Raw genomic sequence first — 144179 nt, 5'->3', positions numbered from 1 at the left:
GTTAAGAGATATCATGCTGCCACATCAAAATATTTCCTATTGTCCTTAAATTGATCGTTCAATCCACTTGCCATCAAACAGTAATAGTAGCCTTCCTGCTTTCATCTCACTATGAAAGGGAAAAAAGAGAAGATATACGTGGCAGTAATTCTTACATCCCATGGCTTTTTTCTTTTTTTATGAAGAATAGCATGCTATCAGAGCAGCGGTAGGCAAAGAGAACAAGAAAAGAAAATCCAGTCTCTTTGAGATTTTACTATGCAGAAAATCTCTTCTTGTTTCTCTGCAACACTTCTAATACTGCCATCTGAGTTAGAACCTCACATTCTTGTGCAGTTGGACATCTGACAATAGTTGGAGCAAAAAGATTTTGAGGCACACATCATAAACATGTAGATTAAAAATTACAATGCCTAAACAATTCGGAACAATGCAAGGAAATTACTGAAATTAAAAAGGGCTGAGAAATATGTTCTCCCTCTTGAATCAAATATTGGAGTGAAAGAAATTCAGCACACCTCTGCAGCTTACACTACAGAAAAATTGCCATTCGTGGATGGCGTTCTGCAGATTCTACTAGTCAGCAACAAAGATTTGTTTGTTCTGTACTAAAACAGAGAGAAGGGGGAATCACAACACCACTCTTAGGTTCCCAAACGGAAATTAAGCGCAGAGTAGAGGCAAATTAGCGATATTTAACGCGCCTAACAAGTCGGAACAGAGCAATTGGGCGAGCCCGCCAGCCCCGCTGCTGAGGGCCGGGCCTGCCCGGAGCGCGAGCGGCGGCGGAGCGCCCTCTAACGGCGAGCGGCGGCGCGGCGGGGGCTGCGGCGGTCTGCGGCACGGCCTGCGGCCTCTGCTGCGCTGCTGCCGCCGCTGCCACTGCTGCTGCTGCTGCTCCTGCTGCTCCTGCTGCTGCTGCTGCTGCTCCTGCTGCTCCTGCTGCTGCTGCTGCTGCTGCTGCCGCCGCCGCTTCTGCCGGGGAACACTGCCTTGCCCCTCTCCGCCCCCGCCCCGTCGGCAGGAGACCCCTCGAGGCCTCATCTCGCCTTCTCCGAGCCCTGCTTGTTTGTCCTCTCGTACAGGGAGGGAGGGTGGGAAAGTGCCACTGAACGGGAAGATTTTGCAGCGTGCTGTGGTCTCCCAGGGATTTTTGGCAGGTTCTCATTTCCTCGGGGAGCCAAGAACATTTTGTCTCTGCATCTCACATACTTCTCTCTTGCCTTCGATGCCGTGCAGTCTCGAGGGGCAGCGCTGCCTGGAGTCACCTCAGAGGGGCTGGCGGCTTCTACGGCGCTCGGGTCCCAACCCATGGCGAGTGTAAGGACAAAAGTCCAAGGCACCAGGGTGCAGGCAGCAGGGATGGATGGGGGTGACTCCCGGTGTTCGAGACTTTGGCCCAGCTCAGCCTCTAGGCCTTATGGGAAGGACTTTTGGGGGGCAACAGACAAACGTGGAAATTCCTCCACAATAAGACACAAAAGTTCCAGTGCACAATTATCAAGCAGAGGGTAAAGGGCCCAGACAGACATTTGAGCAGAAATTTGTAATTCTGGCAGTCAAATCACTGCATTCCGAGTCAATAAAGAGAAGCTAAGTTACACTCACCCACTGGTACAGGCCAACACCCCTGATCAATGCAGGCACCTACAAAGCCAGGGATTGACTCCAAGCCCGGGGCTCAGCAATGCGTCACAACACTTGTCAGTGTCTCTCTGCCCACAGAGATGAGCTTTTCATCCATTCTGGTGATGCACCATCATCATTGCAGGAAATCCCCAAGTCTTGTGGTATTTCTACCACACATCAAAGCTATACAGTCAGTCCCAAGCACACATCTCCTGGAGACACAGCAGACACCAAAAGCATCCTCAATGGGTTTGCCCACATCGAGAGGAGAGGTGAGAGGAGGTGAGGTGGGAGACCAGATCCGTATCTCAGTTATCAGCTGGATTCAGTGTTGTTATCTGCAGGGGCCAGCAGGGGAGGGGTAAGAGAGGTTGGTGCCATGCACACCCTCCCATTCTCATCCAAAACCCACTGCTCCCTGTAGGAGGTCACACTCCTGTGGCCACCAGCGGTCTAGGAAAAGCAACTTTCACCCCATTTTATGGGTAAAAATGGAAGAGCTTGGAGAACAAAGACTATTATTAATTCCCATCTGTTGAAAGGAGGCTGCAGCTGTTTTGAGAGGTTTTCCTGCAAGCTATGCAGATCTGCTCAGAATTTTAATGGTTGTTTACCAACCAAAGCATGCCACTGAAAGAGCAAGATGTTTCCAAGCAAACATGGTGTGAACGTCATTTCAGCCTAGAAATAAATCTCTTCTTTCTTGCAAACATTTTTCTAGGTGAGAAAAGATGGTTTTGTATTTGATTCTTTCACTTTTCAGCTGTTCTTTTTTTAACTCATCCTTTGCCATCTAAGAAGCATACCGGAGAAGAGATACCTTGAAATACGCAATGCAGTTTTACGTGTACAAAAAACCTTGTTAACCCCAAACATTCTGTGTGGTCACTGTAGGAAGCCCCACAAAACACTGGTATGCAGTTGGAGTAGTATGTGGTAGTAAAACTGGTATCTGTCCAAAGAACTTAGCAAGCCCTGGAGAAAAACTGCATACAAACACTGCATACAAAAGATGAAAAAAAGGGAAAAGGCTTTGTTATATTCTGGTAAATAAAAAGACGTGCAACAGGCTTTTTACCTTACATTTTCTGCCATGGTCATATATTCAAAAGGATTGTTATTGCTAAGAAATTAACATGTCTTTAGCCAAACTCTCTAATGTGTGTTATTTATATCAGAAATTAAGTCTCTGCAACCATGCCTGTGTTTTATGGCTGTGTATAACTAAAAGACTTGCTTCTGTGATATTAATACATGCAGTTTCTCTGTGACATGTATCTTGTACATAGCAAAAAGAAGCACTACAGAAATGCCTCAGATAGATACAAAAAAACCCAAAGGTTTTTCACTACAGTGCATTAGAAATCCAAGCTCTTTTTCTTTATTCCAGTAGTCTTTGAACTGCCTGACTTGCAGAAGGTATTTACAGCTGAAATGACAATCCCTGAACACAGCCTAGTATTCCTGGTGTCACTGCTGTAACTGAGGGATGGGAAAGATCCACTATCACCCACCATTTAGCTAAAAAAGTTATACCATCCTGCATTCAAGAAAGACTACGCCTGAGAAACTGAAAAGACAAGAGAGTTAAGTGACATATAAATGGTCACCAGGAAATGACCAGGAAATTAATATAACATAGAGGCAGTGCTAAGGAAAGAGTTGGACAGCCTGCTACTATTCCATCAGGTCATGCAACTGAAAATATTAGTGAGAAAATTAAACTATTTATCTTTCACTAAGACAGAAGTGAAAAGCAATCTGGGCAGTCTGACCTTCTAATCTGAGTTAAGTCAACACATAAACAATAAAAATGGACTAATATTTCAAGGAATTTTGTTTTAATGACTGTGGGGGTTCAAGTTACCAGGGGGTGTTTTCCTGTAATATGATAGAATTCCACTAAATGGTCATTATTTGACTTCTGGTAATGGAGACATCAAAGCTCTCTGTGTGTCCTGTGTTTCTGTTACAGGGGTCCAAAGGCTACTGAGATGGATTTCACCCATATAGATTTGAATTTATTTTCTCTTAATAAATGCTAACCTAGAGTTTTGTATAATGGCAGTGCAGGTCTGCTCTGTGATAGCTAATTCATGGCAATAGCTTCTAAGTATGTGAAAATGAACAGCTGTGAACTGATAAATATTAGGAATTATTAAATACACTTTTTTACAAATATAACACTTGCCCATTCCTTACAAATAATTTTTCTGTTTTGAAGTTCAGTCTCCACCATAGCACAAATAATGACTGAAATAAGTGTTATAAAAGAAACACTAACAGATGGGAAATCAAGGGAGTGATAAACACAAGTAAATGGCATGACCTAAATTCACCAGAGATATCAACTGAGTAAGCCAAGGTTAAGAATTCACCTCTCACTGCCCAGTTTTTCCTTATTAAGACTGTTGATGGCCTCTGCCTTGGTTTGAAAGACAAGTGTCATCTAAGGAAAGCAGGAGCCTCCCTTGGAATGGAAAATATGACCCATTTTCCTAATTATATTAATTTTGAAATAAGGGCCTTTCAGTCCAACGCTTCTGCAGTTAACACGGACATTTTCAACTAGATCCACTTGGTCAGACCCCTGACCAACCAGATCTTGAATGTTGCCAGGCATGGGGTATCTACTGGCTCTCTTGACAACCTGTGCCAGTGTTTTATCATCCTCATCGTAAAAACTCCTTATCTCTAATGTAAATTGACCCTCTTTCAGTTTAAAACTAACTTCTCTTGTCCTATCACAACAGATTCTGGTAAAAGTTTTGTCCCCATATTACTTGTAGGCCTCTTTCAGTTATTGAAAGGCAGTGAGGTCTCCCTCACATCACAGTGGATCAGAAGGGCGTCTTTTGATGCAGCTCAGGATACACTTGGCTTTCTGGGCTGAAGGTGCACATTTGTCAGGTCATGTCCAGCTTTTCACTCACCAGCATGCCCATGTCCTTTTTTGCAGAGCTGCTCTGAAGGATTTCTTCTCCCAGTCTCTATTTACATCTAGTGTCACCCCAACCCAAGTGCAGCACCTTACACTTGGCCCTGACAAATCTAAAGGGATTCTCATGGACTCACTTCTTGAGCTTAGCCAAGTCCCTCTGGATGGCATCCTATCCCTAGGAATGTCACTCTGCTTGAAGTCATCTGCAAATTTGCTAATACTGTACTTGATCCTTTTGTCTGTGTCATGGATGAAGACATTAAACAACACTATTCCCAATACAAACCCCTGAGGGACCCCACTTATCACTGATCCACATCCATTGAACCACTGACCTCTAGATGCAGCTATCCAACCAATCTCTCCTTCACTGAATAGGCTGCCCATCAAATCATATCTCCTCAATTTAGGGAGAGGGGTATTATGGAAAGCCATAACGTCAAAGGCCGTACAGAAATAAAGATGGATGATACTCATGGCTTTTCCCTTGCCCACTGATGTAGTCACTCCATAACAGGTTTGCTCTCCACAAGGAAGTCTCCCTTTCAGTTGCCGACAGCCACCGCTCTGCAGTCCAGTGCAGTATTGTTAGATTTCTAGTGCTGTGGGAATGGGCAGGTAGAAGTGAGCCACTAATCCATGTTATCCCACTGAACAAGCTCCTCTCTTTCTTACACAAAACTTGTCCATAAAACAGGACTGTATAGTTTTCTACAAAGTGTGAATCACAGAAATAGTAGAAAGCGTCCTTATTTCAAGATGTGAAAGTTCATTGTCAGACTGTTGCAATGCCCTGAGAAATACCTTCTCTCACGCTGTTTCTGGATCTGTCTTCTCTACCTCAAAAAGCTAAGCACTCACTGAATTCCTTCATCCTTATAATATCTCAAAACCATGCCATCAAATCTGTGCATGCCACCCAAAACACCCACCTTGTCACTGCTGCCACTTGGGACAAAACAATGCACAGTTCTAGTCACAGTTGTAGCGCTTGGACACACAGCATGGGTCATGACATGGAGAACCAGGGAGTCCCAGCAAGAGCTCCAGCAGTTTCACAGGGGGAGCAAAGATATGACCTGAGGTGTAGGAGACTAGCATCCTTTGGGTCTACAGATAAATTCTTATGTGAGGTTAAGGGATTTTGCGCTCCAGGAGGATTATGGGTCTTCACCACTACAGCCAACACAGAAAAAGGAAGAGCCTCCCTACAAAATGAGCTATCCTAAAGAGTTGGCAGCAGGGAATTCAGGGATAGTTTCTGTGAAGACAGCTCAGGGACTGTGCCATACCCAACATGGATTATTCCAGTCAGTGTGAAAATGGCACCCCCACTGGCCAGAGGCAAAGAGTCCATCAGGCCAGCTGGTAATGCCTCTGGAAAAATATATGTAGGAAAGCGTAAAAAGCATCTCATACTAGTTTTGAGAGAGGAGAGTGAGAAACAGAAAAAGGCAGCAACAGCCTTGCAGACACCGAAGTCAGTGCACAAGGAGAGGGAGGGTGTGGTCCATATTGTGGAGCAGAGGCTACCCTGGGTGAAAACCACGGAAAAGCAGATGTCAACCCATCACAACAAATGTTTAGTCCTTGCCTGAACCACCAGAAAAATGCTATTGGTATTTAGATATGGGCGGGTAAAACACCTGCTCTCTTTGTTCAGAGAAGTCCTTGGACATCGTCCAACTGTCTTTGAGAAATATCTTGCAAAGGTTGTTTGAAGAATCTTGGAAAGATTCTAACATGGCTGAACCTACAATGTCCTGTACTAGCCTCTAGATTTGTTACTATACAAAGAACCATCTAGAGTAATTTCCTACTTTTTCCTATGTAATTTCTCACCTAGATTAACTTCCTACTTCTTTTGCCACAGCAGGAATTCAGGACCATATTACATTGAAGGAATGTGGATTTTATGTTACACCGTGATCAAAGTCAAATGCTTCTTTTTTTCTGCTGCTCATCTGAGTAACTTTAGGATAGACCACCTAAGTGGTCAGCATAAATTTGATTTTAGAGAAAATACTCATTTTTTTACAAAAGCACTAGAAAATGTCCTTAGTGGTAGCAGTTTATATCCAACTTTCTTAAAGAAACCTGCACTGAAATTACTACAGTGATTATCTCAGCAAGAGTACAGCACTACCTAATCAGCATCAGGCAGTGTGTCACAATTAGTCCAGACACTAGCCCTCTGTTTCCAGTGTATTCTGCAAGCCCACATCAGTGTTGCTGTAGAAATGCAGAAGTCTTGCTAATGGCAAAAATATTTACCTCATCCTGTTCTTGTTTGGACACTTACTCACAATCTCAGTGACTCGTGCAGATGCTCATGAGGTAGACATATTGTATCATTGACCACATGAGTTGTGGCTTATTATATTCTCCCAAAGGTCCTTATGGGCCAGATTACATCTCCCATGAAGTCTGCAGTGAGATAGCAGTGGGCTGTTAGCTCGGGGAAGGACGACACTGCATTAGGAGAGCTGAACTGAGCAATACTCCCTAGCAGCAGCCTCCCACAGTAGGGGATTCATCCTAATTTACTTAATAGGATGAGAAATATTTGAGGTTGTTTGAATGAAAGAAAATATTTCAAAGCCAATTGGGCTGACCTTATGTGAAATATTAACATGTCATATCTGAGACAAACGGAAAACTTTCTGATGCAATGTAACTTTTTAGAAACTACACTTCATATTGTAAAACCATTTTAAAAATTCTAACTAGCTTCTTTGGCCAAGAAGAGTCTGTCATTTTCTTGCTCATGACTGTATTTCAAATGCTATAAACATCAAATTTTACTTGGAAGATAACATCATGTTAAAATTCTAATTAAAGCAAACAAGAGCTGAGAGTGCTTAGCGTAGGCCTTTTTATTCTAGACCAGCCAAGTCATCAATTTAAAACAGGAACAGGCCAAATAAATATGACAAAGTAAAAATGAAAAATTGTATTTTAGATACACTCTGCCATCTATTCAAAACAGACCAAGCAGAACACCTGGCTCCTTAATATAGAACAGTAGTTGGGTCAGCTCCATTAAGGGAAATTGACTTCAGTAGAGATGTCTTGGAAAAAAAAAAAGTAATTTCCAAAAAAAGTCATATGGAATTACTTGTCATTCCCTGTGCTTCCTTTTCAAAACTGCTTCAGGGAAAAATTTTCAGGAGCATTCAAACATAGTTTTAAACATAGCTTCCTTGTGCCTGCTTCCCACAGAATTCTTCATGCTCTACTTCTGATTAAAGGATCTGTTTCCATCAGGTTACACAAACACCACATTTTATGGCTTCCAGATTCCAGTTCTAATTCTTTCAGCTACTGTTGGTCTCCTTGTTATTCTTCACCTCCTGTAGAAGAAATTACCACTTCACATGAATCACTTAAATAACGTCCAAATTCAGCTAAAAGAATTGCAGCAGAGGAATGAAAAATGAAGATCTCAAAGTTATTGGATTTTTTTATTAATTAGTTATTTAGTTTTAATCATTGAGTCTGGTTCTGTGAGACGGTTAAGACACCTTCCCCATTCATTAATGTTCACACCACTGTTAAATTCAGTTTCAGTTTCAGTGGCTGGTGAAGAGTCCAGCATCTTGTGAGGTCAAATATTTTCTTGGTCACTTAAGCAGAGGTGAATTTGAGTAGGAAACCAAAACTGCAAGTTGGGTAGTAAAATTTCTGCTTTGGCATAAAAAAAAGTCCCCAGCTCAGGAAAACAGAATCAGATTGATATCTGTCATGACATTTCAAGAAATCTAAGTTCACATCTTAGGATTGATTGGGTGTTAAATGAATCATTATTCTGTAAACACAAGAGAAATGAAATAGCTTTCTTCACCATTTTTTCTGCCTTGTCTTCCTGTTTATCTTGCTTCTGTGCATCATATCCTTCTTAGGAAGGACAAATCTAATTTCTCAGAAAGTTTCAGACAGTCAAAGAATGGTTAAGGTTGGAAGGAACCGCTAGAGGTTCAACCTTGATACTCTTAACAGGGCTATCTACAGCAGCTTTCCAGGCCCATATCCAGAGAGCTTCCGAAGATCTCCAAGGAAGAAGATTCCAGCACCTTTCTGGGAAACCTATGCCAGTGAGAAGTCAGAGTATATACAAATTTTAGAAATGTTTTTTAAGTTTCTTAAATAAGCTTATAGAAAAATTTTACATTGCCTAGCACAAAGAGCCATCTCCTTGTCTGGTGGACAAATGACAACTACCTGAAATAAAGAACAAGAAGAGTACTAGGTTTTGTAATCATGGCACTGTTTGGAATCTAAAAACAAGTAACATCAATACAAGATTATGCATGTAATCATATTATCACACTTGAGGATTTATAGTGCTCATGCTTATCTGCTTAACAGTATTTGAACCACTTCAGTTGCTCCTCAACAGCTGGTCAGCAGTAGGATGGAGGGTTCAGTGCATGCCTAATGAAGAAGGGCTAGAGGATCACTATTCTAACACTGTGCAAGGAAACATATACATTACTGATATGGGATAGTGAAAACTAAGTTTTATTGCTGTAAAACATACAGATTGTCTGTTGTCTCAGACATATCCATTCTAGCTTCAAATTTGGCAGAAAATCAAGGTGGTTTTTGGCCAGGCAGAGGTCAGCAGGCGTATAACTATTCTGTTGGAAGTCTGGGGGCAGGCTTTGCTCCAAGCATCAGTGGAAAAGTCACTTTTTCTTTTTAAGCTTGCTTCCTTCACACAGTTGCCTATTTGGATTGCAAGTAACATGGGGCTAGGTTTGCATCACAGTCCAGGTGGTAGCTTTTAGTAATAGTTTTGACTGCAGTCTTTCCTTTCTAATTCAAATAGGGTTTTTTGCATTAACTTATTCACAAAGAGCAAAAAGCTTTTTGTAAAGACTGAGACTTTGGATTTCAGAGAATTAGAGAATGGGTAAGGGAAGGCAAGAGACTATGGTGGGTCGTCTGTTCCAACCTCCCTACTCAAGCAGGGTCATATGAGATGTGGCAGAAAATTGTGTCCACACAATTCTTGAACTTCTCCAGTGAAGGAGACTCCCTAAACTCTCTGGACAATCTGTCCCAGTGCTCCATCACTGACATGGCAAAGTTCTTCCTTGTATTCAGGTGGAACTTCCTGTGCATCAGTTTCTACCCACTGCCTCTTGTCCTGTTGCTTGGCATCACAAAGAGCCTGGGTCCATCCTCTTGATACGTTCACTTCAGATACTCACAGACATTGATGAGGTCCTCTCTGTGTCATCTCTGCTCAAGGCTGAACAGGCCCAGCTCCCTCAGCCTTTCCTTATAAGACAGTTGTTCCAGTCCCTTAATCTTCTTTGTCCACTGGACACCCTTCAGGAGTTCCATGTCTCTCTTGTCCTGAAGAGCCCAGAACTGGGCACAGCACTCCAGTTGTGCCTCACCTGGGCTGAGTAGAAGGACAGGATCACTTGTCTCGTCCTGCTGGCAATGCTCTTCCTAATGCACCCCCAAACACCATTGGCTTTCTTGGCAACGAGGGCACACTGCTGGCTCATGGACAGCTTGCTGTCCACCAGGAACCCAGGAGCTGCTTTCCAGCAGATCAGCCTCAGCCTGTGCTGGTGCCTGGGGTTATTCCTGTCTAGTTCAGGACCCTGTGTTTGCCTTTACCGAATTTCAGGAGGTTCCTCTCTGCTCATCTCTCCACCCTATTGAGGCCTTTCTGAAGGGCTGCACAACACTCTGGGGTACTGACCACTGCTCCCAGCTTTGTGTCATCAGTGACCTGCTGAGGAGGCACCTGTCTCTTTGCCTGAGTCATCAATGAATAAGTTAAACAACACTGAGCCCAGTACTGACCCTTGGGGGGCATCACTGGAGACAGGCCTCCAAACAGACGCTGTGCCACTCATTACAACCCTCTGGGATCTGCTATTCAGCTGGTTCTCAATCCTTCTCATTGTCCAGTCATTTAACTCACACTTCATGAGTTTGTCTATGAGGATGTTATGAGAGACAGCATGTAAAGCATAGCTGAAGTCAAGGTAAATAATATCCACTGCTCTATCTTTAGCCATACTAGTTGTTACTTCATAATACAAGACAATCATGTTGTTCTAGCATATTTTATCTTTAGTGAATCCATGCTGACTATTCCTGATCACTTTCCTGTGTTCTACGTTTTACCTCAACAAAAACAATCAGTAGACAAATAAACGTCCTTCAATCTCTATTTTTTGTGTTGTGGGAAGAAAACCTGACATAAAATTAAAGATTGCATTCATTTAGTTAGTGTGGAGTTAACTTGCTGTGGACAGCCCCTCTCCTCCTCTCAGTATGTATCTGTGTCTGTATCTTTTTTGTCTGTGTATATATCACTGAACAGCTGCAAAGAACACAAGTGTCATGTTAAATGCCAATCATTTAATCAGTTTATATGCCCATAATGCCCATAAGTAGTATGATTAGAAGCATTATTGGAAACAGTGGAAAACTTTTGTTGTGCTGTGGTTTTTTGCTACACATAACAAAACTCCTGGAAACTAATTTTGAAAGAACATTTCTGTGTTGATTTGTGGGGGCCTTGGGTTTTTGGGGGATTTTGGGTTGTTTGGGCTTTTGTTTGTTTGGTTGGTTGGTTGGTTGGTTTTGTTTTGTTTTTGTTTCTTCCTGTTTATTAGCTTGATCCTAAGTTGCTGAATATAGAACAACTGCAATAGATCACATAAAATTATACCCTGTAAATACTTGGGAGATAGGATATCTACTGGAGAAGTACATTGGCAAAAGTGAAGTTCTCAGTTCCAGAATTTTCCCCATGAATGATGGGGATTCTGAACCAAAATGTGGCCTTCTGACACCATTTACTAAGAAACCCTGTAATTCTGTCCAAACTGTTTCCAAGACGGCCATACTTACCACATTGTATCAAATAAACATGCCTCAAATATACATCCAATGCTTAAGAAACTTTCACCTTTTGTTAAACCAGTATAAATTCACTGAAGAATTCAATCAGTGGAGCTACTTACTTACTCATATATCAGATTATCCATGTGCTACCCATTGTTAGCATATATATCCCATGAGTGTTTTTAACTGTATTGTTACAAAGCAAAAAAAAAAAAAAATTTAAAATAAAAAATCTCCTCCCCCCCCCAAAAAATACAAAAACAAAACAAAAAAACCCTACCAAACAACAATAAAACAGACAGTGAATATTTTATATCCTTGGAGTTCTATTTTGCAGTCATAGAAAAGCTCTAGAAGGAAAAAAAATGTTTTAAGAAGGAAACAACACTAAAGTCTTAAATTTTTATTTCAGAAAAATGTTGTCAAAACACTCAGCAGAGTTCTCTGGAAATATTTAACTGTTGCCCATCTTTCTTGACCATAAGCATCAAAAAGAAAGGCACATTTTAATATTTTATTTTGGCTTATTTGTTCTTTATTTGGAAAATGCCCTGGCAAAATGGATGATCATCAAAAGGGCTGATGGCAGATACCAATACAGACAGATAGGTTCATATTAAGGCGGCATAATTTATATTTTTATATTATTTATATTAATACTTCGTGGGATGAATGCATAGACAGGAAAAACCACAAAGGCACAGTTTTTAGAGTGTTCAGGCCATCTGTTTGTATTAATATTAATGTGATAAATTTCTCTCTACTTCTCTAACTAGAGAAGTATTTCGCATTAAATATGCTCTAAGTAACATAAGAAATACCTTTTTTCAAGTTTGATTTACTAAGTCACAATCCACTGTACTGCTCAGAATACACAGGCTTCCATGTAAATTTAGGGTGCAGGGGTGGGTTTCAGCCTTTTTAATCTGTGCTGAGGAAGGAGATCATCACTGGTTTAACCTATGATAGAACCTTAATATGTGGCATAGCAAAACTGAATTTTAACCCAAACTGGGGACTATATTATATTTTTAGACACAGGCGTCAGTCTCCAAATGACTTTGGGGGTTGTGCTTGCATCCAAGGACAGGGTTTGACTTTTAGACATATTTTTTTTGTTTTCGTTTTAAGTCCAAATCAAATTAAGTTTTTCTGTGGTTTGAAGGGAGAGAAAGTATTACATCACCTTTATGCTAAAATTGGACATTTCCTTTGTATAGCATAGGTAGAGAGTGAACTCCCTATCATTAAATAATCAGTAATTAAAAAGTAATTGAATAACCAGTTAAAGATTCAAACCTTCCTGCAAACCTACAAACACCTTGCCTTTATTCAAGTAATTGTAATATAAGTGACCTTGTGCTTACGTTTTGGTAAAGGTCTGGGACAAAATTAAAATAGCATCAAGAGGCTTTGTGGAACCATTGGCAGGAGTTTTAACTTTGTGCATTTTTAATAAGGAGACTAATCAGCCATCCAGACAAGAACAAAGCATATGAACTTCTGCTGGAAAGTTGGCAAATCATGATTGAAAACATTGCTATGGATGGAACTTCTAAAATGATGGCTTTCAAATGTTCATTTTTGCTAAATCCCAGCAATCTCTCATTGAAACTATCAGTAGTGCTTATTATATTCATTAAGTCCTTCCTTAGAATCAGAAATTCAGCCTTTGGCTTCATGTGGCTTTGGTACTACCAGATGTTCACATAAAAACCTCAGGACTCCTTTGCTCAATTTTTTTTATTTAGGACTCTTCCTCCTTCCTCTTTTCTCACTTTTCAGCACAGAGTAGCTATACTTTTTTCTCCTCAACCTTTCACAAACAATTCAACCTTAGGCAAAAACCCATGTACACAGCTTTGCTTAAGGCTGGTAGAAGAAGGACAAAACTAGGAGTGAGTCATGCCAGAAACATGTGGATGACTGGCAGGAGGGCTCTGAATAAGGGTTATAGATCAAGCTTCCCTAGTGCTTTTCCACTGTAGATCTCGTAGAAGTTCACAGATGTTAAAAACAATTATTCATGCTGAAGAATTTGACACACATTAAATGTACATTAGACGTCTTTCCCAAGACCTCATAGTAAACTTTACAAAGAGTTGAAGTCAGGCCATACGATTTCCAGTGCCAGGCATTTTTCTCCAGTATGTCATAACCCTTCCATACACTGTTGATTATTGTTTTTCAGCAGGATAAATTTTGTGTATTGAGGAATGTGACATCTAAGTCTCCTGAAGTCAGGCTCTGAAATCCATAAGCATAGCATTCTATGCTTAAATAAATAGCAACACTTGTGACTACTCTAGAGCATGCAAATCTCACCACCAACATCAGTGGAACAGTCTTCCCACCCTCTCTGCCTGGATCAGTTATGTTGCCCTTAAGAATTACATGCAGCAAAGACCTGTGACTGCACTCTGCAAAAAGTGCTCTTTGTGTATAGTAAGAGAGACATAGTGAGGATGAGATAGTACAGAGCCCTTTACAGGTGTTCTACCTATTGGCAGCTCTTTCTACACCAGCAGTTTACCCAGGCATTGCATCCTGCAGATTGTCATTTTTGTGACCTTGCTCCCCTGGAAAAAGAAAAAAAAAAAGAAGAAAAAGCGTCTTTTCATGTTTTCATTCTTAGAACCGGATCCAGGCTCTCCCCTGTGCTAAAGGAAAGGTTATAATAATAAAGTCATGCAGTGCTTTTCATCTTCATTAAAAGATACAGAGGGATGTGTCAGCTGTTGGGCAGACATGGAAGATGCGAACACAACATGAGGCAGTTTATATACACTTAAGCAGGTTTTCCTGAAAGACTTGGAAGTCCTTGTTATATAAAAAGAAAGACAATTTATTGGCTAAAAACATTAACATAAAAAAGATTAGTTTCCTGTACAGCTTTTCACACTTATCTAAAGCAGATATTACTTTCCATAGCAACATCTTCTGAAATAAAAATGAGAAGAACTCACTCCTTCCTGTTTTCAACATTTGTAATATCTTAGCTGCTCTGTAAACATCATTTATTCATGTCAAGAAAAGAAAGAGGAAAAGACATCTTTTTGTCAGCCACTAAGGTATCAATAGCGAGGATCTGTCCTCAAAAGGGAGAGTATCTCATTTGTGTATATATCACTGATAAAAATCAGACTAATATCTACCCACGTTTTATCTAAAGGTCTGGACATATAGAGGAGATATGGTCAGCACTATTCTACTACTCCAATAACTTTTACAACTGAAAAATCTGAAATGCAAAGATACCTATTTCACTCTTACTTGCAGAAGTCCAAGGAAGTGCCTCAATATGCTGGAAGTGTCGTGTTTTTCCATCTTCATGAGACTTGACAAGCTCTATTTTGCATCTTTCTCAGAAGTTTTGATCTACTTTTTTGTGCTCATCCTTGGGGAAACAGACAAAGAGAAACAGGTAAGGTGAGGGGTAAAGCCGGGATTAATTAGTTCTTCATGCAAAAATATGTCTCAGTAGTAGGAGAAACTTCAGACAGAGAAGGAACAGGGGGAAATGGAAGTATTAACTCAGAAATTAGAGATCTACTGGATCTTTATCCAATGCAAAAAAAAAAAATTAAATGCTGTAATATAAGAGTAACTGTTCTGCTCTACACGAGTGCTATTTTGGCTTCAGAAATGCTGAGCAGAGGGCTCTTGTTCCCCTTGGTCAGCTGATGACACTCATGTTATTAAGAAAGAGTGTCAGGAAACGAATATAAGTGTTATTGTGAGAGGAAACCTGTTTCAACTCCCATGATTGCAGTTTAGCACAGCTGCACCCCAAGAGAACAATAGCAAGATTTATTTCTTTTATAAGTCTCAATTTTACGAAGAATAAAACAGTCCTGTTAAAGAAAGCTGTAAACACAAGAACTGTCTGGGAGGATGTAAACACAAAAGAGGAAGAGAATGAGAGAGCACAAGGCATGCACATGTACTGACAAAAGGAAAAATAAACATGTTTCTGTGTAATATTTAACTAGGTTCTTTTGAGTACTTAAAGAAGAATACTAATGATAAAAACTCCAATATTCTAAGTAAAAAAAAAAAAAAATTAGTAAGAAGTAAAGCTTACTTTACACAGTCTTTATAAGCACTAGTTTTATAAGCAGTAGTACCTGCATGTAAAGCAAAAAAAAACAATTAGTAAGAAGTAAGGCTTATTTTACACAGTCTTTATAAGCACTAGTTTTATAAGCAGTAGTACCTGCATGCAAAGCAGAAAAATCAGGCAGACAGCCCACCCATGTTTAGGCATCTCACAGTCCATCTGCAAAACCAGGTCCCAAGGGGTGAATTTCTTGTCTTCCAGTGGCCTGCCATTTCTGCCTTACTAATTTTTTGTTTTCCTCTTGCAATGGTACAAGCAACTCTGGATTTATAAGCAACGCTTATGTTGCACTGGCTGCATGCACATGAGTCAGGTACATGTGCCTTGGTGCCTCATCTCACCCCAGAGGCACAGGCGTACGTTCAGATCTGCAATTGAGAATGTGGAAAGGGGGATAAAGAATGCTGGAATGCATTTTGTGCTTTGCCAGTCACTACCTGGGAAAGGATCAGCACTTTTCTTTGTCTCTCCTGCCTTTTGTGAAAAACTTTCTGTATAAAGGCTTTCCAGACAGAGGGACTTCCTGTTACTGCAGGTGTCTTCCCAAAATGGGCCTCTTTCTTGTTTGTGACTGCTGGTGCTACAGGGCTGCTTGTGAAGGCCTGTTGTTCCCCACCACTGACCCAGCACTCAGACCCAGCCACCCGTCAGCATTCTGTCTTTGCAGCCAACCCGGACAGATTCCCATGCCTGGGGAGGAGATCAGCCAACAGGAAATCACATTCAACGCAGTGACCATGTGAAGTCTGCAAGAAACCTCCTACCCCCAGTTTGCTGTTTTGCAGCTGAGACAAGCAAGTCTGCTTCTCAGCTGAGAAAACAGAATAGCTATTCTTGTGATTATGAAAAATAGAAGTTGAGGAAACAGAAACAATAAAAGAAAAAGACGAGCCATTAGTAAAAACACTAAGCAGACAGCACATCCTACCAAGAGAGATCATCTCTGCATTTATTTTACTACTGAATAACTAAATCTGATATGCGTATACTTTAATGTTGTACACCGCTCCCATTAGTCTGCAAAGTTATTGTCTGGATGTGGAGGAGACAGAAGGGAAATAATGCTATTTTGTGAGAAATACATGAAAATAGCTGCTCAGACACTTTCCCAAATACTGCATTAGAAGTCAAAATTCATTCCAGTTACTTTCATTTGGTGAATCGTTTTTTCAAAAGGGCATGGCCTTCACCACTGACCCTGATCTATGTATTGCAGTGTTCTCTGATGGCAAGTTTGGCGTGTCAGTTCAGAAACATCAGCATTCAAAAATGGGAGAAATTATGTATTTTGGTTATAAGAGAGTGCTTAGTCAGGAAGTATTTTGTTTTCAGATCTGCTGTGGATATAAATCCTTCTGACAAATCCTTCAGTCCTCCTGTGTTTCTGTTTCCTTGTCTGTATACAGGAATATACAGCTATATTTAAATTGCTGTGAGAATCCAAGACGTATTTTTTTTGTGTACAAAACCACAAATACTGGTTTTTGAAATGCAGTCAGCTATCCCTCTGTGTTATTAGACACAATATATTGTGATGTGAAAGACATAAATATCTGTATGTTATTGTTTGGATACAAAGTCAGAAGTATCATAATCCAATGTTATTTTTTATATGAGGCATCTGAACAGAAATTAAAACTTCAAAAGGAAGGTAGAGCATGGGAAAACATGTGGTAGCCATACCATACCTCCTAAGACTTCCTTCTATTTCTCCTTCTATTCCTACGTGTTTATTGAAAATAGAATGAAGGAAAAGGAGAAAAAAATGAGAGGACCAAGTTAAAGAAATTTTTACACAACTAAAATCAAGAAGGCTTCCCACTGATTTTAACATATTCAGCTTATGACTTTTTAAGTTTAATAATTTTAATTGTTTTGCTCTACAAGCCAAAAGATAAAATCACAGTTAAAAATTTCAGAACCAGTTTTATTTTCTTGAGCAAAGGAGTGAATGATCATGCATTTATTACAAAAAGTAATCTTACTGTTAAAGCAATTTTGAAAAGAGAATAATCTGACTTATTTTTTCCTTATTTTCATTGTTAATTTTTCCTTTTAGATAGGCAGGTTGTATTCCACTTTATATCATTACTTACAGAGATTCAGCAATGTGTTGAAGTCCATATTTCCAATTGCAGAAAAAAACCCTCATAATTTAAATTTTTTATCTCTATTTGCCTGTCACCAATTTTCAGAGAGTGAAAAGAAGAGATTGTCACAGTGTTGATTTTGTTTCTATCAAACATCCATTCTCAGATGCTAGGGCCTCTGATGTTTAAATGTATGCAGTAATAAGGCACTTGTCCCAAAAAGCAGGAAATTGTTAAAAATCTTTGGGAAAATGATACGTCTCTGAACTTGCCACTAACAATACTATCATAAAATAATACAGAATAAACTTATACCTGTCATCATTCAAAGGGATAGCAATTTAAGTTAAATTATGAAAGGGTCTGGCTCAAGAATTTAGACCTTGTGGTGCTAAGGAACTGTGTAGCAAACATAGTATCCAGATTTTGTTGTTTGGAGCAGATGTTTTCTATTCCTTTGCATATAGGGGCACCAATGGATATGAAGAAATTTTTTAGACCATCTCTAACAGCAACACTTTATTGAGCTAAGTATGCATTACTAGCCCATGCTATTAAAAGTTCACATCTGTTTTAGGGCATCACTGTGAGGATCACACACTTACCCAGTGAAAAAGGTGGGCTCTGCTATCCTCGTAAGAAAATGCTTCTCGTTTTCCTGGAGCATGACTGTCCATCAGACTTTAAGTGGAAGAGAAGAGGGAGACAGAATTTTCCTCCACTATGGTCGAGCCACATGTAGCCAAGCAGATTCCCCCTTCAATGTAGCTCTTATGAAGCAGTTATCAAGGAGATACACCATCTCTTTCTCCCAAAGAACATGTCAGAGAGGATGTCAGGAAGGATACCTCCAGTTGCTTTTCAGTTAGAAAGATGACAGACAGCTCTAGGTGGAAATATCTGGGGTATTTTCTACAAGGGAATGATCTCCCTCCTGAGAATGCCACCTCTTTAGCTACAAGGCATTCATAACTTTTACTAAGTGAGAAACCTCCCACCACTTATTCTGTGGGATTTGCAAAACCGAAACGAAATTCAGACTTTAAACAACTAAAAGGGTCAAAAACTTCTTTAAAATAGCAAAAATTCAGAGCAGAAACCCAGAAGTTGATAGGAACTCTCTCCTACCAGCAGATGTCAGACCTCTGCTATTTCCAGAGCACCCAGAGGAACAACTTCTCTCCCTCATCTCGTCTTTCCAATCTAGATATCTATCTTATGGCAGAAATCAAAAGATTCTCCAAAAGAAGAAGGAAGGAGCAGAGAGGGAAATTTCTCACATCCTACACAAGCTGCAGCCAGAACCCTATTTTCCTTTTCCAGTAGCTCCCAGTTTGGCCTCACTCGCCTTAGTTTTTAACTACCACCATAACTTTAAATAGTTTGCTGAATTACAAATTTAAAATCTGAAATTGGCCCGTCTTCTCCTTCTGTGATTGCTGTTACCATGTCCAAGGCAGGATTGCTGGTAGTAACAATCACGACTTGACTGACAGCAGCCAGCCTTTGGAGGAATCAATAAACATCAGGTAGGAATGTTTACTTCCATTCTCTGCATTCAGAGGGAAAAACAGACCTGGTACCGTTAAGAGCCGTCATCCTCCTACCTGCTGGAAGAAATAATCTAAGGGTTGCCAGCAATAATTTTTTTCCAATAGAAAAGTTGCCTGGTATTATAATATTTGGTGTCATTTCTATATTAAGTATGCATAATCAGTTGTTTTATTAACTAGTTAAAAATTTCAGTGATAGACACCACTTACCCAGAACACAGAGTATCAAAGAAATTAGGGCAAAGACACTCAGTTTGCCATGGTGCAATTTTCAAAGTGAGGGCATGCAGAGGACAGGTATCCTGCCTGCAGAGAAGGGCCAAGTACTATACTGGAAGAAGCTATAACGGGAAAAGGAGAAAGAAGTGAAAGATGGATGATGATACAGAGGAAGGAGGGAAATCACAATCCTTGCTAAACAGAAGATCCCACAGGGTCAAACCAATAGAAAGTAGTATTTCCCCAGGAGTAATCTGATCTGTCTGTTCAGCTGGCGCACTGTGGGAATCAACATGGAATAAAAAACCTGTCCCCTGAAATGCAGACTTTCTGCTGATCCTACACAAGGAACACTATGGTCAGAAGAGACATATTCTGATTTCATCTAGAGGGAATCTCTTAGGAACTATTTCCAGTCACCTCAGCTGTGTTGTTCCCCACATCACAAGTGACTCAGAGTCATGATAGCTTGAACAAATAAAAAAGTAACTGTTGAGAAGAGAAATCAAAGCCACAGTGCAATAATGAAAGTCGTGTTTCCCATTGTTTTTTATATAAATCATCAGAAGCTAAATCAATCAGCCTACAAAAAAGGGATGAAACGTTGTTCTCCATGTCTTGGATTACCTTTTGCATGATTTGCTAAATTAGTTTCTTTTGTTTTTCTTTGCCTTTTAAGCAATTTTCTATAAGCAGAAAGCAAAGAAAACATCTTGATTTTGCAAGATATTTTCATTTGAAAGCAAATGAACAAGTGGTATTTTGCAATAAGGTTTTTAATTATCTTTTCTTTTTAGGACCTTTCTCTAACTCAGCATTGATGCACCGTTTTCTTTCACAACGATTTTACTTCTCCCTGTGGGTGGTTTTGAGATGACAATGACCTAAGAAACCCTTTCTTCAAGGAATCATTTGACAAGAAACGTGTAAGTATATTCTTTCCATGCACTAATTTGGAAACCATCCTTTTGAATGTGGGGTGCAAGAGAACAAAGAAAACATCAATTAAAAATTTATTTATCCTAAAGCAGGTCCAGTTTGTTCATCTGGCCTTCTAGAAACATCAAGTCATGGCAAATCAACAGGTTAAAAAGAAAGCACAGCTTCCTCATATTCCTTCTTCCTATATGTACACAGGGATTTTTGCTCCACTATCACTAGCAGGAATACAAAAACCAAGCATATACTACAGTTACTGTCATATTTCTCCTAGAAAAGTAGCCACACAATTAACATTGAAAATGAAATAGGAAGTTCTCACGTGTGTAGCACTGTAGAAATATAATTTGAAGTATTTGTTTGCAAATAACAACTTTTTCAAAAAGCCTAGAGATATACGGGTTGCATTAGGGAATTTGCGTCCAGTTAAGCCCCATTAGTCAATACAAACTACAGGATAAATGGATAAGGATGTAGGATTCACTTTGATGGACAGTTTTCAGTGAAAAGTATTTTATTGTCAACATTTCCATTAACAGCTGGAATAACTTAAATAATGATTCTTTGACAGAAGAAAAGAGACAAACACATGGAAAACTGTGGTGCATCTCGTTTGGGACAGAAACTACAGTAATTTTATCTGCATTCTGAGGAGAAGCAGCCACAGAACCCACTAAAAATTTCTCACTCATCTCGAGGTTAGTAACGTGTTGAATAAGCGTTGCAGCCAGAAGTTCACAAGAGATATATTGCAGTTAAGCAGTCCAAGAAGTTTATTGCCTGTTTTGTGAAAGCTAGGTCATTGAGTATACTGTTGCGAACCTCATTAAAGCTCCAATTTCTAAATCAAATAGTTTTGCCTTGCAATAAGATCCTTAAAATGCATTTTTTTCCTGAATGTCTGTTTTAGATTCAAATCCCAGGTTTTTCCCTTAAGGCATCTGAAACCAGGCTGCAACTTGTCTTCCATACACCTAGCCCATAAACAAGAGGGATCACGCACAGGTTTGTGTGGCAGACACAAGGATCCCATTCTCCTTCTGCCATGTGAAGATAACATCCACACAGCACTCAGAGGGCAGTGGATGATAAACAGGAGGATAAACTAAGTGCTTAAGAATATGCAGCAGAGATGGAGGTGGAAACTAATTACCTTGTTTAATTCCCAGTCATAATCCTAGGGATTCATTTGTGACTGTTTTAAGTGATATGCAGACAAGTGTAACCTTATATCTATTATTTCTTCTCCAAGTTGCCCAGGAACAGGGCCCAGGAACTATACGAAGACTGCATTACTGCTGAACCTCCAAGCAGCACAACATAGAGAATTAAGTTTATTGAACTATTTTTGTTAGAAACCTTTGTTTTCAGTATACAGAGCATTCTACACTTTCTACCTTTCAGTGAGGAATTTTCCAAGCTAGCCTTTTGGATTAGTACTACATACTTAGAATGTTTGTTGGAGAACATGAACACAAAAAAATCCTCCTATATGCTTTAGAACCGAAAGGAAGTAGAAAAATTATGCATTTGTCTCAATGTTATGCAAGTCATAGATTCATTTTGCCCAACTTCTGACTGAGAAAGTTAAAAAAAAAAAAAGAGACATCGTTTACAAGGGCAAAAGTCAACATTTAGCAGGGAGAAAGTTAAATAAATGGTGCCATGTCTGGGTGAACATTAGTTAAGTTTTATGGAAAAAACAAACCCTCAAACTTCCTCTGGAGCCCCATATTCCAGGCATGGGAAATTTCTCCACTTCTCCTATCAATTTTTCATGACAGAAAGGCAGAGCAGCTCCCAACCCTTTCAGCTTCCCACACCACCCAAGCTGACCCCAGGGGTACTGCACCTGGGTCTCCCTCAAGCTCCCATGGGACAGCTACCACAGTACCTTCCTGGAGGACTCTTGGACTTCGCTTACCTTTCCTACAGACAGCCCTATTCTGGCAGTGCTGCCATAAAAGTGCACTTCCCAGGATAGCCGGATTAGCAGCAGCTCACCAGGAAAGTGGGCCCCCTCACTCAAGACTTGGGTCCTCTGGCCTGCTTGCAACTCTCCTAGCTGTGGGTGCCAGGGTATTGCTGTTTGTCTGGTGGATTTTGTTACTGCATCCCTTCAAACTGGCCTTTGACTTGAGACCACTAATTTGCTTCCCAGAAAGGGATTACAAACAAGTCAATGTGTCATATCAACTTATTATATACAATTCCTGAAAAGAGCCAGCTGTCCAAATCAATGAACTATATAAAAAGGGGCTTAGTCCATTAACAAGTCCTTGAACTACCCATACAGCTTCTGTTGTGTGCTGGAGCTTGTGGAAAGGTGACACAGCACACACAACAGTGTGTCGTTGATTTGTAATGAAGGATGTTGCAATGCTTCCTTGCACAGATACAGCTTGCTTGTATAGGAAAAAACAGTAGCTCTTTCACAACATTGGCAAACAAAATTTTCCTTGGCCTAAAAAGCTACGCAGTATTACATTGGAGAAGACTGAGTAGAAAATCAGCATGAATTAACTAGCAATTAAGTAAAATAATTAGTAAAATAAAAGCTGGACCAAATCTTCTCTTCAAACCACACCTGAATCAAAATTATTATTTTAGCTGATAAGAGATTTATGTGGCATCCCACAAGCTGCTACTTATCATGTGCAGATCCAACTGTTCAGAGATGATCAGAAATTTACCAACTGTGTTTTCCCACCCTGAAGTTATCAATTGTTAAAACAACAACATTTTACAGAAATATTCAGTACTGACACCAGTTCTCATTAAGAAAAGAAAGGGAAAGAATTTCCATTAACCTGTTGAACAAATCAAGGATAGAGTAATTTAATTTTTGCCTTACTTTAAAATCTTTTCTCCAAATTGTTGGCATCCCATTTTTATTACTACAAAATTTTTTCATGAGAGTTATTTTGAATATTTGCTGTTAAATTTGTAACATTTGCTGCCAAGTAGAAAGTCTGGTTCCTATACACTGTCACCAAGTCCATGTTCTGCTGTTCAAGGTATCTGTCCTATGAAGGAGTGAACTGGACTTCAATCCATGACTGGAAACACATAGAAAAGAGAATATAAATATTCTACAAACATTGTGTTAATTTGATAACATGATTACTTTTATGTTAGATGCAAACACTTGTGATTTTAATTTTTTCTTCTTTATTTATAAAATTCTGCAAAGTTGTTATTTGTGGCTGTATCTCATTGAATCAAATTAGTATGTTAGTCTGTGCCTGAGCCATCCCAGTGAGTTAAAATGCTGCTTTCTGTGAATGTTCTTGAAGAGCAGAGCCTGCAAAGAAACTTGATATCCATGAAAATTAGGAAGTCAAAGAAATCTGCTGCTCAGCATATCTTATGATATTTCTCAGCCACATTTTAAAACTGAGTACTTGCACAGAATTATGTTTTTTATTCATTTATTTGGTAAAACAGACTAAATAATCTCAATAACATGATGAAGAAAGTCACACAACTGCAGTTAAAGGGGTATCAGCTTCTCTTTGCAGTTATGACTTAATTTTCTTTCTACTTTCTCATGCATGTACAGTTGTAAATCTTAAAACCAGATGTATTTGCTTTCCCAAGTAAATACATGCTTCACTACTTGCTTCTATCTATTAAAAATAGGCATTATGAATACCTGATAAAGAGAGAAAAATGGAAGGATATCTGACAAGAAAGGTTATATGATAAGAACCTGTGGTTTTGTGCTGGTGAACGCATCAGGTAGATTGATATCCAGATGCACCTGGGGTCTCAAACCTCCAATTTTGTTTTATTGATCAGACTCTCTTTTTATTGTCTCTCCTCACACCTGTGCATGTCCAAACTCACACAAAAAAAGAGGCTGCAGACATTTTTCAAGTTTTCTTGGTTGCCAAGATCAATAAGTCCTGAGGCAGAGCAAGGTTAATACTGGCATTTGAACCCAACAATAACCAAAACTAATGATTCTTTGGTTTGGGAGTAGAGTCAGAATCAAGACCACAGGAGAATATCAATGAGTAGTTGACTACTGATGTTCATTCCATAGTTTTCATAAAAGCCCAACAGAAAGAAAGTAACTCATAACAGGCATTGTCTGGCCTCAGGTGGACAAGCATATGCTGTAGACAGATCATGGCAGACTCTTGATTTTCCTTTGTGAACATGGGGAGAGGGAACAGCTCCTGTTGGTCTCTGAAGAGGTAGTTGATCATCACACATATTCAAGCCACAGACATTTTTTGCTGTAAAATATACAAAATAGTTCAAGGGATAAATTTTGACTCACAGGCTTTAGCTATCTTCATACAAATTTTAACCCGCCCCTCAGTATTGTAGTTTTTTCAATTGGATTTGCATAGCTAAGAAAAGTAAATCATTTGGTTTAGTTAATGACCTGACAGGGAAACATTGAAAAGGGATAGTGATTTGCCTAAATGTCAGATGGTAATCAACACTGTAATTGCACAGCCAGTTTTAGACAGAATGGATCACTTTGTCAATATGTACTGTACCTATGTACTGACATCTAGCAAGGGGTTGGGTGCAAAAGTCAGTTTTTGCTTCAAAACTACTTTATGAGTCTCTGCTTCACGGCATCAGATGTAGTTCGTTCTGGAATCCCCTATTCCAAGACCATATTCAAGTAGTTGCTATATGACGGACAGAGCATTTTCATCCACTCACATTATACCATAGACAACTACAATGTTGTCTGTAAATGAGTAAGATTTGTCTCTTTTTTCATCCAGTGTCATGCTCTGGCATTTGCACGGCTCCGAGACCAGACCAACCAGGAGATGTGGCAAATTAAATAGGGACAGGGACAAAAAGATGCCCAAAAAGAAAATCTTTAATAATGACAAAGCAACAAAGGACAAAAGCCATGCACAGTATGGGGTGATCTCAGAAGACCCAGACAAAGGAGTGATCAGAACCTTATTTAACTTTTTGAGGGGTAGGGAACCAATGAACAGTGGGAACTAAAAACATTACCATATATGCCAAACAATCATAACTCATAACTGAGAACATTACTATATTAGGAACTGCTTCATTAACATAATCCCATAATGTACCCATAATCACATTCTTCTCATCCTAACCTAATCTGGTAAAATGTCTCTCTTCTTAGCATCCTGCTCCCCAAGGTCTTAAGGCTATGCCTTTGTTGTTGACGAAGGCTGGCCTACGATCCATCTCAAGTAGTTGAATTCCCACATCTTCTCCTTTCTGTTCAACAATAAAAGCTGAGTTTAAAGACTTCTATGAAATTCTAAACATAGAACTCACTAAACATGGAAACAACATCAACACAACTACAACAACAACCAAAAGTCCCATCTTATCTACAAATAACAACCAACTTGGCAAACTCAAATAGTCCATTAGACTTTTGAATAGTCTATTAAACCAAACTTTTTCATCTTCAACTTGAAGTTTCTTGACTCTGTCTTTGAGAATTTGGATTCTCTTATGTATCGACTTGCTGTGATCTGACAAGTTTATGCAGCATAGTCCCTCAAAAAACAAGGCAGCTATGTCCCTGTCCTAGTACTAGGAAATCAATTGCTGCTCTATTTTGTAAATTAGCTTGCCTAATACTGTCAGCATCTGTTTATAATTCACTCAATGCAAAGAACATTGGTTTGCTTACTTAACCAACACCCTAAACTATGCAATTGTTTTAATGCTTTTGATGCAGCTACCCAAGGTGCCAATATTGAGGCTGCAATTCTTTTTCCTTTATTCCAATGAATAATTTCCTCTTTACAATCTGATTTTAATTGATGGGTAAATCTTTTTTGCCTAATCCTTTTGTCATGAATCATTGTCATTTCTGATGTTAGCAAAGTAGGTCTCCCCAGGCTACATGGCCCACCTTTGGTGTGTGATGGAATGGCTGGCTGGGTCCTGTCCTCACAAATAAGAAACATTCCTGGGGGTAGTTAAGAGGAGTGTCACTAGAAATAGAAGACTTAAGCGAGGTGTAATTGCCCCACTGGGTTTCATTTCTGTAAGCAAGGTGGTGAGGGGAAACATCCCATATATTTGTATGATTATTATCTATGTATTGGAGTTTTAGACCCACATAATTGATTGAGTCCTTTCTTTGAATTGGAATTTGATACAGTGGAATACATTTGTGTCATAATTTTGATTTGCCAATTTAAATATACTCATTTTCTGTTGTGAGACAGAACCAGGAGCAGAAGCAAGGCAGGCCTAAAACTTAAAAGGGTATAAAAATAAATTTATTAACTACACAAAAAAGGAAAAAAAAACAAATTCAGAATAAGATTTTCAGACCACTCCTTCCTTCCCTCTCCCAACTTTCATAACAACAAAACAAACATACTAAAAACTACTTCAGTCAGTTCCCAACTTAAATAGTTTTTTTTTCCAGTTTACTTCGGAGAGAGAAGTTTCCTCTTGTCAGGCCATAGGGACTTCTCCACAAGGAGGAAGAAAACAGTCCTCTCGTGTTCTCACTTTCAGGATTTGCACCCGCCCAGGAAAAAAGCTTGCAAAGTTGTGAAACTCCTCCCATCTTCACAGCTTTCCCAAAGCTGTGCTTATGGGCCATGTTAAACTCGTGAGGTATTACTTTTAAGAATTAATTTTTCCAAAGCAAAAGTTCTCTGCATTTCTTTTCTCTGTTCATGCTTCATCCTCAGAAAATCGAGATCCCCTTCTTTCCACGGGGCAAAAGATTCTCAACGCAGGTGCTTTTTGATCAAATGATCTATCAAATGGAACACTCCAACTCCCCATGTCTTTTCTCCATGGTTTATAGGAATATTCAATATAACATCAGTTCATCCCTACAACTTACAAAAGGATTTTTCAGCCAACTTTCATGGTATCTTCTCATTCTCCTTCCATCTAAAAAACCTTAGCTCTTGCTTCACTGACTTTGAAGTATCTCCTTTTTCCCCTGTCATATTCAAAGGAAAGCTGGAGGTTTGCAAAATCTTATCTGAGCACTAAAGAATTAAATTTTCAATGAAAAGCTGCAGGAGTTGGGCCAGGCCCGGGCCTGTGGGATGAAGGGCGGCTGAGATGTCCATCAGCCTTTCTGGGGCTCAGCTTTAGCCCCACCCTGCCCATGGCCACCGCTGCTCCCCACACAGGCCCGGCTGCCTCCCCCAGGCCGGGCGGGGCCGGGCGGGCTCGGCCCCTCCAAAGCTGCTCCGAGCCCTCAGCAGGAGCCGGGCCCCTCAGAGCTTTGGCCCGCGGGGGAGGAAGCCGGGCTAAGGTTTTATCACCGAGCCTTGCCTTGCCCCGGCCATCGGGTCCCTGCGTTTGCAAACGGGGCCCAGCGGCCTCTGAGCCCCCCCGGCATGGGAGGGAGCCTGGACTGGGCTGGTGTTACCTGCTCAGCCACCGGAAATAAAAGAGAGCTTTTTCCCACGTTACCTCCTTCAAAATGTGTTATCTCAGAGCAAACTAACTTTCTCCAATTGGTTTTCCAGGCTGTCAATAACCAAACCAGCCCTCAATTGGTCCAAATCAACCCATAGAAGAAGCCCCCATAGAGAGAACTTCTCTCTGAGTTTCTTCTTCCCAGGTGAAACCAGCACAATTTGATACATTGAAATTTGATCCATCTTAACTGATCCCAGGAATTCTAATTCTAGGGGTTCTAGTGGTGCATGAGAGAGATCTAGTGTCCAGTAGTCCCATACATCTATGGGGTCGTAATCCCATTCATTATTGGAATTACTACCTTGCATAACACAGATGGTATCTTCAGTTATTGGTCGCAAATCTCTTGGCAACCCTACCAGACATATAGAAAAGGGATTATCTGGGATGGCAACAGAAAGGCACAAGGTTTCTTGCTTTGTGATGTTAGCTAGGATTACCCAAACGTTCTGTTTTGGCTGCGGGACTATCCAGCTGCTAGCAAGCAGCAAGATCTCAAAGAGGCTGTATAGGATGAGTCTTTTAAAGGTCGTCTGGGAATGTGGTCTTGTAAAAGCTTGCAATATAAGGCTTCAAGACAATAAACAAAGAGTTAAAGTCTGTCATTTGCAGAGTTTTCTCTGGACACCTTGGTCTTTTTCTTCACTCGGAGGTTCCTCTTGCTGGTGTTCTTGTAGTGGCTGTAGGTATGGCTTGATGTTTCTAGCAGGAACCCACCAAGTTCCTCTACCTGTTGAAACACAAACATAACTTTTCCCCAGGTGATTAGTGGAAAAGGTCCTATAATTTCATTTGTTTCTGGGTCTTTAATTAAACTGTTAGTTTTAATTGAAACTAACAAAGCTCTTAGTTGTGCTTGTGTTGTATTAGAAGAATGTCTAATTATTGGTGGATTTGGATCCATAAATGAATTATTCAGAATATTAAATACATATAGAGCCTTTGCAAGACTTTCTCTTGTAGCTAGGGTCTCTACATCCCCTTTTTGTTGTTCTAACAGGCTCTTGAGGGAACCATGGGCTCTCTCGATGATTGACCGGCCTGCAAAATATTTTAATAACACCTTTGGCTGCTATGCTTAGAAAAAGTCTGCAACAGGTTGTAAATATTTAACAGTTCGAAACTGTAGCCACACTCAGAGTTCAACTGAATTAAGTTTGAAACATAGAAATGTTGAAGTTACTCCAAAAGGTAAGGCTAAGTACTAAAGTATATGTTACAGGTTTGGACTATCAGCTGTCACTGTAGAACATAGACTGTAAAAGTAACATGTAAAGATTATTAGGAACACAATGTTAAACAGCACATTAACGAAAAGAATACCAAATCAGAGAACAAAGAACATGTGGTTCGTCTATTTAATCTCCCCCTCTTATCTGCTATACTGCAGTTTACCATAAAATATAAATATGAGAATAGTAAATAAATGACCTTTCTACATAAATTATGAAAATACCGCTACAGTAAAATCAGTGCAAAAATGACCAAAATGTAGTAAAGGAACACAGAGTCCTGTCTTATTTTGTTCTCCAGTATGTACTGAAGCAAAGACTGGAGTGGTGCTTGGCACTCTTGGATGGCTTGAAATCTTTATTTAAGGCACCTTTTGCCTCATTGGTCAGTTGTCTTGGTAAATTTAATGTAGGATCTCCCTTCAGTAAATCAAATAATGGAGCTAAGTCCTCATTTGCAATTCTAAGCAAGGGTCTAACTCAGATGGTGGTCTTGAGCAACTTTTGCATACCATGAAGTGTCCTTAGGTTTGGTTCTTTGCTGAGGGCAGTCCTTTCTAAAATGTCTATGTTTGCTGCATTTTTGATGTTATCCAATACCTGCCTTGGGAGGTTCATAGCTTGATCATTAGGTTGGCTTTGAGTTCCTTTGCCCACAAAGTGGTCAATTCTCAATGCTGCTCATGCTTGATCATTTGCACAGTCCCTCAAAATCTTGGCAGCCATGTCCTTGTGCTAGTAATCAGAAATCAATTGAAATTCAGCTTTTATTGTTAAACAGACAGGGGGAGATGTGGGAATTCAACTAGTTGGGATGGATGGTAGGCCAGCCTTCATCAACAACAAAGGCATCACCTTAAGGCCTTGCTGAGCAGGATGCTAAGAAGAGAGACATCAGGTTAGGTTAGGGCGAGAAGAATAGGATTATGGGTACAGTTATGTAAATGAAGTAGTTCCCTGTATGGTAATATTCTGAGTTATGAGTTATGATTGTTTGGCAACTTGTTCCATATATGGTAATGTTTTAGTTCCCACTGTCCATTTGTTCCCTACCCCTCAGATAAGGTTATATAAGGTTCTGATCACTCCTTTGTCTGGGTCTTCTGAGATCACCCCATACTGTGCATGGCTTTTGTCCTTTGTTGCTTTATTGTTATTAAAGATTTTCTTTTTGGACATCTTTTTGTTCCTGCCTCTATTTCATTTGCCACATCCTCTGGCTGGTCCGTTCTTGGAGTTGTGAAAATGCCGAAGTGCAACAAGTGATGACTAAACAGGGATCCTGATATTCAGGATCAGATCAGCAGGGAGAAGGTGACTGGTAGACCATGCCCTTTCCGGAGTGTGGAGGGCGAAATCAGGCCTGACAGATTTTCAGCAAGTTTTGGACGATGCGTGGAGAGTGAACCTGATCTGCAACAGAGAGCAGTTGAGCAGAAAGGGGGGACATTCTCCCATCATCCTAGTTTAACTGGAAGGGCATATCCCATTCCAATCTGACTCCCCAAGGTGGGCTCAGGAGTGTCCAAAGAGCAGAGGGATGTATGTGGATGGTTTAAGTTAATTTTAGTGGCTCACAGGAAGGAAGTTGGGAAGCATGAACTAAAAACCACCCTAAAGTGGGTCTTTCATAACATCCCCAACGCCATGGACACTAATAGCTATACTGCAGACTTCTGGGATTTGGTGGTGACAAGCTCTATGACTTAACAACAAAAAGAGACTTCACAGCATCTCGAATACTTCGCACATTCTGTGTAACTCTAGAGGCCTAAAAATTGGAGGAGAAGCATCATAACCCTAGGTCTGCAACCACTTCCCAACCTGAGACTGCTCCTAACCCTTCTGACCCTGGGAGTGGGATACAGGAGGGAACCCATTCTATGCGCATGAGCTGCCATCCTTCCGTCCTCCTGTGTCCTCCTCCTTCTCACCTCTCAGACTACCCTGGTGTGGGATACAGATAGACAACGCCATCACGTGCAGACAAAACTCCAGTTATTCCACCCCCTTCTTCTCCTCCACTTGGGACCCAAGATGGAAACGGCTGCACCATCTTGAATCCTTCCCCTTCTGTCATTCCTGCTCCTACATTGTTCCAGCTTCCTTCCTCTTCCACCCTGCTATGCCATCTACTAATCGTCACCTTGCCACATCATCCACTCAAGCCACCATTTTGCCCTGAGGCTCTTCCCTTGGCTCCACCCCCTCTACTTTGGGCTCCACCCCTTCTGCTTTGGGCCACACCCCTTCCAGGGAAACTAGAACCACACCCACCATGGTTCCAGAAGCACCACCTTCCAACATGGTGGCACCCATGCAGCTGGCACCAAGGTGTATGCCGGAGGTCAAGCACTGCTACTGCTGCCCCACTGATAATAAAAAATTTTTTATTCGTGTCTGGTTATTCCTCTTTGTCATCTGAACGTTTTAAGCTCTTCCAGATCCAGTGACTCTGTTGACCCCTGGGAGGGGATCCAAACAAAAGCAATAAAGGAGGGGGACTGGGAGATGGTGTCTAAATTTAGTGGTGCTCTGGTGCAGTACAAAAGGGGGGATGCAAATCCTAGATGGGAGCCACTAACATATGGAGAGAAAAAGTGGCTAAGAACTACAGGAGGGAATTGCCTTATTTCAAAAGTATGGGCTACATTCACTGCTCACATTCTAACACCACATGATTTAAAGTATATAACGACTATGCTGCTATCCCTAATGGAATACACCCTGTGGGAAGGGGAATGGAAAAGGTTATAAAATCAGTTGCTTCAGGACTATGCTAATGATCCAGCGAGGACTTTGAAGGCATGTGTTGTATGGATTTATCGGACCACAGTAAGTTAATACATCGGAGCATCCAGATACTAAAGAAAGGAGTCAAGGAACTACATATCGAAGACAATAAACAGACTGTTCAAAAGTTGGGGTTTATTGGGTTGGTTGCTATCTATGGTTAAAGTGGGATTGTTTGCTTTTGTTGTGGTTGTATTGATATTATTGCCATATTTGATAAGTTGTTTGTTGAAGGTTTTTAAGAAGTCTTTGAATTCAATGTTTATGGTTCAATAGAAAGAGGGATATGTAGGAGTCAGCCTGAAAAGGACTAACAATGAGTTGGCCTTGGCCGACAGTGAAATGGCCATCAACCCTTGGAAACAAAGTACTAGGCTGTGGGAAATATCCAGTTAAGTTATGGCAAAAAGAAAAGGATCATGGGAATTTTTATGTAGATGAAGTAGTTCCGTATAAGGTTATCTTCTTAGTTCTTGTTGATGACCAGTTGGTTATGTGTTACACATAAGGTAATGTTTTGAGTTCTTGTTGTTCATTGGTTCACTAGCCTGGACCCTAGGTTATATATTGTTATGTTCTCCCCATTGTTGGGTCTTTTGAGGTTGCCCCAAACAGTGATTGGCCTATGTACTTTCTATTGGCACTGCCGCCATTTTTGAAGTTTCTCTTTTGAGCTTACTTAATCGTTCCCATCTCAATTTCATTTGCCACATCCCCCAGCTGGTCTGGTCTTAAAGCATGACAGTCCAAGTGCATTACAGCTGCAATGCCTCAACCTGCATCTGTGACTTTCCTATATTTAGGCACCAGTTAGTCAGAAGGAGAAACATTATTAAAGAGACAAATAAATACATGCAGCCAGAATTATAAGAAAGTGAAGACAGAGAAGTTAATGAAAAGACACATGTCCTCAGTGTTTCAAACTATAAATATATAGTGTTTATGAAGGTGTGTGAAATAGAGGACATAAGATTCCAGAGACCTATAACAGCTGTGGGAACCTTGAAAATCTTTTTCAAAATAAAAATACTTTCAATAAGTCCTGAAAAAAATATTTTCTTAAAGACTCTGGAGCAAAATGAACCAATTCTCTATTTGCAGTACGTTGCAAATAACTGATGCTGTTTTCCTTGCTTTACAGAGTTGTTTCATGAGTTGTTACTGAGGTGGTTCAATGCCTGTTAATTCATATTAAAATAAGTTTTGGTCCCATGAGAAAGCTTAATGTAACACAGTAGGGTTACAGGATATTGCTAAGTCACAGGCATCTTCCTCTGCAATATAATCACGTTCAAACCCCTGAATTTTCTTCATATGCTCTATTATTAAGCATTTGAAATAGGGTTTATTTCTGTTAGTAGATTTGGAATTTTACTACATTAATCAAAATCTTTCAGCAGTGTCCCCTTTCTGGTCAATTAGAGACACTGAAATTTATATCGTCTGTCTTTGCTGCTAGTCATGGTATTATGCATTAGATGTGCACAGGTTTCACTGTGCTTTTCTCCCCATTGCAATGCTATGTACAGCAGATACTGGGCACTGTTGTCCTGAATCAAGTACTAAAGGAACCTGTCTATTTGGAAAAAAAAGCTTGAGTAATATTTAACATGCAGGTTTTAGCTGTTACATTTCCTTGTATTTTGTCTGTAGAGTATGACAGAATTTATCATTGCTTCTCTTCTCCTGAAATTGCAATAAAACCTGGAGTTTAAAAATTGGAAGATTGTGCAAGCTCAGATTATAAAACTTCAAAATTAAAGACTGTAGCAATGATAAAAAATAGAATCAATAATTAATAAATATTGCTTCTTTAAGTGTTTATGATGCAATTTATAAATTTCAAAGAAAGAAGTGTATCTCATCTCACAGGACAATGGATTATACAGCCTATTTTTCAGCTAAGTCTAGGCTGAATTGTTAACTCACAACATGCAATCATGTAGTGATACTGTTTCTTACAAAGTTGTTGTAATATAAATAATTTGTAAGAACAGTTCAAAGCAAACAGAAAATATTTTTCATATGCTTAATCTAACTCCAAGATGAAACTGCTTCAGCTCTGTAAAGTACATTTTCCCCAACAGATGAAAATTCAGGGTCTTATCAAAGAGTTGAAATCATATCTATTTTCCTGCCAGCTCCTTAGCACCAAGAGCCAAGCACAACTGTGTTGGTTTGAAAGTAAAGCCAGTGCGAGACTCCAAGCCAGTAATACAATTTAACAGGAGAAAAGAGAAAAAATAAAATACATGCAATAATATAAAAGAAAAACCACCGACACAGTCAGAAATACAACCTGACACCCTGTCAGTCAGGGTGTTTGTAGCAGTCCGTATAAATGGTGGCTGCAGTCCTCCTGGATGACAGATGTGGTTCTGTTGAAGCAGTGCTCCTGTAGAAGGTGCAGTTTTCCTCCGAAGATCCAGCGATGATGTGGAAAAGGTCCGACTTTCCTCTGGGATCCAGTAGAAAGGTCTGCCCTCGGGTCCCAAACCCCAGTTTTTTATCTAGGTAGGAAAGGCTTGGCTCCTGCCCCTGGTTGGGGCATCTCCCAATGGGATGATGTAATCTTATCAGTCACACAATAGGACTTAATGGCCCATTAACAGAAGATATCTTCTGGAGGAAGGATGGGTTGTGAAAAGATAACGATGATCATCCCCCTGATTTTATCAGATCAGATCAGGCACATCAGCAGAGGATATCTCCCACAGAGATAAGGATCACCACCCCTCCCACATTTCAACAGATGGTGATAGAATACACATTTTTGCACTGTACCCCAGGACAACAACAGACCTTGAAGCAAGCAGTCGTGCAATCTCTTAGTTCAGCTCATGGTTTTGAAACATAAACACAAAACTGAAATAGAAGATTGTTTTGTTTTGAGAACAGCAATCTCTGCTAGACTACTACAGAAACAAATCTAAAAGTTCAGACCTTGCCCCTTCTAGGGGAAGTTTCCTGTGGGAAATAAGGATCATCACTGGGGTTATGGTCCCAAACCACAGCATCATTCTTGACTTCTCTCAGATGAAAATTGGTTAATTTGTTTAATGAGAATCCTCCAATCTAGAGGAAATGAAAAAAGAAACATAGGGCTAAACATCATGTGAAGTTTCACTCTTACCCCTCTTCCCATGATAGTAAGCCTTATGAGAACAGAGCAAATAAAGAGAGAATAAATTTTAAAAATAGTTGTTCTAGGCTTAGAATATGCCTCAATGTGCTTCTCTCTTCTTCCCATACTTCTCTACAATAAGGTCTCGAGAGCTCAGTACTTTTGGAAAGGTTTGCATGTGTCAGGGAACACTGTCTTCTCATATTACACAAGTATAAAGAAAAGAGAAAACACACCAATTCCCCCAGATAGGTCATTTTTTTGCCGGAATGCTGAAGCAAATTGCAAGAGTGTTTCTACTCAGAACACATTTCACAGGATGTTGTACCCCCTGAAAACTGAAGAAAGTTGAAAACACCAATTATAGTGGCTTTTTGCTATAAAGCTACTAATGATCCAGTCTCTGTTTTTAGTCATGTTGTCCTGGGGTGACTTTATGATGCTTCTATCCCAAATCGTCTTCCTGTTCATGTTGAATATTGAGTTCTGAAGCTTTAAGACTGGTTCCAGGAGAGAAGGGGGAGAGAAGAGGTGCTGAGTTTGTTATCAGAGACTGCACTTGCTCCCTCACATCCTTCACACAGAATTGTCTGCAGTGGACAGCAGGAGAGAGCTCCCCTTTGCTCTTGGTTAGTTTTTGGCTAGCTGAGGCAGAGAAGTTCCCTGGACTGTGTGTTCTTCCTTTTTCTTGGAATTGTTCGAACCTGCTCTGGACTGTAAACCCAGAGGAACACCAGGAGCTCACACCTGTGTCCCACCAGGCCTGGCCTGGGCTGTGGAATTTCCCAGCACCGGAGGGACTGAGAATAGAATTGAGGGACCCGGACTACAACCCATGGAACGGATTCTTCTGAATTTGTCATCTCTTCAGAGCAGTGAGAGGTTTTACTGTTTAGTATTGTTCATTTTTGTGCTGGGAAGTGCTTTGCTTGTTAAATAAACAGTTTTTTTCCACTTCTCTCCAAGGAAATCTTTTCCCAAATCAATCAGGGGAGAGGTTTCTTAAATTTGTTTTCTGGAGGAATCCCTTTGGAGGTTTTCTCCCAGATTTGCCCTAAACCAAGACAAATATAAATCACCAAAACTCTGTATTTCCTATTTGTATGTCTTCTGTATTTCTCTGGTATTTTTAGCAATTGCTGTAGGAAAAAAATAAATAGCAGACAGGAATTTCCTGTTGCATGTTTACATTACAAAGATCCCAAAATTAATTATTTCTGCAGTCCATTTCTAGGCTAATGAGGACGTGAATAACATATTTTTAAAATATCTTTGTGATATTAAAAAAACTTACTTTCATAATTTCAATTATGATCCCAAACATCAAACACAGACTTCGAGTTTGCAATCCTCCTTCTGATGTTTGGAACTTTGTATCTCCCAAGGTCTGTGGAACGGAAGAGGAATTACCCTTTTTTGCCTTGACATAAAGAGCAAACAAAAGCATGAGTAACAGCCCTTTTAAAAAACTTCAAAATATTTCAGAGAAGTGGAGGATCTAACACTGGAGATAAGTTAGTTTTTTGCAAGTTACTATTTCTCATTCTGTTTTAAACATGATTATTTTGCATTCTTTCCCTTCAAAATAAGCACACGACTAAAACAGGAATTTGAATTCTGGTGTGGGGATATTTTAGGGAATGTTGAGCTTTCTTATTATGTAAATAAATTAATAGTATTTTACATTTACCCTGTCAAAATGTCTGTGTGCTCTACTTATGTAGAGATGAAAAGATGAAAAACCTCTTGTCAGATTTTTTCTTCTTTTTTCCACACATATAATTTGGTGAAAACATTTGAAGATAGTGAGGCTGAAACAGCATTTACTGGTTCCTGGAGTGCAGTGAAAGACCTAACTGTGTGCTCCATAAAAAATTACATTAATGTAGTAATAAAGCTACATTCAACAACTTGAAAATTGCCTGTGCAGACTGTCTTTAGGCCACATATGCTTATAAAGTATGACACAATCCTTAGGTATAAACTTTTTTCCCTTACATCTATGCCTTGTTCACTGCATGTATATTTAATGAGTGTGTTCAGTATGCTGTTTTGTACCTATTGTTCAGAGCAGAATATCCTACCTTATTAACTTCACACTATATAAGTTATTCGGAAACCAAAGCCCTCCAGTTCCTTGCAGGACTCTTAGAAACCTTTTTTTTAAATACAGTGATGTTCACCACTGTATTTCTATTTAACAAAGTCAAAGTAATAGAGGCCTTCTGTCCTGCCCTTCCTTTGTTTAGATTCCTACCTGCTAATGTTGAACTCACAACAATAGCTTCACTGATTAAATCTTAACAGGCATCCTGGGTTTTCACTGGCTTGCGTCTGTAGCCCTTTCCACCTAAAAATACAAGAGGATTGTAGCACCTATAATCTCAGACACAGCAAACAGAATATTTAATGGGACAGAAAAACTGTGGCACAGGACTTTCACAGGGATAAAACCACCACAGCACTTCATTTCAGTGAAAATATTAAACAATACTGAAAACAGCAACATCTTCATACACTGAGTAAATATGGTCAGTTAATGAAGGGAAACAAAACAAGCTTCTTTTGCTGCAGGGTTTTAAATAATCTTTTTCTTCTAGGGGTAATTATGTCTTGGCTAGTTTAAATGGCTCCTTATGTCTCTCCTAGGTCTGTCAACACTTGCTAATGGCAGAGTGAGGTTACAAACCCTTTTCCTGGTTCAGTAGCACAGCTCCTATACCCTTTCCAGGCTGTGAGAAAAGAAATATATTAACATGGAAATTGTGTCAGTATAAAGAAACACACTGAATATTTTTACTGTCATACAGATACCTCTGGTATCACCTCATTTATGGGTTAATTGCATACTATTCAATACAACAGAGAAAATTAAAACAAACCAGAGGAAGAAGGTTAAGTAGCATTTAATTATTCCTGCTAGCATTTCATGGTCAGTACTTGTTGAAAGACGCCTCCTTCACCACTCCATTAGGCCAAGGCTTGCCTCGTCATTAAAGACTTCCATTCAAAGGGAGATTCGCCAGGGAAACACAAGATAAATGTGACCTTTAGTTACCACTTACTACTGCTTGGAAAGTCTCCCATCCAGAAAAATGGCTTTCTCCTCCAGCACTCCCACTGCATTGGTTCCACAGCAACTTTCTGCTGTTTATTTTGTTATAAAATATTTATTGGCAGCCAGGTGTATGGTGAAAATAATGAAATTTCAGAGGCATAAACAGGAACTCTGTATAAAAATAAGACACAGATTCTCCTCAGAACAGTCTTGCAGCTTTGAAACATGCTACGCTCCACAGAATGCCATGTGGGCTGCTTTTCCAGTTTTATAATTCCTAAGGGGATTATTTTAATAATTGGTATGTGAGCATGTGAATATTTTACATATGTAATATTATCAGGCAAGGCATTTTAAGTGTGCTACCAGTCATCATAGCCTTTATTATAGCAATCAATATCTTGTATCCTTAAATTATGTAATATAAATGCCCATCCCATGTTACAAACCTTAACAGGACAGTGCATTGACCTTCATTATGAAAGAAGCTTTCAAGGACATCACTAAAAAGAAGAAGAGAAAACAGGCTATGGCTCATGCTGTACATGGCTGTAGCCTTGAAGTGGTAAATGGTCTTCTGCAGGAAACAGTACTGTACTGCTTCTTCTCCCTGCATACCAGGAAATTTCTTTTTTCCAATCAAGACAATACCGAAATTGAATTAGCTTAGAAATTAACCAAGTAAATAAATTTTAGAAACTCAGAGTTTTAGTGATCGCAGAAATGATACTGAATTTTTTTTACCTGAACTGTGTCATGTCCCCCTCTCCCTCTTGTTTTTATGTATTAAAAGTAAGGACATCTAAACTTCTGAAATCTCTTTTCCATATCCTTACTTTGCCATATCATAACCTCTTCTCTTCCTCTTTTGGAATAATTTAAATCCTGAGCACTTAGAGACATATCAAACCTTTCATCTGGGAATGAGAAAATGTCTTTTCAAATTTCCTGAAAGTTAATCAGTCTCCAGCAGACACATTTGGCTTAAATATCTCTTCCTGCAAATCCCAGAGCTCAATCAACACACAAGGCTTCCCACACATGGGATCTCAGACATGTTCTTCCCACCCTCAAATTGGAAAATATTTCTAGAATTTTGTTGTTGGATTCCATTTATGTTATTCCATTTGTATGAGCACCTGCTAAGGGTGAACATAAATCCTTGTGATGTAAACCACTAAATACAACAGGGATGATGTTCTAGTTAGATCCTGGTTTCAAATACCTGAAAGGAGGCTGTAGCCACGTGGAAGTCAGTCTCTTTTCATAAGTAACAAGAGACAGGATAAGAGGAAATTACCTCAAGTTGCATCAGGGGAGTTTTTAGACAGGATACTAGGAAAGATTTCTTCACTGAGAGGATTATCAAGTATTGGAACAGTCTGCCCAGGAAGGTACTTGAGTCACTATCCTTGGAGCTACTTAAAAGGTGTTCAGATGTGGTACTTAGGTCTAGTGGTGGACTTGGCACTGTTAGGTTAATGGTTGGACTCAAAGATCTTAGATGTCTTTTACCACTGAAACAGTTCTATGATTCTGTGTTTTTTCTCACTGCCTATGATGGACAAAAGGCAGCTGGGATTTAGTGATCTGCTATTCAAAGTCCAGGTCTGCTGATCGCTCCAAGAAGGCTCTGGAGTCCAGGTAGGCATTGGTCCTACATGCAGAGTGGGCCTCCATGCAATGTTCAGCCTCACAGAGAGACACCAATGGCTCAGACAGTGAATCCTACCTAGCTGCTCCCTGGTCTTCCCTAAGATTTCTATGCTGGTGTTTTCTTTCTTGAATCCTTGATTGGTCAATGATCTCATCTCAACAACCCTGCTCACACCTCCAGCATTACCTTGCATACCACTGTGGGGATGTTCTCTCAGCTGTGCCAGTAGTCAGGCCCCAGCTCAGCAAGCTGCATCCCATCAGGGCCTCCAGCTATGGCACAGTGTGAAGCTCATGCAAGGATTGTGGAAAGGGAGTTTCACGGCTGGCCAAGTCACTGCTCAGGACCCATTTGCCTCCTCTGTTCACATCTACAAACCGAAGTGTTTATATTACTACATTTCTTTCATTGACAGAGGCACTTTGCCCATAGCCACCTTGTCTTGGTGGACAAATCATAGAGGTGCATGGATCTTCTTAAGCACTAGTCTATGTAACTCCTAATAATCACTAGTTGCAATTTATCTTTCTGTCCCTCTCACTCTACTATAGAACATAGCTGAGAGGCAAAGGAAAATGTGCTCACCAATCTTTAGAATTTGTCAGGCAGACACAGTGAGTTGAATTATGTCAAGATGAAAACTTCTTCCCCTCTGCTGTAACTGACAACATTTTTTCCTCAACACAGGAAGCTGTGTGAGAAGGAACGCCAAGTGAATTGGCTTCCTTATAGAATTAGCTGATCAGGAGGCCCCCTGCATGGGTACATCAGGTTTGATCCATCTCCTTGTTAGATTTTGGGGTCAGGTGCTTAGCATAAAGGAATTTTTAAACTTAATATGTCTCAGAATTCACTCATAGATCCGAAAAATTATTCTTCTAAAATATTTTGTCTACTCATGTCCTGAACACTTTGTCTTTGGACTAAAGGAACAAGTACCTGACACACTGACAAATGAGCTACTGTACTTAAACAGATGATCTGGGGAGTCTCCTTTCATTCTGAAACACAATCAGGTGTACATTTCATAACAGTCATTTTCAAGCAATACTGACTGATGGGATTCATAAGAGAGAGCTTTTGTCAACAGTGAGGTCAGATCCAAAAGAAGACGACAACATCACTGGCTCATCACTTAAGCTAAAGGAGTGACTTGACTAGATTGGATGGTTTAGAAGAGCAAAGTACCCTAGATCAGACGTGGATTAAACTGAACAGGTGTTAAAGTATATACAAACACAATGTCCTTTTAAATTGGACTTGTGTCTTTTGTGATTACACAAAAGCCTGAATGGGAGGATGATTGTTGCAGAGTTGAAAATTTCGCAACAATCTTCACAAGACAAAAACCCAAGGCACTTATAATTTTGGAACACTGTCTGACCCAGTTTAGGACTTTTCATTTGGCAGAATAAAGTACTAAATTGTGTGGGATGACGACCAAGGCCAAGTACTAAGGCAGCCTGTTGACTGAAGGTTTGTGCAGGACATCTCATTTCAGTCTGTCTTCATAAAATGTACAACCAAACCATTTTAATCTCAGGGGTCAGCTGGACTATCAGTAAGGTTTATGTAAATATGGTACCATTAAACAAATACTATACAAAGTATTAAAGATCATTTGTCTTCCTTACTCTGTGCTTCATGTCTTGTCTGTACTGAAATCTTTTCATGTCCATTTGCTTTTGGGAACAAAATGAGCATGAATGCAATGCTATTAGCTAAGAGCATTTTATGCTACCGTAGTAATTTATCTTTATATGTCTGGAGGGTCAGTGTAAAGAAAAGTCCTATTTCAGATCATTTAAAGTTAATATACTCTCTCCATATTAACAGCAGCATTTCATGTACAGAAGTACTATTGCGGAATTTTGTTAGTCAGATTCCTTTACTAGTTAGCATTCAACCCATGGAAAATTGATAGTAGTTATGTAATAATGAGGTGATGGTAGTATATATCCTTCCAATCTACCATGAAAAAAGCTGCATGAGAAATTACTCCATGCCAAAAATAAGGGCACACTCTAAGCACAAACATCTTGTGTAAGAATGTTGCAGGGGCAACAAGAGACAGCATCTGGTGGATATTTCATATCCACATAATTTGGATCAGCGAATACAATGGTGTGTCATTTCCTTCTATGAGAAACCCGTATTGTGCAACAATTACTCTTTCCAGACTGCTTCAAAAGCTGTACAAGAGCTCTAATAAGAGCTGTACTGAGTGTACTAAGACTACTGTATTTTGGTGGGGGTTTTTTTTGTTTGGAGTTTTTCTGTTTTAAAAAAGGCCAAAAAAATTACACCAACTAACTGCTTCTAATAACAAGAAATAAGGGAATGTCTTTCATAATTATGAAGTATTGTTTAGGGACCAGATGAATTCTTTATATAATACTGTTGAAAATAGCCAAGACAGTGTATTCTTTGCTAGGTGTCACAGATGTTTGCCATTTTGTGTTTGAAGCCCATCTTTCAAAGCAACCTAGAGTCAGTTTACTTAAGCAAACAAGATGTGAGTTCACATCTCAAATTACTTGCATCCTGATAACTTTAGAAACATTGAAAAAAGAAAGCCTAAGACTAATTTGATCCTGTGACTATTGTAGATCCTTAAAATCATTCAGACAACAAAGTTTGTGAAGCTGTTCAACCTAAAGCACTACGACAGGTATCGTTAAATAAACTCCGAATGTATTTACAAAAGTTACATTGATGATTCCTAGTAATCACTTCCTCTTTTCAGACATAAAACTAGATGATCTCATTTTATCTTGAGCTTTCCCTCAAAAAAATTGCTGAAATCTTAAAATTGCTACTACAAAAATATATATAGTAGAAATAGCTCCTCAGCTGCAGTCTGAGTTGAATTATATAGGGATGACTTACTGAGGAATAATCTTGTGCCTTTCCTAGATCAGTTTAATATTCTATTAACTGTGTGGTTGGGAAAGACTCTCACCAGAAGGCTCTTCTGTGTTCTCTGCAAAGACCATCATTGTGGTTCATCCATCTTTCTAAGTCTTACAAACATTCCTGAATCTCAAAAATTTTTATAGACACTTATAATTCAGCCAATTAGTATGCAAATATTACTCTAAGTCTATAGCACACTGAGTTTAATTTCACAGAAAACAAAATACTGTTTTTAAAATGCTATGCACACTGCTGTCCTTACAGGTAAGAACATTACTGCAAATGCTAGGATGACGAATCCTTATTCATCACTAACCAATAATAGGGAAGCAAAAGATCGTAATTTATTCTTTATTATGCATTTTTATTAATAAGTATTGGTATCTGGGGCATGCATAATAACACTGCAACAATTATATCTATCACAGCATTACAACAGAAATTACCTGAAACCTTGTATTTTTGCTTTTTGTGAACAGTGTTTACTGCTTCTGCAGTCTTACTTGAGATTCAAACCAAACTACCTGGTAAGTCTGGCTGATAAAGATATCCACCTCAAAAATGATCAGGCAAGATTTTGGCACAATCTGCTTTAAGTTATATTACACCAGGGGATGTCACCAGTGAAGACACAGTACCGAAATTTGTGATGCAACTTGAATTATTTCTGGAAAGGGAATAGAGTAATTCATCATCCAGCAATTATGTAGAAGCAAGACAGTAAATAACACAGATATAATTATTATTTATAGTCTTATTTGTTGTTATTACTGGAGGAAGATCCTAGGGATATGTTCTTTGCCTATACAGAACCAGTCACACTTATAGCAAACACCATCATTTAAAACCAAAGCCACACTGAAATGCCAATGCAGAGAATAAAAACAGTCAATTGTCTGGGACAAACCATGCTTGATGACTGATTTGTGACAGTCCAAGACGCTGCCATTCTTTGCCATCATTCTGCCCATTTCTTCAGGGTGAATGCCACAGTAACACAATGGAATGTGTGCTCAAGTGTTAGCTGTTTCTCTTTCACCTAAACACCAGACTTCCCACCAAAACACATAAATGGGGGCACCAGCATCTGTCTGTCAACACCACTGCAACAATGGCTACAGGCACTGGAGAAGGGATAAACAGCATGAAGCAGTTCTCACTGCAGCAGCTCTTCCCATGAATTGGCAACCCTGTGAGCACGAATGGAGACTTTACCTTACAAAAGGCAAGTAAAAACATTTTCTAGTAAAAATGTTTGAGATAAAAAACTGCCTTTGCATTTTCAACAATGTGTAAGATAGGGACAAAGTTTCACCTCTTGCACTAGAATTACACTGGTAGAAATTCAGACCAACAGCTGCCAGAGTGACATCTAACACTGAAGTGACATCTAATGCATAACTGCATTACAATCTAATGCATAAACATGTTATCCTGAGATATTATATAGCTGGCAACTCTTTTTTTGCACAGATTAAAAACTGTAGGAGCCATGAGAAGAACAAATATATGTATGTACTCAGGAGAAAAAGACCACTCTGTACTACTAAGCCACAATTTTTTCTAAATGGATGAAGTATATTTCTAGACTTGCCGGTAGTATAAAAATAGTGCTCCAAGATTAATACAAATTCAAATGAAACCTAAGAAGACATGCACAATGGAGTTGACAAACGTGGCATCCTGAATTCTCTGAAATTTAAGTGAAATTTTTAATGAAGAATTTTATATATCAATTCTACGCCCACTGAAGCAGGAGCCCTTAAGGATGAAAATCTATTTAGGCAGATAAGTAACATTAGGCTGGGCAATATGAGCATTCTGAACTGCTGTCATTGGACTGAAAAATAATTCAAATTCTGTGGCAAATTCTGTTAATTCTTCCATTTGTCAGATTCCCAAATTCCTCTACTTTCAATGTACAGGGCTCCTCCTCAACAGAGTAATAAATAAATTTTCATATTTACAGTATGTAGTTCACAGAACACAAGGAAAGATAATTTTCACTACAGAGAAAAACTTAAAAAGGAACAAGACTTTAAATGTTTCCAACTTTTCCATGTTTTCCATCCCTACACCTCTCTGCATGTTTATTAATATAAATTTAAGCTTTTGAACAAAAATACAATCACATATAACAAGGGATCAAAACCTCTTTCCCAGTTTCAGAATCAGGATAGTACAGACAGGCATTACCAAAAATGCTGAATTTGAAAGAACAGATCCTGGTGCAAATCCATGTCCTGGCTAAAAACACTGATACAATTAATTCTCATAAATTTTATTATTTTTTAATCATTCTATGGAAGATACCCTTCCCCTCCAAAATACAATTTTATTTGGAAAAACAAACATACAGAAAATCCTCATCAGTTAAAAACCTGCTGTAACTTAGAAATGTTATTATTCATATTCTTAAAGCTCTTGCACATGCAGAAGAAAATGAATGCTCCAACTGGGTCACATCAAGTAAAAGTAATTTTTGAAAAGTACTTTTCATTGCAAAACATGTCAATTCTGTAAACCATGGACTACAAACTCTCTTCATTTGTCTATTAAATCTTATTTTAGGCAGAGGCAAGAGGCAATAAGAATAAAATTACGATAGGAGAAGATGAAAAAGAGTAAATCCCATACCTGACAGTTTGATTTTTAACATGAAGAATACAAAACCACAGAATAATTATTCAGCCTGGAAGAGATCTCAGGAAGTTACAGGCAAAAAGGTTTAAACGAAAATACACCATCCCCCTTAAAGCAGTTAATTTGGTATATAGTTAATGTGCCTCCAGTAAAGTGAACATTTTTTAACTACGTGCATAATCAAGATGAAAAATGGAACAGCTGTGTAGCTGAATATACATGGAGTGTACATACCTGACCTCTTCTATAGACATGTACACTTAACAAGAAAACTTCTTCAAATTACATCATGCCTATTTTATGGGTGAGTTTTTTACAAGAGCTAGCTCTTCTAAGCACAGGCTGCACTGGTCACTGGGCAAAATTCCTGAACTCTGAACAGATATTAGTAAGAATTTTCACTTAATGCTGTGGCAAAATCACTTAATCATAAGAAGCCAAAAAAAAAAAGTGCAAAAAAAAATCATACATCATTTTCTCATTTTTAATTCAGTAATTATTGAATGGTTTCAGAGCAGGCACTACATTGCTTCAAACACAATCAAGTATCATTGAAATAATGTCAAAAAATAACCTCTTCACCTCAGTATACACACGCGCATATACACAGACATACACAAATTAATTTAGAAAACCTGTACATATGTATTTTTCAGGAAGCAACTCAAAGAACTGTACCACACAAAATTAGTTTCCGTACTCTGACACACTAAAAATTATAATCCATTTTCCTGAAGATAGGGCTTAAGGACACAAAATGCCATGCAGTACTATTTAGTAGAAAATGAACTGGTAAATAAATTTATCTGTTTAGGGCTTAAAGAATACACAGAACTCTTTAAATAAAGAAATGCAAATTTAGCAGAAATATTTACTGTCCTTGAGCTATGCAGGCCTCAGTTATTTATGTTAACTGAAGCTTATCCCCTTTGTAGAAAACAGAAACAAAGTATACAACTGGAAATCCAGGATACTTTATTTTCTGTTACTGGCAGCAAAGCTGGTTCAAGAAAGGAGTGTCCTTGTTGAATCTGAGTCTGAAAGTCCATCATCTTGATTAGTTGCCTCATAATCACCTGTATTATCAGCTAATTCAACATCTTGATCATCATTACTCTCTGCGCTGTAATCAACTTCTTCAAGGAAGCGAGGCTCATCTTCATCCAAAACGTATGTAGTGGGGCTGTAACAAACAAGAAGCTCCATGAATCATGTTAAAAATATAATTATGATTAACACATTCATTCAGACCACGTGCCCTGTCCCTTTCCTGACATACAGTAATCCAAAAATTACCTCAGGAAAGGGGCAGATTACCTGAAATGGGACTGGCTTTTTAGTTGCATGTAAAACAACTGAGAGACAAACCCATGTTTGTAATGCCTTGAACTAATCAGTAAGTCATATACAAACTCACTATCCAAATGTGCCATGACAAATCCACTACACTCATGGCCCGTAAAAACTTAATGTAAATGCAGCAGTATCAGAAGTTGCTGAAGAAGAATCCAACTACCTAAGGACACGGCCATTGCTGTAAGGTATAAACAAACTGCTGTATTTTATTGGAACACACACTTTACTGAAATGTACTCTAAGTACTTGTAAGCACTGCATACACTTTATACATATGAGAGATGACAGAACAAGGGGTCACTGTTACACCTACTATTAAGTTCCCACAAAAATCACTTAACTCCTATCAGATTCTCACACATTTGCATCCTGGTAAAACTTAAAATTTGTCATGCATTGCAACTCTGAGGCAATGCACTTAGTGAACTGATGCTCTGCCTGCAAAATGGTCTATGCTCGTAACTAATGGTCTCAAAGTTAATGTTAACTGGAAAAAGGAAAGTGGAAAAGTGAAAAGAGGTTAAACAACAACTTTCTGATCCTCTCACCTCCCTAGGAAAGAGGGAGGGGGGAGGCAGAAGAGTGTTTTCCAGACCCAGTATTGACTAACACTTCGGACATAAAGAGAAAGATACCTGCTTAAAAGCACTAAGTAGTCCTAAATATTTCATAAGTATTTCTACATTCATTTTAAGCCCTAAGAAGGTTTTGTAATGAATTTTACCTAATAATCAAATCATACAGAACTCATACAAAACAGTGATAATGTTCTTGTTGAGAAACATCGTACAGAACTTGTATAAATATTTGCATGTTAATTTTAATGAATTTTCTCAGAAGATACACAAAACCTAGCTTGTCTGTGGCTTTATAATTAAAAGGACTAATCATTGCTTCTTTCTAAAGACCTTTTAGGAGCTCAGCTGCACCACTTGATATCTGAAATGCTATCTCTATTCATTATAAATGAATTTCACAGTATTCTTCCTCTACCTGTAACCTCAATGACATGCCACGCTGTACCATTTTTTACTGTTGACAGTTAATTCAAATACTGAGAGAAAAACTGTTCCCTAGCTTAGTGGGGAAAAAAATTTGCATTCAAAACTATCTGTATCATGGTTCAGTAACAACAAGCCTGGACTCAATTAGCTATTTGAAACAGAAAGTGCCACAAAACAAAATACTTTATAGGTTATTTAATTAGGGCAATAACCACTGTTGGTTAATGAACTGGGTGTTTAAAACAAAATGGTTTCCATTTAGGAGAGATAAAGAATGAAGAAAATAACGAGGATCTTTGCTAAGAAGTCTCTTTAATTTCACATATAGGGAACCCAACGTACAATAAGGATACATGCTTTGCATGAAGCACCTGTGGGAGAACTAGCAAAGGAATACAGATTTTTTGTATTTTCTCCTGTGATGCTTTCTGCCCCAGAAAGTCACCACCTACCAACAATTTCCCTAAGGAAAAAAAGATGCCGGGGAAATAAAAAGTTTAAATGTTTCATTTATTTAAAGAAACAAATGAAAGGGACTTTACCAGACGTATCAAATTCTGGTAAGTCCACAGATTTTTTTCAATCTGTGCTTCTAATCACTTAACACAGGTACTGATTAATATCTTTTCGTATGCAAGGAATCCACACTTCAGTTGGAAAACAGACTGTGTAATTCACAGGAATTGGAGCCATTAAATCTGAACGTTGACCCAATATTATGTAATACTTCTGTACACTAACAAAACACTACAATGAGCTATGTCAAGGAGAAATATTCAACCAATGACAATGGGATATTAAAGCATTATAGTAATCACTTCTAGAAATTCATCTTAGGTATAATATAGAATAGTAAAGCTCTCAAAAATTCTATCTACTTTTTAAAGTAACTGTCATTATTTGGACACTAAACTAACATAGCTGATCCAGTTAAGACAAAGCAGCCAACAAAGCCTACCTTGTGGAGAAAAACCACAGAACTGGACACACAAGGAAACCACATAGCTCACCTCTTCAAAGTGTCGTGTCACTTCATATAGTATGTCCTATATTATATTGTCTTAAAAACCACACAAGTATATTTATTCAATATACTTTTTTTTATAGTTGCATAAATTTATTTTACCTTTTATTTACCTCATGTATGTGTAAACATATAGGCACGCCCCTAACTTCTGAAAATTCAGGCAGTCATAAAAAAGCCAACCTGTTTGCTCTAACACATTTTAGACATTTGCTTAGGCATATGTACGTCTAGAACTGAAGGATATATTTCACCTTCAGTAAAGCAAAAATCAACATTATATGTTATTTTCTCTTTTCAAGAGAAGTACCATTAGAATAGATCAAAGATTAGAAAAGATCTTACTTAGAAGATCTACATAAACCTTTAAAATAAAAACTGGCTCTGAAATCTGCTTCATAATAGTCTTAGCTTTCTACTACCATCCAGAGCAACACACAGCAACTTCTCAAATGTTTATTACTGAAAATCATGATTACTATAATATTCACTAAGGTTATTTTTTCCACTTTCCCTTTCTTAGGTTTTCATTTCTCATAAAATAGTATCCAAACTGTGGCACATACCACTCGTATATTTGCTTTCCCATGACATATTGGGAAATGTCATTGCTTTTGATGCAGCAAATGTTAGCATTGAATATTTAACTTCTCAGTAATCTCTGTTCTAAAGGTTAGCATGAATCTGAGAAGTGTAATTATTACTCCACTGTTTTCCTGAGGTTGGATCACAAATATAGAAATCAAATACCTGAAAAAATGTCTTACTGTTTAATCAAATCCTTTATTTGCCTCCCTGCTGCTCCCCACCATCAGTGTATCTTGTAACGATATATTTTTAGCTGCTGTCATGCTGATTCTATGGGTTTTAATTTCCTAACTTCTCCCTTGGGGTCTTTCTAATTAACTTGTTCAATAATCCTTCTTCCTCTACTTCTACACCGCCTGCTTTTTCTTTTAAAAGGAAACTGTTATTTTTCTCAGGTTAACAGAGACTGTTTATCCCACATCTACAGTATTGTAAAATAAGGGATGACACAATCTGTGTATTTTCTTCGAAGTTGTGGCTGTTAAAAGAGAATACTATATTAAATTCTGAAGTTCTGCATATCTTACCTAAACAACATTTTAAGGGCAGAAAGATGTACTCCTAAATGGCTGATTAATACACCTGATATAATATTATGATCTTCAAGGTTATGAAGAACTTTAAGAATATCTGTTTCATTTAAAAGAGTATTTTCTTCATCACCTGCCACTGAATGGAGTGAATACTGAATTTAGGAATTAATATAATAGTTTTCTAAAATTAATTTTTTTTATTCTTACTTAAAACATACTTTAATTATTAAGTCAGCGAAACACACACAGCAGTGATAACAGCAACAGCAGTGGCAGCCATGGCAAGTTCTAGACGCTGAGCACTAGAATGAGCTGGGCAGGGCCTCCACAGTCAGAGAAACGTGAGTAAGAGCTGAGAAACCTGCCAGGAACCATCAGCCCTCATGACTGAGGCTGACATGGTGTGAGTGGTGCCAGCAGATTTAAATGGCCCCGCAGAGTGCGAGTGACCAGGGTGTGGTGCTGTGGTCAGGACATGGCGCAGCAGATCTCCAGGAAGGGCACACAGAAAAGGCCACTTAATTCTACTTGGGCAGGAAAAGGAAGCAGTCTTCTTCTATTAAAAAAATGGCATCTACACATTGCACCTGTCAGGCTATAACCAAGAAAGACCACAGCCAGCTTGGGTATATATCTAGAACCAAACAGACTTGCTGAAGACTAAAAGAACTACCCAGACCCTCAGCTGCAGGGAACTCCATAATCTGAAAGTCCCCTTGGGCCTTGAAGGCAGAGGTAGGTGTCATGGGGGCAAGTGTGCCCAGACAGATAACCTGCCTTCTGTGCAGGCTGTCATGCTGTGTGAGGAGCTCATCAGGCAGCATACTATTTGGGAATCCAAGCAGGAGACCTATGCATGGGATTATGCACTGACACAAGCAGAGAGAAATTACTGCTTTAAGACCTTGGAAACAGAAAGTACGTAAGCATCCAACCCTGAGACAGGCTTGGTTGATTTGTAAGGCAAGGGATACAAGGGATACTGGACTCTCATCTCTGCTTGGAGCAAAAGAAAGTCTCCTCCTTGCTACCAAACTGCCCCTATATAACAAATATGACACTATGAGGCTGGGAGGAGAAAACTCTACAATAAGTAGTCAAGAACAAGAAAAGGACAATGCTACAAAACTGGTACAATCAACCATTCATACAAAAATGAGTGCCACCGAAAGTGCATGAAGCATGATAATTACTGGAGAATCCTTATTGAGACACATGGAAGCAACCATTTACCATCTAACCTCTGTAGCAAGATTTGCTGCCTATCAGGGCCACATTCATCATGTTCCAAAGAGGCTACCAAGACTGGTAAAACCAGAGGATTATCAACCACTCCTTCATGTGGTCGCTCTTTCATGTATGGTTGAATGAGGCTGCAGCAATTAGATTGTGAAATATCAAAAGGGATTTCATGTCTCTTGGAAAGACTTTGAAGGGATCAGGAGCACAGACTGTTCTCTCCACACCTGGAGACTAAGAGCAAATCATGACTTACCCATCTGATGGCCTTCTATGATGGATGGGAAGATCCACAATCTAGCAATCAACATGGGAAGATCAGTCTGTGTCATCAACTTAGACTTCTGTAAGGTCTTCAACATGGTCCCACACGACATGCTTATCTCCAAATTGGAGAGATGTGGATTTGATGAGTGTAGTGTTTGATAGGCAAGGAATTGCCTAGATGGATGAAGCCAGTTTTTGGTCAAAGGCTCCATGTCCACATGGAGGCTGGTGACAAGTGGGGCTCCTCAGGGCTGTCTGGGGACCAGTGCTCTTCAAGACCTTTCTCAATGACACAGACAGTGAGGTCAAGTGCTCCTGCAGCAAATTTGCAGATGACATAAAGCAGTGCAGTTGACACAACAGAAGGATGGGATGCCATGCAAAGGGACAAGCTTAAGAACTGGGCCCAAGAGAACCTCATGAAGTCCAACAAGTTCAAGTGTATGGTTCTGTAACTGGATCGGGCAATTCCAGGAATCAACATAGACTGGGAGAAGAAGTCATAGAGAGCAGCCCTGCAAAGCCCTGTGGATAAAAAGCTGGATATGAGTCAATAGTGTGAGCTTGCAGCCCCAAAAGCTAACCATGTCCTGAGCTGCATCCAAGAAAGACATGGACCAGTCGGAGTGAATTTTGAGGAGGCCACTAAGCTGGGCAGAGGGCTAGAGCATCTCTACCCTACGAAGACAGGCTGAGAGAGCTAGAGCTCTTCAGCCTGAAGAACAGAAGGCTCCAGAGATACTTTACTGTGGTTTTCCAGTACCTAAACAGGACTTACAAAGGAGAGGAAGGATGACTTTTTACACAGTCAGAAAGGGACATGACAAGAAGGAATGTAATTAAAGTAAAAAGAGAAGAGATTTAGATTAGATACTAGGAAGAAATTATTTACTGTGATGGTGGAACAGATTGACCAAAAAACCTGTGGATGCCCTATCCCTGGAAGTGTTCAAGGCCAGGTTGGATGGGACTGTGAGAAACTTCATCTAGTGGGTTGCATCCTTGTCCATACCAGGGAACTAGATGATCTTTAATATCCCTTCCCATCCAAGCCATGCTATGACTCTATTATTTTTTAAAACAATAATACCCTACTATGTGTCTTTCATTTACATTAATGCTCCAAATGTATTAAAATTTAATAAACTTTTTCACTAACACAGTATATTTTTTTCAAAATAATATTTCAATTGTCTCATAAAAGATATACTTAGATTTTTCATTACCTACAAGACTCAATTACAGAAAAATTAATCCACAAGGTAGATGTAATCATTACTGATTTCAATCCCATGGAGATCAGAAGTTTTTTAACACTACAGGGGATGTGTATACATCTTACAGCTTTGAATCAAGAAATTAAGAAATATTCCCTATCAAAAGTATGGTGAGTTGCAGCTACATGGGGAGTTGGGAAGAGGAGAAAATTCTGAAGTACTAATGATTTCTTTTAAAACTGCATTGTCATGGGAGGGGAAAAAAATCTTAGATGAGAAAGGCAGTTACAAAGTATCACAAAAGAATTGTTTCTCCATACTTTCCCTTCTAATTTCTCTTCAGTGCCTATACTCTCTTCTGGAGATTAGCAATCCTGCTGCAGGAGGCAACATCACACATGCAATAACAAGTGCTCTTCAGTTCAGCTGCTCTTAAGCTATGTGTTTTTTGTAAATAACAAGGATAATTTCTCAAGGGAATTTCCAAGGCTTTCAAGGCTGAAGGGGCGAACGTATCTAACTCTTTTCCAAGCCATAACAAACTGGACATCCAAATCCTCTTTAACTATTATTTTTAATTCTCTAACAACTAGGTGTTGATGTTACAAAATTTTACTCCATAACTTAATCACAACTAACATCAAACCTTCTATGTGTTCTCACACTGAAATACATTTTATGAAATTCAAAACTGAATCAAATCAGTTGGGATTCATCAATCATTAACTGTAGTCCATAGTAGTATTTGGATCATACCATCAGGAGTAGAAGAAAACTTAAAGAATGGTATGAAGAATGTATAAGCTGCTCATCATGTTTATTTTTTTTGTTTGTTTGTTCAGGGTTTTTTTCTTGATTACTAGTTTCCTCATTTTGCCCTAGAGAAGACAAACAGTACTCTGATGCTATCGTCTACAAAAAATTAAAAGCAATCACTCTCACTGAGGCCAGAGGAGGGCTACCAGGGCTACCTGCCACCAGGCCCTCAGGTGGAATTCTGAGATTTTTAATAGCTTTTTCTTCCAACATTTGGAAGGGGGCGGACTTGACAAAAGCTGCAGTATAAGATGCCTTCTTTTAAACAAAGCTGTACTCCTAAGGTACTGGAAAAAGACCAAGAAAAGCTCCAACCCTGCAGGAGAGTAAGAAGGAAAAAGCCTTTATTCCCAGGTGAAGAAGATTAAGAGCATACAAATGTCTGGGCAAAATTTAAGTGTTATTAAGAGGGAGATAAATAAAATAGGACAAAACCATTTTTTATCTGACAACCTAGACAGAAATTCCTTGCAACACTTTGTACACACTCCCACTGCATATACCCCTCACTCCTTGCCTCATCAGTCTGATGTTTTTTCTCAAGTGTAAGCCTAAGTGCAGGAAATGGATTTTTCATCAAGTTTTTCCCTTCCCACAGCTCCTTTTGGCTGTCTCCTTTTTTAACCATTTTCTAGACATGCCGAGTCCCAAAGCTCAGTCTGCTTCTCTGCTATAATTGAATCAAATTAACAAACACAACCACACCATGTTCTAGAACACACCAATGAGCCTCCAAAGAATCATTGACATAAACTAGAATTCCAAAAAGTGGTCAAGTTTTGAACAGAGGATAAATCTAGTAAGTCGTAACAGTTTTGACTGTGGTCATGTGTTTTTGTTTCATTGCATATAGACCCTATCAAACCTGTCAGCACAACAACTACAATTCTCAATAAAAGACCAGTATTACATTTAGTCTAATCTTTTCCATTTGGAACACGGATGAAAACACTGTCAATTGGGTTGGAAATAATTAAAGAAAAATTAAGTGTTTAATTCATCACATAAAAGGTTAAAGTTCACTGCCAGAGGGAAATAAATCTACTTATTGCTTTATTTTTCTTGTTTCAGACATGATTCAAAATGAACTCATGAAAATTCAGTCTATGTGTAATGAAATACTGGCAATTTATTTTAAAATATTAACATGCACTTGGTCATTATAACTACAACCTGGAAAACCAAAAAGAATTTGAGAAACTCTCAAAATCATTTGCAAAAAATGAAATCAGTGCTTCTGTGTTTAAACTTGCCTGCTTAGTCTCTAAAGTATTAAAACTGTGCTTTGGTAAAAAGTAATACCTGTGATATCCAAAAATAAAGGAAATAATGACAATCTTAGTAATTGCTCTACTCTAACCCTACAGGAATGCTACAGATGTGTAAAAATATTCTGTTTTATACTTCCTATTGATGAACTTTTTACCTGATTTTTAGGTAGCTTCTAATTTGTCTCTAATGGCAGGTAAAAAGCAGCAAATCACATGAGTATAAAGAAAGTACAAGCAGTTCTTTCATTGTTAAAGAACACTGAGAACTGAAGTTTGAGCATATAAAACAAGAAACTGTGTGATTATATTCTGACCCATGACTGTCTCTGAAGAGGAATAGGAATCAGCTCTACAAACTTTGCTCAGAGACAGAGGCTCTTTGTATATTTCTGCTACTCAAGTGAATAATAAATGCACACCTTGGCTGATAAAGATTTTTTTAAAAAGGCCTAAGGTATACAGCAAAACTCTGCTTCTGAGCTTCTGGCAACAAAAGAGTGGGACCACCTCTTATTTCCACATATGGTAGTATTGATCCCTTTGTAAGAGAATAAAAGAAGATAATGTGCGTCATGTGTGTGTCACATAATTAAATATTATATGACACTTTTATTGCTAATAGTGGAGATTCTGTGAAAAAAATTGTAGTTTCTTGTTTATCATACAACCATAGAATGGCTTGGGTTGGAAGGGACCTTAACAATCATCTAGTTCCAATGCCCCTGCTGTGGGCAGGGACACGAGATTGCTCAGAAACCCAGGTACAAATACACAACGTATTTCAGTCTTAATGCCATATTTTAAATTAAGTTCTTGAAATTCACACATTCAGTTTTTCCATCAGAGATTCTCACATAGTTATACGGTATTGCTAGGTGAATACTGAGAGCAATGTACTTATTTTCTCACTTCATGATGTGCATTTTTCTGTTTTATGTTTTAGTGTTCTTAGATTTACATTTAATGACTTTAAGAAATAAAGTCATCAGGACTTTAAAAAACTTAAAGAGATGTTAACAGATTCCTCCAATAACCTTCAATGTTTCTTATGTCAATGTTCCATATCAATTAAAAATATTAACTCTTACATGCAGAGAATCTGATTTTTTTCCCACTCTCCTAATTTCTTTATTGCAGAAGCACTTGGTGATGACCTTTCACCATCTGTCGCTGTGTAACACCCAAAGGTCATGTTAGGGGAAGCCATTTAAAAAAAAAATTCTAGGTATAAATTCACTCTTAATAAACTGAATGAAGTTTCTCATCTCTCTCCAATTCAAAATTTTATCTTCCAATTCAATTATTTTTGTCATCTTCAGACCTAGTCTTTTGGATGGAACTGAACCTGCTGGGTTTTTGTAAGTTCCAGAGTACTAGTTGCTTTCTTCACAAATCAGGATTATAAATATTTCCACAAAGAGTATCAATAAGCTTATTATGAGCCTAATGTTCTATTTCTCCTGTGCTCACATGTAGTCAACACTATGTTTATAGTCTTTTATCAGTGCTTTCTGAAAATACAGGCTAAAACAGTCCCTGTGCCACCCACTCCCAGCAATGAAATATAAATCAAGTCAGAGGCAGTTTTCCCCTGCCCCCAGCATGGTTTGAGAAAAGACCTGAAGACTTTTCCCCCTTTTCACAGAATGGCTGAGCTTGCAAGAGACCTCAGGAGGGCATTTTGTCCAACACCCCTGCTCTAGTGGGCCATCTAGAGTAGTTTGCTGAGTACCACATCGAGACAGCTTTCAAATGTCAAGGGGTAAGACTCTATATCCTCCATGGGAAGTTTGTTCCACTGTTTGAGCATCCTCACAACAAATATATATATATATGTATCTAGCCATGTGTCATGGCTCAGTGCCCCCACCAAGACTCTCCCAAACCAGATGCTGCTCGCTTGCGCCACCCCCTTCCCCTTCTCCTTACCCCCAGGAACGGAGTTAAAAATTGGAGAAACAAAGGTAAAAATTACAAATTGAGATAACAACAATTTACGGGAAGCAGCAATGAGAGAAGAAAGGAAGAGTAAAGGCAACGACATTAATAACAAAAGGTAAAACACAACAGGATGATTTACATAGAAAGTGCAACAATACCACACTCTTCACCTGCCAGTTTTTCTCTCCCCTGCCTGACCAGAAATGAGGGAGTGTCTTACTCCTGTCCCTGACAAGTGATGTGAGATGGAATCAAATAACAGTACGGTCTGGCCAGGCCCTTTTCTGTTTGAGGTAAAAAATTAACCCTCTCCTGGCCAAAACTAGGGCACCTTTCTATGTATATAATGGTTAACACAGTTTCCTCTACAGTTTGTGCTCTTAGCCTGTTGGCAGATACCACTGAAAAAATCCTGGCTCTACCTTCTTTACAACCTCCCTCCGTTCAGGTATTTGTATACATTGATAATAGCCTCCTCTACTCCAGATTAACAGACCCTGCCCTCCCAGCATTCCCCCCACAGTGGGAGGTACATCCATCTTGGGAGCTCCTCACTGGACTATCTCCAGTGTCCATTACACTCTTGCACTGAACAGCACAATCCTTCAAAAGTGTGCAGGCCATGCCAGTTTTGAGGAGAGGGGAAGGATCACATGTTGACTACTCACAAACACCTCCTCTTCAAGTAGCTGGAAATACTTTCCAGGATTAGTTGTTTGATTACTTTATCAGGGATCACAGCAAGACTGTAATTCCCTGGATCCTCCTCCTGTTCTTCCTGAAGACAGGCAGGACATCTGATTTCATTCAGTTTTCAAAAGCACCTGTCCCAATCACTATGATCCTTCAAAAATTGAGTGGTCCCACAATGACATCAGTGAGCTCCCTTAGTATTTGTGGGTGCATCTTGCCAGCACGTCGGGACTTAGGTAAGACTAGCTTTCTTAAGTAGTCTCCAACCTGTTCCTCTCCCACAACAGGTAAGCCTTCCTTGCTCCAATCCTTCCCCAGTGTCTGGGTCCTTAGCACACCAAGAGCCAATCTTTGTAATGAGCACTAAGATGAAGAAGGCAGCCAGCACCTCAGCCTTTTACATGTCCTGTGTAACCGGGGCTCCTGCCCCATTCACCTGTGGGCCCATATTTCCCCTAAGATTTCTTTTACTACTTACACACTTACGGAAGTTCTTCTTTGGTCACCCCAAACCCACTTTCTGACACTATCTTTTCCAGGAGTCTCTAACTCAGCTTTAACAAAGCACAAAACTGGTTCTGACAGTAAAAACTCAGTCATTACAAACATCCTGATGCTTAACTAGTGAGCAAATGATACTAAGGGAATCCAACCATCACTGAAGCCAGCAGATCACAGCTACTATTCATACACTTTTAACGACTTTCCTGAGACATCCTCCTGTTGTTACTCCTATTGTTCTTATCACCTTTCAGCTTATGCTTCACTTTTTATTATTATCTGTAAATGAACAAGCATGAACAAACTCCAGTTTCTCTCAAGAGTCACCACTCCACTAATACTGACGGGTTTGAATGAGGGAAATAAACATTATTTCACAGTCATAGGGTGTCACAGATGCCCCCCATTAGCTCTGCTAGGGTCTACGTGGTCTGCAGAAAAACTGCTCATTAATCTTACATCCAGTGTAAGTCTTACTGTCAAGTACTTCCTCATTTCAGCTGTCCAAAAGCAGTAACAAATTTAATTTTTTCCCCAAATTTCCACTGTATTGCCTTAGCTAAACTGGAGCTAGAGCCAACATTCGTAGAAATATTATACCATGTAAATAGTATTCTTTTTCAAGGATTTTTTTTTTTCAAACCTGGAACTCTGCTTTATTAGTCTGTCAAGCACATTATCAGAAAATATGCATGTACATTCGAAATCACTTACTTGTTGTCCATCCTTAGTTACTGAAGTATCTACATGTACATGTGAATACTTCACTGATGAATTACATGAATGGAAAGATGCAATGTATGTACACATTTGCAAGCCTATCTACCACAGCTTTAAGAACTGGCCACTGAATAATCTGGTTACTGAGCATATAAATTTATTTTGTGACCCAAACTATTTCATAAGTTTTAAATTCTTCAAGTCTTGTTATATATCTCCACCAGAGGAGCAACAAGAAAAGAAAGTTTGGAAGAAATACTTACAGTTCTTAGTGCTTTAACTCAACTTTAAACTCAAACTTTAAGTCTTTTTAAACACATTTTTAATACCACAGCAAGTTAAAAAAAAAAAAAGAGGAAAAAACCACAACACTTTGAAAGAGAGAATTGAGAGCTAAGACCTACTACTGAATTTTATGGCCTGTAATACCTGCCCAATGACATTAAAATTGCTAGTGTTTATCCCAGCCACAAATGTGACATATAGTCTAACTCGGTCTGTATTGTTTTCTTTCGAAATTTGAAGCAACTGAATTAACATCATAGGTCTCCAGCACATTTAGATTATTATTAGAGCAACAGATCACAACACATCAGCGTTATTTTTGGTGAGTGGAAGAATATTTTTGAAAGAATCTTTACACCACTTGAGAAACTACAATTTTTTTCTCTAAAGAAGAAGCGAATATAATAAAAGTGTACTACCTTGTCACTTTACAGCTTGACTCAATCAGCTCATTTTCAATATCCAACAGACTAGAAGGCAGATTGTATTCCAAAGGTGAGGACAATCTTTTTAAACGCAGCAAGCCAACACAGAACTTTGCTCCCATCTCCTCCAGTTCTCTTGTACCAATCTGCAATCCCTAATTTGAAAGTAAGATTAAAAAATACCAAATAAGTACATGTAGATGCACCCACACATACTGCAGAGTAACTCTTTAGGTTAATATTTTCTTACTTTATTTAATACATTCTCTTGCTTTAAAAACAGAACAAATCAGAATTGTAGAATTAACACTTAAGAGTATCAGAGAAGGCTCAGGAATACCTACATGATTCCTCCAAGGCTGAACAGGCACATCTACATTTTTTGGAGCTTCCTAGTCTAAACCTCTAGCACCCCAATATTAACAAATCGTTTTCCAGCAGCACTGGAAGAGAGACAACGTCTAGATTCCTAAGTATAAATTATTTTTAAAACTTCAGACAAGATTTATAAGGATAATTTCAAAGACAAGATTCTTCAACATAAATTCTAAATTTAAAAAAGGAGATAATTAATATCATAGCTGTGATTAAGTTCAGTGCTATGTTCTGAAACATAGGTAAGGCAGCAGTTGCTCCATGAGACAGATGTCTCTTCCCTGCCTGTAAGTTAAAGGCTACATGTGTTAATTCTGTAAGTATTTATTCACATATTTAGTAATTAAAACTAACAAACAAATTATCAAAAGCCATAGCTCTTTTCTAACTTGAATTACATAGCCAGACATTTTCCTCTGCAAGGACTATTTAGAAGGCAGAAATTATGTAATGCTCTCCAAGTTTACATATCTGATAAATCCTTCCATCAGGTAATTCTACGCTTTTAATTTAGCCAGAAGTACAGTACATAGGGATATAATCTCTGACCTCAACTACTTTATGAAAAGACAGTAATCTAGACTGAGTCTTAGCAGTTATGTAATTGGCTAGTACTAACTGTATATACATAAGCAAATTCAGTACACAACTCAACTCAATTTCTCCCTTTACAATTTCTGTATCTCAGGAGAATTTAAAAGAATTCTAGGTCTTCTAAACACTTTAACACACAGATTAAAATAAGCTTTGACAAAGCAAACACGGAGACAGAAGAGCCAGAAACTGGTGGTAAGCTAAGTCATCAATTATAAAAGAAGCAAAAAAGAATGAAGTAGGAATTTTTTTACCAAAGCTAGGAAAAAAAAGCCACACAAGCTTTTTATGTGTTGCCACACTGACACTGCATTTTAAAATGCAAGGTTTAAAAGAAAGCATGATGCTCCAGAAATGGTACAGCCCACACATTCTCCATATGCTGTTTCGAACATACTTAATAGAAGAAAAGTTTGATTTTCTCTTGAGTTCGTTTTTTGCCTTGGTAGTACTCATAAACAAAGTGCCTTTTAGTAACAAGGAAGATAAAACTACATCCATGATTCTGAACAGTGCCATCCTCCGGACAAAAGGTACTGAAACCTGTTAGCAGTGAACAAGAGTTGAATATTTGAGTATTATTCTTAATAGTAATACTACTTACCTCTTTTATAATGCTTTTGTGCTGTAGGTTTCAAAGCACTTATTAATAAAGGAAGAATTATCCTCACTGTACTGATGGAGAAATGGAGGCAGAGAGGGTTGAAGCGATTTGCACAGTGTCTCACAGCATGTCACTGACCCCGCTGGGAACAGAAATCAGTTCTCCTCACTCAGTGCAGTACCTTATCCACAGAGGCCAATTTTTTGGCTTTGTTTTGTATTTGTTTGCACATCATTAATTTTCGAAGACCCCAATCTTAGCTGGGGCTCCACTATGCTAATCACAGGAAGACAGTCCCTGCCCCAAAGAGATTAAAATAACATTAAGGTCAAGAGGCAACAAGTATGTAGAAGAGGAAGGAGAAAGGTAACAGTAATCTCACTGTTACACAGATTACTAATGTGCACAATTTGATGGTTCAAAAACTTTTCCAGTTATTGTCTGAATTTGTTGCTGAAGAATTTATCGTTAGTTGGCATGTTCCTTATAGACAGCCTACGTCTAACAGAAGTGTCTCTGAGTTGAAAAAGGACAAGAGTACAGCATGAAGAAAAGTGCAAAGGCAATTGTTATAAAGATAAATAGCATGCGCATGTTCTGTGGCTGCTATTTTTAGCACAGCAGAAAGAGGATGTACCTACAGAGAAATCTAAACGGATCAGATTGGAGGTGGATGACTGGAAAACACCTGAAGGATAAATTTTGAACTTACTACACTGAAGGGTCTACACAATTGTGGTAAAAGCCTCATGCCAAATCTTGATTTGCTTCTTTCATTTCTTTTAATCATACAAATGCCAAATATCAAATTTCTTAATTGAATTCTTCCATCAGCCAAATCTTTTCATTTCCATGCAAAATGATCCAAAGTCTGGAGATCATCATCATCAGTTGCCCTTTACTAAGGGAGCTGAAGTCAAGTTCATTTTCACTGAAGCTTTTCACTCCTTTTCTCTATCTTCTAATGATCTTCATCTGTTGTTCCAGCACCATTAACTGAGGCCTAATAAAGTTACTTACATGCTACAGGCATTTCTTTTAAGCTCAAGCCATCTCGATGTAGCTTCTTCTTTTAAAAAACGAAAAACAATTTCTTTTTCTCTACATCTTATACATCTGTCTTTCTTCTACACAGTAAAATTTCATCTGGAAGGTTGATGTTTTCCTTACTAAGCATGTCATAAAGACACCTTCATATCTATAGAATATCTCAGTGATTAAATTTGCTACTTCAAAGCAAAGATACAAAACAAAGGCACAGCAGACTGTGACCTCAAGTGGAGAAGAATATTCCTGTAATATGTACTTAATAAGAGGAAAACAGCCATATAAAGATTCAGAGAAGTCAACTGGACAGTAAAATATCATGTAGATCTTCTGATTTCTTATTCCACAGAGGTGACAAAGACATAATCATTTTTGAGAACTCCAATTCTAGAGACTGAAAATTCATGGTTACTGAGAAATTTGTTAACCAAATATTTATTTCCTGAAGTCTTCTCTTTATGTGTGTCTTAAGATTGCTAGATAACAAAATATTTTCGACTAACTTAAAAGTCAGGCAATACTTCCAAATATATTAATCTCCAGTCAGGAAAGACCTTGACTTCTGTTTTCAGGTGGCATGGATAATTGAAGACTTTGTTCTTTTGTCTGGCATCTTAATTATGCTCCATAGTATATCCTGGAGAATCCTTTCACCTGAAAATTTGTTTTTCCACATCTTGAATCACAAATGACTGATCTACATTTGCAGCATTTATTGTTAACACACTATGAAGACTCCATATGACCAGCTCAAAAAAAATTGCTTCCAGAGATAACTCTGTCACCAGACATACATCCTAAATTGAGGTAAGAACAGCAAACTTCAGCCCAACAGCTTCCTGACTGGAAACAGTCTAGATTCATCATTGTCCAAGAAAATAAATTAGAATAAAAAGAAAAATTATGTTCAGCTTGGGCAAAGACTCAGTATTCCTTCCACAAAGAACTGAATTGTTAAGTAATGCTCTTCATGCTTTGAACAAAATTCAGCAAGGATGCCAAACCAGAATAAGACTAGCAAAGTGTTTCAAATCTTTGTTTCCATCCCTGAGATCTGAACTCTCATGTCCTTTAGGATAGGAAGTAGGAGGGAAGGAATTTCTATAGTTCAACTTCTCTCTGTTTTGAAATAACATTATGGCATTGCAATCTAATTTATACCACAAGTTTATTGGCAAGAGTAACTGTCCTTCCACAAAATAAATCCCCAAAAGAAACCAAAAAACACAACAAAAGCCCCCCCAAAAATCCTGACCTTAAGTATTTTCATGTCTTTCATCTTCTCACTAGAAAAATGCAGCTCTTTGCTTAAGTCCACTCACCTTGACTTTTTAGATATATTTTCCTAGTAAGTCTAAGAATTATCATAGTGAAGAAAAAATTAAGAATCTTCCTGTATGTTCAGAAGATGACTAAGAGCTCACAAATTGCTTTACTACATAAAATGAATGGCAGAACAGTAATTTAGTCTCATTAGTTAGTTTATATGGCATAAAAGAATTCTCTTCCCTTGAGTAAATGATTCCTCCACAAAATTCAGCCATTTCTTTCTTTCACTACTGAAGAATAGCTTTGGAGGTTTAAGCATCTTGAAAGTTTGTCCACAAAGCATCTTCAAGTCACTCTTCTTAAGAACTTCCTGTAGCAACACTGCTAAAGCCATCAGGGTCCATGTTTAAGAATATGTTCAGAAATTTCAAAATAAGCAACTTGGATAAGTTATCTTTTTTTAAAGCTCTATAATGCCATCATCTGAGGAATATTCTGACAAGAACAGGAATGCATCTGTTGTTAATTGACAAAATGTAGTACTTACAGGCCTACTGAAATTCTGGACAAAATATCTGTAATCCTACTCTCTAGAGACATAAGCACAGATGTTGGAGCATACATTAATATACTAAATATATCTTGTTTCATCTCTTTTTTTTTTCTGTCCCACCAAGCCTTCTGATACTCCTTCTGTCAACACCTTATTTGAGGCCTGTGATCATTTTCTTGATTAGTATTCCTAAACTCAGCTTTCAAGCAGAGGAAATCCACTTCTTCCACCCATGGTGAGGCACTACCAACAGGGTCACCTTTTTTTTTGCAGCCCTGTTAACACTTTTCAATGAGAAAAAATGAAAACAAATTTTAAGTCAAGAGGCCACTCAACTATGTGAGCTCAGAGATGATGTGTAATTTGTAGTGCTGGTAACCCAATATGAAAGTGTGTAAGCCTGCTGCCTCAGCTATATTGGAAATTCTATAAGGGACACTGCTAAATATCTGTTGAAGAACCATAATCACCATAGCAAAGTCTGAAATTGCCATATGTTAATGGAAATTTTTATTATAGTATAGACATTTACTACTACTTCATTCTAATAATCTGTTGGGCAGAACAGTTCTGAGCTTTTTTAACTGCATGCATACACATATGTTACAAGCAATGATTAATATTAATCTTGTTAAAACAGCCCATAAGCAGAACTGCTATGCAACCTGCAAAGTTGAAAATTGCGTAATTTCATCCTAGCATTAGCATACCCAGATCTTAAAAGATTTCAGAAGCTTAAAGCAAGCAGGAATTAAGCAAGCGGGGTTACACAGTAACATGAGAAGGGAAGAAATAAAAGTTTGTCCAAAAAAGGGAAGAAATTAAAAAGTAAGAAATATGTAACTGCTGTATCCTCTTACTTTATACTTGCCCTGGTCACATCCACATAAAGTGCTTTCCATTGTGTAGCTCCTTTGTACTCCTATCTCTCTCCAGACAACAACTCGTGCTGTAGATTCCTTGGACTTTTCCACTACAAAGCTGCAGCTGCCCATGCAAAATGCGGGGGCAGTCTGACTCAGGATCTTGGGAAGTGCCTGCAGGACAGCAATTTGAAAAATACAGTGATTCTTTTACTTCCCATATGGAAGGAGGTGAAAACGGACCATGTAATCACAAACCGTTACCAGAAAATTTGCTGCAGTTTGAATTAAAAAAAAAAAGAAAAATAGAAACAATTCCCCATCTTGAGTTTTCAAAATTCAGTGTGTTCAAGTGACAGTGGCTTCTCCTTTCCTAGTTTTAAAAATCCTTTTCTTCAGGCTCAGTCACTAAAATTGTTAGTCATGCAAATAAGGATCAGGACACAAGAGAATTCTTCAGCTGATCACCATCCCCCTAACTCACCAAGCTAAATTTGCTCAAATTAAGTATACCACATACTCCACGTAAGTATTTAATCCAACTGCAGACTGCTTCAGAAATCCCATTTACAGACCTAACAAAAGCAGTATTTTATTAACACAGAAAATTCATTTGTATTCAGCAAAGCATATACTTCACTTCAAGCATGTGAATCAAAGTTCAGTATAACTATTTACATGACAGCTTCAGTGAAAAGGTCATGCAAATATATATATTTGACTAAGGCTAATTGACTGTTCTTTCCAGTTTTTATTTGTGTTAGTTAAGAGGAAACACATGACTGCTTCAAAATTTCTTATTTTGGTAGTAATATATAATCCATCAGTGTAAGCTTGCCCAAACATTTCAGTTCACCTTTTCGAAAATGAAAGGCTTCTTCCAACAGCCTTTATTGACTACTGTCTTTCGAGCACTACAGTAGTGCAGGCTGAAGTAACAAAACCCCACATAAATATGTTAGAGCAGCAGATGTGATCGGCACCCAGCTCTACATCCAGGAAATCACACAAGAAAATCAAGAAGACGTAGTTTTAGGGGTTTTTTTGGTGAGGAAGATTTAAAGAGAAAAAAAATCAGAAAGCATCTGTACTCATTTACACTCAAGAATGCATAACGAGTCTTTCAACACACATTCACATGCTTTTGAAGCTTAACTCTGAATCTTTTCAAAAAAACATGGGGCCTGGATGCCTAGAGGTCACATAGATTTGCAGTTCCCATGAGGCAGCAGTGGACGGACACACACAAAAAAAATAGGTAACACTCCAAGAAAAAAGTAATTCTCTAAATTTTTGACATTTTTGAAAGCTTGTACAATGCAGAGGATGTGTCTGTGCAAGTTTATTATATACACCTAATTAGGGGTTCATGTCTTAATTACACATCTTTATATAAAGGAATAAATAAAAAGGAATCTTGCCATATACAAAAATAAGTATTTCTCAGAAAAAAGCAGTTTCTTTTCTGCCTTGTTGTTAGAATATTGTTTGCCAGCTTCAACGACTTGTTTTTCAATCTGGTAATTATAAATGCACAGAAGCATATTTTCCATCTATTTTCTAAAAAAGTAATATTAAACACAAAAAAAAATCTGTGTAAAGAAACAACAGCAACAAATAGCACTATGTATAATGTTTAAAGCTCAAAGTACACTGCATGAAGTGTACTTTGAAGTGCACTCACAAGCTAAAACAAGATTATTTAAAATAAGTCTGCTCGTCTGATAGGATCAGGATGCTATTTGAAAAGTATGCTCCAAACCCATGTCAAATAAAAGGTGCAAATGTCAAACTTACCCTGTAACCAGGGTCTTCTGTCAGGTTACAAGAGGCAGCATTAACACTTGTATGCCACATTGTCTCTTTGACGCTGCAGCCATACATAAATACATTCTTTTTACGAGAATGACCATGATAATCACAGTAGACCTATAATAAATCATTTGGTAAAATAAACCCAAGGCATATGGAATTAACATTTAATGAAAGTAATAGAAAGACAATTTTTTAATTTGTACTGTGGAATATTCCAAAGAATAAGGCAACGCAATCCCTTATACAATTAACTCGTGCGTTAAGACAAAAAGTGTGTGATTCATCTCAGGAAGGTTTAACCTTCTAGCCTACCAATGTAACAGATTTACATCTACAGGTTTACAGAAGATCAGTTCTCCAAGTCAAATATAAGTGTGACATGGTTTATAAGACCATACCAAAGTGTTTAATTTATAGACTAGCTACATACACAAAGTTTAAAAGATTCAGAATTGCTTACACACACACACTTACCAAAGGCAAACGTTTTATAGCAGCCAGATATTGCAGTAACCCTTTAGCATGGTAAATAGTGGGATGCAGGTCTGGATTTGGATTTTGCCACTGTCTGTTTAAATCTTCTCCACTTAAAGAGCAACGGTGGCTATTGTAGGGGGAGTGGAAAAACGCATGATGTAGTCTGTATTATACTTTTAAATAAGCCTCCCCCCCACCTCAAGTTTTCCTCATCACCACTGCTTCTTTAGAACGAGGATGGCAAGAAACAAACTTCCATTTTCTAACATGCCAAATAATAGAAATGTTTGAGGTGTTTAAAGCTATGTTACAGAAAATCTAAAAATAAATTAGAAGTAGCCTGTTATGTGAACTGTAATATTACTTATTTGCTGTTGAAATGGAAGGCTTGCAATTCTGTCTAAATTCTAGTTCAATATCAGTAATTTAATATATATGGTATTTTTACAATTTTGGTGTCTTCTGTAACTTAAAGACTAATGTCAACTATAAATCTAATACTTGAAATGTGAAGTTGTTAGGAGACAAGGAGCTGTGAGAAAAACAAGGACAAAAAAACCCAAACAACCCAGCAAACAAAAAGGTCATCACTGTATTCAGTCAGCTACCAGCAAGAACTTTTAAACTTGCAGGATTTCATGATCATGCTGTCATCTTCACTACATTTGTCTTTAGACTGTGTCTCCTGGGACAGCTTTCTTAGTTTCCCTGTATCCTGAATTATTTAATTACACGTTCTAGTATACATGTTCTTTTACATATATAAAGACAAGGTTCTACTGAAATCTGTAATTGGTTTTATTATTTTGTTTACAAAGCCTTTTAAAATAGTACCTATAATAGATGAATAGAAACTGTAGATTCACCACAGCAAAATTTCAAATTTCATATGAATTTCCTGCAACCAAATAAATGAAGACTGCTCAATGTTACTCATAGCAGTTTTAAAATGTGCTGAAATAGCCCTTAAATTTATTAAGAAAAGTGTAGCAATTGAAATAACTACTATTAATAATCAATCAAACCAGGATACACTCTTACTCTTTCTCTTGCACACTTATTAACTTCCCAACTTTAAAAAAAATTTCTCAAATATAAGGCACTTTTTTTTTTCATGTAGACCATGAACTTCTTTAGATTTTCCTAAATGCAGGTGTGGTCTCATTTAACACTCTTACACAAATCCAAGACCGAGAGACAATTAGAATGTCATGTCAAATCACATAGGAATGATTATCATCCATGAACAACTGAAAATAATTTTGTAAAACCGAAATTTGTTAAGGAATGTAATTGCCTTTTAAGAAGCCAAAAATCCTAGCAATATTGCAAGTGTCTGTTACCTTTTATCACATTAAGTATTGCATTTGTATCTTTGCAGGATTAGTTTAGATTATTAATTTTTAAATATTGATGCAATGAATTAAGAGTACAGGTTAAATATTTTTAATAAATATATGCTTACTTTCCATTAATGACACCATCTGGATTGAGCATGGGAATGATTTTGAAAATATAAGATTCCCGTAAACATTGTGCATTTGGACTATTGCTCATAAGGTATTCCAGCGTTCCCTTCATAACCCAGCTCGCATTAGTCTCTCCAGGATGTACACGAGCAGACAGAAATATGTAAGGACGATTCCCTAAAAGAGATATCCACAGAAATTGCAAAATATTATTTAAGCTAAGTAAACAGTTTATTGATTGGAGAAAGAGCCAATAGCCAGCTGCATTAATTACAATGCAAAACCATTTTTAAGTTGAGTATTACTGAGTATGGTTATTATTGATAAAGCTTGACACAACATTTTTGAAAGGATTGCTAATTACAGAAGTATCACAACAGAGCTTTAAATTTGATCAACTACACAACTAATTTGAGTTGGCAGTTATAATATGAGCTTCATGACTTTTTTCCTAATAGCCAAGAAAAATATTGAGGTGAACAAACAAATCAGGAAATGGCAAAAGCTCACTTCAAACCATAGTGGCTAGATGTTAGCTTTATAAAAGATTTTTCTGACAAGCAAATAACCTCAGCATTTTCAGAAAAAAGTTACTTGCCCAGTATTCTTTTCCAAGAAGTGGTATCTGCAAAATGTAATATACAAAGCTAGCAGCAAAAAATTTGAAATACATTAATATATACTCTTACATTTTAAGATATAAATATCTTTGTTTGGCTACCACAAGTAAGTATCATTAAATACAAAATACAAAGCAAATCCTGACTATTGATGCCTCTTACTTGCATGAAATTCATTAACCTTATTTTACATCAATATTTTTACACTGTATAGTGGCTAAGACTAAATTTTTTCTACAAATACCCGGTTTTACATTATTTTCAGTTGATGAGAAAGAAGAATTATACTTACTGAACTGACAGATATGTTCATAGTAATTGGACTCTGGCATGGCTGTAATAGTGACTAATGGACAGCTGTTGCCAGCCAGGGTCTCACAGAGAACATCTTGCCGAAAATAAATCTGTTGAGGGTTATGCATAGATTCCAGCTTCTTAAGATGCATCTTCATCCCAAAAATAATGAAAAAATACTTCAAATCTTTGCAGTCAAATATAACAAATATGACAAATATTTCAAGGGTACTATTTAACAGATCTTTCTTTTAGATGTTCTAAACAATGTTCAAGTTTCCAGGATAATTCTGACCATGAAATACCATTTTCTACATCTCTGACTGATTGAATACTTCTCTTTACAGAGTTTGGTTTTCCAACTGTTTTGAGAAAGAGGAAGGAAAAGGGTAAATTATTGTACACAGATAGTACTATAAGAGTATATGAAAGGTAAGAACCTCTGCTTCATTAAAGTTATCTGATCAGAGACCTTTTCACTGCAAAAAGTAGTAATAAGTAAAGGAAAAATCAATACACAGGAACAGACAGCTGAGATGGAACAGAAACCATAGCAAAGACCAAAGTCACCAGACTCTCATTGAATAGGCCATTAAGAATCTACAGACAAAGACTTGGAAAGAGTCACCTGAAAAACAAGGAAGAACCTGAGAGTCACCTGATAAACAAGAGGAACAGGATAATTCGGGACATTCAAGAGAAGGGTGTGGTACCGTACAAAACTCAAGCACTTGATTCCTACAGTATGCCCTCAGCCATCTCTCTGCAAAGCCTTACTCTAGTAGTGCGCTGTGTGCACTAGTACAACTAAAAGGACAGGTGAAAGTCAATTTGGGGGTCAACAACTGGAATGCACAAGGGTCTCAGCATCAGTAGTTGGAGAAGCTAACCTCTTGGGAACATCTCTGTGGATATCACAGGCTATGTGTGCCAAGTCCCCGCTACTGCTGGAATCAAAGCAGACTGCAGCAGCTGGAGCTGCAGGCATTGTAGGCACCCTTCTGTCAGTCTGTATTATCATACTTTTAAATAAGCCTCCCCCCCACCTCAAGTTTTCCTCATCACCACTGCTTCTTTAGAACGAGTCTGGCAAGAAACAAACTTCCATTTTCTAACATGCCAAATAATAGAAATGTTTGGGGTGTTTAAAGCTGTGTTACAGAAAATCTAAAAATAAATTAGAAGTAGCCTGTTATGTGAACTGTAATATTACTTATTTGCTGTTGAAATGGAAGGCTTGCTATTCTATCTAAATTCTAGTTCAATATCAGTAATTTAATATATATGGTACCTTTACAATTTTGTAAAGTAAAGATACAAGAGAATGTCCCACTGCTAGTGACTAGAAATGCTGGTGTCCAGCCACTGAGGCAAGGACATTGCGTCTATCTGGTGGGACAATAAGGGTTGAGTTTCTCAGTGACAACACCTGAAGCAGTAACATGGGTTACAATACCTGTGCCTGGTAACAGCTGCTAGGGATGGGGGGGCAAGCATATGCATCTTCCCTGTAGCTGGTGCATGTAGGGGCACACGTGAAACTTGCTAGCAAACTTCAAGGTGAACTACCCACCAAGTGTGGGCCCCAGGTCAAGGGAGGGCTATCTAGCAGGCAGACAGTCCATACTGGCATCTGAGCAGAGCCACAGGTGCAGAATGCCTCTGAGATGAGTGTGCAAGCGCACACATCTGTCTGCTAGCGAGCATCAGGCTGGACTAGACTGCAAACTGGAGGCCTGCACAGCAGGTAAGAGAGACTTGGGATCAAGGCAGGGCTATGGCACGGATGGGCCATGCCAGTGTTCCACAAATATGCTTGTGATCCTAGAGAATAGGTTGGCTTGTACTTGCACTAGTGAACAGCAATCCATACTAACTGCAGAGGAGGATGGGGTGTCTGTAATGTTACCACAGTTAACACAGCAGTGTTACATTGTCTGTGCCAGCCCTGCCTGCGGGGAGTGGCCATTCACAACTGTGTGTGCCTAAGTCGTCTCCTCCCTGGGATACATACTCAGACTTGCTAGTGAATATATAAGCAAACAGGAAAGCAGTAGCTATGTCCATCAGCCTGGGACAGAGATCCCCAGATCCCTTGTCTGGCCTCCAGCAGATGGGCAGGAGGAACCTCCAGGATCAGGAGCTGCTGGAAGCAGCAGCTGCTTATAACATCTTTTAACAGGTTCTTCTTTTAAAAGCTGGCATAGTTTAGCAAAAAGCTGCATTTAAAGCTGCTATACACTGGCCACTGAATCTTCTACTTTGCTTTTATTGCTGTGACAGAGGCAAACAAGAGACACTCTAGCCAAATTAATTTTGCTTAGTATTAAAAGCTTCAGAAGACTTCTTTAGACAATTTATAAACCTAAAAAGATCTCTAATTATCTTAGTTACAGCAGCTTTATCAAAAAGCAGTTATCAAAAAGTATATGCAGAACAGCAGGATGCAAGTCATTTAACTAAAACACATACGACTACGTCAAATTAGCACTGCTTCCAGCCAATTATCACAAAATCACAGAATGTGCAAGGTTGAAAGGGACGAGAGTGGGCCATCTGGTCCAGCTCCCCTGTTCCAAGCAAGGCCATCTTATAACACATTGCAGAGGACTGTGTCCAGACAATGCCTGAACTCCCCAAGGATGGAGATTCCCTAACCTCTCCATGCAGTCTGTTCCAGTGCCTGGTCACCTGCACTGCACCTTGCACCCACTAATAAGTTCCTCCTCAAGTTCAGGTGGAACTTTCTGTGCATCAGTTTGTTCCCGTTGCCTCTTGTCCCAGTTCTTGCCACCACCAAGCAAAGCCTGGATCCATCCTCTTGACACCCCCCCTTCAGATACTTCCAGACATTGATGAGGTCCCCTCTCAGTCGTCTCTTCTAGAGGTCTTTCATCATAAGAGAGATGCTCCAGTCACACAATCAATCATTTTTATGATACTCAGGAAACCCATTTAGCCTTTAAGCATCAATTTTATTTTTCCTGGGACTGTTCATTAGAACAACCTACATATTATGTCAATCTAAACAATATTATGAAAATTCTCCCTTGTAAGGAGCATTTTCAACTTCATAAAAAGAAACAAAATTAATTCAGTCATGAATGCTATATATTATACTAATATTATAAATATTCATTTATGTAACAGATTATAAGCTTCTCACCTTTAAAGTTGAGTATGTATATGGATAATGGTAAGCAAAGTAGCACACATCATCTTTATGTTGGAAAGTCACTGTGAATGTAATTGTGTAATAGGATTTTCCTTTCTGGCCCCCAGCAGCAATTGAACTTCTTGAAAAGTGATTCCTAAATCAAAAAATGAAGGTAATATACATATTAACTTTTTTTCATACTATTGATTATTTCTGAACACACATTCTAAGAATCAAAAGGATTTTTAGTGACTGTATTTCTCTTCTATATACATACCGATTAAATACAGGTTCCCACTCACTTTAAAGACAGTTCATTTTAACAGTGATACACACATTTATTCACATTGATAAAAGGTGAGCAGGCAAAAACAAGCAAGAAAATAAAACAAACAAAAAAAAGTAAGCAAACAGCTACCAACCAAGAAGGATTACATATCCATTTTCTGCACCATCTCATCCTGTGTTTTAGAACTCCACTAGAATAATTCCACCCAGATTACAGAAGAGTCATCACAAGGACCATAAGGTCAGTATTACTGGAAGTTACTAATAGGATTTCAAGTAAGCATGCATATATATACCCCCTTAAAAGCTTCCCAGAAACAGTGTCCAATTTCTAAGAAAAGTATAGAATATGAACAGTTTAAATATTCGTAGTGTGCTTACAAAGTGAGACCCTGTATATTTCTATCACACATTATTCTCTGCAGTAACTCCGAAAAAAAACTCTCTGCACAGCAGAATAACACAGAACTATCAAATGCAGAAACAAATACTTCTTCTCAAAAATAGTACCTCGTGCTAATTTTCAGTGTAAGATTTGCTGTATGTTTGGTTTGTGTGTGTACTTACTTGTAGTAACAAATATCTGTCCCAACACGAGTCCAACACGGTCGAGAACGCAGTGCTTCCTGAACAGAATACATGAGGGGCTGCATACCTGAAAGAAGAAATGCATCTCACTTTAGTGCTTACCATTAAACAGAAACATATTAGCAGTAACGGACTACATCAACACTTACATAAAAGTCTACAAATTACCTCTACTTATTTGCTCACTATCAGAGTGCATTTTCATTAATGTCTGGGTATTGTACTGTGTGCTTTTTAAAACAGGTGACAAAAGATTGCTGATTTCAGAAAATAACAACTAAAGAGAAGAGTAGGACCTATGGTTTAAATGAAAGCTGAGGTTTGCATGAATGGTAGACTACAAGCAGTCTTCAATTCCATTTCATCCAACTCACACTACAAATTGATACTATCATGCATTAATGTAAATAGTTGAAAAATAACTGCTGCTTCAGGACATTTTTTTTAACAAGTAACTCTTTAAAGTTTATTTTTTTGATAGTATGGTTCAGTTGAACATTTAATATGAAATTAGAGGAGAAAATAATACATACTAATTTAAAATCATTCATTCATTAGATAATTAGCCAACCACACCGACCAATTCAGCCAGTGTATTTAAAAAATCAAAAGAAACGATTAAGTATGCACAATATAAAAAAAAAGCCTGATGGATGAAGATTAGTAAGTAACTTAAAAGCATCCTATTACTGGTCAAACGACCTGGCATTCTGTGACTTTATCAATGTGGATGAAAGTGTATGACAAAGGAGAATACAATATTACTCGGTAACAAGAGTTTGAAGCTGGAGTGGGAGGAGAAATTTCTTCCTTCTTAAAGGACAAATTTCAGAATATACAGCAGGAAAAAACAGTTTTAAGCTGAGTAATACACACTCCACATACACACTCCCAGAAAAGAAGAGGAAGAAAGGTATTTTCAGTCAGCCATTTGTAAACCTTTGAATTAGGCACACACTGCAAACACTAATTACTAGAAACAGCAATGGTCACTTATGAACCCCAGCATTTCAAAGTAGACTTATTTTTCCTCACCATCAGTAAGACAAAACTGTTTTGGAATGTCTCTGCTTATGTTCACATCTACCCCTATGCAGAAATGGATTAATGATGACAACTATCATTCTTCTTGATCTGTGTGAATCAACAGGTTTTGTTGTTGTTCTCCCCTGCCCAATGGTCCTAAGGCAACTGCACTGCAGTTACCAGTAAATTTCTTCTGCTTTGGCCTTACTTACAAGAAAACTTCATTTTAAAAACTGACAGCCCTTGGTTTGAGATGCATTTCTTCTTTTCAACTACAGCTGACAAATAATTTTCTAGCAATACCATTAAAATAAAGAATTTAAAGTGACAACATGAGTACTGCTAACCCTGTGGAAGAGGGGAGGAAACAGCGAAGTTGACTAGTACAGCTATTTTTTACATATTTCTTCTCAAAGTAGGGGAAACGTATCTTACCATAGTTGAACTGACTGTTTGACTTTTCACAGTTGATGATGTTAAACCGGTAACTAATGCCAGTTTTCATTCCACTGACTTCAAAGTAAAACCACTGGTGATAATGATTGCTGTTTATATCCGAGTTCAGAATTAGATCATACTCATTTCTGAAAATTAACAAAAACATATCAATCATCGTAAGAAGCAGAAATAAAAGGCCTAAATCACACAAAGTAGAGTTGAAATATCTTACTTTCTGATCTGAATAACTTTGCGCAGGTTTCCAGATTCAAATTTGGAATTAAACTTCAAAACATCTGCCTCCTCTGGTACAGAACAACTATGAGTAGAAAAAGGGACCAAAATGAATAAAACAAACTTAGCTAAACCAACCAGCTTTCTTTTAGTCCTCACTTGGCAATTCAGAAACTATTTTGAGCCTTCCTCCAAATACAGCCAAGATAGTAAAAACACTATTATGTCAGATGAAACTTTGTATGAAATCTGCTGTAAATATTATGAGTCACGTCACAGAGAAAGTAGAATTGGCTTAGAGTATTACTTGAATATTGTATATAGAAGGTAAAAACTTACCTCAGATTATCAAGGTCATACACAACTCTATCTATAATGTCATTTTGATAAATCAGCCTTTCAATATCTTGACAGATTTTTGTCCTAAAAGAGAAAAGAGGAGTTCTCATTTAAATTGCCACTTACTGTTTCCAATCACAAAAGAGGAATTGCCTCATACAGGAAAACTAACAAAATTGACATGAAGACAGTGGTACAGCTCAGACAGATCTCAGTTTCACCCCCACTTATGCGCACAAACTCAAGGTGTACTTAAGTTTAAACACCTGCATTCATAGCTGACTGAATCCAGTATTTGTATTTGAGGGAACTGAGTTTTCATGCACACAACTCACTGGTTTTTATCTGAAGGAAAAAAAATGCAGTTTTATACTTTATAATAGAAGCAGAAATTACTCAAACATTACTTGTGTTAAGGCTTTAATGCATGACAACACTTGATAACATTAGTAACTTACATGAGTCCTACCATAACCAAAATTAAAGAGTTTTAGAGAGTAGGTCGTACAGTGAGTGTGTTAGTGAACTAGCTTTTCACCTCTGGAGATCTAGGTTCATTTATTGACTACGTAACAAATAAGAAAGAATTTGGTGATGTCAGCCAAATGTCAGGTGTGTGCTTATCCAGATCACAAAACCATTGCACAACTGGCAGTATCTAGGTCCTGGCTTGGAAAAGTAAGAATGTGTTGCAGTTCAAGTATGAAATATAGTGGCAGAGCTGTGTGGAAAAGCTTGCACAGCACCTGCAATAAGAAGAAAAGGAGGCAGATTAACAATGAAGAATACAGAAACAGAATGCTACAGTACATTCAGGCTGGAAATTCTCAACTTAATTAAAATAAATACTGTTAACAAACGAGAAACAGAAGGTAAGTGCACAACGCTAGCACATTTTATTAAAGTGAAATTAACTGAAAAAAAAGTCACAAGTTCAAGGTACTGACAACATTGTGACATGGCTGACTCACCACAATCCATCTGAATAGGTTCAGCTCAGGACAGAATTACAGATTTTTGACCTTACACTTGGTCTTAGAAAACTCATTTCATCTTGGCATGCCCCAGCTTTAAAATGCCGTAACACTTCCTAATATGACAGAAGTTTTGCCAAGACAAAATCCATCAATGAAAATCCATAATAAGTATTTTACAAATAATAATGGCATTCACATACCATTATAATAACCAGTGCAGATAAAACAAAGAAGAAATAGTATTCAAGATGCTAAAGAGAAGGAAAAGTAGTAGCAGACATTTTCATGTTCCAAAAAATGAAGATGAGCTATTTAAAGAAAATTAAAGGAAAAAAAATATATAGAACCAATACTGTTGATGTGAGCCTTGTGCTTAGAGATTGCTCCTTTGTGGATCCTGATGACTAGAAAACACTAAAATGTACAGAAAAAAAACCCAACTCGACTAAATTTTTAAGGAATAGAAAAAAGTAGAAATTTAAACCCAAATTTATAGGGTATTCTACAATACAATAATTTTCTTCCTAAAAAGATACAGTAGTATAAAACACTTCAGGTATTATCAATTTCATTTATCCAAACAGTAATATATTGGTGAGATATTTAGTGATAATTACATGCTACTAAATTTAAAAGAGAAAGAAAAAGCACTCCAAAACACATCATTAATCTCCTGATACACTGCAACCCTTAACAAAAAGTCTCAAACCCTACATTGTTCTAATAAAAGTAAGAAGAAAATCCATTAAGTCACACCTTAGGCCCCACACAATATTTTCTCAAATTACATGGATGAATTAAAGCAACCATTTATTTTCTAAATAAGACTTACCCAGTGAGCAGTAACTAAGTGCTTACATTACAGAGAACATAAATCACACTGAATGTCGGGAGTTTGAACACAGCTTTGTAAAAGACTTTAAAGCTTTCCAATGTTCCCTACTAAAGTAATTTTTACAATCCACTATAAACTATGAAATCATAAACAGATTACACCCTTGCTAAACAAGTTCCCTTTTCAGAAGTTTGTTATGTTGCAGAAGACTGAGTCATTTGTAGACAACCGAATTCTTAAAACAATGTTCCTTAAAAATGCAATGCTGGATTTTTGATTCAAGTTTAGCCATATTACCTGCTATTTCATTCTCCTTCACACAAGACCTCAAAAAGTTACTTTCAACATAAAAAATACAACAAAAATAAAACATTTTCAAGTTTAAATATACCCTAAAATTATCTTCATGGACTAGAAACCAGCCTTATGTATAATCATATGAGGTTTATTTTTTCAGTTCTTTATATCTAACAGTGGGCACTGGAATGATAAATTGTATCTGACTTCACTCCATTCTATTAATGAAAATTCAGAATTATTAATTACTACACAAACATACATAAAGATTTGCAAGATTTGCTTAAATGCAGTTCTTAAGTGATTCCTGACTCAATACTATCTCCCTTCTAAATCAGCTGAACCTATCTAATAAATAGCCTGCTAGGAAAGATTCTCCTCCTTCAACACTGAACAATATATTCCTTATGTCATTAGTGTTTCAGCACTTGTCATTTCACTACAAAGATCACTTTTCCATGACTTGAGTGAAACAGCTGAAGGATTTTCCTTCAACCACCTAAAGGCATTGAATCTCTTAATCTAAATACAAAGAAACTCATTAAGTTGGTTACAGTTATGAGCATAAAGGTGAAGGCAGTCAATCTCATAATTAGGAAAGTGGCAAGGTCTCAAAGCTACCCACTAGTGTACTCACGTCTTTACAGTAACTCCCTACGTGTATTAGCCAGCTCTTCATACCACTTCTGCAAATTACTCTTAATAATCTCATCACTCTTCATCATCTTCTATTATCTCTCAGTGAAGAAATACAAGGGTGTGTTGATGTGTTTTTGTTGTATGTCATTCTGCAGGACCTAACACAAACTGCATTCCCTGCATTTGTTACCTCTAAACTCTTATACTGTGCACACTAAAGCCAAACACTTTAGTGTACTAATTTTTTAACTTTTTCCACTATGTTTCCTTGAAAGACAGATATTTAGTTCAGCAGAGAAAAGAGGTGAAGAATCTTTCAACTATTAACTGTTCTATCTTTGCTAAGACCTGAAAGGAGGATTCAGGTGAGGATGTTTTTGTTTGGATGGTGGTGGGGTTCTGTAGGTTGGTTTCTTATTTGCAAACTACAAAATTTACATGGGAAATGGTGGGAAGGCAGAAAAGAAGAATATAAATGGAATTTTGCATTTAGAAATTGAATTCCAGAATTAGCAATTACAGAATCAGACTGTGTTCTTCTTTAAGGCTCTGTGCTGATCAATGCCTACTCACCTACCTTCAAACTGCTTTTCACTGGAAAGTTTTAGGCACCAAAGTAAACAGTGCAACATTGCTTGTTAATCACAGCACAGCTAGGGTAGGGTAGGACCTCTGGAGATCATCAGGTTAATCTCATCCTAAACACTGTTTCTCAAAGGAATGAAAACAACAACAAAAAAAGGAGTATGGTAACTCACCTCTGCACCCCATATGGCCTTTCCAGAATAGGTTCCTTAAATGGGGGCGGAATATGGCCAAAATAATCTGGATAGGCCACTTCTGAGTAATCTGGAATAGACTTTGTGGTCTTCACCATTTCAAGATAAAGATCACAGTCATGAACTGGTGATACATCAGAAACTTGAAGCATGACATGTTCTCCTGATGAACTAGATCTGGAATCCCCCTCCTCCTCTGAATCCACTCCAGTGCAGCAGAGTTTTCCCAGCTGGACAGATGATCCTTCAAAGAGACTACCTCCACAGGGTGAAACATGATCACAGGATTTACTACAAGCAAGCGTGGTAAGGCTATCTTTGCTTTCCTTCTTTACTACACACCCTGTACCATAATACTGATCATTTTTTGCACTGTTCTGGAGACTGATTCTGTCCAAACCTTTCACAATTTCTTGGCTCAGACACTGGCATGATGGAAGCATGTTTCTTTGATCATTTTGCTGATGTAAACTACTGTTTTTCATGTTATCTTGTTTTGGTAGTTCCAGAGACACTGGCCTTCTATTGTATTCCTCTGACAATGAAGGACTGCACTCCTTTAAAGCAACTTCTTTTGTTGATGGGTTTGCTTCAGCAGTGTGCTCCTCACTGGCTGTAGGAACAACAATAGGTCCACTCAAATTTGCATCAGGTATAAAAGGCTTTGGTTCCTTGGAAACTAAGTCCAAATCCTTAAAAAAACAAAAGTGAAAAAAAATTTTTAAAATCATTAACAAAATAATTAACAGTTCCCAAGTTTCATGTATATTAGAAACATTTCTCTATCCTTGTTTTAAATGCAATTTAAAGGTGACAAGTGTTATAAAGCATCAGAGCAATGAAGTTACATCTTTTACAAGAAGGCCTTAAAGCAATAACAAGGAGTTAATTAATAACCAAGTATAAAATCAATGCAATTGCCCAGATATTTTAACTACCTATTTTAAGTAGGTGCACAGCATTTAAGGAGATGCTAAATACAATGAAGCACTCTCAGAAATCTCACGTCCCTCTTCAGTATTTTACTTTCCTCTATATACAATAATAAGCAGAAAACAGTTTCCCTTTACATCTACCCATAGTATCCCCTTCTCGATAAGACTGAAGCAACTGTAACACCTAACTAAACTAGAATAAAGTACTGCCGTATGTAGGTCCAGATCTGCGGACCCATGATTCTTGGCTAGGGGAAGTATCCACCCAAAAAGAACATAAAAGTATATTCCAGAGTCAATCTGATGTGGGACACATATTGAGAAAGTAAGAAAATTACAGCCTGAAAAATATTCCAGGCTGGAGCTTTTCAGCTCTGTTCCCAGCCGATAAGCTGGGCCAGCTCAAGGCTAGGGAGAATTTCTCCCAGGGTGATAATTTGGCCAAAATAAAAAGGAATTAATAACAAAGATAGAACACCTGTTGTGGTGTGTGTCCAGGCCCTGGGAATGGGGTGCCTTCTCTCTGAACCAATCACCTTTTCTCTACTCTTGGAATTGTGAGTCATGCTATAAAACCAAGTGTGTTTCTGAATAAACTTGTCTCTTTCTTTCTATCATGAAAGATGACCATGTAGCTGTGAATCTTATTTCTGCCGCACTTAAAGGGTTAAAACCCCTTTCCACGGCTACATTCTGACATGGCCAAAAATGTCTGGGAATTATATACTTTACCTGAAAGTTTTCTGAAAGTTCTGGGAAAAATTGCTCATACATTTTCAGTTCTTCCATGGGTCTTCCCAATTCCTGTCTAGGTTTCAGTTTATTAATATCAGTCTCAATATCATCATTCTGAAAGATCACCAGAACAAATTAATCTTGCATACAAAAATAATGAACTTCTACAACATCAATCTGAAACATTCACCTTTACTCCTGACATAGCCATGCTCTAAAAGATAAAATATCACTATTTCAAAATCAGCTGAACTTCAGCTTTCACCATGAAGATTTAGACTGCTCAGTATTATTAGTATGCCTAAGCCTCCATTTCAACAGCAATATTACAAACATCTCACTTTTCTTCCTTTCATCCAAACTTTTTATACACAGATATCAGATTTTACATTAAATCCGTGCATATTCCCAGTAATGGAACTTGGAATGTGAAGGCTTCATCTGATTGCAGCGACAACGCAATACTGCTTCTATGGAAGATACTCCCCCCATCAGGGCTCATGAGAGCCTTGATTAAAATACGTCTTTCCAGTTCATGACAACAGACAAACAATTCAGTTAACTCCTAAATACACGTAACATAAAAATTCAGAATAAGGCAGCTCTGACCAAGTATCCATCCGTGTCCTGCGTGGCAGCAGGAGAACAGGAGAATACCTTCCCTAAGTGCTGCAACAGCGAGAGAGAGGTATGATGTCTACCTCTACAGCTGGCTGAACTTCTGCTACCTTGCTGAAACACTGATTCAGTCAATCCCAGTCCAGAATGCTGGAAAAGGTTAGAGCAGCTCCTACATATGGACCAGCTTATGTGAGAAAAGCAGGCTGAGAAAAGTACAAGCTGGGAAGAGAGCACTGCTAAAGGAGTCTGTGGTTCTCTGCACTTCAGATACATCAAGTGTAAAGGAAACAAATTTTGATAAAAATCCTGAACAAGAATTTCTGAAGCTTTTTTAATTTTAGAAATTACCCTGAAAACCTCCTGAAGCTGCTTCTAACACTTAAAATGCATTTATATACCAGATTCAAGCAACTTAAATAAAAAATTGCTATACCTGACTTTTGCCTATTAATTTTGTCTCTACCAACCTTAAAATGTTGGTCCTTGTCATCATCAATTTCAGTTTCAACTTCTGTTTCTGTTTCAGCATCATCGTTATCATCACTTTCATCTACTACATCATCCACTACAATATAAAAAGGTTTTTGTAAGGCAGATTATACATTTAATCCAATTACACATGCTCAAAGAAGATTTTCTACGTTCTGGGTTAATTTTCTTTTTCACTTTCTCCTTGAAAAAAATGTGAAAACGAACCAGTGAACTAGTACTGGGGGTGTTTTGTTAAGTTCTCTCAGTGTTTTCCATGCAGGAAATCTGCTGATTGCCACTAAAAGGCTCATTCAGAGGTTTACAAATTATGCTGATTTTCTAGTGTACTCAGAATGACTACATGCACTGCTTTTACAATACTGACTATACAAGATTATACTTTTAATAAACCAGACCTCTACCCACCCCCCAACATTCCACATGTCCTTTAATATAGAACTTTTTCCTTTTCAATCACTATGTATTCTATTTCCTTAGGTTTTTCACTTCGTTTTACAACATATAACAAACATTAAAAAAACATATCAGTTCACTTTAGTAAACTAGGACATTTCTAAACAGGTATTATACAATACCAATCTACTGAGTTAAGCCGAGATTTAATTTCTGTGGGTTTTGAAGCACACTTCTAAATCTATTTTCTGCTTTGAAGACAAAACATAAACAATCTTTGAACTAGTGGAGTATCCTATCTCAATAGGATATCTTACTTCTTTCAGACTATGATCACATTTTGTTTCAGGAGATATCATGAATAAAAGATATTAATAAGCTGAATTTGACCCTTCACTTTAGAGTAACTTTCTGATAGCAATTTCATTAGTTGATTACCATTGTCTGAAGCTGTTTCACCTTATCAGAATATGTATTAATTATCTTAAAATAGTGAAAGGTGTTCACAATGGGATGAATCGATTTCCTGCAAATAACCATACAAATGCTTTGCAGTACAGTGTTTTCTAAGACACAGCAACACTCCAAGAAAGCAGCTCTACTTTCTCATCATGCAAATGAAGAAATAACCACAATAACATTAAAAAGGCAGTGCTTCAAATGGCACACTTTTATCTAAATTCATCACATCCTAACTTTTCAAAGTAACAGAAAGAAAGTAAGGGATACATACGCCTATAAGACAGGATGTACACTACAACACGTTTCACATAGGACAACATATAGTCTGCATGAGTTGCAAGAAGAGACCGCTTATTCTTTACACTTCAGAGTTTGATGAGCATCACCTTCTAGTCCTTGTTTCCTCTTTTATTTTATAACCACATGTGTCTGGACAAAATTTCTATCACTTTAAACTTAACATTAGAAATTGGTACTCCACACCAACAATGGCAGATGCTTTGTTTGTTTAGAAGCATCTCAGAGTCCTTTTAGCAGACAACACAAATAAGTGCAATTGATTCCACCTGCCATAAAGCAAAATTAGACATACTCAAAGACAAGGTACTACAAAATCACCATACCATCAGGAGGCAAACTGTACAGCTGAGCCACAGGACCACTGGCAGGAATAACTGGGAGTTGAAAATGGAAAGCACTTTTAATAGTTGGTAAAGGAAGACGATTTTTGGGAAAACATTTTCTCATTATTAGACTGGATGTATTGACAAGAGGATCAAGAGTTCTTACTGCAAGGCACTCCTGTTAACAGAAAAATAAAGAAAATTATTTCTCAAATTTAAAGTCAAATTACATTTATATACTATTGACAAAAAAAGTGGTTCTCGTCTTCTCTGAAGGACAGAAAAACTTCCACCTACTCAAATTCACTTTTTTTAAAAATCCAAACTTCAAAATAGAAAGGCATTTTCACTTCCTGTTCTTTAAAACTGAGTTCAACTGCCCCCTCCCAGAGATAGCCACAGCAAAATAACAGCAAATACAAATTTAATTCTGTACTCTTTCAATGTCTCAGTGCAGTAGAGAATATAATCCTTACTCCCATAGTCAGGAATGACCATGAATCTCATAAAAGAAATAAGGCAAACTTCAGGTCATAGCCAAAAAGGCAAAAATAACAACATAAGTAAACCCGATCAGGAAAAACTTACCTGTGAAGTGTTGTAAAGAATTTTCATCCCATTGGCATCAAGAAATGCTTTTCTTCCCAGTTTGATGTTTGTAATACTTTTAATGCACTGTAAAACTCCTTTACGTATCAGCATGTATCTGTGTCGACTATCATGACGGTGCCAATCAACATAAATCGTTAAAAGCACCTGTACATATCCTCTGTCTACTGCTCTCCTGGCATTTGTTTCTTTGCAAAAAAAAAAATTAGGAAAGGAAATTAAGATAGCCCAGTGGCTTCAATATTACTTTCAAATTTTTCTTTCAATGTCAAATGTAGTCTTTTTATCCAAGTGACTGAATTGTTTCAGTTTGAGTAGTATTTTAGTCACCCTTAGCAGAGTTTTACATCAACCTAAGCAGAAATTACTCGAAAACTGAGACCAGTAGTCTAAACTTCATTCTTAGAACATTTAATGTAATTTTCATGGTTTACTAGAAAAACAGCATGCATTACACTTAAAGGCAGTTGTAAGGTGCTGTCACCCAGTAAATTTAAAAGAAAAAAAAATTCTACAAAGTATATCTATCACTATACACACACAGTGTCTAGATACAAGATTTGAAACAAGATTCTTTTTTTCACTTGCAATCTATACAGTTTTAGAACTATCACTCAAATTTCATAAGCCAGAAATACTTCTATCCCAAATACTAGGCAATCAGTATGAAAACAGGAATATATAGTAGACTTATGTCGTTATGAAAATATATTCTTATAAAAAGTGTATGAAGTTACAAGTTAAAACCACTAAGGAGAAGACACCCCTAAATAAACAAACAAGACCTATGGTTTTAAAGACACACCTTTTGAACACTTCATTTTCCTCCCCAGTATTGAAGTTTAACTGCCAATTTGCAGAATAGAATACTGACAACAATTTGGAAATACTTCTTTCCCTAAACTTCCCAAGGAGAAATTGCAAAATTCATAAATACACAAACCTGTAAGACCAAGGTATCACACTGAATAAACACAGCACCCTGTGATAGGCAGTACAGAAATTTTCAACCATTTGTGTGAAATGGTTTAATGCAAATCTCATCACATCTCAATTCTTATTCAACTCTACTAAAACTACTACAAATGCTGTCACTTTAACACAACTCTTCGGAGAAAATTAGTTTTTAATTCCTTGTTAGTTAGAATGCTGGTTCAAAATCTGCAAAGATGACACTTTTGAGGATCAATTGCTGCTGGCTGAGACAGTCCATGCCTGGAAACACACCATTGGTTTTGTTACCTTTAATTCCACTTCATGAGCATCACTGACAGATTTGTTATTGGGACCCAAGTCCTAATTACTCAGGAAGGTACTGAAGGATACCTGTATTTTCCCTAGCCATCCAACAGATATTTTCAGATGCATGTGTAAAAAAGAGGCACAGGAGTTAAGCTATAGACATCTATTACTGAATGGTTGAGGTGAGTGAATGTAAAAAGTTATTTGTCCACCTTGGATCTAGATCCTAGTTCTGAGGAAGCAGTGCAGCCTTTCTGCTGCATTACTGATGAAACAGTTGCCAAGTATTAAACATACATGTATATACAACATAAATAAAGCACCAGAAACAGCAGATGAAACTTATTTCTAGATTTCCTAGTCTTATTTTTGTTTTGGCCACCGATTTAATTAGTTTTACTGGGTCAATATATACACACACACCCATTATAGCTCAAGTAGACATTTTCTTGTAGTCAAACACTTACTTGATTTTAGCAATGCAGCAAGTGTGTCTAAAGCAACCCTGTCAACATAACAAGAAAAGTCAAAACAGCAACCAACCAGTAAGCTTAATCTACAATACTGTAAAACTATACAAAATATTTACTGCTTACAGATTTATAAAGAGTCTAACTTCATGTTTTCCTGGTTGCACTGTAGCACAGACTTCACTTTTATATTTTACTTTACTAGGAGATCATGTATCTCAGCTATATCTGAAGTCTGATGACAAAACTTAAAAATATCAATTCAGTGTCTATACAAACTTCCAGCTTTTGCAAAAACACTGTGACAACGTAATGTTTATGAACGACACTCACTGTCTGAAATTTGTATCTTTGTTAGCAGCAGAACAAGTTCTTCCACAAAGTAAAGGGCATTATTTTAGAAAACTGCAGGTCAATAGTGGCAGTATATGAATATGCTGAGAAGCAACGCCCATCAATCTGTACTACAACACAAGATGGTCAGCATGAGATTTTCCTTGTACCCAAAGATCTTCTCTCAATTCAACTGTGCAACTACAAAACGTATATACTTATTTTTCCCCTCTTTCTGAAGATGGACTTGATCTTGCATCTGATCTTAGACCATAAAAAAGGATATCATGATTAGTCACATCATAGAATGGTATGTTCATATGTGGAATTTTAGCTGAGCCTTAAAGGGACAGGAAGGACATGCTTTATGAACACTACCCCTGTGACCACAAATACCAGATTTTGATCACACAAGGCTATTTCTTTTGTAATGAAGTTAGAATATGCACAATAATAGATTAATACTTTGTTAATCAGATGAAAAAATTAGTTTTCCACTGGTGTGTACTTCAAAAAAGTGTATTATATATTTTTTATTATATAAAGAAAGGATTATCTTCAGTTACATCCATTTAGCTACTTTTTAACCCTACATTCACTCAAAGAACGCAACCCAAATCAAAAAAACCCAAACAAACAAAAAACCCCAAAACTTACAACCACCACCAGATTGGGAATCTAAAGTCACCACTTTAACCTACACAGTGAATTTTAATCTTTTTAACACAATAGCCCACTAGAGAGAAGGTGGGGCTTCCTATTCTGTTTCATGTTCTTGCTCTGAATGTCTATTTGCTTTGCAGAAAAATGGGAAGAAAATTCTATTACGAAATAAAAGGGACAGTGTCACACTAAAAGCACAAGGCAGATCACAGGATATGCCGAATTGGAAGAGGCACACAAGGATCATCAGGTCCAGCTCCTGGCCCTAGCACCACCTCCAAGAGTCACAACCTGTGTCTGAGAACATTGTATGAATGCTGTTGAACTCTGTCAGGCTTGGTGTTGTAGAAACAAAATGAAAAATGATGGTATTGTCTTGATCTGCTTGTTATGATTTGGGGTTAACCACTGTACAGTTTCCACATAGGAATATTAGACATAAAAAATAATGTATTATTTTACCAGTACTGCAACTAGACATTCAAGTATTTTGTGTTACTTTACTGGGGAAAATTAAAATCTCTCGTATTTGTGGTACTCCTTCCCATCTCCCTCCACCTTAATCTTTAAATATTAATTGCATTTGATTTCTCCAATATTGTTTGTCATTTACAAGTAAGTTTTGAAAAAATATACAAGGTTTTACCATATAGTATATTAAAGAAATCTTACTTACTTCATAAGGCTAGTGTTCCTTTTACTAAAAGGGCCAATGATCTTAAACAGCAGTTCTACTACTCCATTTTTTCCCAGAGATACTGCATTTACAGCTGGAAGTTAAAAGCAATCCATTTTAATATAACGTAGGCAAAAGAAAAAGATGAATATACTCAAAACTAAAATTCACACAAGTTAATTTTGAAGTACAAAAAATGCTAGACATTTTTGTCCTTTAAGACACACAGTGACAAGCAGACACTACTCTGCACATAATTAGCATGATGATCCTATCCTGATAAAACTTGGAAAAGAAGAACTTAATTATTACTTTTAAATAAAACCATGCACTCCTTCCAATGCAGGCTTCTGCTTTCTTTGTTACTAAGATACAGCATAAAAAGAATTTTCTTTATAGAAATTCACACTTTATTGAAACAGAAGGTTTTCTAAAATTTCGGGTTCTGCTTGCTGCTACCCTTCAGTATTTGGACAAACAGGTGTATTCATCAGGATTTGAAATCCAAGAGTCTGCTATAAAATTTTAAAATGCCAATTGGTATAGCTTTCCTGAACTACATGTTATGAATATATGTTCTCAGAAAAAAAAAAAAAGTAATCTACTTGAAAGAGGGCAAATGAAAGCAAACTATGGTAAGACCTATGTTAGAGAAATATGTGCTTAAAGTGTATGCTTGAAGTCCAACAGCCAACTGAAAATACAAACTGCTGGCACAGGCACAGAAATTCCATTCCTGACTGAGTTTAGCAATATGTTCTCCTAACAAACTAGGAAGAGAGCAGCTAAGAATTTACTTCAACATAATAAATGCTGTTATTACTGTAGAATTTAGTGCGTGAACCCAGGTAGCAATTTCATCATCATTAGCAGCAACATCATACCAGAATCTAAGTGAAGTTAGGACTTATTCTAATAGTAACACAAACTTGCACACAAACTTCAAGAAGTACTACTCATCAGAATATAGAAAACTACTATTTCTCTTCATAAAGAGTGAGGAATGCAGAAAAATAGAACTGATCTAAGAAGTCAAATTAGAGACTTAGTCACATTTTCAGGATGAAGCAAGTTTTCAGATAAGCAGTGCAACTAATGTAACTATCTCTATAAGACTTTTCATTTTAGAAGCATTTTACCTCATTGTCAGGCAGCTCAAGAGAAATAAAGCTTCCATGTTTTGAAAATACTAGGACTTTATGAATTATAGCTGCTCACGTGAATGACCTGAAAACATAACCTTACAGATGATCAAATCAGTTCTCTGGGGGGAACATGGCCATGTTTTCAATTCCTAGCACTTAAATAAGAACATTAACAACCATTTCAAGCTCAAATGAAAAAAATTAAGAACTAGGCTCTTGTGGAAGAATATTAGTCCAATAGTGAAGAGCGGAGCTCTTGAACAAAAGAAGTAAAAGGTTAAATTAAGAAATAATTAGGTTAAACTGAAATATTTTCTGTGTTAACCAAGTTTTAAATTGGTAATAAAGAAACAAATAAAACATGAGAAACAAAAACCATGAGAATGAATAATAATGAGAAAAAATTATTTAAGTGCTTCTGCAAGCAAAATGTTAAGCATATCTAGTTTAGAGCTTTAAACATCAGTATTTATGCAAACTAGATGGCTCAATATTCCACACATTCAATAGCACTGATAAAAAAAAAAATTCTAGAATTTAAGCATTTTGAGGGCATAAAAAGAAAATTCTCAGGGGAAAAAAATAGTTTAAATAACTAACATTAAACAAGCACTCGGAGTTGATATTTTAACCTTATCTAGATAAAAAGCTTCATTCACATAGGAAAGAAAATAATTTTCTGCAATACTTACAGTTGGTTGAATAAACTCTTAATACTTGAAGACATGGCAATACTAGCCTGTGGTTCTGTAAATTTTGCTTCACTAAATTCAACGATAGGTTTAGGACACCATTTATTCTTGCTTTCATGCCAATCTTCTTGTCTGACATCAAAGAAATACAACACCAATCACACTAATTTTGAAATTGTTAAAAAAATAGAAGTTAAACGTCTGAATTTTTCCTACTGAGGCCAACACTGCTTATCTACTTTCCACCATTCTTTCCTCCCCTCTAAATTACTCCCTTTTTTACCTTCTCTACCGATTCTGAGTATGTGGATGCTTACACAATAACAGAAAAAAAAATTTCTAAGTTTCAACAATAAAAGTGTAATTATTAAGCCTAATATCACCTTTTGGACCAATTTTTGCAAGAAGAGTATGAAGAAGCATCATTAGTTCTTCATTTGGAGGAGAGTCTTTGCTGGCAGTCAAAAGCAGCTGTAACAAGATCTGTGTCCCTCCTTTGGTGACTAAGACACTTGCTCTCCGACCACCACCTAGAAATTATAATTGAACTGATACATCTATAGCCAAAGAACATCAAATATCTAAGACACAGTTATCATGAAGTTAGTCTGTAGAACAGCAGTATTTTCTTTATACATGACTGCGCTAGAATATGCAAGACTGTATGCAGGAACATGCTAGACTTACACTTAACACAAACTATTGTGTAGGATTATTAGAAAGTTAACTTCAGTCTTTACATTCTTTTAATTCTTCATATGCTTCAGCAAACAACAACAAACAAAAACCAAAACAATGATAATTTATGAAAAACCCAACAAAAAGTAACTAGCAAAAACAAACAAAAAATACCTGAAAAAGAAAGCATAAATATAATCATATATTACTCCTTAATGAAGACTTACCAACTGAGACTACCTCAATGAGAATATTCAATATATTTAGTATAGTTTGAAGATCTCTTGTATTCTGCAATAAAAAAGAGAGATCTGTGTCTAACATAGCAGTCTAATACAAAGGTTTGGATATTTAAAGCTAGGAGGCCACCACAAAATAAAGTAAAACCTTGGATGGACCCACATAGCAACCATCCCACTGTGCATCCCAAATTAACTACAAAACCAATTAAAGCACACTTTGTAGTATGGGACATCAATTAGAACTGATAGGTGACAAGCAATTTCTTAGAATATCTAAATATAAGGAAGAGAAATTCACAAGTAGGTTACTTGAAGACAGTATATTTTCATTACAGACCAACACAAGTTTTGAAGACTCCATAGGATAACAACGTATTTCATAATACAAATATAATAATAAATATATACATTTCATAATGATAAAATGCAAATGCTACGAACCTATAACCACAAAAATTAAAAATTTTTACCTCTAGGGTTGACAAGATAACTTCTATTCCAGTAGAGCCCTTAGAAATAATCTCTTTCCTGGTTTTTTCTGTCAGAGAAAAAGACCAATACTGGCTTACAGAAGAAAAAATATGTTATCATCTACAAATTAACAAGAAAATTTAAATTTAAAATAATAAAACTTATTTTAAAATGTATATATGTATATAGAACTAAGTAAAAGACTTAAGTGATTTAAAACTAATTTTTGTTTTTACTTGTTCAACAATCTTGTGATGGCCCAGAAAAAAAAAAAGTAAAGAAAAATATCAGTAAGAAAGCTGCCTTCCAGATACTTCTACTTTTCATTAATATATACAGACAGACATATATACATATTAAGTGAATTATTACTTTAATTACAGCTATTTGACAACACAAAATGGACTCAGCACTACCAATACTATACTAGATACATTAAATATGGTCTTAAAAAGATGTTTTCAATAATCAGTGACAAAGACAGATGGATAATCAAGTTCACTAAACGAAAACTTAAGTCTAAAGCAGGAGACACAAGAAGCAGCGGTCAAAAGGGAAACTACTGAAACCACAAAGGTTAAAAAATTACCTTGACTCTGGACCAGATGAAGGATCTTTGAGGTAACATGTCTGGCATTGTCTGATTCACCTAATACAGAGCTCACATTGATCTTCTCCAGCTGTGACAGCAGGGATAAAGTCCGAGAATTGGCAGAAACACTACAAGAAAGATATGATTTTTCCATCAAAATCAAAGAAAAAAGCTCCTAACAACAGAAGCTTGATGCTAGAGTAATGGCGGTGGCTAATTCACTTCCATATTTTATCTGGATTGCAAAATAGTCTTAATTCTCAATTCTGGCAAATTTACGGATTTTGCAAAGCCTGCACTGCAGCAGACTAATTGTATGTAACAGCATTTCCAAGAGTAACTGTGAACAGGGAAATCAGTTGCAGCAAATAAAATGCAGGTATAGGTACAAATGTTGTTCATCTATGTCATCTAGAGTGACTTATATTTAATAATTTATGTTAAGTGACAGGATACCCTATCAAACTAGCCATTCAAAGAAAAACTGGCTAGAAACAGTCCAAAAGACAGCATTTCAGAAAAGGAAGAAAATAAAGTCACTCGTGAAGTGAGCAAACTAGCATACACCAGCTGAAGAAAAAACACCATTTTGAAGAAATAAACTTCCAGAAGGCTTTCAGAATTATCATCCAAGTTTGGATTCATTTTGCATACAAGGGTATTTTGGACTGCTGTCACGGCTTTATGCTGGTCGCAGGCCAGGCACCTAGCAAAGCTGCTCACTCCCTCACTGTCCTCTGCAGCTGGCAGAGGAGAGAAATTTTAAGAAAAAGTTCATGGGTTGAGATAAGGACTGGGAGAGATCATTCTCCAAATACTGTCATGGGCAAAACAGGCTCGACTTAGAGATACAAAGTGAATTTATTACTGACAAAATCAGAGCATGATTACAAGTAAAATAACCCCTTAAAAACAGCTTCCTGCCATGCCTCCCGCCTTCCAGCTCTGCCTCCTATCCCAGCAGTGCAGGGAGACAGGGAATGGGGGTTCTGGTCAGTTGATCACCCAAAGCTTCTGCTGCTGCTCAGGGAGAGGAGGTTTTTTCCTGCTGCACCATGGGGTCCCTCCCACAGGAGACAGTTCTCTATGAATTTCTCCAGTGTGAGTCCATCTCACGAGCAGCAGCTCTCAGTGACCTGCTGCAATGTGAGTCCATCCCACAGGCAATCCTCCTCCCTAAACTGCTGCAGCCTGGGTCACTCCTTCACAGGATACAAATCCTTCAAGGACAGGCTGCTCCAGCATGGGGCCTCCCTTGGGCTCACAGACTCCTTTGTGCATCCACCTGTTCCAACGGGGGCTCTTTGGGCTGCAGGTGGTCTCTGCATCCCCTGTGGATCCCCATTTCTGCAGGGGCACAGCTGCCTCACCATGGGCTGCTGCACCAGGGGCTGCAGGGGAGTCTCAGCTCTGGTGCCTGCAGCAGCTCCTCCTCCTTCTGCTCTGACCTTGGTGCCTGCAGAGCTGTTCCTCTCACATGTTCTCACGCTACTCTTCTCTGGCCTCAATTACATCTGCACAATAACATTTTCTTCTTTCATCTTAAATCTGTTATCACCAGAGCATTCCCACCCTTTCTGACTGGCCCAGCCTCAGCCAGCAGCACATCCGTCTTTGGAGCCACCAGGGACTGGCTCTGCCAGACATGGAGGAAACTTCCAGCAGTTTCTCATGGAAATCACCCCTGCAGCCATGCCCCTGCTATCAAAACCAGCAAACCTAATACTCCTCCAACAAAAAATTTCCTTGAAAATGTGTTTTAGTGTAAGACACCACCTCAGTCCAGGCATTTGTATAGATAGGGACATTACAAACAAAGAATTGCTCTAAGTGTTTATTCTAAACAGTCAGTATAGAAACTGTTTTATTTGCCCTATACTTTTAGATCATAACAATTATTCAGAATAGTTTTGAGATTCACATTCCGGCATGACAGTAATTTTTAAACAGATGTTTGACATTTCAATTGCAGTTATCAATTAACTACAAGAAACTATGACTTCCATGCATGAACTACCTAGGCTTTTCATTCATAACATTAGAGTCCTACAATAATCAACAATAATTCATTTTATACACATATTGCTCTATCTACAATAAAACTAAAGCCTACAATAGTAGCTCTATGAGTACAGTAAGTTTTGTTTAAAACAATGAGGAATTACTACTCCTTGATTTATATCTTACACCTGTGTAAAGGTTTCACACTTACAGTTAGCTCTACCAAAATGTTAAAATCAAGAGAAAAAGTTAGCTGAGGGCAAAAGTTATAGTGCCAAGAAAGCAAACTGATGTAAGAGCTGCACAGGAAACTGCTTCCACCACTCTCACTTTTCCACACTGAAATTTAAATGAGAAGTATAGCCAAAAATCAATTTCAGATTACAGACGATACTTACAAGCTGATAACAACAGGAATAAGAAATGGTTATATGAATTATAGCTCTTAAATACAAGTAGTTTTATACTGTGAAGTATTGATTTAAATTTTTAAAAATTTAATTATTTTTAAAAAATTATTATTAAAATTTAATTTTTAAAAATTTAATTATTTTTTAATCTAAATTAAATCTGTCTTGGATGCTGAAACATTAATTTCCTTGTGAAAATGTCTTGGTTTAATTTTGTTTCCCGGCCAATGCACTAAATGCGTAATCACTCCAATCCTTTTTCATCATCTATCACAATGCTGAATAGCATAAAGCCATTATTATTTGTATAAGCTTTGTTTTGCTTATTTCTGCTTCTCAGTTTATCCACTCAACTTGAAATGCTCCAAAATTGACCCAGTATCGTAATGATATCCACAAGCTCTGTTGATCCAATACACAAACTGACCAACTTGTATAGGATGTTGTCTTCACCAGCTCCACAACAAGTAAGAGTCCAGCCAACCCATACATAAGCTGATGTGTAAGAGAATTGCTGCTTCAACTTCTGTCACTTCCATTGTGGTACACGATTGGTCCCACAATGAAACTGATGTAGTTTGAAAGCTTAAAACAACCCAAGAAAGCAAAGCTGATGCTTAGGAATAACAATAATAACAATAACAATAACAATAATAATAATAATAATAATAATAATAATAATAATAATAATAATAATAATAATAGAAGCAGTAGTATAATAGCAATAACAATAATAGTAACAACAAGAACAAGAATAGTAAGATAAAAGATAAAGATAAAATTCATTTATAGGATTAAATGTCAGAGCAAACCTGATTTTTGACTGCTGCAGCCTGGAAAATTCAAGAAACAGTGACACATAGAAGCAATTTACCATGTACAGGAAGCTGACATTCAACATAATTCCTCCGTAGTTAATGAAAGCTTTAAAAGGTTTAGGTAGGGTAAATAATTTTCAGTACTGGGTTGTATAACAACTTAAGTTCTAAGATTTAGAATTATAATCTCCTCAACAGGAGTAAGTGCTTATTACAGCACTTTATTACCTTTAAAATGGTTTTAGGCTATTCATCTTGTATAAAGTCTTTCAACATAAATATAGCTATCTACGTTTCATGTCTTCAGCATACACAATAAAGCATCCTTAAAAATTAACACCAGCCAATGCTGAAGTACAAATAAAGTCCTGATTTCTTCTTAGTTATGGCTAAGTTTTCTTCCTAAAACAAGAATGATACTCTTATTTACCAATATTCTACATTAATCTAAATAGTGATTATAAAACTATTTGACAGTTTTCAATGCCTGCACAGTACATCAAAAAGACCATAGGACAGGAATTACAGCAGCTAGCCAAACATACAGCAGCTAGCCAAACACACAGAAGCAGTCAGTAATATTGCTGTGACCACCCATTTACCTCAGAACAAAATGAAAGCACAAGTTGTTATGAGATTATCTCATATTTGTAATGTAAACATGTATGTTCTGACCAATGAACAGCATGCAAATTTACAAGACAGTTCTCCAAAACAGAGAGGCACCATGGAATTCAGTATTTTCAATCCCACAGCAAGAAACAGTCAGAATAAACTCTGTCCTGTCAGAAGTATGTTTTCTCTCAAGCTGCCAATACTGCAGAACCTCAAATGAATGCCCTGAAGATTGTGGCCAAACTTTATGGTGACCAGACACAGAGACACAGCAGAAGCCAAAGACTCAGGAGGAAGAGCTGTCCTGTGCTTGGACTGTGAAGGCATAAAAGCCTAGGGGTTCCTTTGTTGGTGATTGCTCCTAGGAGGCACCAGCCCAAGACATTTGTGTGTTACTGCACTGTGAGTAAATTGGTTTGTAGAAGGAGACATCAGAGACTTTGCTAAAGGAAACCTGGGGTCCAAGTGGTACAAACGCTATGCAAGTCTCAAGAATTCTGACTGGAGTATCCAAGATAAATTTCAGTCATCACCCATCTAACTACGGTTTCTATTCAGTCAAAAGCCACTGTCAGAAGGAATGGGATGACTCAGACTGACCTCACACACCAACATGCAGCTGTCCACATCTCCAGCTGCAGTGAGTGCCTGAGCTTGTAACTGTTGCTGAAGGGCAGCAAAGACAATATGAGACTAGTTTTCCCACAAAGTGATGAACCCTTCTTGCTATTAGGAGTGACATTTTTTCACCCCACACATTCTAAAGCCTCCTCATAACAGCACTCTGTCACTGAGGGTTACATGGAGCCTTTACTATTTTCAGTTAATAAAAAACATGACCAAAGAGCATCAGAAAAAACTTCATAACAGCATAAAAACTATTCTCTTCAGATCTGGATAACACCAGAGCTGCTCTTTGTGACATATACATGCCAAACCAGTTCCTGATGATCTGCAAAAATGATTCAATAACCAAAGGCAATCTCATTCTTTGTATCCCTGCATTTGAAAGGCTTTGTCCCTGAAGTCTAATATTGTTATTTCAGGCACTTTGTACTATAAAGGCAACTACCCGTTATCTATTCCAGTGACATATCTCTCTAAGCACAGTATGTTGCACATATTCCCATCAAATATTCTTAACCATCTTCTGCATTTCACATGAGCATTTTGAACTAATTTGGTCCTCCAGTAGTTTTGCAGATCTTTTGAGCTTCAAGTTGTCTGCAATTTTAACAACTTTCTTCTTTTACAGATCATTAGTAAAAATCCAGAATATTTCCCACCATTAGCTGCAACCAGAAAGAGAGAGAGCATATCCAGAAGTAAATTGTGCACCATTTCCTTCTGACAGCTATCAACTACCACTGATCTGGTATCCAAGCCAGTGCTCCACTCGGTCCAAAGAAAACCAATAACGATTATTCTCTGATAGATTTACAATTTCTTTTAGTTGATCCAGTGCAGTTCACGTCTCCACAGGCAGGAAGCTCTTTCTTCATCCCACATTCAAATACTGCAGTTCAAAATGCTCCTCGCACCACCATTCTGCCTGCATAAAGGAAGCACTCCTGTCCTTACAGTAACTGTTACCAAAACTTAAACATGACTAAGCTAACCAGAGAGCTTTGTGGATCTCCTCCTTCTCTGGTCAGGAAAGCCACAAGGGGATAATAAGGAAGCATGCCCAGACAGTGAAGAGCAGAGGACTTCAGGGTTTCACACTTGAAAGAGAACTACCTCAACAAGAAAACACCTTCTCAAAGAGAGATTCCTCGCTAGAGGGGCACTTCTTTCACTCCCAAAAGATTTAAGCATTTAAACTCTAATCATGAAGAACTGCTAGATTCACAATCCTCCATTACTCACTGTATGCCACTTTCACTATGCAAATGCTAAAACACATCATTGTAGCTTTCTACACGCCTACCCACAATGAGAAACACAAATCTAAGCCACGGCGTCTCATAAAAATTCAATTATCTTAGAATGGTTTCTGCCTGTTCACCTTGCAAGAAGCCTTACATAATATAATAGTCAAATGAAGGATGTCATCAGTTTCTCAATTGTACCGACTTCCTTTGAAACTGCTGTTTGCAGTCACCCAGCACACAGATGTATAAGGAAGTTCCTTATTCGCCCACAGCAAACAGATCTGCATTTTGGCACATTACCATGAACCTTTAAAACCTATTTTAATACAGGTATGTTTCTCATGAGCTTGTTAAGATTTTATTCCAACACAAGTAATTTCAAACTGTGGGGTTTTTTTCTCAACCACTTCCACAGTTACCGAGCAATCATTAGAGAGCTGATACTTCTGATTAGTTCATAGCTATCTCTACACAGAGTCACCATAAGTTATTCATGATTTAGGGATCAACTGTTTTGAATTGCAGGAATGGAAACTTTCAATTTGTCTCTAAGTAAAAAAGAATAAACAGTACTTAAGTAGCAACTCTGCAAACATCTAATATTCTTATATTAGATATAGCATATTTTATGCATTATAATTTGTAGTGTTTTCAAGAATACTCATTGCTGACAGAGAGCTTGCTTTGCTTATCACAATGCCTAAGGGGCTAGTCTACCAGAAGAACAAAACATAAGAGTTTTTTTACCATTTATTTTGATCTACCCCTCACAAAAAACAGGTGCTACCTTAAAAAAAAAGTAAGACTGAAAGGCTTTAAATAGTTTCCTGATGCTTAACAGCGTTCCAGAGATAATCTCACAAATTTCTCAAATGCTAGCTAAGACAAGTTCACAAGAAAATAACAAACACGGCTTTTCAACCTGACATCTTCTGTATCCCATTCTGAGTTGTCCTAGCTATGTGTTGCACTGCAAGATTGATGGCTTCTTACACAGTATTATAACCTTCTTTAATTCCTTCAGTAGAAATAACTACGTTTTGCCAATATGTGAATAGAATTATTAAATAAATTAAATTTTCAATTAAATTTATTTTGTATTTTATATTTGAACATGTCTAACACAAACTGAAAATTTAGATTTAAAAAGTTATTTATTAAATGTGAAGATACTTTGTGCTAATCAATATTGACTCCCTCAGTGTTTCAGGACACCAATTTGTGCATCCTTACTAGAGACCCACAATGTGTATTTTATTTATCTTCTTACTGAGAAGATAAGGATATTCCTACTAAGAAGACAAAGATATTCTTACTGAGATAAAAGACTGTTTTTTCACAAATCTCAAATACCTTGATGTTAAGAAGCGACTGTGTTTATAAATTTACCTTTTTTCAGCTGATGTTTTTGCTTTGTTCATATCGGAAATATGATTCTTCAAATCACCATCTCTGACAACCTGTAAGATATTAAACAACTACATATTATTGATGTATTTTGATCTTTAGAGAAAAAATGCTGCCACCATACTGAATGTCCCCTCACTGGAATTGCTAAATTAAGTTCATTCACACTGATTGCATTTCTCCACACTGTCACAAGCTCTCCTCCTGTCACACTATTTGATCCAGCTTTAAAAATAAACTATTGCATTTTAAGTATGGAGCATGATTCTGCATTATAATTCAGGCCTACCAAAGCTCAGAAAGTCTGATTGCAATAAAACAGAAACTTGTTTCAGTCATTTACTAGACATTACTTTCCTGTCAATGACAGAATTTTAGCTGAAGCCAGTAAACACACTTTTTAAACTTACTTGACAATACTGTGAGATGCCACAACATACTGATTTCTGACTTCTATTTTACGTATCTATAGAATAACTAAGGCTAGAGGCATAGTGAGAAACATGGAGTATTTGGTGTTCTTATTTAAGCAAGACCTCAACACATTCCTTGGACAGAAACCATATCATGCCAAGGACTCAATTTTCCTATCCATCTAAGGACATAGTGTCCTCGGGGCACGCTGCTTCCTCAAATGGTGCCTTCAAGCAATTAAGGTTGCAGTCTACAGGACCATTAACTGAGCACCAGCACTTCCATCTGAGATCTACTATGAATGACAGACAAATACTCTCACTGTGAAAAAAACCTGCCCTCCAAGAGCACAGTAGTTAATTTAAAGGCAGAAGACAGAGAAAAGGGGAAAATGGATGTTCAAAGGTATGGGTGCTGAGAATGAGTAAGATAAAGCACATCTTCTCTTGATAAATGCAGACAAGAAATTCAGCCAACTACATACACACAGCTGCCCCCTCCCATCCCCTTCTCCCCAAAGAAACGTGTAAAAGGTCTCAAAAAACCTTACTGTTCAGCACATAAAAACAATTAGGCTTTTATTACTGGTAAATTCCACTCCACTGCTAAAAGCCTAAAGCAGATGAACTATGAAACAGACTTATTTCCAGACTTACCTGAAAGCAGAATCTTTTCCCAGCAGTCAGGAAGAAAATGCTTAACTGTTCACAATTCCAGCTTGACTCAAGTTAACAGGTGTCCTAGCTTTGTCCAAGTATCCTTCAGGTGTAAACTATCTTGAAATCCTTTAAATAAAATAAATAATTAAAAGGGAAGAGCTGTGTCCACATTACTGACAATTTAATGAATTACAAAGTCTGGATTATTCCAAACAAGTTGCAAGTCTTACTGGGTGGAAATCAGACCCTTGGATTCAAGTAACCAAGAGCTGTTTTGCTTGCAGCAGAAGTAGGACCTGCTGTCATGCAGAAGATGAACAGTCTGCCAGCGCCAATAGTGTCTATATATTATTGTGTACTGAAGTGCTGTACAAGTGGAGTCAGCTACTGAGCTGAACCATCTTGAACTGCAAGGTCTTAGTTTGTTTGTCTAAATTCACCACAAAGTATTTCACTAAGCACTGAAGTCCCTACTATTGCTCCAAGTCAAGGGGAAATGTCAAGTAAAAAAGAAAAAGCACAAGAAAAAAACAAAACAAAAAAAAACCTCAACAAAACTAAAAACAGATGAGAAGGAGCAGGGAAAAATGAAAAGAGAAATGAACACAGCAGCAATCCATAGAGTTGTGGTGGGACATCTATGAACACTAAAGTAAAAAAAAAAATTAAAAGAAAAAATTCTCTTTAACATTTGACTAGGTCATGCAAAAAAACAACTTCCAAATTAATTAAAATCTTTTATCAGTATCCTTATTTTGAATGAACATTTGATAGAAAACTAAAGGCAGAAGGTGAATGAATTTACATATATTTTTATGCCACTTGCCTTTCAGTGGTTGCAGAGCAGACAAAATACTAGTATCAGTTCTGCTTGTAAAGGACCAACAACTGAATGAAAGCACTTCAAGTTGGAGGGAAACAGAAGAGAGCAAGAAGTGCTGACTAAGTAAAACTCCAAGCCAATAAATGCTGGATTCTCTACAATCTCCCTTTGCCTTTTCACCTTCCCTGTGAAATGTTATCTCATTCATCCTCCCATCTAGATAGGGGAAACAGGCAGATTTCACAAGACCAGAAGCACTGCAATAATTGCTGTAATAATGTTATCAACAGTACAATAAATTAAATAGTCTGCATGAAGTTACATATAATTTTCTCCTCGGAAAAGCACATACTTGCCTCACTCCTAGGTGAATTCTTTGTCATTGAACCACTGAGTCACTCTGTTAATGCAGCTTTTCAATACCCTGAAAATGTGACACTCACTGACAAAGTTCATGCAAAAGCAAAGAGGGTACCCCACCCCAGTATTTATCTTTCATATAAAGTTTTGTCATTTGCCAAAACCTAAGAATAACATGGAATCCATGGAACTCCTAGATCTTGGATAAATACTCTAACCACAAAACTACTCTACCAAATGGCAAGGACCATCACAAAGCAATTTTTTTTGCTCTAAACATTGGCTAAAGAAATTAACTTGCACTGTTTCATTCAGACCTCATATTCAGATTATTGGGCATTACTGGGAGTGCCTACAGAGGAGTACAAACTCTATCCTTCTGAATACTAGGTTTACATATATATGTATATATGTATATACATACAGGAAGAACACCAAGATGCTCAGCCTCTCCAAGGCAGAAATAATTCTAGTCAGATGTCATAACAGAATTCAGAGGAGATTTTACTGACACACGTTCTGGGGGTCCCACCGTAAGAATGATGTGGCCTTACTGGAATCCAGAAGGCAGCAATAAAAATGACCAGAGTGATGGAACAATTCCCTTATATGAAAAAAGGCTGAAAGAATTGGGACTTTTCACCGTGGAAATTAGAAGGCTCTGGGGAGACCTTAGAGGAGCCTTCCTGTACCTAGAGAGAACCTACCAGAAAGCTGGATAGGGATTTTTTACATGGGCCTGGAGTCAACACAAATGCTTTAAACTGAAAGGAGAAAGGTTTAGGTTAGACACTAGGAAGAAAAAACACATAGTCACCATTACAACAGTTTAGTGCTGAGCATTTCTGTTGTCATTTTAATAACATTTTATTTGAAAGAAATTCTTATAAATTAAACACACAATAATGTTACATCTGAGGCTCAAAATTTTTATTTTAATCAACAGCACCTCTACTTTCATGTTAGGTTTTTCTTCCTCACTGAAACTGGCAGAAATCCAACCTCTCAAAACCGTGGAGAGTTTTCGTGCTAAAATTCTGCTACTAAAACTTTATCTTAGGGAAAACAAGGATAATCTCTCTGTTACTGAAGGTGAACAACATCCTCAGTTTACATAAACAGAATTCACATGTTCAACTGAACAAAATACTTTAACAGAGAACATGCCTGTCTTGGAAGCATAAATGTAATTTAAAAAAACTTAAAGTACCTTCACATTTTCTTTACTTAAAAACCTCTTGCCCCTCAAGAAATCAGCAAGACAAAACTACCACAAGTAAGAAAACCAACCAAATAATAATTAAAAAAACCACAAAATCACAACAACAACAACAAAAATAGACTACTTCACAGAGCCAGAGATGTTTGAAATTTTCTATGGCTAATACCAGGATTTTCCTGCAAAGTACTTTGTAATTATATTCCAGAATACAGTTCTCTCCAAGAGAAACCAGAAAAATCAACACCAAGTACGGATATAGAAAGTTTATCCATACTACTGAATCTGTTTTACTTGCTCTATATTCTCTAAAGTTTTTCTTTTCCAGAAGCTTACTTTCTTAATAAATATCATATAGAAAGACATTTGAATCTGTTCACTATATATTAAAACACAGTATCTTATTATCATAAAAAGGGGAGTTGCTAAAACCGTATATCAAATTATACTTATCAAGAGAAAAGCCAAAATTTAAGTTTTTTATGTCTATCTACCACAATAGCTCTGCAAAACCTGTAAGACTGTTCAACAATAAATATATATATTTCTGTGTTTTACTTTGTATCCAAGGCTTGGTGCAACCCTACATATTTTCAAAGCCAAAGCTCAGACTTCACTTTTGATTATCAAGGAGCTATTGATTTGAAAGGTGAAAGAAAGTAACTCTGAACAAGTCTTTAGCAAATAAGTCATTCTTTCAATGTGTACTTACTTATCAGATAGTGCAAGCAAGTAGCTGAACAGAATCTTTGGCAAATGCTACAGTACAAAAAAAGGCAAATTAGTACACAAAAAAAAGAAAGGAGTTCAAAATCTCAGGTGACAGAATAGTGTCAAAACCCAATGCATTAAAAATTAAATAGAAAAACCATAGGTACGAACTGAAAAAACACATAACAATTTAAAAAGTCACAAAGGCTAGGCAGAAGAAAACTTATACTGAAACCCTGGAGGTGGTTGCATTCTGGGATACGCTTCCAAAAGCATTCCTACCTCTCACTGATGTATATGTGGATTCCCCCAGTTCGGTGCAGATTAAATCACAAGCAAATGCACCTTTCATAGTATCTCATTTCATGCATCCCAAAGTCTCAGAAGCTGTTCATGGGTCAAAATATTATTTTTCAAAATACTTATAAGTCCATTTAAACAAAAACATATAAAAAGACTTCTGCATTCTTTGTGCTCTTTGCGCAATCTTAATTCCAAAATACCACTTGTGGTATTATTGAAGTAAATTGTTTGCAAGAACAGACTATTTACCTATTTAAGTGAATTTACACTTGTAGGAATTTACTTTGTGTTAAAAATCTAGGATAACCAGCAACACATGGCAGCAAGAGTCATGGTTTCTCTACCAACAGCAACCTACCCAAAAAGCTTTTAAAGAGCAGGTAAACACCATGATAATCAGCATTCTAAATATGGCAAAACCACACAAATAACACACCATACGGAAATGAGCAGTATGTTACCTAACATTACACAAAAGAATTACTCATCAGGACAGAAAAATACTCTTCCACTGACAGCAGTAAGAAATGGCCAGTGCTATTAATACAGTGGTGCAATCTCCTCCATCTCATCCTCTTGCACCATAAGGAGGACTGCCCATTTGCAGAAGTCTTAGCAATTATACCTTAAGTAGCTCCTTTGTCTATTTATTCCTTTACTCTTTCATATCTAACATATTATTTTCTAGTTCAGTGTCTCAAATGACAACTTATACAACTATCTTTTTGAAAAAATGGTTGGTCATGGGTAGTTTTGGGGGTTTATTTTCAAGAATGCAGTTCTATTTTAACGCATTAAAGTATTATAACATACCTAAAAGTACCTTAGAAGTATTTCTTCCATGAGAAAAGGTTTGTTCAAGATATTAGAAAAACTAGAGATACTTTTCTCCTATGTAATTTTATGACTTCATGCGGAAATGGCAGAAAATAATCCCTTATCTAAGGGATAATTTATCTACCCAACTCCTCTAAGCAGAAAAAAACCCATGAAGTTTTGGGTGGAAGAGAGTCTAATTTATAAATCTAAAACAAAATGAAAAGGCTAACAACCTTCACTAATCAATGAAAAAAATACTTCTGAAAATCAGTTACTGCCTTTCCCTTATGCCATTTGCTATAAATATTTATAGTAGGGAGTAAAAAAGTCAGCTTATCTGTTGCTGCATTATAGCAAAGTGACGACTTTTTGATGTGACTAGATAAACTGCAGAATATAATCACACATTCAAAATGGCATATATAAAACTTCACAGATGACTGAAGCACTTAAGTTCTTACAGCAGGCTGCCAACTATGTAATGTGGCAGCCTTTACCACCAGTCCACATGACTGTGAGAACAAAGTGTCGTAAAAGCAACCAAAAAAGCTAAGCAAGCAAGCAAGCAAGAAAAGCATTTGCTGGGAAAAGAGCAGACTAAAACACCAGTACCTTATTTCTTGCCTGGAAAGAAGCTCCTAGAAAGTTACTGGCATTGCAAGCATAAGGTTACTTCAAGATATTACAAACTTGCTGTCATCAGGGTCACATAGTATCATGTTCAAAGCTTGCGTGATTTAAGCTGACAGAAATACTGCAAAAGTCAGCTACTTCTTGCCCAGCCGGCATAACCCTTTCATCAGGTAGAAGGTGAATGGCACAGGGAGGGAGGAGGAAGCAATAAAAATAGCCAGAAGGAAAAGGACAACTACATTAGAAACTATTTCCCTACACCAAGAACTGAATAGGAACTGGAAACCTAGGAACTTTTGTCAGCTCTTGGAAAAGCTTAATACAGTGGCAAATGTCAGAGGTGCTTTCCAGCACCTAACCCAGTGACTGCTCCTTTGGGTTACACTGTCTTGATGGTTAAGGTCAGTCTGTAAAAAAAATCAACGCAAAGATCTAAACTTCTTAGTTCACTAACTGAGTAAAAGCAAACCCTCAATCCTGGTTTAAGTCCAGACAAAAAAAAAAATAACAGGAAAGAAAACCCATGCCTCCATGTTGTAGATTTATCTACTCAAATATACTTCAAACCCTTCAACTTCACTGGTGTACAGAAACAACCATAACAACCCATAATGCTCCCAGCAACTGTTCTCACTTTCAGAATCTTGATTTGTACCATACTGATTATGAATTTCACTTGGAACAATTAAAACAGTATTACCTACCTTCCGTGTGCAAACACCCTGTTTCTCAGAAATTTTAAGTTTTATAAAGGATGTAGTAAAAGTTTTTTATGGGCCTTGCAATATACTAAATGTTTTAGGGTGACATTTTCAGGACCATTGCCTCTGCAGCTGTTGCAAAAGAAAGGAAGGATGTTTGGATGCTCCCTCCTCTCCGCTACTTCCAGTCTTTCTACGGTTACTGCATTTCCAAATGGAAACCATGCTGAATCATCCACGTATCCAGGACACACACTGGATAGTTCATAATCTTCTTGATGCTTAGCACAGGATATTGGACAGTTAAGCTGTGGATAGTGGCAGGGCCTGAAAACATACCCAGAGATACACTGCTGTTAAAAATTTCTCCTAAGCACTCACACAAGCAGCTGCCTTGTCCAGCACTCTCACACTCACTCCGAGAAACCTGACTTCCCCTCCAAGAGGGGCTCTTTAAGGAGTTCCAACACTTCAACCACTGCAGTTATACTCCAGAGCCAGGACAACTTGTACTGGCAGATTAGTACTCAGTGCTTTTGGACATTAACAATTTGTATCATGGGAGCAATCTCCTAAAAGCAAGCAGCTCACAGATACTGGAATACAAGGAGACGTTTCAAATAACATATCAAGTGCCAAAAAACAGGTGATCCCCAACTATGTCTAGAAGAGTATTGCCATGAATTTTAAAGACTGCAGTTTCTAATCATGAAACACACTGCTGACAAGCTGTTGAGTGAAAAGCTGAATGTCTTTCCTAAACTAAAACCTAAACACAAGGTGAAATAGCAAACTCCTTTTGTAAGTTAAAAGGGCTTCAGAGCCCCTCTCCTTTTTCTCTTTACATGTAGCTTATTACACGGTATTTCAGGGAAGTTGCTCCTAGCAGCAGTAAAATAACTAATACAAATCTTCTGCCAAGACAACTGAATATTTTTCAAGCTTAAAACCTTTAATTTGGAAAATAATCTGTGAACTCCTTGAACATGAGCACTGTCACCTCCAACACCTGAACTGAAAGTCAAGTCTCAGATCACGTATCGCTTCACACAAACATATATCAGATGTCACTTCGTGCACCACAACGACTCCTTGGCTTGAGATCATTTCCACCCTTTTTGAAAAAAATAAAGACAGAATTTTTTTTATTAATTTTTTTTTAAGAAAAGGTATTTTGCTTCATTTATACTAGCATTAAAAAACAATCACTGTAGTGAACTGAAACGTCATGTATTAAAATTATCTTGACATTAAATAGGAAAGGATATTATCTTGTCACTCCCCAACCCAAAGACATAAAAAGATATTCCAACACAGACTTGCTCTCACAACACAGAGCATGAGCTTTAATTTTCAGAGAAACTCTTTGGTCATAATTTCAAGGAGGATTAACCAAAAGGTGGGGCTATCCCATCAGCAACATCCAGTCACACAGTTTTATATAAAATACACACTGAAAGCTGTCTGTGAAAAAGAGAAACCTTTTCATGAAATATAACCTATAAAGGTAGTGCAGACACGTATTTCATTAAAAGAACTTAATTCATGGGAATACACTCACTGGAGAGCTAATTTTCTAATGCTAGAAAAGCTAATACACAATGATCAACATTCACACGACAAGGCTATACAGAAGTTTGATGGTGTTTTCACACCATGCAGGTACAAAGGAATTCACTTTCTGCCTATACTACATACTATAGAAAGCTTTCTGCTCCAAGTAAGCATAACAATTCATCCAGCTGAGGATTTCAAAACATCTCATATAAAGCTCGGTGCCTGAAAGCAGTTTATACTGAAGAAAACACCACCACACCCTGATATGCAACCTATTTCTCAAACGTCGAGCACTTGAAGTGATACCTACAAAGAAATACTTGCTGCGCTAGATTTCCACCACTGCAAGAAAAGGCAGGAAAATTGAAAAAAAAAAAAAAAAAAAAAAAAAAAAAGAAGAAGAAGAAGAAAAAAAAGAAGAACTAAACCCCAAGTGCTAACAAACTCCTATCCACGGAGCGTTAAGTCAAACAGACGTTGGGCAGGCCAAGCAGCACGGCACATGAGGCAAATGTTACCCCAACCGCCGTAGTGCCCACCCAATGCCCATGCTGGGTGACCCCTTCGGCGGGGCAGCAGGGGCAGAGCCGCAGCGCTCGGGGCTGGCAGGGCTAGGGCTCCCCGCAGCCCTGGCTGCTGCAGGGCGGCCCGGCAGGGCGGGGAGCGCTCCGGGCCGGCTGCGCGCCACACGGAGCGCAGGGACGCGATCGTCCCGCGCCCGGCGCGGGGCTCCGTGCCACCGGAGGCTCTACCCCGCGCCGCGGGCAGACCCGACGGCGGCCAGGCCCGGAAACCAGGCACCGCTCCTACCGTAGGGCCTGCGACCATCTCCGCGGGCGAGAGCACGCAGGGCGCGGCTCCCGCAGCGACCCGCCGTGTCCGAGCGGCCCCGCGCACATCCACCGGCGTCCGCAGGGACGCGCCCGGCAGCCCCGGAGAGCCCGGCACAGAGGAGCCGAGCCCCGCCCAGCCCCTCCCCGCCCCAGTCCCGATCCCGGCCCCTGCCGCGTCCCTGCCCCCGCTGCGGCCCGCTCCGCCCTGCCCAAGGCGATGCCCGCTCGCGGGGCAGCACCTTCGCGGAAGGCGGAGAGCGCCCACTCACCCCGCGGTGCTCAAGCGGGGGCACCGGGCGGCGGCTGCGGTGGTGGCTCCGCGCTGCGCCCCCGCCGTGCTCATGCGGCGGCGGCGGCGGCAGGACCTGCCCGCACCGCAGCGCGTCACCGGCCCCGCCGCGCCCCGCCCGCGCGCAAGCGCCGCCGCCGCCGTGGGGAGCGCGGCGCCCGGCCCGTCCGGGCGCACGGATAGAGCGGCAACTGCACGGGTCCTATGAATCCGCCCCGCATTCCATACTTCTGTGAGATGTACAAGCGTATAATGGGAGGACGGGGGAGAGCCAGAGGATGGAAGCAGGCTTTCTCCGTGCTTCGCGAGCAGTAGGACAAGAGGCAGTGGGCACAAACTGATGCACAGGAAGCTCTACCTGAACACGAGGCAGAACTTCTTTGCTGTGTGGGTGACCAAGCACTGGCACAGATTGTCTACAGACATTGTTAAGTCTCCCTCACTGGACACGATCTGTGTGGTGTGCTCTAGGATGACCCCGCTCAAGCACGAAGGTTGGACCAGATAACCCCGTCATCCCATCCAACCTGACCGATTCTGTGATTCTGTAATACCTTCGTGGGGCGCTTCCTCCCAGCCCAACCTTTACACACAGTTTGTTGTGGCAGGTAAGTACGTGAACCCAAAGAATCCTACTGCCCAGGGCACTGAGGTACCACAGAAGCAAGTAATACAATTCACAATGATTCATTAGCCAAAGACTTTGTATGCCTCCTCATATGCCACCCCTTTCCCCTGGGAATTTTTGCAAAAGAAAAGTAATACCTCATATGCTTCACAAAGCGTTTTATGGCAAATTAACATTCATGTGCCTAGCACCTGGTTTTAAACTATGCATCAGTATTGCTGATGAATTCTAGAAGTGGATAATTTAATCTCCCTTTCTGACACTTTTTAAACTGGAACAACCTGGTATTTCCTTTTCCATGAAGTTCTTCAAATGAAGAAACTACTAAGAATCTGTGGCCAAATCTTTATACCAATTTTACAAATCTGACATGGGTATGGAAAAAACAGCCCTTAAGTAAAAGGCTGGCAAACTGAAATCAAGTTCAAATCCCACTTACATGAATAATAAAGGCACAATCCCTAATAGATTGTAAAGTTATTAATATGCAAAGTTAATTAGCCAATAACATTGTGTGTCCATGGAGCTACCCATTCTAATTCTTGTTCAGTAAAAAACAGGTTTCAGATCCTGGCTATAGCACTTGCAATTCCTCTCCTACACACATCATTCTCCTCACAAAGGCAAGAGCAAAGATAGCCAAGACTATAGCCAAGACTTTTCTACTGTCTTGAACGTAGCTGTGTATTTCGTGTGCATTTGCATGTGTGACAGTTTGCAACTCTTCCATAGGGCTGATTCCTGTGAAGGAGGGTTTCTAGTTAACTGTTTGTTAGTCCTTTGACTCAGGTTACAGTGTTAGAAAGGTAAGTTCTGCTTATCATCCATGCAATGGTACACAGATGATCTGCAGAGCAAGCATACACATCCATATCTTATGGACACAAAACAAAGCTACTCTGCAAGTCAGCAGAGACCACACAAGTGAGGAGCAGCAAACTAATTTTGTCAAAGTATGACAGATGAGAGATCCTGGTCCTCCTACCTCTTATTTATGTATAAGTGCATATATGCATTTTAAGTCCTCATCCCACCATATTAACAAAAATGGATAGTCAGATGTCCATTTATTCAGTTATTGGCATGGTCTTTCTCCAGCAAATAATTCAACATTGATTATGTTTCCTAGAACTAGAATCCATGGGCTATGATCACAAAACGTATGTGTATTAGGAAGAACCTTCCTTTCTTACAAGTTTCTCTAGGTATCTAGCATGGATGAGAAGAGTATGTTATCAGAATGCAGAACTTTGCCAGTGCATTGGCAACAGGTAGGAACAGTCTCACTTGTTCCATAACACTGGTCACATTGGGAAATGGGTAAGAGAAAACTTAAAACAGAATTCAGTACAGCTACAAGTTGTTTGTGAATTCTATTAATGGAATTATTTTAAATGCATAACACTGTCTAAAGCAAAGCAGAACACATGGAATAAATTCAAGTATGACTCAGGCAAAGACGAAAATAGTATTGGGCAGGCTCTGGCAAGTAAACGACAAATAAAAGAGGTGTAGATAAAAACCTCTCAAATATTTTGAAGTTGAAGTCAGAGTCAGTTTATCTAACTTAGGTATGAAAATAATGTTTCAAAACAGCTCTCTATTTGTCCTGACACACAACAAAAATAAATCAGTTAAAAATATGAGAATTTTCTACTGAAAAAAAGAGGGCCCAGCAGTAGCTCCAAATAATTTAAGACTGGCAAAAAGTATGATTTCATTTAAAAAAAAAGAATTATAGTAATAGGCCTAATTAGAATACTTGTATCAGTTACTGAAATCTATTAACTTTTTCACTCAATGGAAACAACAAATGCAGAACATAACTGAAGGTAAGTGTTGCATTCATCTTGATTATTTCACCAAGAAGACTGTTCTATGCAGAACTCCTATTTTTACTAGCTAAACATTTGTTTATGGAAATTTAAAGGTCACTGACTGGACCTAGAATTCTTTTTTTGGCAGGTAAACTGTTTCCAAGTTTAGGATTTATTTCTATGGAGAACAACTTTACCTTTAGAAAACCTGACTCTGGTGTACCTTTGCTGATCTTATTTACATAACAATTCTCAACAACAGGAATATGCCCTAGCTTTATTTGTTTTCAAACACAACACTGTGTGCAAAAGTGAATTGTTTATCCATTGAATTTTTTTATGAAGAGTTAATACCATGATTCATTATTCTTTTGGTTTCCCAAAAAATGTAACACTTTAAGTAGAATCTTTAACAAGCATACAAAATCATTCCAAACAATTTACATTTAATTTAGCCAGAACAAATAATAAATTTGAAAGTAAGGTGATGGCAAATTACAGAGCCATCACATAAAGCTTGATGGGGAGTCAGGCATGCATCTCTGAAAATTGCAGCAACAGTAATACTGTCTTGTGGAGCAGAATGGGTTCCACGAAAATTAAGTCTCTAAGTTTGACCAAGTGACCCACCTAGCAGATGAGAGAAAGGCTGTGGATGTTGTCTACCTGGACTTCAGTAAAGCCTTTGATACTCTCTTCCACAGCTTCTTCCCAGAGAAACTGACTGGCTACTAATGACTTAGACAGGTGCAGTTTGCTGGTTAAAAACTGGATAGATGGCTGGGCTGAGGGTGTTGGTGAACGAAGTTATGTGGCTGACAGTCACTACTGCAGTTTGCTAGGGCTCACTGCTGTAGCTGGTCCTATTTAATGTCTTTATCAATTATTTGGATGAGGGTACTACCTCAATTTGCAGACACCAAGTCGGGTGGGAGAGTTCATATGCTGGAAGGCCCTGCAGAGGGATCTGGACAGGCTGGATTGATGAGCTGAGGCCAGTGGTAGGAGGTTCAATAAGGTCAGGTGCTGAGTCCCGCCCTTGGGTCACAAGAACCCCATTGACTGCTACAGGATTGGGGCAGAAAGCCTGGAAAGCTGCTCAGCCGAAAAAGACCTAGGGGTCAACAGCAGATCCTGACCTGGGACATTGAAGACTGTGGAGTGTGCCTGGAGAAGGGCAATGGAGCTATGATGAAGGGCCTGGGGCACAAGTCTTATGAGGAGCAGCTGAAGCAGCTGGAGGTGTTCAACCTGGAGAAAAAGAAGAAAAAGATGTTCAGGAGTGACCTTATCCTTCTCTTACAGCTACTTGAGAGAGTAGCAGGCAAGAGTCAGCCTTTTCTCCCAGGAAATTAGCAACTGGAGAAGAACACATACCCTCAAGATGTGCTAGCACAGGTTCAGGTTGGACATGAGAAAGACTTTTGTCACTGAAAGAGTGGCTAAGCATTGGAACAAGCTAACCAGGGAGGTGGTGATGTCACCATCCCAGAAAGTCTTCAATAAATGACTAGACATGCAACTTAGGGCTATGGTTCAGTTGGCATGGTGGTGTTTAATCACAGCTTGGACTTACAGGTCTTTTCCAACTTTAATAACCTTATGATTTTTGTAGGAAATTCAGTCTTAGGAATATACTTTTTAATGGGACAATCCATGGACTTAGAGAAGGTAACAAATATATACCAATCTACACACAGTGTGGAAAGGCAATGTCATCAGAGGTGTCATAAGCTAAAACAAGAAGCTTATAAGTCTACATTAAGCATGTTATGTTCACTTGGTGTTGTTGACAAGGCAACACAAGTAACAAGCTGAGTCACAGATTACTGACATTTATGCAGAGACACAAGTTTTCAGACAAAGATAGGCTTCTCAGTCCTGCATTTTTACAGGATACTAAAAAAAGTATTTACTATTAAGTAAGCTGTACAGCATGACGTATACAGGATCAGACCATACAGCTAAAATAATCACAAAAAATTTTAAAAGATAATGGTTAGCCCCTCTGGAAGCAGGAAAGGATTGTAAAGCATTAAAACAAAGTGCCCAAGAAAGTGGTGGAGGCACCCTTTCTGGAAGTGCTCTAAAAAGTGCGTGGATATGGGACTTGAGGACATGGTGTAATGGTGAATGTAGTGGTGATGCTGAGTTGATGTCTGGACTTGAAGGACTTTTCCAATCTTAAAAAAATTCTGATTCTACGATAAAAGCAAGGAGAATAAGAAAAAGCTCTTCAAAACAACTTAGTGGGTAGCAACATATAAGCACCTCTAGATCCTATCATGTTCCCTGTAATTATCAACTAGCTAATCATTGTCTCCTATTAAAACTTAACCTCTGCTAGTTAAATCTGCCTTGCCTGTTGCTATTCTCCTATTATTGAACAGATCCAGTCAGTTCCAGATAATGAAGCTGACAGCTCTCCATTACTCGTAACAATCACTCGCTCATTTGGAAGCCAATGCTTGCCTACATGCACATTGGAGAATTTGTTTCTTACTCTTTATCTCTAATGTATCTTACCTCTAATGTATCTTACCAGCTTGGTATTTCACCAACATTGCCTCTCCTCTCTTTTACTGTTGAGATGATCTTTTGTGCTCTGTTATGCATGTATTTCAGTGCATAAAAAAGCATTTTAGTCTGTGCTTCATTTAGCTACTTTAGCCTTTGTAATACTACAAATGCAGTAACACATCAATATTCTTCACAGAGAATTCAGAACGTATAGATTTGGTGAATATTTTCATCTAAGTTTCTGGGGACTGGGGGTGGGAAGGAGTGGGCACTATTTTTCAGAGCAGGAAGAGGACAAGTTTCTAAAGTGATGCACTGTTTCACAGGTTCATACCAAGTCAGCCACTTTTTTCCATATGCCTACTGACAATCACATTTAATTTATACATGCAGAATATTAAATCCCCTCTCCATGACCCAACCAAAACTAAGAGTGAATCTCATCTGTTTCAGTCTAACAAGAACCTCCATATACACAGTATAAAAAAAAAAATTAAAACATCTATGTGTATCATTCTCAGCCTACCTGAAGGTCACCTTCTTTCTGTTTATGAAGGTATTTGCATACTTTGCGATCCCTCACTTTCCCTTTTCTCCCCGTACCACCTCCTTCCATTAAGAAGGACATCCAAAGCAATGGTAAGTTCCTGAAAAATCGGCAGCACTTTAAACAAGGCAAAAGGTAAAGAATAATCTTCAGAAACAAATACGAGATACCTCCTTCTTGGGTCAAGGCTATGAAGATATCCTGCAGCAGATGACCATTTCCACAATGGACCTTTTGAGGACGAGGACAAATCTCTGCTATTTAGAAATAAACAATTGTAATTTTGCACAAACAGGTCAATAAGTAATTCTACACACTTCAAATTCTTTAGAGCAAGCAAAACAAGATTCTTATATCTGAATTTCATTTCACACAGTACTTGGAAACTGGAGATTCCTTTTTGCTTATGCCAGTAATGCAAATTTCTTTTACAAGATACTTTTTTAAGCCAAATAGTAGAGGACAAGTTTGTTCACTTCTCCTCGTAAGTACCCCTAAAAAATTCATAATGCTTTAGTATGAGTTTCTGCAGTGTAAAAATAGACACCCTATATTATAAACTCATACAAAATACATCAGTACATTCAAAATTAATGTAACATCATTTTGGAAAGACAAAAATAGCAGTCAGTCAAATGACTACACCCTAAATTGTCACATGGTTAGCTGAAGTTTTCTTAAACAAAGCACCCTATTTAAGTCAAGTACATGATCACATGTTCTAACTGTATTACAGGAACAAAGGTACTCCATAATTAATACTGAAGCAAGTTCCTCATAATCCTTGATCTACTCCCACTTCACCAAGCACATGTGTCGGACATAACCAGCAAATATTATATGAAGGTTGCTTTTTCTTCTGTCTTGCTTAACGTTGAGGACTATGTGGTCTAAGTACTGGACTAAGGAACAAGGAATACTTTTTTAATGAACTCCAAGGCATTTTAAATACTAGTGATTTTTGTAAACTATTCCCACAGAAAAAATAATAATTGTGTGCGTAATAAAAAAATAAATTTAAAACTTTTTTATTTCTATGGATTTTCTCGTGTGCATATCACATGTACTAGAAGTTAGATCAATCCTTCACAGCATTTTATCAAGGCACTTCATTGTATCATTTCAGGTTGAAGTGCTTTGATGTCCTTAAAGCAAAGCATCTCACCTTAGAGGTTATTGCAGTGAATAATATGCACTGCCTCTTTTAACTGCTGTGGTCACTTCACATCTACATAACCAGCCTGCTGTTCATTTTTGATGCTTGGTATTTTTGCCAAGGGAAGTGATAATTGCTTACATTTATTTAGGATTAATCCATTGCCATGATTACTTCACAAAAGTCAGCCCTTTTGTCCTGAAACTAAATGAGAATTCCCCTGAAAATCAACTACAGAAGAGAGTGCTGGTCAAGCTATCACTGTCTTCTGTATTAAACTCAGCTAGGTTTCACGTACAGATGTTTTATAATCAACATCAGGTTCAATAATAGCATTCTGTTCTTTCTACCATAACACTGGGACCATTACAAGGCTATATTGTTGTATATTACTATGTTGTTGTATATCACCCCTGGAATTCTGTGTAAGTACAGTGCAGCTGCGAGCCATCAGACATTTCAAGAGGCATTAAACTAAAGATAACTTATTCTTTCAGATAAAGTAGGTTGCTGTCATTGGTTTAACGGGAGCTCGCACTGAAATTTCTCCTCTTGCTTCCCACCAAGCACAGATGCTCAGTACTTTGCACGCTGAATAGAAAGGATGATGGATAAAGCTTTTATTTTAATCTCTAACTTGTCTCCCAAAACCTTGGAGACAAAATGTACTTAAGATATCCTCCACCAGGTCAGTAAAGCACATTATTAGCCACTGTCTCTTACATTGGTGATCTCGGCCTGAAACTGCAAGCACTTAGTCATACTAAAACCGTTGTTCCCTAAGACATCATCTCACGTCACCGGTTTCCTTCTCAACGGAGGTCATCAGCACATCTCCGTAGACCCTGTACAGAACACGGAGTTACGTAATCTCTAGAACATGACGTTCATTAAAACGAAGTGCAAAAGAAAGGGGGAGAAACGTCTGACAGATGAAAAAAAACCTGCTTCGAGTTTGCTTTCAGTTCAGCCGTCGCCCGCTCAGCCCCCGGCACCAGCGCCGCACCTGCACGGAGGCCCGGGCGGGCAGAGGCAGCACGGGCGTGTGGGCTGGACTGGGACGATTCAGAGTCACAGAATGGGTCGGGCTAGAAGACACGAGATCATTTGGTTCAACCTGTCTGCTCAAGCAGAGTAATCCAGGAGCACGTGGCAAGGCTTGTCTCTAAAACAGTTCTTGAGTATCTCCCGTGAGGGAGACTCCACAGTCTCTGGGCAATCTGTTCCTGCTGCACGGTAAAGAAGTTCTTCCTCATGTTCAGGTGGAACCTCCTGTGCATCAGTTTGTGCCCACGGACTTTTGTCCTATTGCTCGGCCCTACTGAAAACTTGGCTCCGTCCTGTTAACACACGCCATTTAGATATTCACACAGCGTACGCAACAGACCTGGAGACAGAGCGTTCCCGCTGTGCGGCAGCGCCCCGCCGCCCGCGGTCCCGCATCGCGCCCCAGCCTTTCTCAGTCCTGCCCCCCGCCACGCAGAAGGCCCTACCTCATGGCGCCCGAGCCTGTACCGCGCTGGGCGGAGCCGCCGCAGCCCCGCCCGCCCCGCCCCGCGTTCCTCACGGGCGCAGCGGGCGCCGAGCGCTGCCGTCCCGGCCGCTCTCGCCCCGCCTCGCCGCTCACGGTAAGCGGCGGCCGCGGACGGGGTGGGGCGGCGGCGTCTCCTGTGTGCGGCTGCGCCGGGGCGCTCGGGCCGGGGCCGCGAGCTGGTGGCTGCGGCGGCAGCGGGTCTGCGCGTGTGCGGCGGCCCAGCCAGGAGCGGCGGCGGCGGCGGCGGCGTGGGACGTCGCGGGTGAGGCCCGGGAAGGGTGCGAGGCGAGGGGCGCAGGAGAGCCCGCAGGGGCACCGGGGGAGGGACGGAGGAAGGGGGAGCCCGCGGCGGCGGTAGCGCTGCTCCGCAGCGGGGCGGGTGGCGCGCTGGCCCCTCCTCTGCGGCGGGGCGGAGGAGCCCGTCTCCCCCGGCGTAGAACTGCGCGGGGCCCGCTGAGCTGCGCGGCGGCCGCGGCTTTGGCAGCGACGGCGTTGGGGTGTGGAAGAGGGAAGAGGAGAGCCCGAGGGGCCTGGTTGTCCCGGGATGCAAGGGGGAATTTAGTTTATTTCAGTTGATTTCTCACATATTTCCTCATCCCGGCCCGCTGAGCCTGACCGTGCCTGCGGTCGTTTGAGACGCCCTGACGGCCCCCGAGGGAAGAGTGAGCCTGGCTGGGACGAGGGGACCCCCGGGTTGCTGTTCAAAAGCCTTTTGATCCTCTCCTTTGTTTTTGGTAATTCCCGATGCCCGGGAGGTCTTCTGCCACTGGGGCCTTTGTTTGAAGCTTCCGTGGCGGCTGTGGTTAAGCTGCTCGGAGCTTGCCGAGCTCGCAGCTGTCTCTTGCGAGAGCTCCGTCAGCACGAGGGGAGTGCAGCATTGCTGATACCTCACAGGCAGGCTGAGCAGGAAAGCGTGGAAGTCCTCAGGGCTGCCGTGCCGGCAGGTTGCGGAAGAACAAAACCAGTTCGAAATAACTGGTCGGTGGAGTTTAAAACTTATATTCCAGTCTGAACTTGCTTAACTTCAGTGCTGCAGACTAGATACAGTTTTCTCTTGAAGAAATCGGAGGAAATAAGCCTTTTTCCAGTTCTACAGTACCCTCTGTTGCAGAGTAGTAGGACTCATAGTCTAATAGTATAAAAGAACAAAAAGAAAATTGTGATGTCTGCATCTGTTGTTATGCTTCTGATTTTATTTCTAATTTGACAGTAGACACTTTAGTATGGGTCTGTACAGCTTTTGTTTTGGCGTCCTTAGTTTTTGAGGTTTCACAGCCCACAAGCTACTTGTAAAAAATTATGCATAAGAAGAGCTTTTTCTTATGGCGTTTTTATTAATAAGGGTTTTTCTGTTGGTTCTGTGTAACAATAGATGTTTAAATAAAATGCTAGTTCATTTGCCATTCTCACCTGATTCTTGAAAAAAAAATACTCCCATGACGCATTTTCTCTAATTTGTGCAAATATATGGTGTCTCTAACAGGAATTTAAAGGTGCAGCATCATGGTTATGAAAGCTACAGTAGAAGATGATGATTCGGGATGGGAACTTGGTATGCCTGACAAGATGGAAAAGAGTAATACCAGCTGGATAGATATAACCCAGGATTTTGAAGAAGCTTGTAGAGGTGAGTTGTAGTGCTTTCAGTCTCAGAAAACTTGGAATCCTTTGGAGGCCTAAGCATAGTTCTTTAAGCTCTTTTGGGCAATAGTTTGACCCAGGTTCAAGCTTCAGATGAATGAGCTACATTGATTCTATATTAACTCTGAGGTTAGAATTATCATGAACCACCTCACTTTGCTTCCTCTTCCAGATTACGTAAATATCTCTTTGATTGAAGTTTTATGCGTTTTCACATCTGCTTTTTTTCTTTTGCAAAGATTTCTTCCTGTCTCTTTTGCCAAGTGGAAATGTCATTCCTGCATGCATGTTTCTTTCTTGTGTATTTTTGGATCTCCAGGGTCTAACAATTAATTTAATTCATCAGTGCATAATTTTTCAATTTTAAACAGGTCTGAGTTTTTGAGCTGATTCAGTGTGTCAGGAAAATTAATCCACAAACACCAGAGGTTTATGTCCAAAAAGGAGACAGAGGAGTCCTTTCTGCTTTATTCGAGTAAAGGGAGAGGCCATGGGACATTCCCCTGGGATCTCTCAAATTTTTGGAGGACGCAGCCTCCTTTTTATCCTGTTTTCCCGGCCGCATTTCCTTCTCTCTTTCCCCATTGGCTGAGGTACTTGAGGGGCACAGACTTCCCGGAACGCCTGATACCTGAAATTCCCCTCTAGTGTATAACCCTCCCTTTTAAATTTTAATTCTTATAGAATTCATAGTTTTCCCCCCCGTTGCTTCTTTCATCTTTCGATATCCAGTTTCATTTATCACCAGCCTTACAGTTTGTTTGTAAAGGCAAATATCTTTTTCCATTCATCAATCAGTGGAATCCATCCCATTGTTTCTTTTATCTCTCAGTGCTAGCCTTATCTACAAGCAGATCCACAGCTCATTTATAAACACAAATTCAACATTCCTCTCAAATGCATCTCAGTAATGGGGAAGCAGCTGCTTCCATTTAAACAGTGCCTCTATTACTGTTAGGTGCTACTGCTAGTTTACAGTTTTTTCAACTGATTTTATGATGACACTAGGGAAAAATAAATATAAAAACTGTATCTTCTCACACAGAATGTTACATAATGATAAACACAATTGCTGTGTGTTTTTTCTCTATATTACTCTAAATTACTTATAAATAATTATTTCTCTACATTACTTATATCTGTGTACTCATCAAATATATCTAAAGACTCCTTTAAAAGTTATGAGGAAAAGCAAGCCTTTCAGTAGTCTCACCTGGAAAAGACTAAGGCACCAGAAAAAAGGAGCAAAGGAAACAGCTGTATTAAAGCTATTCAGATGCTTCAATTTCATAGAATAATCATCACAGAATGATTTGGGTTGGAAGGGACCTTAAAGACCATCTCGTTCCAACTCCTCTGCCATGGACAGGGACACCTTTCACCCAGAAAGGGTGAAAGCTTTGAGCTTTGTTGCTCAAAGCCCCATCCAGCCTGGCGTCGAACAGTGCCAGAGATGGGGGATCCACAGCTTCTCTGGGCAGCCTGCTCCAGTGACTCGCCATCCTCACAGTAAAGAATTTCTTCCCCATAACTAATCTAAATCTCTCTTAGTTTAGTAGCATTTCACCTTGTCCTATCAGTACATGCCGTTGTAAAAAGTCCCTCTCCAGCTCTTTTCCAGCCTTCCTTTATGAACTGGAAGGATGCTAGATGGTCTCCATAGACCCTTTATTCTCCAGGCTGAACAGCCCCAACTCTTTGAGCCTGTCTTCATAGAAAAGGTGCTTTAGCCTTACATTCATTTTTGTTAGCCTCTTCTGAACTTGCACCGACAAATTGATGTCCTTCCTCAGCTGGGGACCCCAGAGATGGAGGCACAGTAGGGTCTCACCAGAGCAGAGGGACAGAATCCCCTCCCTTGACCTGCTGCCCATGCTGCTTCAGATACAGCCCAGGATATCAGTTTCTTGGGCTGTGAGTGCACTGTGTGCTTAACAATTGTAAAACTTCTTTAACTACTAGAATGATAGAGGAATGAGGTCCCACACTCAGTGGTACCACTGAGTTTTTTTTATTCTTTCAGCCTTGAAAGTGCTTTGTAAGTAAAAGCAGTAGTGTCATGGGTTGACCTGGGCCGGATGCCAGGCACCTAGCAAAGCTGCTCACTCCCCTACCTCTCTGCAGCTGGACAGAGGAGAGATGTTTTAATGAAGGTTCATGGGTTGAGATAAGGACTGGGAGAGATCATTCTCCAAATACTGTCATGGGCAAAACAGGCTCAGCTTTGAGATACAAAGTGAATTTATTACTGACAAAATCAGAGCATGATAATGAGAAGTAAAATAACCCCTTAAAAACAGCTTCCTGCCATGCCTCCCACCTTCCAGCTCTGCCTCCTATCCCAGCGTGCAGGGAGACAGGGAATGGGGGTTCTGGTCAGTTGATCACCCAAAGCTTCTGCTGCTGCTCAGGGAGAGGAGGTTTTTTCCTGCTGCACCATGGGGTCCCTCCCACAGGAGACAGTTCTCTATGAATTTCTCCAGTGTGAGTCCATCTCACGAGCAGCAGCTCTCAGTGACCTGCTGCAATGTGAGTCCATCCCATGGGCAGCAGTCCTCCCAAAACTGCTGTAGAATGGGTCACTCTTCCAGGGGGTGCAGTCCTCCAAGGACAGGCTGCTCTAGCATGGCAGCAGGGCTTCTCTCTCCCCAGGTCTCCCATAGGTTCACCACCCTTCCTCAGGCATCCACCTACTCCGATATGGGTCTCCTCCATGGCTGCAGGTGATCTCTGCATCCCCATGGACTTCCATGGGCTCAAGGGGCACAGCTGCTTCACCATGGTCTGCATCACAGGCTGCAGGGGAATCTCGGCTCTGGCAGCCGGAGCATCTTTCCCTGTAGAAGAGATTATTGGGACGTAGGGAGTGGGGCTGCAGCCAAGCCTTATCCCTAATGAGGTGCAATTGTATAAGACAAATGAACAGCATTAAAGGAGGAGCACAGACCTGATGTGTATTGACCAACCACAAAAGAATAAAAGGGCACCCTAATGTTATACATATGAGAGAAAAGGTATGAAGATCTAAGAGCAGCAAGGTGGTGTTGTTGGAGCTAGCAAATTGCGCTGTGAGAGGGAGGAATCTGTATTGTGTGCTACTGCTTGTGGAATTACAACAGAGAAAAGGCAGAAGGCTTTAATGAATTGCTGATGTTTGCTACCATCTTCTGGATAGCCTTCGGTAGCTCCGGGGAGCCCACCATCAATCAGGGGAAGATTTTAGATAACAAGGGACTGATGCTGGTGTCAGCCGTGTGACCACTGTCAAACTGATGACAAATACTGTGCTGTGTGAGGAGCGGGTGACAACACTTTCCCCTTCCTACTGTGCTGATCTTGATGTCTGCAGGGCTCTTCTTCTCCTATGTTCTCATTCGGCTCTTTTCCATCTGCAATTAAAACTTTGCAACGTTTTTTGTTGTTTTTCTTTATTCCTAAATCTGTTACCACAGAGGTATTCTGTTTCTAATTGGCCAAGCAGCACAGCCATCTCTGGAGCCACCAGGGATTGGCTCTGCTGGACATGGAAGAAGCTTCTGGTAGCTTCTCACAAAAGCCATCCCTGTAGCCATCCCCCGCAAAAGTGACCAGGCCATGCAACCCCAATGCAGGCAGAAATGCCTGATCTGCTTCCTGCAACTTGTGCTCTCTCAGCATAAGGAAAAGGTGTGCTAGTAGAATGATTATAATTGTTTGTTTTGTCCTGTTCCTTTGTAGAACTGAAGTTAGGAGAACTGCTTCATGACAAGCTGTAAGTATGTATGTGGGGTGCTGGCGTTTGGATAAGATTTCTGCAAACATGTTAATGTTATCTAATAACTAAGCTTTTTTAGATTTTTACTTTAAATAAAAATATTTGAAGTATATAGAATACTATACATTCTTAGCAGTATGTGTATGCTGCACTTGTATGAATGCTGAACATATAAGATAACATTTTTCAATGTGATTGAAATTGTATTTCAGAAGTTCATACCACATCTTATGATCTGTGGTGATTACATTACTGCACTATTTTATGGGACATGCTTTTATGAAAAAAGGCCAGAAAGACTTCAATCTTGCTTGCCTCAAATGTCATTATCAAGTATTTGCTAAACAACCCAATGTTCCAACTTAATGGAACCTGTTATTAACATGCTAAAGCAGAAAGTGAGAACCCTTACACATTGAAAATATACTTCAAGGAGAAGGATGTGGTAAAGACCTGCTGAATTTATTAAAGAATGACGAATTTAAATAATTCCAATATTTTAAAGATTAAATTGTTTTTCTTAGTGAAGGTGTTCACTTGAATAAAGAAAAAAATTATATTTGAAACTAATAGCTCAGAAAACAGAACCACACTAGTAAATGAAAACTTGCTTAAAAGTGTGCGCAAGGATGTCACTAGTTACTTAGTTGAATCAAAACACATTTTCAGGTGTAGTTTTATACATAGCAGTATTTCAGAGCAAGTACAGCAAATGCATTTTTCAGAATTTAAACGTGCCACACGCAATAAACTTTTTGTGTTATAAAGACTGTTGTAGGAGTTCTAATGAATGTCATGATAAAGTGAAGCACTGTATCTCCTCATATGTAGGCAAGTCTTCTTTTGGTGCGGCTCTTCTGCAAGCTTGTATGCCCTGATGGCAAGTGATATATTGTCACTTGCTGAGTTTGGTTTTTTTTTGTATCAGTTTTCTTAACATGCCCATTTTAAACAAATCTGGTAAATTCAATGTATATTAGTGTATGTCATGTATATTGTCATTAGTGTGGTGTAATAAAGAACAGCTTGTTAATATCAATTTATGATGTTACATGATGTTCAACAAGACGCTATGAAGTTTATAGAAGCAAGTGTGCAAAGATACAGTAGTGGGATATTTCACTTATTCATGTTCTTAGTCTTTGAGAAAGGCTGGTAATTTTTTTTTACTTTTAGCCATCTCTTTTCCTACGAGCTTGTTGAGAGATCCTTAACTTCCTGAAACCATGATCTCTGAAGATCAGTACTAATGTTCACATTCCTTATTGTCTGTGGTCAGAATACAGTGTACTTGGTTTGTCACCCTATGGTTTTTTTCATTTGTTTATTTTGTATAAAACAATTACATTCAGCACATTTTTTAATTTGTGTTCTTAGTTTTGGACTTTTTGAAGCCATGTCTGCCATTGAAATGATGGATCCCAAGATGGATGCTGGTATGATCGGAAACCAAGTTAACAGAAAGGTTCTTAACTTTGAGCAAGCTATTAAGGTTTGTGTGATTTTCATGGATTTGTCTACACTGTATGTAGAAATACGGAGTTTAAGCACAATGCAGCATAATTAATGTTTTCAGTCTTCTCTTGAGATTTTTTTTTTCTTTTGGAGAATTAAGTAAAAAGCAGCTTATGATGTTTACCTTTCTTGTTACCTGTATTATCACAATGATAACTCTTCCAGTGAAAAGTACTGTGAAATCGTTGGGTGTTGATACCTCAAGTAAATGTATTTCCAGCATTGTTTTGCAAGTCATTCTGTGCTTCCCCAAAATGTGTTTTATATTAAGATGTATTGGTTAGCTTCTATTCAACCTGAATGGAAGCCAGCTTCCTTAAAAAAGCTGGAAATTAACTTTTATCATTCTTTGAGTTTATCAGCATTGAACAGAAGCCGCATAATTTACCAACATTGATAGTAATGATTAACTTTTGATTTATGATCAAGGTAAATCAGAGGACAGAGGTTGAAAGACTTGCGGCTATTTCATAAAAAGTAATGCACTTAGAGGGAAAAGTGGTTTTTTTATGGTGAAAATTTGGAATGTAGTCAGAGAGCTCCATAAAACACTGGCTAAATCATGTGGAATGTATGCAGGATTGCATAGATTGGGCAAATTAAATTATCAAAGTTGCAGCCTTTAAGGCAGTAATACACTACAACTATTTCCAGTTTAAAAACCAGTCTTCAAAGAATTGGTCCTGCATATTATTCCTTATTCAATCTTTATTATGATTATACTGCTTTGTGATTTTAGTGTTAGCAGTTAACTGGCTTTAAACTTTTAAACTTTTCTAAATTGTTACTTTAGCATTCTCTTTGACTAGTTTTATGTTTGGTCAGTGTTAACTGATGGGAATGCAGTTTTTAAGTATTTGAGACATGTTAGGAAGCTGGTCAGTAAAGCTAGTGACATACATTTACTCTAAAGTCTTAATTTCCTTTTTGGCTTTGGTACAAATAAGTTGTATTTTCCCTGAAGGCTTCCACAGTATTTAATGTTTTGATTGGGTTTTTTTGTTTGTTTGTTTTCTAAGGATGGCACCATTAAAATAAAAGATCTCACTTCACCTGAGCTGGTAGGAATAATGGACACATGTTTTTGCTGTTTGGTAAGCATTTTTCTGTTCTTTAGTTAGATGATTTTGCTTTTAAAATATAATCCTTTAATCCATCTTAAAAAAAAAAAATACACCAGCAGAACTCAAAAAAAGATTGACCAAGCAAAAATACATACATATATTTTAATTTCCATTTAGTTATTTGCATTGTGTATTATGAAAGGCTTAATTTTGATTCTTAATTTTTTTACTGTAGGAAATATGGAAGATAGCTGGTAGCACCTTAAAACCTGTAAAAGGTTTTATAGTTTCTGGTCTTATAAATGTATGTTATCTGATTGCCTGCTGTGTATCGGTGTTTGACTGTGCTGGAAGCTGAGTGTGCAGTAACTGGTAGCACTCTGTTGCTCCTTTCTGTACAGCCAGTATTGTCTGAGCTTACAGAAGCATTTTGAAGAAAGAAGAAGAAATCCATTTAGAAGAAAATAAGTCGAATATCAGTTACTTATTACTTGCATATTTTTTTCTGTGTATATGCTTTAATTTCCTCAGTAAATGATACTCATTATTTTCAGTGACTCTTTAAAATTAAATCAATAATATTATTTTTTAAAACATTTTCAATCAGTTTAGTCAGAAAGACATGTAAAGATCCTAGTATATCTGATACAGGGGAACATCATTTGTTTTATACTCCTTGTCTCCAAATGGGACAGTGCTGATATTAAAAATATGTTTCTACTTTATTTTTTACTATTTCAAGATAGAAATTTAAGTTACTGAACTTTTCCCTGTAGCTTAAAGAAATATGAAAGTGGTAGAGAGAGGGAATTGTGACAAGAAGTTGTGTTGTAAAAGAGAGAGAACATGAAGAGCATTAATGACTTGTCTCATAGTTATTTGCATATTCCATTCACTGTTTATGTAGAAAAAACTTACAAATGTGAAGGTCTCTTTAACATAATGTCATGTCTAAATCACAGGAGTTAGACCTGAACTTTACAGAATAGGTTTATCCAACACCAGATTTCTAGGCTTGAAATACCTTCACTTGCCCTTTTTTGTATTTGGAAGGTTTCTTTGATAAGGAATTTCTTAATGACTTTTTACTGTACTGAGCACAGTAAAATGGAAGAAGAATGGATCTATAAAAATGAGGACTTGGCTGTCATGAGTAAAATATTTCATTTCCTTTTCTCCAGATAACCTGGTTAGAAGGACATTCCTTGGCACAGACAGTATTCACTTGCCTTTATATTCATAATCCAGACTTCATAGAAGATCCTGCTATGAAGGCTTTTGCTCTTGGAATCCTAAAAATCTGTGATATTGCCAGAGAAAAGGTTAACAAAGCAGCTGTTTTTGAGGAGGTATGTATTTCCCATCTCCTGTGGGGTTAAATATGCCACATTATACCATAATGCAAGTAGAACAATGTATTGGTGACATTTGTTAGTGTTTGATTCCAGGATACTGTGGGAATAGCAGTTCATCATCCTAAAAGTATTAGACTGGATAACTTTAAAATGCAGTTTTCCGCAATGAAGGTGTTTCATGCTCTCTTCTATATTTGCCTTAAATACTGTAGCCCCATAAATGTTTTACTCAAGAAGCAGTGCAAGTCTTGTAGTTAACCATTTCAAATCTGTTTTCCAGTTTAATTTTTTTATTTTTCTATGTTAGATAGTCATGATTGTCTTTTGTCTGAAATGTCTATCTGGCAATGGGATCAGAGTCCTGTTTTCTGTACTCAGAGCAGTCTCTGTTTCCTCTGAACTTGGACAAGTCACTCTTGCTGACTAAATCTAGAATGGATGAAACAAAACTTTGCAGCTATAGTTCTTGTAACATTTTGGTAGGGTGTCACTTGATGAAAATATGATGGGCATGTTGGTATTAAGGATTTATGCAGAAAATAATTACCTCAAGCTGGATTTGGGTGGGAAAGTAATTCACTGTATTCATTCTGAGTGTATTTAGCTGTATAGAATAAATCTGGACTTTACTTGATGGAATTAAACAAAAGCACACCCCGTGCATACCCCAAACCACTCTTCCAAAAGAGAAAATCCAGCAAAAAGACCCAAAACCTTGTAAGAAAACAACTCCCAAAAAACCCAAACCAAAAAGAAAACCTCAAACCCCAATCTGAAAATGTAACTATTGCTTTTATATTTCACTACATATTGCTTCTTTGTTTTTTTTCTTTTTAGGAAGATTTTCAGTCAATGACTTACGGATTTAAAATGGCCAATAGTGTGACAGATCTTAGAGTTACAGGTAGAGTTTGTGCTTTCTTTGTTTCTGTCCAGTAGCCTCTTTCTCTTTTGAGCATGTGATTACTTTCAGATGTATCTGATTAATTGCTAGGAGTCTCAGCTGTTGAATTTTTATTTGTCTTGTGGAAATTGCTGATTTGGTAAAAAGATCAAATTATTTTTGCTTGAAAGAAAGGTTCAGTTGTCAAGTGCCTGAGAAACAGAAGTGCTTTTAGCTAGGCATGACCTCATCATAGTACAGATGTACTATGTACATTGCTTGAGTTCTGCTTTTCTGCCTCACAAGTTGCTGTCCTCTAAACAGGTTGCTTTAGAAAGAAAAGCAATATTACTGGTTCTACAGCTATGAATACATATGGTATTAGGTACATACATAAGTACATATGTAAATCTTCTGATGCACAATTCTTTTATATGTATTTGAGCTTTCCATTGATTGACTTTTGTAAAGTTTGTGCACACTTTAGCTTTGCATCAGTTGGTCTGTATTCTGATTTTTGATTGTTCCAAGACATCCCCACCATTTTTCACAAGATTATTTTTTGTCTAGTCTTTGGCTAATGAATATGTGAAGCACTTTTAAGTTTAATTTTCCCCTCAAAACTTCTCTTCCCCGAGTGGTTAGGTGTGCCTAGGAATGCTGCTCAGCTTTTAATCATCCTGTGATTTCTTCCAGGTATGCTGAAAGATGTAGAAGATGACATGCAAAGACGAGTGAAGGTATTGTTTTCATGTTTGTCTCGTCAGTTATGTTTCAGGTGTACTTAACGTAGGTTTGGAGAAGGGAGGTGGATTATGAGGAGCAAAGGAGGTTTATGTCATTATGGTGGAGTTTTTGAAGAACTGCCATAATGGTTTCTGTAACATGCTTTAAGTTTGTCTTCTAGCTAAATCTTCAGACTTTATTTGTAAACTCTTTAGTAGTTGCTTCACTAGTAGTAGTAGCTGGAATCATGATGTAGAAGATAACACTGCGCTGCAACACAGAAAGTAGGTATTTAACTTTCAGGTTTTATGCAGAAGACACTATGTAATGTTAAAGAAGTTACTTAATTTTCCTTTACCACAGTTTACAGTGTAAAGTGTTCATGCACTTTCCTTGCTTATTTGCAAAATTTACTGAGATAGATGTTATTACTATAGGAGAGTCATTCAAGTACCTGCATTATATAGTAAGAAATTTTTAATTTGAAAACTGATTTTTTGGGTTATTTACCAGGTGGATATTGTAGAGAATGAAAAGGGATTTTATCGGTAGCTTACCTTTGCAACTATTAGTAAATTATTTGACTTTTTTTTACCTTGCAGAGCACTCGAAGTCGACAAGGAGAAGAGAGAGATCCAGAAGTTGAACTTGAAGTAATGAATTGTTTGCTTTTTTCCTGGATTTCATGAATGTAAATGGGAGATTTAAGTATGGTATAACCACACCCATACATATAAGAAGCAGCCAGGAAGTGTAACCCCCACCAGGAGCATGGGGGAAGAGCTGGCAAACGGCAGGACATGCCAGTAAGGGCACGCCAAGGCATTTTGTGTGGCAGTTTCTGCAGGGATGGCAGGCATCCTTGGGGCCTCCGGGCATCACCATACAAGAAAACTATTAAGGTATTAGAGAGTGTCCAAAGAAGAGCCATGAAGATGGTGAAGGGCCTTGAGGGAAAGCTGTGTGAGGAGCAGCTGAGGTCACTTGGTCTGTTCAGCCCAGAGGAAGCTGAGGACAGAATTCACAGCAGTTACAAATTCGTTGTGAGGGGAAGAGGAGGGGCAGGCACTGCTCTGTGCTGACAGTGACAGGACCTGAGGGAATGGCCTGAAGCTGTGTCAGGCCAAGTTTAAGTTGGATCTCTAAGTCCAGGAAAATTTGGACAACACTCAAGCACATGGTGTGACACTTGGGGTGGTCCTGTGTGCAGGGCCAGGAGTTGGGCTGGATGATCTTTGTGGGTCCCTTCAAACATATGATTTCCTATGATCTAATACCTATTGCTTTATTACAGCATCAACAATGTTTAGCTGTCTTCAGCAGAGTCAAGTTTACCCGAGTCTTACTGACTGTATTAATAGCATTTACAAAAAAAGAGGTACGTTCATTTGGCGTTTCTGTGTTTGCACTGCGGTCCTGTGAAATGCCAATTTTTCATTCTTTAAGACCAGGCAGTTACTGTGTAGATTCAGGAGATTTGAGTTCATATGGATGGAGGTAAAAGTGTTGAATAAAGCCTTACAGTGGAAAATACTCAGTTTTTTTTCGAAGTGGGAAACACAGGGAAGGCTAGTAGCTGACATTATTATGGCCTTGCAGAAAGACAGAATATTAATTACAAAACATTTTAAAATATTTATGTATCTCTAATTGTTCTCTTCACACACATGAGCAGAACTTCTTGTTTGAGTTCAGTTGCCTCCTGCAGAGTTATATTGGGCAGTATTTTGTCCATATCAAAAGAACTGTTAGCTTTTCCTTCCATATGGTACTGAATTTATATCTAGGTATTTTTGGTCTGAGATGAGGCATTTAATAGCATTCTACACAATTTGCCTGTTTTTTGAATACAAGATTTCCTAATTTCTGAGAGGGGAAGGAACTCCATGTTTAAGACAAAGAGATAGAACTACATGCCTCCCCAAGCAGACTGCCATGTATTGTATACAAGACTTTCATTTGTAATTATCATAAAGTCTTAGACAGCAAGATATACAGCATTGAAAGAATGCTACCATACAAAATGTTGGGTTGTTTGGGTTTTTCTCAAAACTGGTTATGTAAGAATATCAGAATCTTAATGTCCCTCTTTTAAAAAACCCTAACATTAATTAGATAGATAAAATGTATTGGTTTGTAATGTTAATAATTGTCTTCTGCCTTTCAGACAAGTGCAGTTGCAGAAGCACAGAAACTTATGACTCAGGCAGCTGACTTGCTCTCTGCCATACACAATTCACTGCATCATGGTATGCAGGCACAGAATGATACCACTAAAGGAGGCATGTATCAAATTACACCATTTTTTCCTTTCCTGGATATGATCCCTTCATAAATATAAATGCCTTTGTGTATTTTAAAAAAAGTTGAAATCACTATTTACTTTGAACTAAAATACTTGTATGCAAGTTGTTACAGATTTGCATTATTTGATTTTAATTTTATTTTACAGGTGGTGGTTCTTCTGAAAACAATATTGTCATATCAAAGTCAGAGATAATGTGAACTTTTGATAGGTGCATTGCACTTAGAATCAGCGTATATGCCATGTTAAAATAGGAAACAGTACTTTACTGTTTGCACAAGTGTGTGTTGAGGTTTTTAAAGACTCATCATTGTCTTAGGTGGGTTGTTGGAGTCTCAGGAAGTTAACTGTCACTTAAAGAATTCATTTTGGCTAATTGAATGATTTTTATATTGAAGAGGGGTTCTGAAAACACAACTTATATGCAGCTTTTCTATGTCTCCCTCGCCTCTTCCTTCTTTAGATCATCCTATTATGATGGGGTTTGAGCCACTTGTTAATCAGAGATTGCTGCCACCAACTTTCCCTCGATATGCAAAAATTATTAAAAGGGAAGAAATGGTCAATTATTTTTCCAAACTAATAGATCGAATCAAAACTGTATGTGAAGTAGTCAACTTAACTAACTTGCACTGTATACTGGTAAGCATGAATATTTCTTATTTATTGCCAAAAATAAGATCTGAAAATGTGACAAAAAAATAATTCCATATATGCATGCTCTTACTCACTGGCGAGAAAACTGATCACTACATATGTATTTGGTGTTTTTTACTGTTAGGTACAATTTCAAAGTTTATTATCTGTCCTGATAGTTACTACTTTTCTTCTTTTGACAAAGACCTTTGTCCTCTCACTCTTTCTGTAATTTGTTAAATAATTACGCATCTTAGTGGCAAAGCCAAGCAAGTTTCTGTGGTTGGAGAGCTGTCTCTACTGCATCAGAACATAATTCTTTGCTGATTTTTTTCGAATTCATTAAGCTGTATTTTGTACATGGGTCTATAACACAAGAGAGCACTAAATAGGTTTTAAGCATGCAGTTCCCTAAATAGGCATAAAGTTAAGCACCTGCTTATATTCTTTCCTGAATAACTGATGTTACTCTTAATTACTGCCTACATTTATTAGAAGACACTTAAATGCTTGAAATATTTTTGGTATCCATGCATTCACTGACTGATAAAAGAGATGCAGTTGCATCAAACCTCTTGTCTTCCTACTTCCTGTTAATTAATGCAAGGAATGTTTGCATGAAGTGTCTGAAACCTGTCGAACCTTATCTGGGTTTCAATCATTTTTTAAAAATCAGTTCTCAGTTTTGTTCAATACCTGGTGTAGTTACATCATGATCTTAACAATCTCATAGTATATTTTTTCTGTACTATCATCTTTCTAGTTGTTGCATTTGAAAATTCAGAAACCTTTTTGTTAAGTAAAAAGTAATTGCAGAAAATCTTCATAACATATTCTAACCTGTTCTGTTCAAGCTATTCATGCAAGTTGTGTAAGCTATGCTGTTTGTGTATGCTTTTAAACAAAATAGAGGTGTATTTACAACGTTGTAATACAAATTTGTTTAGGAAAGATGCAAGTGTGTGTATGTAAAAATGATTTGGTGTATATTTACACATAAACTGGCATATTAACCTGATTTGTCTTTTTTAATTTTCCTACATACACGTTAGGACTTCTTCTGTGAGTTTAGTGAGCAATCACCATGTGTTCTTTCAAGATCCCTGTTACAGGCAAGTCCTAATTATGTCTATTAATAAAATGCTTCTGTATTCATTATAAATTCCTGTTATTGTTTGAAGTATTTCAATAATTTGCATATAAGTTAATATTTAAGTGGTAAAAAATGTTCTTGTGATACTTAAGTATTATGGAAGATATGCTTTGTTATGAGGATGAGAAGGCATTGGAACAGGTTGCCCAGAGAAGTTGTGGATGCTCTACCAAGTGTTCAAGGACAGGAAGGTGCTCCTTCCCAGGGCAGGGGGTTTGGAACTAGATGATATTTAAGGTCCGTTCTACTGCAAACCATTCTGTGATTCTATATATGAAGGCTTATGTTCTAATCTAATTTTTAAAATAATTTTTAGATCATTTTAGTACATGCTAAATAAAGCAGAAAGAGTTTAATTTTTTTTTTCTCCACCATAAAACTGTGCCTGTACACATATTTTTATGCTGCTCTCCATGTGCTATGCTATTTTGGGGCTGATATTTGTATTCATATCCCTGTTTGGATAGAACTTCATGTATAGACTGCTTCTATTGCTACAACAGTAAAACTGATGGCTAGTGCAGAACAAGCTATTTCTTCTCACTGCTTCTCTTACCTTGAAAGTGCATTATGCATTCCTTAATTCTGGATGAATAATTCCTTCTAGGAGTTTTTGATGTTAATAGGGTGCCCCTAGATGCCAGAACTTCTTTGCATTTGATCCCTATTAAACCATGTCTAAAGCCAATGGATTATAACTGTGGGCAAGTAAAATGTGTTCATAGTGTGTGTGTTCTCACCTTCCACTACTCTATGTGTTTGTGTAATCTCAGTGGGTGCCTGACAGCAGAGTTTTTTCTTCAACTGCTGAAGAACCCTGTAAGAAAGTGACACAGCACTCATAGAGGGAACTTAAATTGAGTACCAGACATGACTATGTAAGCAGTAGCATCCAGAGGGATTGAAAAACGTCAGCAGTAGTCTGGAGATACACCCTTATCTGCCTCCGGAGAAGGCACATATTTCACACTAATCTTCAGAAACGTCTGATTTATTATCTTCAAAGTCCAAGAAATTACACCATTTTACATGTACTCTATTATGCATCTAATAGAGCTGTATTTGGTGTCCTGGGAATACCACAGAAATGTCAGATCTCAGTTTTTCTGAGTCTTTAACCTTGGACGTAGTTGAACCATTTTAATTCCTAAAGTAATCTTACAAGTTTCTTATATATAAAAGGTCTTGCTAGAGCTTTCTATTATATTTAGTGCTATCTAGAGCATTAGTTTTAACTTAAAACATGTTTCTAAAAACACGTATTTACTTTTAGACAACTTTCCTAGTAGATAACAAGAAGGTGTTTGGCACTCACCTCATGCAAGACATGGTAAAAGATGCCTTAAGGTCTTTCGTCAGTCCTCCAGTACTTTCTCCAAAGTAAGTGGATCTTGAGTGTACTTATATGTATTTACGGGTCTGATGAAAAAAATCTTACAAGAGCAATGACAAATGCACAAAAAACATACATTTTGTACTTAGTGCTTATGTATGAAGGAGTCAGTTGCTATTGCTGCACTCATGTTTCTTTTCTTGTTTTATGCTACCTAGACTGGTGGCATTTATAAAAAGTATATCTTTACATGGATATTTTGGTTTTAGGTGTTGTCTTTATAATAACCACCAGGCAAAAGACTACATTGATTCCTTTGTCACACATTGTGTTCGGGTAAGTGTTCCTTCCAATTACAGTATGTATGTGTGAGCACTCAGCAGACTTGCATACATTTGAAAATGAGACCAGTTATTTAACACACCTGACATGAAGGTAAAATTGAAGAAGTTGGCCATCTCAAATTGGTAATGCCTTTTAAAAAGCTGGTGTAATTATTTCTGGTTTTCTCCTGTTTCCCTTAGGATTTCACTTTATAAGAAATCTACCTCTTTACAGAGTAGTTTCATGTCACAAATGCATAGCACTAATAAAAACAAAACTATTTTTACATTCAGTTCCAGTTTTTTAAAAATGATTTTAAAAGATACTGTTGTTGAATGTGGCACAATGAAAATTTTAAGAAAATCAGAATTATTTTGGTTGGAAAAGACCTCCAAGTTCATTGAGTCCAAAACCAGCACTGCCAAGTCCATCACTAAACCACACCCCTAAATGCCATAACTACACATCTTTTAAACACTTCCAGAGGTGGTGATTCAACCATGTTCCTGAGAAGCGAGTTCCAATATTTGACAAACTTCTTTGTGAAGAAGTTTTTTCTTAATATTCAGTATAATCCTTCCCTGGCACAACTTGAGGCCATTTCCTCTTGTCCTGTCACTTGACAGAAGAGATGAATCCCACCTGGCTCCTTTCAGGTGGTTGTAGAGAGTGATAAGGTCTCCCTCAAGCCTCCTTTTTCTCCAGGCTAAATAGCCCTAGCTCCCTCAGCAGCTCCTCACAGGACTTGTGCTCCAGACCTTTCACCAGCTCCATTGCCCTTCTCTGGACTCTCTCCAGCCCCTCAGTGTTGTCTTGTGAGGGGCCCAGAACTGAATATGAGATTTGAGGTGAGGCCTCACCAGTACTTAGTATAGAGGGGCAACCACTGCTGTGGTCCTGCTGGACACTTTCTGATACAGGCCAGGATGCCATTGGCCACCTTAACCCCCTGGGCACATGGATTTAGGCATAAGAAATACCTCTAGCCCCAAGCATTTTGCTCTAGTGACCTTCCTAAAGGGTACTGACTCAATCTCACACTGACATGTGAGAAATTGGCTCTTGCATCACTCCAAAGAGTTTGCTTTCCTGCTAAGTTGCTCTTTGTAGGGAGTATTAAGGAACCCACCTCCTAGTATAGACGTATAAACCAGGTGCCTAAATAGACATTGCAGTACTTCTCCTGTAGTTTCAAAGTTGCATTATAATTTAAAATTACACTGGTTCTTTCAGCCATTCTGTAGTCTGATTCAAATCCATGGACACAACAGAGCTCGTCAGAGAGATAAACTGGGTCACATCCTTGAGGAATTTGCCACACTACAGGATGAGGTAATGTCCTAGGCAGCAGGCAAGCAAAGTTTCTTTCCAGGTATATTACTGCCAGAGTGAAGCATGGTACTAAAATCTAAATTAATGATGCAAAATCCTTAGACAAGGATTCCTAAAATTTAGCACAAGAAATTGTTAGGATGCATCCAAAAAATTCATGCTAGATGTGTTGAACAAAAACATACTACATTTTTTAAGATTAACTTTATCCAATAAGTAGACTTCAGGAAAACCTCTTGTGATATAATTTAATGGTAACTGCACAGCTTTTAGTCTCTATCCTGCTTGTGGTTATCAGTCTGCAGGAGGTAACTGGGGGAGATAGACAAGGCATGAGTACAAGACACCTTTGAAAATTCAGCCTTCTACCTACATAAGATGTAAACTGCAAAATTTTATAATGATTAAAAAGAAAGTAAAAAAAAACCCTTTAAAGTATGTTGTCTGACTGATTTTGGACATCTTTCAAGAATGATGGAGAGATGAGAAGAAAAAAATATATTTTCTCTTGCTGGAAATGCGCTTCTTCAGCAGTGAGAACCATATAGTAATAAAATATTTCCCAAGATGCATATGGCAAGAAGTGCAATTGAGTAACTAACTTGGAGTTGGAAGGAGATTTTGTGTGCTCCAGCATTTTTCAAGATGGTTGGAGTTTGCTGCAGTATTGTAGCTGAGGCACTGTTCCTTTCATTTTGTAGCAGGTTATATGGATTGTTCTGTTTAGGGTAACTGATGATGTTCTAACTGTGAACAGCTGTCTTCCATACAACTTGCTTCTTAAAATTGGTCTTATTAATATTTTAGTTACTCTGGTGGAACACAGTGTGTTTCTTGCATATAAAGCTTATAAATTTATTTTTTCAATGCAGCTAGGTTTTAAAAGAAAGTACTTATTGCAATATAGAACAATGATCGACAGTGTGTAATGGGTTCTGAGTTTGTGCTCATGTGACTGCTAATGATCTTTATACAAATACATTTAAAAACTACAAATTTTACCTATCTAATGTTCTTGCTATATTACTATATAGAATATTTTTGTTCTGTGCAGCAGAATTTACTTAGGTGAGTATCTTTCTGGTTTTCTGACATTTCTAGACTCATTTCCATCATGTAATCTTGGAGCATAAATTTACTGACCCAGTTTAAGATTTGGTTAAAATTTTATTTCTGTCTTGGGATGCTGTTACAGTCAAATAGTTTTTCTCCTTTATCTATTACTTTGAGGGGTTTTTTTTGTTTTTTTTCAACAGGCAGAGAAAGTAGATGCAGCGCTTCATAGTATGTTACTGAAGCAGGAACCACAAAGGCAACATTTGGCTTGCTTGGGGACCTGGGTCCTGTATCATAACCTTCGTATTATGATACAGTATCTTCTCAGTGGCTTCGAGTTAGAACTTTACAGTATGCATGAATATTACTACATCTATTGGTAAGAAGATACTTTATTGACAGCTCTTCAAGGAGGGATGCTCCCCAAGAGCTGTAATTACACATATTTGAAGGAGGGACTTCAAATATGATTTATGATCTCCAGCTTGATCAGGTTTACCTATTTATAACATTATAAGTGAAGAAAAATATCTCTTGGTCTCTAGTATTTTAGACTTCACTAAATAGTGTGCTTTTTTCCCTGAAATAGTAGTTCTCACTCTGTTTAGCTTTTTGGCACAGGGTCTTCTATGGACAAAGAATGATTTTGGTGGACAAGAGCATGCAGGAGAAAAACAATTTCCTTTATTCTTTTCTGCCTTCGTAGCATCAGGATCAATAGTCTTATTGATCTCTAGTATTCTGGAAAAGTTCTGCAAAATTTTAAGTCATGACTGTAATCTGAAAGTTTACTAGCTAAAATTAACTTCTTATCTGGTGTATATTTGAAGAGACATCTTCCACCTTTAGTGAAAATGTCCACATTATTTGGAGACAGAATACTTTTATTTTTCCACTTCCATTCACATTAATTATTTTTCATAGTTAATGGCTTTTGCCAAAAGATTTTTTTTAAACTACCAAGACATTCCTATGTTAGCCGTAAGCCTTCTTACTGAAAGATTAAAACGGTTCAAATGACACAGACTTCAGTGTGTTTCTATGATGTTTGAACAGTGCATTAAGTAAGAAAATTAATATTCCAAAAGTTACCAGAAGATGACAATATTCTTCAAGTAGTAACTCAGTAAGAAATACCAACTTTTGTATGAGGCAGTATTTTTTTTACCTGCCCATATTTCCCGCTACCATTTTAATAAAACCCCTCTTAGTTGGAATTGTCATGTCAACGGCTTTCTTACTTAAGTGAAGAAAAAAAAAAGCCGTTTCTGAGAGGTAATGAGGAACTCAAATTTCTCAGTAATTTTTCTTCTGAGTACAAATTCTTACAACTATTACTACATTTTTATCACGCTCCAAATCTGTCAATTTTTTTCTATTCTCTTTTTTCCCCTATTCTTTTTTATTTGATGTCGAGTAAGATATTTATTAGACTTGCTTCCACTTTCTAAAAAATGTTCTTTAAGTTGTCTCTTTAACTCTGGAAGAACTGCATATGGATGTTATGTGTCTGTGGGCTTGGCCCCTTTATGTAATAATTCACAGCTTTTTAATGCTCGAAAAAGCCAGTAATTACCTTGTTTCTCAGAACAGCAAGTCATAACAAAAGTAGAAGAGGTATTAACGTAGTATCTCTAAAAAAATCCACTTCATTAGCTCGGGGAAGAGTGCAAGAAAAAATTGATCTTGCAGGAGTTTTGAAATAAGAAGCTCAGACTTATCTTAGTAAATGTGTAAGAAGCTTGCATACCTTGAGCTATTTGTGTTTGAATCTGAACCGGAACACAAATGTAGACTGATGTATTGATCCCAGCCATGCAAAACAAGGAGTTTTCATGCCCGTAACCACTGTCCTTCGCAAGGACATGTCCTTTACCTCTTGGAGCAAGCACTTGGTGCTCGGGGTGGAGTTGGGCAGCATGGGTGTGCGGTGCGCTGCCACCTCTAACAGCTCCGTGTGTCCACTTGTGTGCAGGTATCTCTCGGAGTTCCTCTATGCCTGGCTGATGTCAACGCTGAGCCGCGCCGACAGCTCTCAGATGGCAGAGGAGAGGATAATGGAGGAACAACAGAAAGGCCGTAGTAGTAAGAAAACCAAGAAGAAGAAGAAAGGTACCTAGGTGTAGAGTGTTAACTCAAGACTTATACTCACAGTTTCATGTCAGTTGTGTTACATGTTGGACCTTCTCAGAGTTTATAGTTCCTGCAGAATTATGCTTTTAGTGACTATAACTTGATTCAAACATTAGACTTTCAGCATATTCAGCAGAATAATTTCTGTTTGGCTTTAGAAGATTTTAAAGCATGTTTTGTAATTTCACAATGGTGAGTTCCCCTTTCTTTTCCTTGCCACCTTTTCAAGGGGAACAAACAATTGTATAGGAAGAGCTCAGGATTGTATTAACTAAATTCCTTTGTCTCTAGAAGTTCAGAAAATTACTATTGTATTTGAGGTGCCAAGTATTGGGCAGCTTGGCACTAATTCAACACTGGAAACTGAAAGAAAACTTACAAGAATGCTGTCAGGATTATTAGAATAAAAAGTGTTTTAACTTTTTAGCCCTAGAAGCCGAAAAGATCCCTGAACTAGGCTAGGCTTCTTATGTACAGACTGTAAGTTTGAGGCTGTTGTTCATTGTTTTGTAGTGTCATGGGAACACCACTGACCAATTTATTCCATTGAGAGCAGAATCATGTTAAGTGTGTGTGGAGGTATTTTATGTAACCAGGAGCCAGGTGAACAGAAATGCATGTCTAGGCTTTGTATACTTCAGTTATTTTAAAATGTAATTGAGAGTTAGGTGACTTTGTGGAAATTTGGAAGAACTCCTTTATCTGAAATTAATACATGTACTTACATGGAATTTAAAAAAATGTATTTTTATGTGAAATTTGCAGTTCGCCCTCTCAGCAGAGAGATCACCATGAGTCAAGCTTACCAAAATATGTGCGCTGGGATGTACAAGGTAACTCATTTGTGTTTTATTTATTTCAGGTTCTTGTAATAGGGATCCTGCATACATTACATGCCTTCTTTCTTTGTAGTGGCACTGGAAATTAATTTCAAATTTATAATTTTCTATGGTAAATTCTCTACAGTTTTTCTATCCTTCCAGTTATAGCTAAATTGTATTTTTGATCTTCCTTACAGTAAAATATGACATAAAGCTAATCATTTTCACTATGTTTATCCTTTTCTTTTAGACAATGATTGCCTTTGACATGGATGGCAAAGTCAGAAAACCTAAGTTTGAACTGGATAGTGAACAAGTTCGATATGAGCACAGATTTGCTCCATTCAACAGTGTTATAACACCACCTCCAGTGCACTACCTGCAATTTAAAGTGAGTAATCTTTAAACGTGTTGCTGCCCGTGCTATTATAGAATTCATTTGCTCACCTGTTTTAAATATCATTGTCATAGTAAAAGAGCCTCAAAGTTCACATTGAAGCTACGTCATAATGGCAAAGACTTCTAGCTTTAGTTTTGTGCAAGAAAGATACATTGCATTGGAGTGTTTAGAAACTTAGATGCTTAGATGTTTAGAAATTAGTCTGATGCAGTTTAAGATGTTTCTGTTGATTTGCATGAAAATAAAATCTCTTGTAAGTCTGTTAGCAGACTTCTTGGCTATGGTTAATTACAGCAGCATTTTTTATTAGTGCAGTAAGCAAATGGAAAAATTAAAAAGTTAATTTTGTTTAGAAGGGGCCAGTGGAGACTTGTCTTGTCCAGTCTCCTCCTTGAAGTAGCATTATAAACCACATTGCCTGTGTCTCTGTCTAGCCAAATCTGAATATAATCAAGGTTGGAGATTTTCCAGCCTCCTCGGTTATACCTGATCCAGTTACTTTTCTTCTGGTCCTGTAAACCATAGGATTATGTAGTAGTGCACTGAGGGTGCACTACTCTTTTTTCCTAATGTCCAGTCTGAATTATGAAGGCACAACTGTGGCCTCTCATGTTACATTGTTTGCCATTATGAACAGGGAGTCTTTATCTTCTGACAGCTTTGTAACTGTCTTTCAAGTAGTTGTAGGCTGCTACTATGAAAATTACCCATTAGCATTCGTCCTGTCGAACTGAAAAAATCCAGATCTAGGCCCCCAATCATCTCCACATCTCACCATCTTTCTTAAACTGCATGGATCCAGCCCTGAATGCAGTATTTCAGATGACAGAACACAAATACTGAGTTCAAGATGACAATCTTACTTGATACGCTGACCATGCTCCTGCTTGTATACTCCCATATGAGGCTTATCTGATCTGTAGTAAGAGCACCTTGTTGGCTTATATTCAACTAGGTGTTTGCAGTACCCCTGGCTTGCTCACCCAGCTGGTTATTAGTCTCACTTGTGGGGTTAGTCTGAACTGAAACAGTGCTATTTTCTATTCCAGGTACTCTCCCCAGTTTAATGTTATGAACTGTTGTAGTGGAAATTAAGAAATTATCATGGTTTCCTCCTTGTCATTTATGGGGTTTTTTTTAAATCCCTAATCAAGAACAAAAAAAAAAAATTGGAAGAATTAAAGTTATATAAAATGAAGTTTTTTACAGTTTAAGCATCCAACTTGCTGTAGCTTTGGGTAAACAATATACTTATTTTGTCTCCTATTTTTTTCCTGTAATTTCATACCCTGTTGCTAACCACTATTAAAGCAAATGAATGGTAACTTTTTCAAGAGAGAGACTTTTATAAAGATTATAAGAGTTTCATTATATTTTGTGGTACTGTAATAGTTGAGCACTGTGTTGTTGCTTGGGTTTTGCCATTTTAAATAAATGTTTTCAACTTCAGTTTTGATTTTTAAAATAGTATTTAGTTGACATAACTCTTCTCTTGAATATAGGAATGTGATAAAAATAATCTCCTGGCAATTTTAAATTTCCATTTTATATATTCTAACATGTATTTATATGTTTCTGTAACACACTAGGAAATGTCTGATTTGAATAAGTATAGCCCACCTCCTCAGTCATCAGATCTCTACATGGCAGCTAGCAAGCACTACCAGCAAGCTAAAATGATTCTTGAGAATATTCCAAATCCAGACAATGAGGTAAGACTGAAATACTAGGAAAAGGAGTATTTGCTCGAAATTGTGTTTGTTTTCAGCTGGATCTCCTGGAGATTAAAAATGTACTTCATTAAAATGCTGAGCAAAGCTGAGTGCTTTGTGAAAGGAGTAGACAGTGGAGAGTGGTGGCATCTTATGCAGCAGTCTGTTTCAGTACATCAGCTAGCATAAAGTTGTGATCACTGTTAGAAAAAAGCTGTCTCTGCTGAGGACACGAGATGCTGGATAGCAGCTTCTTTCCTTGCACGTTGCCTTTCTGTAAGAGAACTGCTGTATTGCTAATAGTATGTAAACATTACAGTATTATCTTCGAAATAATTGTGAGGTCAAATGCTTTGACTTGAAGACTTCTGTTTCGTGTTTAGGTCAATCGAATTCTAAAAGTTGCAAAACCCAATATTGTGGTCATGAAGCTGCTAGCTGGAGGCCATAAGAAAGACTCTAAGGTAAGGAAATGCCAGCATAATTGAATATAAAATGTAGTAATACATAAAGGTTGGGTTCAATGATTGGGAGATTTCCCAACATCAGTAGTCAATCTAATTCTATGTAAAGCCACCACAGATCACTTGAAAGCCAAATGATCACATTCTAAGAACAGGGAAAGTAACTTGATATATTTTCCCCCTGGAAATAGTTTGTTGTAGTTTAAATATGGAAAATTCTAACCTATAAATGTTTTGAGAAAAAAAAAAAAGGAAATGCATGTGGGACAACAAAGACTAATAAGGGTATTCCTCAATAGTGGGAACAAGCAAGTGTAACAGCAGCTTGTGTGAACAAAGTCATGAGAGTGCTGGCTAAAACAAGGACTATTTTTTTTCAAGCTGTTGCTTTTTAATTTTTTTTTTTCAGTCTGCAGTTTGTTTTCATTGTGAGTATTAAATGCAGTAGTACTGCTGTCTAATGTTTCAAACCTTTTCTTTATAGGTTCCTCCAGAATTTGACTTCTCTCCTCATAAATACTTCCCAGTTGTGAAGCTTGTTTGAAGGACAAGAGATTTTCATTAGGATACCTGAAGAATACCTGTGTAGCAGATACCAGCTCTAGGAAAGGGAGTAACTAGTGCTGTACTCCAACTACGAGGGACATCCAGGAGAAAAGTACTGTTATGTGGAATATCTGTAGTCTGCTGCCTTTATGTGATTTGAATGACAACTGCTGTTTTAAAGTGGTTTTTATTGGATTTTGTGCGTGAAGCTGATTTTAATCAACTGTATTATTAAAGAACATTTTATCTTAGTTGATATTACAGATTTTGATCATAAATAATTGTTACTACTGCGTTCTTAGAAAGTGGTGGGTTAGGAACTGAATAAAAATCCTGTAATAGAGACTCGTGTCTGATGTGCACAGCAGAACTACTGCACTTCTGCATTTAACAAAGTCACTTGAAGAGATTTTGAGTTTCTGTAGTTTTGCTTAATTGTATCAGAATTGCTCACTTTGCAAGTAGAGAAATGTTGGGGATTTTTTCTCACCACATCCTCCAAGCTAAAATGATCTTTATAGAGATCGAGAGCAGATGCAAATTAGCCATTTAGCTATTGAGTGAGTGATTCCTAGTTGGAATTTGTTCCTTTGTCTTTGTTCTCAATGTACTGGAGAATCTGCACAGCAAACACTGCAGTAGTCACTAGCAGTAGCGCCAGACACTGAGGACTCTATTACCAATTCTGCAACTTTGTTACAATCCTAGTATTTGCTCTTGCAAACAAGGGATTGCTACACTTGCATGATCTTTATTCTCCGTTTTTGACTGCATTAGGGCCGCTGGATCCTACTGTGTTCTGTAGTAACAGGGAAAAAATTTCCAAAACAAGAGAAGCCCCAAACCTATCCTTTTCCTTCATGGAATAGTTCTGCCTTCCAAGCTCTCAGATGTGAAATAACAGAGGTAAGCCGTTGTGTTGTAGCAAAAGAGCAACCTTTTGCTACAAGCAAGGAAAAAAATGTTTAAAAAGCAGACCTGGCCCTGGCCAAGTCACATCTAGGCCATATAAGCAAATCCTTTGTTGGACAGGAAAATTCTACATTTTGGTGTACGGTGACTTCCACCATAGGAATGAGTCTGTAAGTCCATATTGGCCATACAAGACATTTTTTGGTGTTAATCCTATCACCTGATTTTACTGTGGATTAATATCACTTCAGCTTCATCCCCTGAGCAGCAGCACTGCCAAGCTAGAGCTTGAAAACAATGAGTAACCTCTGAAGTGGAACACCCACTTGTCTTCCAGCAATTTGCAGCTTCCTGAAATAATCAAAGTACTGTCCTGAAGACATGTGTTTTCCAAATTCTCTGCTAAGGAGATGGCATATCACATTACATGTTTGCTCATCATCATGATTAATATACTTGAATGCTTCCATATAGCTGCCAAAGGAATAAAAAGCCTGGAATTTGTAAATGTAAAATGGCACAGGGCATTCACCTAGCTTCTTGTAAAGCCACAAAATCTTTCCCATCTTTAAGATCCTGAACTACATGACAGTAGCTCAAAGACAGCCTTTTGTTATTCTCCAAAGAAAGCAGCAAGTAAAAGAGAAAGCAAATTACATGTGATCTGTGGAACTACAAAAATAGCAGTAATAATAATAATATTTCCCCTTTTCATTACAATTAGAACTGGATAAATTTTACAGAATAACATCAATACACTAGAGAAGATTACTTTTAAATGCTTACCTAAAATGAATCTGGTTTAGTTGTAAAGAAAACCAAACCAAAGTGCTAATTAAGATGATTAAAGACAAGTAGTAATGCCTCGCACAACTAAAAACTTCAGTGAGAGACAACACTATGTACACCACAGTTCCAAATTAATTTCTTGTTCAGCTAAAGGTCCTTTAATTCTAAAATTCTATATGGCAGACATACAAGCCTCTTGCCTTCTAGAAATCTACTACGTGAGTTAGATTGAAGCACTTGAAGTCATTGTGAATAAAAGTGTAATCCTTCATGCTTTTGAACATTGCTTTATATGCAGGTTTTCAGACCCTTTGCTCTCAGAGTTTTACAAGTATGCTTTGTACAGAGGTGGCCGTATTTATGGAGGACAACATCCAGTGGGGTAGGAGAATGTAAAATGTAAAAAAATGTACAAAAGCATAGCCAAAACAGTTTTAAAATAACTCTCTGGCAATATATTAATTACCCTAAAGTGTTTGATGCTTTGGAATTTTTAACTTGATACTGGTAAAGCTATTCATTCAACTTGAATATAGTGTTTCACTGTCTATTTTTTACTGTTAGAATATATGCTTTTTAACAATCAATATTAAATTCCTGAATCAACTTAAATCTCAGTTGCATAATTGTTTACAGATTAAGTCCTAGGAAAATGCTCAGAAGATGGGTAAATATTTTTATCCAAATTATGGGTAAACACTTTGATATTAAAGTTGATGGTGTTGTCATAATTAGCAAAAAAAAATCCCAGTAACCAGTTTCCCAATACTTGTCAGAACAGATGCTCACTCCTCTTCTCTCCCGCTTACAAGCATTTGTTTTCCCTGCAGTGTTGACTGTAGTAGCCCAGATCAGTTAGGTCTTACTAAAATGGTGAAAAACTGTTAGTGAACTGCTTCTGTGTTTAGGCTTAATAGGCATAATTTACCTTCAACTCTGACCTTCACTTGATGACAACTAATACTCTTTTCATACACAAAAGAGCCAGCCTTCCACTTGCATGTTTAGATACCTTAAGGTACAGCAGCTATAAACTAGTACACTGAAGAAGGACACAATGGAAAAGGAGTTACAAAGTGAAGTGCTTTAACAGAAAGAACGATAATTTGTGTTTTCTTAAATGTAATGCTGGTTGGCAAGTTAGTCACGGCTGTCTGCTGCCGTGCTGTCTTGACAGAGTTTGGTTCATACTCACCAAGAATGCTCCAGACACAGATGTTGGTCTTGGGAGCAGACTCAAATATAAAAATTTCTTCAAACCAGCTGCCTATACGTGGTGGTTGGACTGCAGTTAAGGGTGCCTTAGTCGTAAGTAGAGTGTATTTCTAACTTATGGCAAGGAAACTAGTTTTTAGTTTACATTTAGCAAGTTACAGAAAAGAAAAAGACTGCAGAACATTAACAAGATGATACAATATGATTAACATAAGACTTCACAACAACTAAAGCTTTATCTGTGAAGACACTGCCCTGTCTTCTAAATGCATAGTCTGGTTACCTCTGTAGAAGTCCAGCAGAGATTAGTCACGTTGAACAGCTGAGACTGCTGTTTTACAAGGCAAGCATTTGCATTCCTGTTTTCACAGAAGACAGTGGCTGACTGGAGTAAACACTAGTTGTAGTACACCATTTCAGAGGCATTCTGTCATGAAAAGTTTATGAGTTTTCATTTTTACACTTAACTTGTGCAGGGTAATGGTAACCAAATTGTAGTACTTACCTTGTGGAATCCAACAAAGCTTTCAGAAAAATCTTCCTGGCTAATCTCTTAAAAAGAAGCTGCTATAATCAGAATCCTTTTTGTATTTTTTTAACTTTGAAGCTAAGAATACATCTCGAGAGTGTAATTTAGGAATTTAATTTAGAGGCCCAGGTCCATGTATCATTCTGCATAGTACCTGAGGACTACAGTTGTGCTTTCTCAG

General features: G+C 38.1%; 2 protein-coding genes and 1 pseudogene across 10 annotated transcripts; 1 reads left to right on the top strand and 2 right to left on the bottom strand.

The window, feature by feature from the left end:
* Positions 1 to 25562: 25562 nt before the first annotated feature.
* LOC148219826 (uncharacterized) lies at positions 25563 to 31007 on the bottom strand (annotated as a pseudogene).
* Positions 31008 to 42917: 11910 nt separating this feature from the next.
* AGTPBP1 (ATP/GTP binding carboxypeptidase 1) lies at positions 42918 to 107307 on the bottom strand. 8 transcript variants are annotated; one of them, XR_015799659.1, is made up of 28 exons: positions 107179 to 107307; positions 98948 to 99076; positions 97860 to 97930; positions 90750 to 90880; positions 90160 to 90227; positions 89675 to 89738; positions 89153 to 89299; positions 88770 to 88901; positions 86933 to 87026; positions 85258 to 85295; positions 83528 to 83736; positions 82940 to 83117; positions 81437 to 81534; positions 80346 to 80462; positions 78658 to 79370; positions 75152 to 75235; positions 74811 to 74897; positions 74576 to 74724; positions 73094 to 73181; positions 72248 to 72392; positions 69080 to 69233; positions 68164 to 68344; positions 66696 to 66825; positions 66204 to 66335; positions 64404 to 64580; positions 60675 to 60816; positions 59096 to 59256; positions 42918 to 46404 (listed from the first exon to the last, which is right to left on the bottom strand). XR_015799659.1 is itself a non-coding variant. In XM_014869123.2 (26 exons), the coding sequence occupies exons 2-26, from the start codon at positions 97889 to 97891 to the stop codon at positions 46227 to 46229; spliced, it is 3687 nt and encodes a 1228-aa protein (XP_014724609.2). In that variant the 5' UTR covers positions 97892 to 97930; positions 98948 to 100601; the 3' UTR covers positions 42918 to 46226. The 8 variants fall into 8 exon arrangements, 6 of the variants coding, with proteins under 6 accessions (XP_014724609.2, XP_088013276.1, XP_088013277.1 ...); XR_015799658.1 differs by lacking the exon at positions 107179 to 107307 and having other exon boundaries at positions 98948 to 101023; XM_014869123.2 differs by lacking the exons at positions 60675 to 60816; positions 107179 to 107307 and having other exon boundaries at positions 98948 to 100601.
* Positions 107308 to 115412: 8105 nt separating this feature from the next.
* Positions 115413 to 142860, top strand: NAA35 (N-alpha-acetyltransferase 35, NatC auxiliary subunit). Of its 2 annotated transcripts, none has more exons than XM_014869128.2 (23): positions 115413 to 115662; positions 116884 to 117027; positions 120759 to 120792; positions 122173 to 122287; positions 123330 to 123404; positions 124556 to 124723; positions 125567 to 125633; positions 126309 to 126352; positions 126941 to 126991; positions 127633 to 127716; positions 128506 to 128620; positions 129107 to 129285; positions 130332 to 130391; positions 131706 to 131812; positions 132035 to 132101; positions 133323 to 133421; positions 134678 to 134856; positions 136453 to 136589; positions 137376 to 137443; positions 137682 to 137822; positions 139421 to 139543; positions 139927 to 140007; positions 140492 to 142860. In XM_014869128.2, the coding sequence occupies exons 2-23, from the start codon at positions 116904 to 116906 to the stop codon at positions 140549 to 140551; spliced, it is 2178 nt and encodes a 725-aa protein (XP_014724614.1). In that variant the 5' UTR covers positions 115413 to 115662; positions 116884 to 116903; the 3' UTR covers positions 140552 to 142860. The 2 variants fall into 2 exon arrangements, with proteins under 2 accessions (XP_014724614.1, XP_014724613.1); XM_014869127.2 differs by lacking the exon at positions 115413 to 115662 and adding an exon at positions 116115 to 116134.
* The last annotated feature ends 1319 nt before the right edge of the window (positions 142861 to 144179 follow it).

Source organism: Sturnus vulgaris, chromosome Z (genome assembly GCF_052056855.1).
Source record: "Sturnus vulgaris isolate bStuVul1 chromosome Z, bStuVul1.hap1, whole genome shotgun sequence".
NCBI classification, from domain to species: Eukaryota; Metazoa; Chordata; class Aves; order Passeriformes; family Sturnidae; genus Sturnus; species Sturnus vulgaris.
The sequence above is the reverse complement of the archived record's forward strand: the minus strand, read 5'-3'. Positions and strand labels throughout refer to the sequence as shown.

Excerpts from the sequence above, each read along its gene's own strand:
- AGTPBP1 (XM_088157150.1), bottom strand. The coding sequence starts at position 97,891 with ATGAACAAAGCAAAAACATCAGCTGAAAAAAG. Across the intron at positions 66,336-66,695 it reads CTATAAAACGTTTGCCTTTG|GTCTACTGTGATTATCATGG; the intron begins GTAAGTGTGTGT and ends GATTTATTATAG. Across the intron at positions 64,581-66,203 it reads CAGAAGACCCTGGTTACAGG|GCACTTCCCAAGATCCTGAG; the intron begins GTAAGTTTGACA and ends GCTGTCCTGCAG.
- NAA35 (XM_014869128.2), top strand. The coding sequence starts at position 116,904 with ATGGTTATGAAAGCTACAGTAGAAGATGATGATTCGGGATGGGAACTT. Across the intron at positions 126,992-127,632 it reads ATCCAGAAGTTGAACTTGAA|CATCAACAATGTTTAGCTGT; the intron begins GTAATGAATTGT and ends GCTTTATTACAG. Across the intron at positions 137,823-139,420 it reads TGCACTACCTGCAATTTAAA|GAAATGTCTGATTTGAATAA; the intron begins GTGAGTAATCTT and ends GTAACACACTAG.